The sequence below is a fragment of the Myripristis murdjan genome, chromosome 8, assembly GCF_902150065.1.
Source record: "Myripristis murdjan chromosome 8, fMyrMur1.1, whole genome shotgun sequence".
In the NCBI taxonomy this organism is placed as follows: domain Eukaryota; kingdom Metazoa; phylum Chordata; class Actinopteri; order Holocentriformes; family Holocentridae; genus Myripristis; species Myripristis murdjan.
This window is the reverse complement of record NC_043987.1, coordinates 1,004,846-1,149,024: the sequence shown is the minus strand read 5'-3', so window position 1 is coordinate 1,149,024 and position 144,179 is coordinate 1,004,846. Positions and strand designations below refer to the sequence as shown.

At 41.3% G+C, this 144,179-nt stretch overlaps 3 protein-coding genes and 1 long non-coding RNA gene across 9 annotated transcripts in view; 2 read left to right on the top strand and 2 right to left on the bottom strand.

Annotated features, from left to right (window-relative positions):
• The window catches only part of LOC115363445 (myosin-11-like), a 68,849-nt gene extending 66,994 nt beyond the window's left edge, over positions 1-1,855 (bottom strand). For all 4 annotated transcript variants that reach the window (XM_030057662.1, XM_030057664.1, XM_030057663.1 and 1 more), the window contains exon 1: positions 1,774-1,855. The gene's annotated coding sequence lies outside the window, so the exon portion shown is untranslated. The remainder of the gene's footprint in view (positions 1-1,773) is intronic.
• Positions 1,856-2,037: 182 nt separating this feature from the next.
• hoatz (HOATZ cilia and flagella associated protein) lies at positions 2,038-3,783 on the top strand. Of its 2 annotated transcripts, none has more exons than XM_030058627.1 (2): positions 2,038-2,187; positions 3,131-3,783. In XM_030058627.1, the coding sequence occupies exon 2, from the start codon at positions 3,146-3,148 to the stop codon at positions 3,617-3,619; it is 474 nt and encodes a 157-aa protein (XP_029914487.1). In that variant the 5' UTR covers positions 2,038-2,187; positions 3,131-3,145; the 3' UTR covers positions 3,620-3,783. The 2 variants fall into 2 exon arrangements, with proteins under 2 accessions (XP_029914487.1, XP_029914488.1); XM_030058628.1 differs by having other exon boundaries at positions 2,071-2,179.
• A 30,161-nt stretch (positions 3,784-33,944) lies between these two features.
• On the bottom strand, positions 33,945-135,164 carry gsg1l (gsg1-like). Its single transcript, XM_030058977.1, has 5 exons — positions 134,876-135,164; positions 100,900-100,947; positions 69,175-69,327; positions 40,085-40,196; positions 33,945-34,329 (listed from the first exon to the last, which is right to left on the bottom strand). Exons 1-5 carry the CDS (start codon positions 135,162-135,164, stop codon positions 33,945-33,947), a joined length of 987 nt encoding a protein of 328 aa, XP_029914837.1.
• On the top strand, positions 52,875-54,199 carry LOC115364406 (uncharacterized). Of its 2 annotated transcripts, none has more exons than XR_003928666.1 (3): positions 52,875-53,024; positions 53,105-53,172; positions 53,272-54,199. It is a non-coding gene; the product is annotated as an uncharacterized LOC115364406 (long non-coding RNA). The 2 variants fall into 2 exon arrangements; XR_003928665.1 differs by having other exon boundaries at positions 53,269-54,199.
• Positions 135,165-144,179: the final 9,015 nt, after the last annotated feature.

Genomic DNA, 144,179 nt, shown 5'->3' with positions numbered 1-144,179 from the left:
AAGTTATTTCTGAGGAGAAAATGTTTTATGATAAGGCATACATTTGAACACCTTCTTACAGTCCTGTCCTAATGTCTCGCCACACAGAAGACATACAACTGCCGAGGAAGAGACACCATCAGTAAAATAGCCTTGCTCATTTTCTCTTTTTTGCCTAAGTGGTGTAAACCAGGGCTTCTCAAACGTTTCTATGTCAAGGACCCCCAAAATATATGCACAAAAGTCCACAGACCCCCATTTAAAAGGACTGTCCTGATGATTCCCTGCTGTGAATTTTTTTATTGTTAGGTCTGGAGAAAACAAAAAGTTGGTACAACCAAGCTATGATCAAACTAAGATCACAAAAAATTTAAAAACAAATCAAAACACATATCCCTTTTATACATTTCCTTGTCATTGTAAAAAAAAGCATAGAAGTTACAATCCTCCTTTTGCTGAGGATGCCCTGTAACTCTCTCAAGGACTCCAGGGTGTCCCCAGACCCAGTTCAAAAAGCACATGTTTAAACTGCTGCTGTTGGCACCGCTCTGGTGGATCACCATGTAAAGTGGGCACCACGTTCTACTGAGGCTAACCTGGACGCAGCAACCCAGGTTCAGTTCTGGCCCGGGCCCCTTGTTGCATGTCATTCCCTCTCTCTGCCCTGACTGTCCCGTCTCTCTCCACTATGCCTGTCTAATAATGCTGAAATGCCCAAAAATAATCCTCTAAATAATCTTATTTGGAAAAAAAAAAAAAAAAAAAAAACAGTGCTGTTTTGTCCGGATGCTACAGAACATTAGTTTTAGTGCAACAGCACTAGATTACAGCAACTGATTAGAGCAGTGGAGCAGCTGATTAAAGCATTACAGCATCATTACATTTTCCTAGCTTTGCATTGAGTTACTTACTCACTTATCCATGGCTCTGCCTCGCCCTGCAGGTCACAAACCTGCTTTGACCTCCCGTTGAAAAGGAGACAATAAAACATGAAAAGTAGCGCACAGATAAGCCCTATAATCAAACAGCTGAGGTGCCATGCTGGAATGCCCATGTTTGGCTACCTTGCTCTCAGGAGCTTGGTAGCCCAAAGAGGGATGCTAGGGACTTAGCAGTCATGCTACCTTATAAGGTGCAGCTCATGTGTCCAGCCAAGCTTACCGTTTACACCAAAATGGTGACATGTCACAAGGTGCATCTGTGTGTGTCCACCGGCACACAGGCAAAATACAGCGGATATATTGGCACTAATCAATATCTAGCTTCTTTCATGCAGGTTTAGGTCACATTTCATGGAAATGTGTTTCATGTGAATGTAAAGGGGGATAGTTGGTCTCCCAAAAGACTACATCACAGCTTAAAGTTGAATACTTTGGTCCTTTGCGGTGAAGTAAAACACAGGTTTGCTTTCAATCCCCTCTAACACTTTTCATTTAATTTTGTAAGATACATTACTGACTATTGTTTTTTTAAATAACAGCCTTAAAAGATGTGTTATTTCTATCATGTCATGTTTTAAACACAACATTGACTATTCTATGCTAAAAGCAACACATACTGACTCAACAGGTGTGACATGGATATGTTGTGCTGAAAAATACCAGGAGTTGCATTATGTGTTCTTAAGTCTCTATCTATCAATAGACTGTCATTACTAACAAATTCTGCTTAAGAATCTGTTGCATGTAACTGCTAGGATATATTCCAAATCTCCAGCATAAACGCTGTTTATTTTAGATGTATTTGCCATTATTCAGATGTTTGAATGAAACAAAAAAAAGGCTTCATACTCACTTGGCTGTGTTTGACGTAATCCTCAGTGCTGCATGTACGCTGCACTCAGAGCAGAAGTCAATGTAAAGTCAGGTAAATGAAGTGCTGACGATGATGATGATGATTCGTCCTTCCTCCTCCACACTATTTAAACTGGCCCGCGACACCTGGGGGAGGAGTGGTGCTCGCGCTCCGCCTCCACTCCTCGGTGACCGAACTTGGCCAGAGCGCACGAGCTGCGTCATGGCAAAGCCCGCCCAAAACTGAATTATTCTGACGAGACAGTTACTGTGTTAGTGTAGCCTGTAGCAGGATGTGCTCAGCTAACATAGTCTGTATTACTTTCACCGTGCCCGTGCAGGTCATTTGACATTAATGGATTTTGTTCGGGATTAATTTAAGGGCTCGCCGGCCAGTAATATATTTGGTGAGGAGGTAGGCTTGACCCAAGTACTAATTAGCTGTGCATTTTCTTCACAAACGTAACATTAACAAGAATTTCATGGAGCCATGCAGTGTCAAGATAGTTGGTCAGCTGAGCAGCCAGGACTGTAGTGGATACAGAGCCAAAGACAAGACACTGACTTTGATCAATGAAATTTGGTAGTTCAAACAACAGTCAAACAGCACCTGCCCAGCTCTCACACCTGTCACACTGTGGGAGGCACTGGCTTGTTTTCTTTTTCTTTCTTTCTTTCTTTTTTAAATAAAGTGACATATACAGGCTGTACACTTCAAGTTTACTTAAATGGGTAAAGACAAAACAAAATTATAATATAAAGTAGGTCTACAAGAGAATGCAATCTAAAAGTGGTGATTTGTGAGGGGTATTATTATGTTAATCTTTTTTCTGTCTGGTTATTATGTTTTTGAATTGGGTTAAATTATATTTTCAGTTCAGCTATTTCAGTTTTTCTCAGTGCAACACTTGTAGCTAATGCATTTACCCAGCGTGCCGAACTGAATGCAAATTCTCTGCTTTAAACTCAGTTTGTAATTTTACATCACACTTTTTGCACAGCTGTAGCCTAAACATTGGCTTTGGGCTGGAGTGAGCTACGTCAAGCTAGCCAGTATATGCAGTATATGAGCGGAAGTAATGTGGATTTGCTTAGAAAAATAAACCAGTCATTATTTATTCACACATTTTTCGAATTATTGTTTATCTTATTTTATTTTATGACTTGATAATGACTTCATGACTGTGTGACCGGAAACTTTTTTGCGTGTGTGTTTCATTTGACAGCGGTCTCGTTGCCTTGGCGACCGCAGAGCACAACAACGCTGATGTGAACTAGATAAATTTTGAACGCCTTTTTCTCTTGGTTTTGTCTTCATTTGTAATTTGGTGTCTTTACTTGTTTCTCCTGTATCAAAGCTAAAAGTAAAACGAATGGCGCAGCAGCAACCTGAGCCGTCGGCAGAGCAGGAGTGGGCTGATAACTTGATGGTGTTTGAGGGCTCGTCTCCGGTGGATGTGTCCCACGCCAAGCAGCTGTGGAACTCTCTGTCGCTGCAGCCGCTGCTCGAGTCCCGGCTGGTGTCGGCGGATATCCGACAGAAACTACCAGTGGCCCGGCCTCGCCGCGACACGGACGCCGGGCCCAGAAGCTCCTCCCCGGGGCCGTCGAGTGTCTTTCCGCTCCTGCAGAGACGAGAGGAAAGACAGAGGTACCTAGCCATGGCCAAGCAGAGAAAGGAAATCCTGGCTCTGCTGAGAAGACAGAGAGAGCAGAGGATCCAGAGAGAGCTGGTGTCTCTGCCCTGTAAACCTAAGATGAGGGACGACAGGGGGAAACAAGTGAAGAGACATGACACACCTTCAGAGCAGGCGCTGGACAAAGAGATGGTGGAGCAGCTTCACTAACCGAGCGTCTGTTTCTTTTCCAACAGATCATTAGTACTATGGAGGACCAAAACAATCAAAACCTTCCATTCAGAAATAAACTGTATTTATTATGTAGCCTATTACTGATTATTACAGTAATAATCAGTGTTGGGGAAGTTACTAAAAATTAAAAACTAATCAAATAAATGTACTCATTACTTTGTACACATTGTAATCACATTATTAATGACTTGCTCTAAAAAGTAATTACATTTGCTTTACTTTTGCATCACATTCTAAAACTCACATCAGCCCTTATCACAAGTTGTATGCAAAACTGGACGGGACAAACCTTCAACAGACTGTGCCTACACATATTAGACCTGTATTCTCCCCACTGAAAATTCATAGCTTTCTAAAAGTCCCATGCTCAAGTGATGGAAGTAATGAAAATTTAATTAGAAAAGTAATTGTAGGCCTAATGTGATGACTCAAAATTAAAATGTAATTCCTGTTATCTTTGCAAAAGTAATGAAATTACATTAATCTCAGAAAAAGTAATCTAATTACTCACAACACTGACAATAATACATATGTGTATGGAAAATGTGAAAGAAAGAAATTTTAAATGATCACAAGTAATCTAAATAAGCTCAAGTTATAGCCATTAATCACACAGTTACAGTCACAAAAGGCTTGACAGGCCCATGGTTTATAGAAAAGAAATGAAATCCCTGACCTAAACCCTCCCACTCCATCTGAGTGGGCCAATAATAGCTCAAATTAAATCCGGTCAAAATGAAAGCAAGTCAAAACAAATCTAATCAAGTTTTTAAAAATGGTCACCATTGTTAACATAGCCTACAGCTAGCTAACACAAGTATCTGACATAGACTGACTGTTATGATGTCTAACTGTTTGGAAGTGAGTATATATTGTATTCAGCACAGAGAGGCTGGGCTATGGGGACTGTCTCCCTACACAGTGGAAGTGTAGGGAGACAGAGGCAAAGAACTGTGAGGGTGATGCTCAGATTTGTTTTTTCCTCTAACACATTTCTCACCCTCAAAATCTGTTCCATTTTATGTAAAACTTTTTACAGCCTCCTGTGCAGTATTCCATCCTAGGGTTTTGTTTGATAGGGCCTATAATAATAGCACCAGTGATGCCAAATTACAATTACATTACATTTACTTGAATAGGTCCTCTATGTATTCCAGAAGACCCCCACTATAAGTAAAAAAAACAGGTAACAGGTGGATTTGGTAACTGATACCTATAGCTGCATGTCAAGTTTTCAAAATGATTTTTGATTAGCTAAATTCTAAAAATTACATAGTAATAAATGTTTTCCCTCTGGAGAATCGATAAAGTGTTTTGAGATACTCATTTAAAAAAACATTGTGGAAATTATCTTGAATTGCATTAATCTAATGAGATCATCTGTAAGTTACACAAGTCATTAAAGGCAGTGGGGTCCAGGGACCCCCAGGGGTCATAAAAAGTTTCCAGGGTGTCCTAAGCAAAATTAAAAATCGTTTGATTTCACTTCAATTTAAAAGGTTGTGAAAGGTAGGCTGTGTTTTGCAAACCTGTCTACAAGTTAATCAGAACTCTGCCAGGTCTTTTGCTGACTCCCGCAAATACACGGCCATCCAAGCCCCACTGGCCTTACAGAAGACTTTGTGGAACAAGCTACAGGCAGAAGAACAGCGGGCCTCCAAATCGAGGAAAGCAGGGCGCTGTGATGGAGAGGATACAATTTGTCTGGTCTGGTGGACCAAGGAACCAAACAATCTTGGAAAGAAGGAAGAAACATAGTTGCTGCTTTTTCTCATATTCATGAGGGAAGAACAATACATCTGCAAATGTGGAAATGTAAGTTGCTATTTTTTAAAGGTTTGTGGTCAAATCAGTTCTATTAAAGGATTTCTTTGTTTTTTTGTTTTTGTGGGGGTGGGGGGGGCATATGCTTGCATTATGGAGGAGACATTAAATAACAAAATCAATCAAACACCATTTTGAAAAATTTGATGTTTCACCAAACCCAGTAGCTGTAATACAGGACAGCAGTGGTGCTCTCTCCATCTGTTACTGCTGGATACTGCCTGAAAATTCTAACCATACTGAGGTGGATTTCCCCCTGGCAAACATTCTTAAAAATAAACATTGAAATAACCAGTATTTTATCAAAACTTTAGTGCTCAGATGACTCCTGAATGCACATGGAATGGAGAATAGTTTTGTTCAAATGACTATTTATAGCTATATTTTGTCCTGATATCAACATTTGGAAAGATCCAGTAACTTCTGCACTTCCTATATCACTTCACACCAAAGGAGCAGTAACCGCGGAGACAGAAAAGTTTTTCTTCATTGAACACATGTATGCATTTGGGGGACACTTACTCCTCTTCTTGGAGTAGATTAAGATGGTTATATTTAAGAATGTTAGCTGGGGGGAAGTCCACCTCAATGGCAGGAGGCTAACAGTTAGCATGTGGAGCATCCAGCCAGTATCCAGCACTCAGTAACACTGAGAGGAAGAGAGCACCTCTACTGTCCTACAGAACTGTGGGGTAAATTATAGTGCGACACCACTTGTTTAAAACTTATTTTATTTGATGTGCAGTTGATGGTCTGCTTTGGTAGTGCTGTTCAGCATTTCTGTGGGTTAAATAATGTGTAGGCAGTTTCCTGTGTTAAATATGACTGTGTTGGTTCAGTCAAAATGCCACATAGATAATTTACCTCCAACAGCACATGATAATTTGAAGTGAAGCCTCTGTGGATATTCAAATTCCAAATGTCCAGTGAAGAAGGCCAAGCCATAAAAGGATAAGAAGAGATCTACTGTTGACTTTGGCTAATTTGGGTAATGTTTTGAAAGGATAAGTGAAGAGAGCAGCTGGCAGTCAATTTCAGCTCTTTAGCGTTTAATAATGAATGTCATGATTAAAGGTACTATGTGTTGCATTTTTAACATCATTACATTCTCGTCAAATTGTGTTAATTGTGAAATTGCAATATTTTCGAATAATAAACAAATGACACACAGAAGACATTATCGGTAGCTTCTATCTCACACCAGTGGTGTTGTTAGTGCTCAAAATGAAGGCCAAATTTCCCATAAACCATATTTGTTCCTGCCTCTCTTCCGATGTCCCATTTTTGGCTTGTTGGAGCACTGGTGGGAGTGATTTTTCCATCATCCATTTACTCCTTCCACCATCTGCTGTTTCTAGAAACTTGGAAAGCTTTTGCTCCTCTTAATTTGGTTTTAGATTTCCAGCAAAGTCAAGGGGATATACTCCCTGTGACACGGTTTGCAGGCTTTGCATGTTCTCTTTCTAATGCTGGTTAACTGACAACATTTTGAGAATCAGATGAAAGTGTGTGGAAATATATAAAATCTATGCAATATTTCTTACTGACAGCATGGCCTACAAAACATGCTACACAGTTTTCTCCCCTGAAAGAGTACTGTAGATCAGCCACAGCTCATATCAGTACAGCTGAGCTCAACTGTATTCCAGTATCAAAGAACATCACGGGTCACAGTTTTACCTTGGTCAGCAAAATGCATCATCACGGTGAACTTGAGCACTGCAGCAACTGAAGCTACAAACAAGAGAGGAATGATTTGTTTTCTCTGGAACTGACTTGCTGTGTCCCAGTTCAGAGGCTGCCTCCTTTGAAGGTCCCATTTCAAGACCATGAAAGTCATAGTCACCTCACAAGGCTGTCCTCATCTAAAGTAAACAGGTATATCTGCAGAACATCAGCCAAAGTAAAAGAGACTTTCCCATTCCAGTCAGCATAGCATAGTTTTAAGAGCAGCCATTTTTCTGTGTATCATTGCCGTTGCAAAGAACTAAGAACTAACAAAGAACTGCCATTGTTCCAGGCTAACTTCTGTATAAACTGACGTGTGGCAGCTTGCTGATTCACTGAGTGGTTTTGCAGCAACAAGCAGTGGAGCAGTGGAGTCTGGAGCATCGAGAGGATCTTGTGGGCCATCTCTGCTGTCTTGCTGCTAGAGGGCAATGGAGGGTTTTTGGACCAGTTGATGCTGTTAATGCTGATTACTGCTTTTAACAAGCAGCCGCAGCACAACATATCTCAGTCTTCAAGCTAGTCTGACACACTTTAGGACCCTACTAATGCATATTGTCATCGCAGCAACTAACTACAAATGCTATTTTATTCTGTACCAGCCAAATGACCACAGCAAACGGTTCCATGACTATTCCAATCCATTCAAGGTCTGCTGTGCTCCTTATCTTGGGATGCATTTTGTGCAGCTCTCATTTTGGAAAGCTACAGTGGCAGCAAGTGAAATGGAAAAAAACAACTCTTTTTTTTTTTTTTTTTTTTTTTGGTCAAAAAACTTTTGAATACATGAGCATTTTTTTTGTTTTTGGTTAGAGTAATGATGAGAATATACCACAAGATGTCAGCAAAAGCTAAGTTATGGAGCTTTCACTTGAGATAGGGTTACATCAATTGCTTTGTGTGTGTGTGTGTGTGTGTGTGTGTGTGTGCGTGTGTGGGTGTGGGTGTGTGTGTGCATGTGTGTGTACAAGCAAATACAAGCGTCTATTAAATGTAATGCAGTAGGGAATAAAAAAGTGAATTAAGTAGGACCTCTACTTGATGTTTATCTTTATGTGATTAACCAGTACAAACACCAAAAAATATATATTTTTGGAAGAGCATTAATTGATGTTGATATCCCCTTGAAAATACATAGCATACAGATAAAAAGATAAAGTCTCATTTTAGAAATAAAGCGTGAGGTGAGCTTAGGTGGGTTTAGACATCACTACCCTACAGCCAAATAATTCACCAGAGAGCAAAAAAGAATCGTGCCGTGTCGGAGTCTGATATCTCTGCCCTGCAGCTCCCTCTCTCTCGGATGGAAACCAATGCCTGTAGTATCTGCATGCAAGCTGTTGTTGCAAAGTTTGCCACAATACATTGCCACTCATGTGTGAGTGAATGGGAGCTCATGTTCACATATTTAAACGTTTCACACAGAGACTCAGGAGATTCTACAGTGTCATACACAACAGATCACTTAAATGTTTAGTTGCAAGCAATAAAGATGCAGAATGGCTAATGCTATAAATTTCAGTAGTAGGGCTTCTTGTATAATTTTATTTGCTTTTTGTGATATGACAAATTAGCTGATATGGTAAACCATGAAGAAGAAAGAAAATATCCAGGATACACACAGAAAATTAAGGGTGCCATTAAGGGTGCCGAAAATAGTTCAGAATGATGCCATTGGAAAACTTTTTTTGAGTTAGAACCTTTCAGACCACTGTTCTTTAATGAACCATTTCTTTAAAAGTGTAAAAGGTGTGGGTGCCCCGGTGGCTCACCGGCCAAGAGCGCATACCATGCACCAGGGCTCAGTCCTGATGGCAGCGACTGGGGTTTAAATCTGACCTCAGGTCCCTTGCTGCATGTCATTGCCTCTCTCTCCCCTGCCTTGACTGTCTCTCTCCACTGTGACTGTCAAATAAAGCAGACATGCCAAAAAAAAAAAAAAAAAAAAATCTTAAAAAAAAAAAAAGTGTAAAAGGTACCTCATAAATCCATAAAAACAGTTCTTTGGGCAATTAGTTTTCTTTAGGTTCTTTAGCTTTAGGTTTTCTTTAGGTTCTTTAAAGAGCAGAGAGTAGAAAAGAAACATGGAAATAGCAATTAATTCACACCGGTTTAAGGAAAAATAAAGGTGCCAACTGGAACCCGTAGTAGTGCTATAGGAGAATCATTTCTTATTCCACAAAGATCCTTTCAGACCACTGTTCTTTAAGGCACCATTTCTTAAATATTTCTTCAATGACTCAAACTATACCTGAGACTCTCTAATTGACTCTCAATTAAAGTTCAAATTAAACTGAGGCTATAGCCTAATCCAGCCTTGTGCTGTTAACAAGTACAGTAATGTCAGCAGTGCAAACAGACTACTAAGCAACAGTCTGGTGGAGGTTCAAGTACACTTCTGAAAAAGAAAATAATAATAAAAAATAAAACATATATTTTTCATGTATTTTCATGTGAAAAAATGAACACTTTAAGCACACTACTTGATTACAATAGCAAATGATTTAAACAGCGTTTGCATAACAATGATTCTGTCTGAAAACTTTTTGATCCATTTAAGTGGTGGATCACTGTCACTGTGATAACTATAACTGATCTCCACTGTAGTTGATGGTTGTTTACGGAACTACACAATCATTACCATAAGAACCATTTGGGAACTGTTATTGTTCTTTGTTTACTATGGAGGACCAAAAGAGACAGAATGAATATTAATACATCTTTAAATAAATACTTAAAAATGTCATTAATTAATTAAAATGGGAATTAAATAAATAAATGTGTCATTAATTAATTAATATATATATATATACAGTACAGGCCAAAAGTTTGGACACACCTTCTCATTCAATGCGTTTTCTTTATTTTCATGACTATTTAAAAGGTGAAATAACTGAAAACATGTTTTATATTCTAGTTTCTTCAAAATAGCCACCCTTTGCTCTGATTACTGCTTTGCATTCTCTCGATGGCTTCAAGAGGTAGTCACCTGAAATTAATTAATTATTTCATGGACCGGTGTTGCAGTGCTTCATGAATTAATTTTATCTGTCAAACTCACCCATCAAAGTCAGTGGGCGGATCCTAACACCTGATTGGTTACCAGGCACAGCAAGTCAAGACAGATCGACTTCAGGTAATTGATTGATGCAGAGCAAGTAAACATATTCTAGAGTGAATGTTTTTAAATGTTTTGCTTAACCCAGTCGCTCAAGTTGCATAACCTACAGCCGAGAGACTTTACTAAACATCAGGTAAAGCATGCTGCAAGAACTGAGGCACTCTGCTTTGATGTGGACGTACTACGCCAGCACGGGATTTTACCTGCGTCTACACCGGCCGTCACCAGGGAGAGGAGGGAGCGCAAGCGGTGCGAACGTAAACAAAGGAGGGGGAAGAGAGCCGGATCCACGCTAGGCTAAATGCTAAAGGCTAAAGGCTAACCCCTCCAGACCAGCAGGACCGTCGCTCTTGCTCTCTAATGTTTGCTCCCTCGACAACAAGCTGGACGAGCTACGCTTGCTAAGAGACACCCGCAGGAGAGAGACTGCTGTGTGCTGGCTTTTACGGAGACATGGCTCCATGGAAACATCCCATTCCTGCAGGAGTAGAGCACGTTTGAACTGACCGCGTGCATCTGCAAACATGTGAGTAAGAAGACAAAATGCTGCCAAACAAAATTGAACTTCATGAAGAATTTCGGGAATCCCGACAGGCCCTGAATCCCCCACAAGGTCTCGAGATGCTGTTGTCACCGGCGCACAGTGCTTTTGGCTAGCAGCCAAAGCAGTGGAGATTTCCCATGAAAAGACTTTCTAACTTGATATTTAAGGGAAAAAACGCCTGACTTCAAGGATTTAATCCGAAGGAAGGGGCAAAAATTGTGAGGACTTTTCAAACGGAATAGATAGATGTACTTCAAACGGAATGGTACAAAAAGAAAGGCCGGGTTGTGTGGATGTAGTCAAGCTAGCAGGTTGCTGTGCTTTCCGGGCCTCCTTTTCTCGGCAGGTCGCGGCAGCTTCTGGCTGAGAGAGGCACAACCTGCCCAGGGCTTTGCCGAAGCACCAAACCTCCACAGCCCACATCCGCTCTCAGATCGCCCTGAACACCTTTGGGAAGAGCCGGACAGACACAGCGCTGGAGGTGCAGCTCAGGCTCCACATCACTGCACACAACGAAAAGGTAAAAGCTAACAGGGAGATTTAAAAGCCTCTTTCTCTCTCTCTGGTTAAAGTCTTCCTATGTTGTGCTCGTATGTGACTGACACTATAGCTTTTCAGACTTGTGCTTGGAGGTTTAATGGTGTGTGATCAGAGCGGGCGGTGTTTATAATGTGTATAATGTGACTGCACTGGAGCTGGAAGTCCTGTGTTGTTGAGATTCAGCTGATTTCTTGTTGTGATCTTGTCTTTGGGAGCTCCTGGGCTGTAACTCCTGCAGAAATGCAGGTAAATGTATGTCTCAGATAATTAATTGGCAGTAATTGTGTGCACACTATAATCCCTTGATGTCAATAACTACATTATTGACAGCGGCAGTTTGATTGACTTTGCAGTGGTTTTAATATTGAGTTCTACTTCATATATATTTTTGTATACATGATGTACTATGCGATTTAAGCTCTGGCTGATCGTGCCTACCCAGCCACAGACCTCACTGCACGTTAATTCATGATATACATTGAAACGGCAAGTCCAAAGCATTAATTTTTTAAGACACCTCAATCTTGGTGATGGATTTGGGGCATGTGTGTCTGGGTTAACGGGAATGAGCCAAACATGTATACATATACAGGGTTTCCCCCAGTGCTTTATAGGCCTGGCGGGCCGCCAGGCTTTTCTTGTCCCCCCGCCAGGCTAAGCGTCGCTCGTTTATTTATTTTAAATAGTTTTTTTATGCACCAGAAACAGTGATACCAAAGACGGTATATAGAGCTTTTAACCGCATCTGGTGATACGGTTGAAAGCGCAATGGCGACATGTTATGGTCAATATGTGAACACTTTCTTTTTCCGAAGTCGGAGGAGCACTGGAGGAGACGATGAGCCCGCTCGTTCACCCCCAGGTCGAGGGGAGTGCATCCCCGGCGAGCCGACCGAGCCGCGGATCGATGATGAGGCAGAGCCAGTGCGAGTTAGCACGGATGTTAGCACGTCATCAGAGCAGAAATTACCAGGATAGCGCCCACCAAGTTGCGTCGCTACGCGGAATATGGCAGGATTTTACATAAGTTGAATGAAATGTTGTTTTTGAGTGGAATATGAACGTATGTCTGGCAAAGGCACAGAAGATTTCCAGCTACCGCAGCGCACTTCCAACAGTTCTTATCTAGAACTGTGTGTGGCATTTATCTGGTCTCTGATCTGAGCTGCTGTTAACTTGCCATTTCTGAGGCTGGTGACTCGGATGAACTTGTCCTCAGAAGCAGAGGTGACTCTTGGTCTTCCTTTCCTGGGTCGGTCCTCATGTGTGCCAGTTTCGTTGTAGTGCTTGATGGTTTTTGCGACTCCACTTGGGGACACATTTAAAGTTTTTGCAATTTTCCGGACTGACTGACCTTCATTTCTTAAAGTAATGATGGCCACTCGTTTTTCTTTAGTTAGCTGATTGGTTCTTGCCATAATATGAATTTTAACAGTTGTCCAATAGGGCTGTTGGCTGTGTAGTAACCTGACTTCTGTACAACACAACTGATGGTCCCAACCCCATTGATAAAGCAAGAAATTCCACTAATTAACCCTGATAAGGCACACCTGTGAAGTGAAAACCATTTCAGGTGACTACCTCTTGAAGCTCATGGAGAGAATGCCAAGAGTGTGCAAAGCAGTAATCAGAGCAAAGGGTGGCTATTTTGAAGAAACTAGAATATAAAACATGTTCTCAGTTATTTCACCTTTTTTTGTTAAGTACATAACTCCACATGTGTTCATTCATAGTTTTGATTCCTTCAGTTAGAATCTACAATGTAAATAGTCATGAAAATAAAGAAAACGCATTGAATGAGAAGGTGTGTCCAAACTTTTGGCCTGTACTGTATATATATATATGTATATACACTATATTACCAAAAGTATTCGCTCACCTGCCTTTACTCATACTATGAACTGAAGTGCCATCCCATTCCTAACCCATAGAGTTCAATATGATGTCGGTCCACCTTTTGCAGCTATTACAGCTTCAACTCTTCTGGGAAGACTGTCCACAAGGTTGAGGAGAGTGTTTATAGGAATTTTTGACCATTCTTCCAAAAGCGCATTGGTGAGGTCACACACTGATGTTGGTCGAGAAGGCCTGGCTCTCAGTCTCCGCTCTAATTCATCCCAAAGGTGTTCTATCGGGTTCAGGTCAGGACTCTGTGCAGGCCAGTCAAGTTCATCCACACCAGACTCTGTCATCCATGTCTTTATGGACCTTGCTTTGTGCACTGGTGCACAGTCATGTTGGAAGAGGAAGGGGCCCGCTCCAAACTGTTCCCACAAGGTTGGGAGCATGGAATTGTCCAAAATGTTTTGGTATCCTGAAGCATTCAAAGTTCCTTTCACTGGAACTAAGGGGCCAAGCCCAGCTCCTGAAAAACAACCCCACACCATAATTCCTCCTCCACCAAATTTCACAGTCGGCACAATGCAGTCTGAAATGTACCGTTCTCCTGGCAACCTCCAAACCCAGACTCATCCATCAGATTGCCAGATGGAAAAGCGTGATTCATCACTCCAGAGAACGCGTCTCCACTGCTCTAGAGGCCAGTGGCGGCGTGCTTTACACCATTGCATCCGACGCTTTGCATTGCACTTGGTGATGTGTGGCTTGGCTGCAGCTGCTCGGCCATGGAAACCCATTCCATGAAGCTCTCTGCGTACTGTACTTGGGCTAATCTGAAGGTCACATGAAGTTTGTAGCTCTGTAGCAATTGACTGTGCAGAAAGTCGGCGACCTCTTTGCACTATGCGCTTCAGCATCCGCTGACCCCTCTCCGTCACTTTACGTGGCCTACCACTTCGTGGCTGAGTTGCTGTTGTTCCCAAACGCTTCCATTTTGTTATAATAGAGCTGACAGTTGACTGTGGAATATTTAGGAGCGAGGAAATTTCACGACTGGATTTGTTGCACAGGTGGCATCCCATGACAGTTCCACGCTGGAATTCACTGAGCTCCTGAGAGCGGCCCATTCTTTCACAAATGTCTTGTTTCACAGTCTGCATGCCTGAGTGCTTGATTTTATACACCTGTGGCCAGGCCAAGTGATTAGGACACCTGATTCTGATCATTTGAATGGGTGAGCGAATACTTTTGGTAATATAGTGTGTATATATATATATATACACACACACATATATATACATATATATATATATATATATATATATATGTGTGTGTGTTTTTACATTAAATGAGCTGGTATTTCAATGAATTAATGACACTTTTAAGTATTTATTTAAAGATGTATTTATTTATTTCATTCTGCCCCTTTTAGTCCTCCATAGTTTACATCTTCCCTGTATCCAATCACCAAGAACTCTACTGTAAGGAACAGCCTACTCTGTTAAGAAATACATTTGTAAGTGCCCACCCTAGTGGTCTCTTTTTTCTGGTAGCAGGGGGCCATGAACATCAGCAAGTCTCTTTGTTTGTAATGATTGTTTAATTTTTACTTACAAGTTGAATGTCAAAATAAGTCTGGTTAAAGAAAATTATTGTCTTCATCCTCTGGTTCCACGACACATGGAAACAATACCTTTAGCATGACCACAAACACTTACTGCTGAACCTTCACCACAACAGTAGAGCTATAATTACAATGGTGGGCCAGTAAAATGTGTGTGTGCCCGTGTGTGTGTGTGTGTGTGTGTGCGAATGCAAGTGTACAAATCTTACCCAGGTTTTCATAGTGGGAAGATAATAATTTTAAGAGAAGCAATGTGTCCAGCACAAAACACAGATACCAATAGTTTGTCTGTTAAGCATAATTAGTAGGGCTTATTGCTATGTATACTTAACAATATACCTTTTATTCGGCATAAGTACAAACTGTTCTTTGAAGAACCATTTCACTGCCACCTCAAAGAACGTTTTGGCTGAGTCTTTTAAGGCACCTTAGCTGATCTGTTGCGGTCTGAAAGGATCTTTGTGGAAATTGTTCTCCTATAGCACCACTATTGGTTCCAGTTGGCACCTTTATTTTTCCTGAAACACATGACAACTGAATGCTATTCTATTTAGAGAGACTCAGTGCAATCAGTTGGGTTTATTTGGTCTCACACTATTCAGAACATCAGGAGTTTGCAACACTCAGTTGTTTCATTGTGCTCTGAAAGGAAATTGGTATTATTCATTTAGGTCAGTGACAGTCTGCAGTTTTTCCTGGATTTTGTATTTTGAGTGAACAGGGGGATTTAGACATGAATGCACATAATAAATACATAGTTTAATCATTTCAATGTGGAAAAGTTTCATTACTGCAACTTTAATTTCAAGTTTTGAATTGCTGCCATTTTTAATAATAGCAGTGAATAACACCTTTTACAGGCATGTTCTTGATATGATGACAGTAATTCCACTGCTCCGGTGGGAAATACCACTTGGAAACTTCAGGATGTAGTCTTGAAACTCTTAATAACAAATACATTAAAGCATATTGCTTTCTCCTTGTTCTTGTCCCTACACAAGCTGAGACTTTTTCCATTCGTTGATCTTTCCTATATCCTGCTTGAATAATAAAGCTCTTTGAACATCAAAGGGCGTCTCTCTGATGCAATGTCAGAGTAATAGTCCACTTAAGTGGCCAATAAGCCTCTAAAAGCTCCTCATGTCCAGACTGTGGGCCAAGACACGTCCTTTTTCTCTTTCATGTAGATTCAACGCTGCAACATCATAGAAGTTAATTTCACATGGCCATATTTGGGGAGAATGGTTGGATGATTCGGGATATTAACTAAGATGATTAGGCACATCCCATTCCTTTGCAATCACATAATATACACTGAAAAAGATTAAGCTGATGTTATTCTTTATTTGGATCTCTTTTAGCTTCCACAAAGTGGTCACAAGTCTTCCTGGGGTCCACAAGTTGATGTAATTATCATTGTTATTATTATTATTATTATTGTTATTATTATTATTATTATTAGTAGTAGTAGTAGTAGTAGTAATAGTAGTGGTAGGAGTAGTTGTAGAAGTGGTAGTAGTACTTTTATTTACAATAAATACATTGAAAATGTTCAACTTTTTTATTTCATTCACATTCATTTTGGATGTAAATCAGGAACAATTTTGCAACACATCATCAAATTTGTTTATTTAACAATTTGAGTGGATAAAGGCAGCTGTTTTCAAGGATTTTAACCTGGGGTGGGGGTTGGGGGGGTCTGTTGGGGTCCACCTCAACCTTAAGGGAGCTAACAGTTAGCATGTGGAGCATCCAGCCAGTATCCAGCACTCAGTAACAATGAGAGGAAGATAGAGCCACTACTGTCCTACAGAACAGCTATTAGGCAAAGTGAAATAATACTTTTTTTTTTTTTTAATGGCTGAACTATCACTTTAAAATTCCTCTTAATACCCTTGGGTGTCCTGCTTGTCACCTTACCTTTGACCTTTGACTTTTAGAAGATGCAATGTCAGAAAATCTATCCAATTGTTACACATTTTGCCATTTAATATGAACAATAACTGCAGCTAAATATACACCAAAGCACTTTCTTTGCTCAAGTGCAGATACCAACAACACAAAGCATATTTATGGATCTGCTTTGAATGTCTGTCGAATTACAATGTACACACAAAGACGGGTAAAACACACTCAGTGCTATTAAACTGTAGGGGTACACAAATCAGGGTGACACATAAAGCTTGCCCTAAGGCATGTCCCTGAGCATCGTTTTAAACAGGAGTGACAAACAACTCCCGCCTCTCCAATAAAGCTACTGTATGCAGCAGGATGGTTTATAGTTGATAAGCAACACATAGCCAGTCTTGTTAAAAGTCCCACTTCTGATAAAAAAAAAAAAAAAAAAAACCTTTGTGGTTGCATTTTGACTTTGACATCTCCTTGGGGAATCACTATACAACTGTCTAAAAGACTCTTCTGTGCCAGGGATGTTTGATCTTGTATCCTCAATGTAACTGTGCCAACTGAGCCAATCAACCACTAAAACATTTTCTTACTAACAAAGCTACATCATTGTTATTGTGTCTCGGATTGTTTCTTGGCTCTGACAATTAGAATTGGCTTTGGTAAGGCTTTTCGTGTGTGTGTGTGTGTGTGTGTGTGTGTGTGTGTGTGTGTTTAAACCCTTCTGTCTGGCCCATCTGTTTCTCCCAAGAGCTATTCCTTGGAGTGTGCCTCATGTTTCTCAGTAAAATTACCTGCTTAGTTATAGCTGCAGGCGGGTTAGCTGGAGCTGCAGGTTGCTTGAGGTAAATGTTCTAAAACATAACATACTCAAGTAGAAATGCTGTTACAAGTATAAAATAAATGTACGCGAGCCAAAGTAAAGCTCATTTAGAAATGTACACTTTAAAAAGTAATTCAGAGGACCTTTAGCCAGTGCTTAAATGCTTGGATTGTTGTGAGAAAACAAATTAAGTTCTATGATATTGTCAGACATTTAGGGCTCCATCTTGCGCCAGAGTCCCTAAACTCGTTATTTAGGGATTTAGCATTACGCAAGAGGCGTTCCTCCACAAAAGTTGCTATCTTGCGCACCTGCCATTATCCGTAAAACACCTGCGCTACCCGCTATATTATGCATAGGTGTGTTTTGGGCGTTACGCCAGTTAAACCAATCAGTGTGCCAGGTGCCATTGCCTTTAAGGGCAGGCTGCGCTATCCTAAATCCTAAATCCTAAACCCGCGATGGAGAGAGGGAGGTAGATTTTCTCAGGGCTTCTACTGAGGCTAAAGCAAGTTGGCTTTATATATATATTATATATTATATTATAGGCGAGTTAATTCGGGAGGTGGAGCCACATGTGTCCAAGTGGACGTGTCACAAGGTTGTACTGATTGAGTAAAATCCCCGGGTCACACCACACACACACAAGAGGCAGAGGTGGAACTATGTGTAAACTAATTTATTGACAAGGTAGACTGGGCAAATACAATATTAAAAATAAAATAATAGCACAGCTGCTGGCTTATGATAAAACAATAAAACGTGCTGGCGTAAGTGTCCAATTAAAACAGTCTTTCCTCTAAACAGTCTATATGAGTAATATACTCAGTCCATTCCGGCGGCGTCCCGGTATCAGTCCGACTGTGTGCGTGGCGAGGCTCCGTCGGGGCCAGGGGTGGACTGGGACAAAACATCGGCCCGGGCATTTTGGACCAGACCGGCCCACCACATTCGATCACGCACACCTTTCCGGTCTTTTTGCTCTCTTAAATGTGTTTACCAACTGTGCAACTCTTTAAAACCATAATGCCGTGCATGTAAGTGCTGCATAAAATTTGAGTTCATTATGCATATTATAAGTTAAATAATTGGTAAATAATTAATAAATAGTAATAAATAAATAAATAAATTCATTAAAATGTAAAATTGGTGTGTTAAAAAACAGATAAAAATGTTATTAGTTCATTGTAAATACTGTGCATTTCATGGACAGAACTAATGTTTCCCAGCTGTGTTGTCACTACGGTGAAATTTGATGGCACTGTGTTGAGGCAGGCTGCACATGTTGCAGTGAAGCTCTGTTGTTTTTCATTCATTTATGTCATGTCAACGTCTGAAGCTAAAAACAGACAACAAAGGGACTCTAAAGAGACTTTCTAAGGACTTTTATGGACTTCAACCTCTTTTCACATCAAGCGGCCAACAAGGTATTGTTGTTTTAACTTTAACTATCTTTATTTTACCGGCGCTGTGCGTCTCATTTGTATTTTATTTTACATGCTAACGTGCCGCTTATGAGTGTTTGTGATATGTTTGTTCATATAAATACAGTTCTCACGGCGTGAGCAAGACGTGCAGGGACAAGATGCAAGATATGTCCAAGCAATAAACGCCCGTTTTAGAAGAATGACCTGTGTCTGTCATGTTGTGAAGAGAGCTACAGTGCAATTAGTTAGCTGTCATCAGCAGTGTTGGGCACGTTACTTTGAAAAAGTAATTAATTATAGTTACTAGTTACTTCTACTAAAAAGTAATAAATTACCAGGAAAAGTAACTATTGCGTTCATTTTTAAAAAAATGTTCAAATATGTCAAATTACTTGGCTGCCCCAGTCATACTGGCCTATAGTTCTATAGTGGAACAATAAAACACAATAGATGAATTGGAACTTTTTTATTCTATTGAACAGGCCACAACTGGCCAACACCTTTTGGGCATCTATTTCAGATCAGTAAGTGCAGGTGCCTGTCAACATGAATGGAGAATGAGCCCAAACTGCACATAGGAAGGTCATGGCGACAAACAAAGTATACCACACAAATCCTTGTTTAAATCTGAATCTGATTCGATTGGTATATATATCTCCCCATAAAGTTAGAACAAGGCATTAAAAAAAAGGCAAACAAAACAAAACAAGGCAAAATAATAATAACAACAATAATAATGATAATAATAATTTAGCACCTGGGTTACAATACAAATTCACAAAAAGAGTACAGAAATGAAAATTACAGAAACCCTCAATGCCACTGTGTGTGTCATCTAGCCAATGACAGGCAGAATAATAAGAATCACTTCATTGTCATGGTTAACAACAAAGTGAGGTAATAAAGTAAAAACTCACTCTTGTCCGGGTGGGGAATTGAACCCCCGGTCTCCTGCATGGCAGACAGAGGTAGGCTACTCTCCGCTCTGCCATCGGGGATTGTGTTCTTTTTCTATTGTTTGGGCTCATTCTTCATTCATGTTGATAAATTATGAAAAATTCCAAAAGCTTTTTTTTTCTCGCAGTTTCTCTGCGCCACCTTTGCGTTTTCTCTCCATCTCAGTAGATCCTATGAGATAACGTTCGACCTGCGTTGCACTGCACACCGGTGTTGTGCCAAGGTACGTATCCCCGATAAGAATTGTGTCCCCTGTCCGCGGGAGCCGACAGGAGCGCGCATACATTCAAGGAGCGCGGAACTTCAATGTTTTAGTGGTCAAGTTTTATCCATGAGCTTTTGCAGAGGGTTAAGGTTAGGGTTAGGATTAAGTTTAGGGGTAGTGTTAGCAAATTTAAGCAGTTGCTTTGATTGAAAACCCATGTTTTAATCGGCAAAACCGGACAGGGGACACAAGTTTTTTCGGGGATATGTACCTTGGCATAACACCGGCCCGGTGGTTAGTAAACAAACTCTTGCAATGACTTTATTTGCTGAAATCATTATGCAGGCGGGACCAAACTACGCAAAAGGGCTTGTTTAGCAATGTGATTGGGCCAGTCCAGTGTCAGTCAGGCCACTGATCTACTGGTTGTGGGCCGGTCAGCTATTTAAATGATAATAATAATGATAATGATAATAATAATAATAATAAAAAGTGTTGGGGGACTGTCGGCCCACTTAGCACATCAGCCCACCGGGTAAATACCCAGCGTGCCCGATGGCCAGTCCACCCATGACTACACTGGCTGCACTCTGCCTGCGCTGACAGTAAACCTGGTTTCAGATGGTGAGCTTTGGGCGCACCTCGGCGAAGCCTTTTGGCATGAAACTGTCACTGTGCCAAGCTGAATGTGTCGACACCTCCCCCTGCTGCAACGCCACTCCCATCTCAGCGCACCTCAGTCTGCCAAACTACCAAACTGTGCGCCCCTCGGGTTGCGTTTGTCCAAACTAGCTCTGCACGGGGTTCGCCTCACTGCGCCACCCTGCACTGCGCCGGGGAACTAGAGCCCTAATTGTCTAATATTTGCTTTGTTTGACTTCGTTCAGAAAGGTAGGCTTTACTAAGAAAAGAAAAGAAAGATGAGTCGGGATGAGAAAAGATTTTTATTGGGACAATACAATGCTATAAGTTGGTTGACATAAAAAATTGATTTAATCTAGAGAAATATTAGGCTATGGTTATATTGAAAATGCTTTCAAATACTGAAAAAAATAATAATTTGGACAACTTGATTTTTTAAATAAAGTCAGCTTGAAAACGTGTGTTCATGTGGACTGATATTAAGTTCACGTTACTCAGAAATGCTTATGATTATGGCAGAAAAGCTAATTCATCATACTTAAAGAAATGTGTTTGATCAATGTATTTTTACCAGCAGTTGTCATAACTCAAAAAGCTTGATGCAAAACGTTGTCTTCATTTTTTTGTTGGCCCAATGTTTCTTATTTCTCCTGAAACCAATAGTTTTTTTTTTGTTTTTTTTTTTAGAAGTCTTGCAGTTTTGCTCACAACAACTAAGCCATCCAAAACCAGAAATTTTATATTACAATCATTTAACTAAGAGGCAGTCTGCAAATTTATACTTGGTATCGGATATGATTTATAGAAAACTGTTGATACAACAGGCTATTTCAGTTACAACATACGTTTGCACAAAAAAGTTAGTGAATCACAGTAACAAGATTAAATGTAATATGTGACTTCTACTATTGTGACTGCGACAGCAGTCATTCAGTCTGAGATGTCACCACCGTGAACCAAGGACATAAAATGTCACTGGTTACTGGTCAATGGAAATGGATTGACATTAATCAGGCTTGCAAGCTGTAGTGCATGTCTGAAAGCAGGACAAGAGGCGAGGGCAGGGTGATAGACGGGAGGCTCTCTTCATAAGAATAAAGGATATTGATTGCCGGGCTGTCCCTCTGGAAATGAAATGTATTATTATAAATGCCTCCTTGTCCTTGATGGAAACAAATGACCCATTTCCCCTTTTTCTAATAGAGTAAAAGTGGTGTCTCCAATTTGTTTATGTTAGTAATAACAGACACTCCGCAAAGCATGCTTAGTGATGTTAGACCATGTTAAAATCTATCTGACTTCCTGTGGGCTTTATACAGGGTCTTGTCTCATTTAATTCTGTGGTGTCCTTTAAACAGGGACGGTCATACAACAGAGACGGGCAGGGCATAGAGAGGACGCCTCATCTTAAGATGAGGAGAGGGGGTCCAAAAATCAGCTCCTTTAGGAACCATAAATGGTTCTTTTAAGAACTTGAGCAAAAACAAAGTTCTTAGCTGTTAGGGTTAGGGTTAGAATCTAAAGAATCTTTTTTTTTTTTTTTTTTTTTTTTTTTTGTATTTTTTCAGAATAAATGTTTCTTTGAGCATTTTCAAGTCAAGTCAAGTCATGTGACCTGACTTGACTTGACTTTGAGCATTTTAAACCAAATGATTATGGGCAGATTGAAAACCAACATGAACATGTTGTTGGCCATTTTTCAATGTTCTTTTTTCCCTCATTCAGTTCCAGACGAGGTATCAAAAACGTCAGCTGTGACGCTGTGGCATCTCTCACTGTTTTCTGATGTTTATAGACCAAGACATTCCTCCAGTCATTGAGAAATCTGCAGACTAATCCACAATGAAAAGAATTGCTAGCTGCAGTCCTAATTTCATGCTGCTGTCACCAAATAGCCACATTGTGCAGTGCAGTGAATTGTGAATTGAAGTTTATTTAAAGCCCAATATGACTGTTTAGAGTCTCAAAGGGCTTTGCATGCCCACAGGTTTACAAGAAACAAAACAGAACGACACCCCCTGACGTAATCCTCATAGTGCACAAGAAAAAACCCCAAACAACCCAGGTGTAACGGCAAATTGGAAGAAATCTTGAGAAGGAGCACACAGAGAGGAGATCCTATTCTGACCCAGTGGGTACTTACACACAATACAGTCAGAAGAGAAAAGACACCAGCAGACAAAATGATACCTGCTAGTTGTTGCCTTTTTATCTACGTCCAGGTTAACCCTTCAGCTATGAAATGAGAAATTTGTTTCCAAGAACTTACACTAAGGCCTGCAATCTGCAAGCCTCAATGTGACACCAGGCTTTGTAACAGGTATGCATTTATATTTGTGCGAAAATGTGTGACATTTAAAGAGAAAGTGTCATCATCTTTTGACATCAGGGATATTGTGATTGACCCTGTGCCTCTTATCGTTGGCAGCACCTGGTCTGCTGTCAGCCTATCTGTGGGCGGATTGCACAGATTACTCAGGGCCAGCATGCATCAAACATTTTAAAGTCATATTCATATGTCAGTGCTACAGTTAGGATGAGCAGACGTCCTTTGGGATAGGGATGGATGGATGGTCTTTCCTGGGAAAGATCCTCTGCCGGCTGTACAGGAAGTGATTCATTTTCAGTTTGTTTGGAAGAAACAGGGCTTGTTGTTTAGCCTGGTTCCAGACCTGTGAATATCACGTTCACCTTTTTTTTTTTTGCATTTCTGCTTCATGTGATAGTGACAGTAGAGAAATACAGGAAAGACAAGGGAGAGAGAGTGGATAACATGCAGCAGAGGGCCTTGGATTCTAACCCAGGTCGCTGTAGTCAGGACTCAGCAAGGACTCAGCAAGTCCTGACTACTTGACTAGAGGAATGCGTTCAACCAGGGGAGTTACCAGGGTGCCCCCACATGTTCACTTTTCAAAAAATTTGAGCGATTCATCCAGGCCTAACATTGCCCAATTCAAGTCCAATTTCCCAGTTGAAAAACAAATTGGGCAAATCAGCTCTAATGTAGGACAGGGCAAATGTTGTTGATGTAATAAAGCTGAGAGATTACAGCATATCAGCTAACTGTGGCTAAGTTTGGGCTCACACTACAGGAGTTTTGGGCTGATTTAACCCCGATTCACTCCTCCTGGCAATCACAGGAGAATTCTGGTCTGGGATCTCAGTTGGTACCGATGATCCATCCAGATTATCTGGCAATATGAGGCATTTATGGATCCTATCTTACACTTCCTGATGGCTTGCAGATTCATCAGTGCTGCCTCGATAATTTTCAAACATTTGTACTGTATTGTACAGTGAATTCTTAATTCTTAATTATATCCTGTAGTGTGTGATGCACCGTAATTTGTTTATATTATGTGTTTGAGATTAGAGAGAATAACAGCTGTGAAGATTCTCCTTATATGTGTGATGCAACCCGATTTCAAAATCAATTAGGTTTTTAAAAATCCTGTTGTCTGATCCAGGCTTATCATGATGAAATGGGTTATAAAGTTGTGGACTATGATGGTGTATTAGGGTCACTGTATTAGAGAAAAAATATGGAGCCAGGGGAGGAAGGTAATGAATTTGTGAGCTTTTTTCTTGGAATTTTTTTTTCTTTGCACATAACCCCCACCTTCCCCTGCTGCAAAATTTGAATTTCTCCCTATAATAGCACTAATACGCCAATGTAATGGATGGTGCTATCAATGTTGTTTAAAATAAACTAAAATGATTACCACTCAATGAAGAATTTCTCAGAGAATATGCAAGTTTTTTTTCTTGTAAATTTATGACTTTAACCTGGGAAATTCTGTGTTTTTTCTTAGCAATACTGAGGTTGCTAAGTTAGGTTGATTGCGCTGAAAATTGTGGCTGACAAGACGGGTGATGGTCCTCTTCCATGCTTTTACTTCTTCAATATCTATGTAGAATTACTCAGAATGAGCTCAAAATCTGCAGTAGACTGGTTCATTATCACTTAGTCAGAGTACAATTAAATGGTCCATGGAGCAACTGATTTAAAATCTTTATTACACCAGCTTTTATACCTTTCATCAATCCCACCTGTTGTGGGGCCAAGATGAAGACCCTGTACTAAAAATGCTAATGTATATTTAACAAAATGAACAAATCATCTGGTGACATATCACAAGTACTGTCTGAATAACTTCATACTTTAATAAAACAATTTTCAACAAAAAGCACTGTAAAATGGCTTCAACAGCCACTGTGTCAGCTGAAAGCCACATCACAGCAGGTGACCTTTGCCTGTGTGCATTCTACGTCAGTGTTTTTCTCTCTAAAGCCGTACCTGCACCATATCTAAGTCATCTGCTTTCTGTGTGTGGCTGTGTACTCTAATGGAGGGAGGGGAAGCCTTCTCTCTGTTACCCCTTTGCAATAAATCCTCCATCTCCATTTACGATGTCCGATGATGCGGTGAAACAGCAGCTTTAACTGCTCAGCTAATCTTCACACTCTGCATCTCTGCTGGCTATTATGGCTCAAAGAGTCCGTTCATCACATCTGTCTCTGCCGCTGTTACAGATCAAGGGGAGTCTATTCGACATTTCTGGAAGACATGGGAAGGGAATTGGAAGGGAAACGAATCCGTAAGGCAGGTTGGCATGGATCTCCTTCAGGAACACACGCGTTCATCTTTGTAGTCCTCACAGAATCTAAAAGGGCATCATTTCTTAAGGTTGGCATGGCTGGTACTTTAGGTGCAGTAGCCTCTACTGATGCAGCCACTGAGTGATAGAGTCACTGTGGTTTTTAGGCCTCTTTACATTCACTGCAAGGGCAGGGTCTAGCTTTGGATAAAAGTTAGACCCTGCTGCATAAGCTTGTAAAAACTCATTACAAATGGAGAAAATCTGTCAGCACAGCTCTGGCAGGTTTGTTTCACTGTTGGGAGGATGTATAGGCCATTCAATGAGCTTTCTCCTTAGCTAGGTAGAACGTGAAACATTGTCATTGGAGTTTGAGATGATCTCCAGTCAATACACTTTGGTTCACTCAACGGTCAAGCTGGGACACGGGAAAGAGAAGGTGATGTCTGAAGAAAAATGACTCGGCACAAACCAATCTCCCTCCTCCTGTCCTGCAGTAGTTACTGAAAATAGATGACTCACTGAATAAAGGTAATGGAAAAACAGAGCTTCACATTACATCTTATGCATTTTTGCAATATAGTTAACTTGCAGAAAAGACAGAGTTGGCATTGTTGTATAGTACTTTCACTGTGAAATTACATATCTGTATTATTTTCAGTGTGCAGAAGTGCAATGCATTCACTGCCTCATTGTTCTGAATGAATGAGATACCTTGAAGAGTGCACTCAGAGTGCACAACTCTGCCAGGCATGTCTCCCCTTTCCCAAACCACAGACCCTATGTGCTGAATGAAACTGAGGGGAGAAAGGGCAGTTAACTGTATTGTCAAACACTTTCCACATTCCAAATAAAATAACTGTATTGGCAAATATAACACAGAACAGTATAGAAAATATATAACAAAACTCTCAAACCCTCTTTGACTTTGACTTTTCTCTCTGTATCAGTCTCACTTTACACACATTTCACCAGCTGCCTGCAAACTGTGGCTCACCAGCCATTTCTGCCTGTTTGCCAGAGGTCGTATGCTTTCAACAGAAACTGTATCTCAAAAAGATTAAAATACATTAAAATAGCAATATTCTAAATTACTAATAAGTTTCTCTCTCTCTCTGTCTCTCTCTCTCTCACACACACACACACACACCACACATACAACAAAGGTTAGACAAATAGTGTGCTGACTTATGAAAATGTGACCAATGTTACACTATGTAACCTATTTAAAGGTTCCCCATGACACCTTTCACAGTGTTGTTTTGCTGTGTCAGGAATAGCCAAAACAAACATTTTGCATGGGTTTTAAATCATTGCAACCACGACAGTTGCCTCATCATGCAGGTGCAACTGTGCATAAAAAAAATTTAGGCTGATACATCCAATAGTTTGCGAGATTAACCATGGGCAGACGCACACTCACACACACACACACACACACACACACACACACACACACACACACAAACCCTGACACAAGACCACCCTGACACAAGACCAAACACATGATCTCCTACAGGCTGTTGCCTGAGATAACTATCTCAGATCTGTTTTTTTTTTTTTTTGTTTTTTTTTATCTCATTAATTCAGAAAAACAGAGCAGATTTTTTTTGTCCACTGAAAACTTTTCTCAGAATTGAAATAATTATCTTGTTGTCTCAAAAAAACATGAGATTTTTTTTTCATGAAAACAGATATAGATAGACAGATAGATGATATAGAGAGATAGAGAGAGAGAGAGAGAGAGAGAGAGAGAGAGAGAGAGAGAGAGAGAGAGAGAGAGGGGAAAAAACAAGGCAGAATAGTAAGTTTATGATTTGCACTTGTATCTGTAAGACTGTTAATGTGCTATATAACTCATCAAATTGGTTGATTTTATTCCAAAAAGAAAGACAAGATGCAGGGTACGTCATATATAGGTAAATATATGTAAGTAAATACATTCAAACAGAATATATTTTCCAGTTTGTCACGAGGCATGTTTACATCTGAGAATTCTTGACTGGGAGTTAGGACCTGCCACAAACCATCACTTAACAACCAAGGCTTGAACTGGAACAGTGGGAGGCACCATTACCACTGGAGCTCCCAGCCAATTACAATCCACCATGCCTAACAAAACACTGAGAAAACAGGCAAATACTACACTGTAATACACTGGTAAAAACTATTCCAGTAGCTGGGTTTCCATCTCAGTATTATTATGCAAATTTTCACCAGGCAGCAAATGGCAAATTTCAATAAACATTTTAGTATGATGCAAAAATGATTTTTGAGCTTCTCTGAGGGGGGAAAGATTTTGGTTGGTCATGAAATAATGCAATAACAAGTCCTTCAAAATGCATTTGTTGAGTAACACTGTGGTGACATCTGTAAAATATTGGCACACCATGAGCTCACAGAAATGTCATGCCTATTCTTTCTCCTGTATGAAAATCTTCATTTCGTTGTAGTTGTTGGGCCACTAGTTGGCAAAATTAGAATCTATGTGTATTGTTGTGTTTTGTCTTTGGACGAAAGCATAAATTATGGATAACATTAGCTGACACAAAAGAACAAACAACTTGAGCGATACTAATCAGTTCTTGAAAGACTCTGTCCATTTCTTCATGGATATTTTTTTTTCTGACAGAAGCCGATATATTCATTTCCGTCCACTGATGAAAACGCCATTCCTCTGTAACATTCCTGTGAGGCACACATATACATTTATGCCTATCATCAGAGGAGTTGGAGCATCAGGTAAAACATCTGTGGTTAGAGGTCTGCACGTGTGTTATCTGAAGACTGCCCATCCACTCCTGCAGGATTTCATGCTTGCAACCTGCATATTTTTTGTGGCACCTGCTCTTGCCCATAGCCTTGTTGCACTCTTGCCCCCAGTGTAACAAGGCTGCCATCAGACACACTACCTTCCATATTCCCCTCCATTGCTATATCTTACATAGTATATAGCCTCAACTGGAAAGATCTGTAAAAGATTATCCCAAAAATAGCCAATCATAGACATCAGAATGAGATCTCATCATTAAAAATATTTGTTCTTTTAAGCCAGTGGTTCTCAAACTTGTTTTGGTAATATACCCCCTTTTGAAATCTTTTTTTTTTTCTGCCAAGTTCCCATTTGACCAGGGAAAAAAAGGAATTTAGCAAAGAAAAAAAAAAGAAGCCTATATTAAGAGGTCCAACCGAGCTCCATCAGTGTCTGACACAACAACTTGATACCAAGGATATTTTGTTGTTTCTGTTTTTGCCTCTTTTTTCACTTCTTTCTCTTTGTTGTCAGCTTTATCTCTTCAACCACAAATCAATTTTCTTTTCTTTTCTTTTCTTTTCTTTTCTTTTCTTTTCTTTTCTTTTTTTTTGTCTTGTCTTGTCTTGTCTTGCTGGTCGCAGTGTCAGATTTAAACAGATTTAAACCAGAAACACATACACTACCAGTCAAAAGTTTGGACACACCTTCTCATTCAATGTTTTTTCTTTACTTTTTCATTTAAGGTATATGGAATTATGTAGCAAAGAAAAAATTGTTAACTAAGTCTAAATATGTTTTATATTTTAGATTCCTCGAAGTAGCCACCCTTTGCTTTGTTGACAGTGCTGCAAACCGTTGGCCTTCTCTCAATGAGCTTCATGATGTAGTCACCTGAAATGGTTTTCACTTCACAGGTGTGACTTGTCAGGCTTCATTTGTGGAATTTCTTGCCTTCTTAATGGGGTTGGGACCATCAGTTGTGTTGTGCAGAAGTCAGGTTGGTGCACAGCTGACAGCCCTATTGGACAACTGTTAAAATTCATATTATGGCAAGAACTAATCAGCTAAGTAAAGAAAAACGACAGTCCATCATTACTTTAAGAACTGAAGGTCAGTCAGTCCAGAAAATTGCAAAAACTTTAAATGTGTCCCCAAGTGGAGTCGCAAAAACCATCAAGCGCTACAACGAAACTGGCACACATGAGGACCGACCCAGGAAAGGAAGACCAAGAGTCACCTCTGCTTCTGAGGACAAGTTCATCCGAGTCACCAGCCTCAGAAATCGCAAGTTAACAGCAGCTCAGATCAGAGACCAGATAAATGCCACACAGAGTTCTAGCAGCAGACCCATCTCTAGAACAACTGTTAAGAGGAGACTGCACCAATCAGGCCTTCATGGTCAAATAGCTGCTAGGAAACCACTGCTAAGGAGAGGCAACAAGCAGAAGAGATTTGTTTGGGCCAAGAAACACAAGGAATGGACATTAGACCAGTGGAAATCTGTGCTTTGGTCTGATGAGTCCAAATTTGAGATCTTTGGTTCCAACCGCCGTGTCCTTGTGAGATGCAGAAAAGGTGAACGGATGGATTCCACATGCCTGGTTCCCACTGTGAAGCATGGAGGAGGAGGTGTGATGGTGTGGGGGTGTTTTGCTGGTGACACTGTTGGGGATTTATTCAAAATTGAAGGCACACTGAACCAGCATGGCTACCACAGCATCCTGCAGCGACATGCCATCCCATCCGGTTTGCGTTTAGTTGGACCATCATTTATTTTTCAACAGGACAATGAGCCCAAACACACCTCCAGGCTGTGTAAGGGCTATTTGACCAAGAAGGAGAGTGATGGAGTGCTGCGGCAGATGACCTGGCCTCCACAGTCACCGGACCTGAACCCAATCCAGATGGTTTGGGGTGAGCTGGACCGCAGAGTGAAGGCAAAGGGGCCAACAAGTGCTAAACACCTCTGGGAACTCCTTCAAGACTGTTGGAAAACCATTTCAGGTGACTACCTCTTGAAGCTCATGGAGAGAATGCCAAGAGTGTGCAAAGCAGTAATCAGAGCAAAGGGTGGCTATTTTGAAGAAACTAGAATATAAAACATGTTTTCAGTTATTTCACACTTTATTGTTTACTACATAATTCCATGTGTTCATTCATAGTTTTGATTCCTTCAATGAGAATCTACAATGTAAATAGTCATGAAAATAAAGAAAAATCATTAAATGAGAAGGTGTGTCCAAACTTTTGACTGGTAGTGTACCTTTGACACGTTCAGGAAACCAGGAGGGAAAACAAACTTACATTTAAATTTTTATTTCATTGATTACATCATAGGCTAATTATTTTAGGAATTGACTGATATTTTTTTAAATTAACTTTTTTTTTTCTTTTTCTTTTTCTTTTTTTTTAAATCACACGTACCCCCTGCAATACGTAAACATTTGAGAACCACTGTTTTAACATGTCTAAAAAATGACCCAGGCCAGGCATGCAACATCCAGACTTCTGTAATAGACTGGAAAGTATCCTAATCCTTTCTCTACTTGTTTCTGACAGTTTTGTATTTCGTTTGAGTCCTTTGTCCGTTTTGTTGCCCTGGTGTTACAACTACACACAGGAGCCTATGAGCTGCCCGTGAAAAGGTCCAGCGTAATGTTTGCACATCCACAAATGCTAGCTCTTTAGCTAATTGTTAGTTGTTAGCTAATTATCAGCTAAATGTTAGCTTGTAGGCTTCTTAGCTCGTTACCTAATGTTAGCTCAAAGAGTTGGTTATGGTGAGGTTAAGGTTAGGGTTAGGTTATGATTAAGGTTTCGGTTAACATTAACTAGCAGTGTTAGCTAAGTAGTAACCTTTTAATTCAAGGTTACTATATATATATAGTAACCTTTTAATTCACTGTTTAAATGTCTCTTCTGGCATTTATTCCTTATATTCCTTATTAGCGCATATCAAATCAGATAATGCGTGATATGCATGTGTAAACAGAATAATTCAAAGAACTTGTAATAGACTTTTTCTTGTCTTTGTGTGTGTAATCATCTTGTGAATTTTTATAGTGATATCTCAAAGTAAAATTTTGATCCCTTTCCCTTGTTTGTTAAAAACAGTGTTTTTTGGTAATATGTGGTCACAAATAGGTGATTTTCAAAACTTTCCACCAATGGGATTCCTTGGGACTTTTTTTCCCTCACTCAGGACAAACTGAGGATACAAAATCAGTTGAGTTTGCTTCTCTTGCAATTTGTCCTAGGTTGACCCCAATTTTGGCCTAAAATTACTGGACTACTAAGGACCCACTAAAGACTGAAATGCCAGTGCCCATATCCTCTGTTAACCCACCTCATGCAGACATTGCTGTTTTCATTGTCATCTTTTTACAAGTTAGAGATAACACAATAGATTGCACATACAACCCAAGTTGGGCACAGTTGCAGGACACAGTCACAAGTCCATGAAAAAAAGAAGGCAAACATGATGAAGACCCTACAGGTCGAAACGTTGTACCAATGAATACTGAGGGAGCTTTGATTTCTCAGTTTGCAGACATTGCCTTCTTTTTTTGTCTTTTTACAAGTGTCATTTCTATACAAGGTAAATTTATACAAACTTCCAAAGTTTATGCTCGAATGCTAGTGGCTGTACCTGCTAACACAGACCAGAAAAGCAAAAAGGACGGTGACACTTTCATTGAAATGTATCTTTCACATTTCTAACAGCTAAGCAACTGCTTGAAACCAGCTATGCAGCACAATTACTCATAGTGATTCAATACTCGCGCCAAGTTTGTCAATGTATATTTGCTACTCCACATGTGACCTAACATTCTGTGTAATTTCAACTAAAGTGTCACTGAAAAATGGAATGTGGCCTCAGAGATGTGATGTGGCTGCCTGGTCATGTATTAAGTAGTTCCATAAAGAATGAAAGTACTGGACAGAAACAGGAAGCTACACTTCTGGATTCCTGGGACTGCGAAGGAGGAAAACTGACTTTACATGTAGCCATGAGACACAATGGACACGCAGGTTCACAACACTGGCTACAGCAAAATTTGTAACTGTCAAACTATGATTGCACAGTGCAGCATCATTTTTAAGGGTTCATGAAATGAAACCATATGTATCTATTCATATCTTATCAAGGCATATTCAATGACAATTCAGGCAGCTCGATCATGTGCTTCCTATACAGCCAGTGAAGCATTTCATCTTCTGTGCTACATTTTTGTTTTTAGATACACAGATGCTGAATAATATTTCGAATCAGTTGTAATTTAATTTAATACTTGTGTGTGGGACTGGCAGTGTTTAAAGCATCAAACTGAGATTGGCTGAACCATGTCATTGCTACCTTATAAACAGGAATAAAACAGGAATCACTAGCATTACAGTCATGTTGTGATTTTAAAGGATGAAACCACTGATTTTCATGTTTCAAATGTCTGGCCCATTTCCTACCATTAACCCACAATTTACACTGCAACAAACCCTTTTCTCCAATCATGCAGGGTTACTAAAGATTTCACTGACTATAACTTCAATTCCTCAATGTTCACATGTGAATTTTCGGCTGAAACGCCCACCTTCGCTTCTGTACCTAAAACACAGCTGATAATTGGCTGTGTAAAGCAAACGTTTCCGTGGGGACTATCTTCCAGTGAAGAGACTGGAGAGACTTTCACTCTATCCCATTTCAAGTCATCAAAACATAACCATGCTGCTGCTGCTTTTAGGAAAACCCAATGTGGGCCCTACAGAGGTTGCAGCGATTTGTCCTACACCAATTAGTGTACCCTGGTTGTACTGATTTTAGTTTCAGGTTGGACTGAGAGCTACTGGTGAAAAGCATTCTATTGCAATTGCACTCTGTTATTGGCTGATCTTTGCTTGTGATGGAGGTTACCTGTTTGTCATAAAATCAGCCAATAACAGTCAAGATCAGACAGTGGAAGACTGCAGTTACAACAGCATACATTTGACTATGGCATGTCATTCCAATCTGAAAAATATTTGTGTGTGTTTGGTTTCCCCTTAAAATCAAAACTGGTAAAGCTGGGGTATGACTACAATGCCAGTTATGTTGGACATGATCAGCACATTTAGAACTGCAGACACTTTTGTTCACATTCAGTGTAATAAATAAAGGACATGGCCTAAACATGACCTCTTTTCAGGGCAGGTCTCTGTATGGTTATTTAAGGTGCTACATGTAGTATTTTGTGTTTCTCACAATTAAGACTACATTTCCCATAAACCCTGTTGCTTCCCACCCCACTCCTCTCAATAATAGTCTTGTGTATAGTAATTATACAGATATACAAATTTAATGTGGTGATGATTATTATTAAAACCTACATGTAGCACCTTTAAATATGTCAGGGAACACTTTTCAAGTCCATATAGAATCTTAAGTCACAGTTTTGAAGGTCAAATATCTCAATGACTCATTCAGCTATTATGTACAGTTTTTCATTCCTTGATATATGTTTTCCTTCAGTTCTTCACAGATAGAGAACATATGAATCTACCCTCATAAAATTTCCAAAGGCTTGATTTTTTTTTTTTTTTTTTAAACCAAGTCTGTCATCAAGTCTGTTGATATACTTCCTCATGGTTGTTCCAGCAGAATAAAGACTGTGCTTTTGTGTTACTTGGGTGACAGAGCCTGGAGCTGTCTTCAGACACCAGGGAGTAGTCAGCCTCTCGCCACACCCCACATGTCCACATGCACCTCTGATTCCCATGCAGGACTCCTTCCTCCCCTCAGCACTGTTCCTCCCCCAGGGAGTCTGTATTCTCCCCCAGGTCTATGGAGGCCGATGGAGCTCTCATCTTCCCCCGACCTGGACCTGGACCCGGACCCGGACCTGGACCTGGCCCCCCAACTATGAGCCCAGGTCCAGGTCCACCCACCCCTGGCATGCTCCCGCCTCCTTGGCCAGGGTAGACTTCCACAGTGCTAGAGATGGACTGTAGGGAGCGGTCACGGAAGTAGTGGAAAGCCTCCTGGTCCAGGTAATTCTGCTCCTCGCGCAGGCCCTGCTCAAACAGCTTGCGTTTGTGGCGAAACTCTATCACTGTCTTGGTGTAGGAGTTGAGGGTGGTGACAGAGGCAGCCATGCAGCAGGTGAAAGAACCCCATGCCATACTGGTTGGAAAGAGAGACACAGACAGAGAGAAATTATGATGATAAGAGGCTGGGTTATGGAGGATGAAAGGAGAAGGAGGAAGAGGAGGATTTCAAAGAATTCTGGGGAAAAGTAGCCAAGCTCCAGACCTGTGAATCACATGTTCACGTAAAAAATGCAAGGATTCAGGTCTGGTGTTGCCCAGTCCAAGTGTGATGTCTCGGCTGAAAAACTGACCAGAGGGCTGTGCTTTGAAGCAAGTTCAGCAGAGCCAGACTTTCCTTGTGTAAGCTGGCTCGACAAAACCTAAAGCCCCAAGCAGAGATTCTGCTGTATCACGACAGTGGTTATCAACTGGCTTTATGAAGCCTGGCTTTCCTCTGAGCTCTGTGCATATTCACATTAAAGGGGCGTTTGGTGTGTCATTTGACTCTTCTTCTCCACAAAATGGACCGATTGCCTGCCACCTACTTAACTCAAGAGGAACAAATTGTCATTATGGAGAGCTCCGAGGCCAGAGAAGAATGCTGGCAGAGAATTGTGGATTGTGTAAATTCGTAGATTATCTTCCAGTTTATTTGTATTAATTAAACATTACACTCAAATTGTATTTAGGACTCACCCTACTCTATAAGGAAGGATACTTGTAAATCACTGTAGCTTTTGTCAGTATCAAGTGAAATAACTGTAACTGATATAATAATAGGCCTGTGTGTGATAGGCTCTAATTTTTAGCCGGTATGTTATTAGATGTGGTACCTGTGTCAAACGAACTTGTATCATTCAGAAAGGGATGTAGCTGCTATGGCTTATAATTCTTTTTTTTTTTTTTTTTTTTTTGGGGGGGGGGGGCTGATATTCAGTGTAACAATTTAATTGATCAACATAAGTCTAGCTTTGTTCCAGGGAGATAGTTTCTGTTGCTAGCGAGTTGTTAGCCTCGTGCCAGAATAACAACAGCACAGAAACACTGACTGACATTTTTGTAGGTGCCTCATGATGCAAAGTTAGACTGATTTGCAAAAGCGCTGTAAACTGACAAATCTTAGATGAAGACTGATACTGGTACTTATATACTAGTATTTTAAGAATTAAGTTGCCAGTAGCAGGTACTCAATAGCTCCAGGTACTTCTCTAGAAAAGGCTCAACAGACCCCTCATCATTGCAGCCATTTTGACATGAAATAGCAGGGTAAACACAGGTCTTAGTAATGACATGAATTAAGGTTCAGATCCTTTTAAGTTTCCAGAGCATTTCTAGTGAGTCAGCATGAACAACACCAGGGCCCTGGCTCTGTTAAACACAACAGAACCTTAATTCATGTCATCAGTAACACCTGTGTTTACTCTGCTATTACCTGTCAAAATAGCTGCTGTGAAAAAGGCCTGTTGCATTGCATTGGTGAGGGTATGCACTCTCACCTTTTTGTTTAAACACTGCATCTTAGGCCCTCTCTGAGAGCCTAAGAAAACTAAGATCTAAAGTATCTTAGTTCACTTGAATGAATGGAGATGAATGGATGAATATCTTAGGCCCCCACAGAGGGCCTAAGATATTCATTCAGCATGATCACCATTTATCCAAATGAACTCTCCAGGGGAAACAAAATTAAACTTTTAGCCTCTGAAATATTTTTTGTGACCTCTCGGATGTGTAAGAACACAGAGCGTTAGTTAACATTAGATCCTGACCCATCTTGTCGGCGGATCTGGAGATTTTAATCAGTGAAGTCACCGCCGTGCCTCGTGCGTAATCACGCGCCCACACAGTGCGTCCCCATGAAACCCACCTGCTGCTGGGGAATCACTGCAAGTAGGATTAAAATATGTTCACATTTTCAAAAGTAATTAACAATTTCCTCACTGATGATATATTGTTGCACCAACTGCAACCCATCCAGTATTAATCATAATGTTACATTTTATGACGCGGCACGGCCGGTTTGTGGATCTGTAGTGCCCATGGATATAACTGCAGTCCGCTCATTACTTGTGTGCACGCTGTTTCTTTAACAAAAAGCTCAGTGAAGAGTCCAAGAACCAGTGGGAATCCTGTGGGTTATTGGTCTTTCAGTATCATAGCCAAACTCCACATTAGGTAAAATAGTTTTACCAGCAAAGTGTACAGTAGTTGTAACTAAAATATTCCAAATAAACCGATTATTGTCACATAGCCATTGCAATTCCATACACGTGTTGTGAAACAAATGGTGGCAGACCATATATCCTTCAATACCAGGTGAGAGTGACATTCTGTCAGCAATGGGCACACTTGATACATGCCACAGCTGTTATACGAAAATATATGTTATCAAGTTTTAAATCCTACAGCTTGTATCTCTGGATGAAAACAAACAAGGGAGGCTTTTTCATCAAATGTGTATAATTCATCAAATCATTTCCTATAGAAGGATCTGGAAAAGCTTATGGATTTGGAAAATCTCACAATCAAAGGGGGGGAAATAATTGGCCAGATGGCGAAGAACAAATGAGACAATTTCCCGCGGGACTAATAGCTCTCAGAGAAGCATTTGAGGTGATTCAGATGATATTCAGGGCTCTTTAGCCCACATGCTCAGCCTCACTTGCTCCCAGACAGGTCGACTTAATGTTACTGGGCATATAACTGATGTACTGCTAATTGAGAGAGTGGCAGGGCTATGGGGAAATGGCTTTATTATTAGGTTCTCCATGGGAAGGTTAACAGTCACTCTGTACAGAGACATACTGTATACCAAAAAATAACAAGCAAGGATCTTTTCAAATATTAACCAGATTTTGAAATAGTATTTGAAATATCATCAAGAGGGACAGGAAAAAAAGCTATCGCAACTATGTATCACTCAGTAAACTTAAACCGATAGTTTTGACAAAAATTATAAAATTTCACTCCCCCCCAGCTGTTCTGTAGGACAGTGGTGGTGCTATCTTCCACTCACTGTTACTGAGTGCTGGATACTGGCTGGATGCTCCAAATTCCACTTAAACTGTTAGCCTCCTGCCATTGAGGTGAACTCCCTCCCTGGCTAGCATTATTAAAATGAACCGCCTTAATCCACTCAAATTGTTAAATACACAAAGTTTGAGTTTGATGATGTGTTGCAGAATGGTTTAACCCCTTACTGCCTGAATTCATTTATAATTATCTACAAAAATAAATTGTTTGTGTTTTTGCCTTCAAGCAGATGCTAAATTATTGGTGGTAGAGTGTTTCCAATACAATTCTTGGTATTTGTGAAATATGCATCAACAGCATCAGTGGGATACATACACCACCTCGGCTGCATTAAGACTGGAAGTGTTTTGAGGAGACTTTGCGACAATAGTCTACAAGGGGTTAAAGCCTGAAAAAAGAAGGAAAAAATATGAACAAACAAACAAACAAACAACAACAACAAAAAAACAGCAATAATAATAATTCTATAATAGAACTATTTTCTTGTGCAGTCTCTGTGCTGGTGCTCAGTACAACGGAGACAGTAGCTACAAGCTACTATTTTTATCTGTATATTTTCTTCCACATTTCTCAAGCAGAAATAAAGCTAAACTTTTCCATTTCAAGAGTGCATTAAAAGTGCGTGGGGGAACACCCCTCTCATCGTCCTCAGAATGTAGCACATTCTTACTTATTTTTCCTGAGGGGGTTTTTTGGCCTTCCACTCCAGTGGAGGTTAATCACTCCTGCAGACTTTACCCTGCTTTAACGATTCAGCATGACTCCCACGTGGTGTTAAATGAGAGACCTTCATTTGAATGACTGGCAGAGGAAATCTATTAGCAGGCATGAAGAGGCATCAATAAGAGGATTTCTGAAAACCAAAGATATGTGTCAGGCAGGAGGGTGTGGATTAGACGTGCGTGTGGACATTTGCAGCATTTGTTTGTGCTAATTATTAATCAAATTCATGCATGCACTAACACATATGTGACCATGTGGATGCCGGTCTTTTCCCCGGTTCCCTTCTCTCCCATCACTCACTTTGCTCTCCTTTCGTCCTTGCCATTACCTACTGCCCATGCACAACTGAGCTGAGCTAAGTGAGACAACAGCTGCCACCTGGTTTTACCTCTGAGGAGAGAGAAGTGAAGGTCACAGCGAGTCTTTGTTGGGCTAATTATCCAAGAAACAACAGCCTCTGTTGCTCCCTCTGTGCCTGAACACTGCCTGTTGTTACACTCCTGCTGCAACAGACAGCCATCGATAGCCATCCTAAAGGGGATTGTTTTTGTAGTTTGGTTGACAGGTGGCCTAGGCACTGGTCTCAGCCAATCTGCTCATTCAGTTGAGAAATTGCAAGAATTTACATTTTGCACTGTTGGATCTGAAGAAGGTTCTAAGTAGAGCTTCAAAATGCAGAAAGAAGAAATGGGAGTGAGACAAAAAAAAAAGTTGAGTAAGCAATTCATTGCAAACAACCATTAAACTGAAATAGGCTGTTCATCAGCTGATCAAACGTTTAAGAACACGGCCTTTAAAAGCCCAAATCTTGGCAAAAATGTGGATTCAGTGTCATTTTCTGTCAGGTATCCACACTGTCATGACCTCCTGATGGCAAAGGCAAAAAAGCTTTCTCAATTGGCTGTCCGTCAAGACATGGGATGATTCAACCATCAGACGGCATCTGCAAGAGAAGGGTTTTAAGAACCAAAAACGTCTTCAAAGGCCTCGTCTCCTTCAACATCACAAAATTGCATGAGAGCACCAAACATGGGACATTGAAAGGTGGAAGAAAGTTTTAGTCTCTGATGAGAAAAATTTTAACCTTGACTGTCCTGATGGCTTCCAACGTTACTGGCATGACAAGGAGATCCACCTGAGATGTTTTCTACACGGCACAGTGGAGGGGGTGCCATCATGATCTGGGGGGCTTTTTCCTTCAATGGAACAATGGAGCTTCAGGTTGTGCAGAGGCGTCAAACGGCAGCTGGCTATGTGGAGATGTTGCAGGGGGCATCCCTCATGACTGAAGGCTGTTCCCCTGATCTAAATCCAACTGAGAACATTTGGGGTTGGATGGCAAGGGAAGTTTACAGAAATGGACACCAGTTCCAGACAGTGGATGCCCTCCGTGAAGCCATCTTCACCACTTGGAGCAACATTCCCACTAGCCTCCTGGAAACACTAGCATCAAGCATGCTGAAACGAATTTTTGAGGTGATTAACAAGAAAGCTTTTTTGCCTTTGCCATCAGGAGGTCATGACAGTGTGGATACCTGACAGAAAATGACACTGAATCCACAAAAAACCTTTGGTAAATCATAATTATGACATAAAAAGTCAAAATTATGAGATCAAAATGTCGAAATTATGAGATAAAAAGGTGAAATTATGAGATACTTTGACGCAGCTGTCAAAGTGCAGCAGCTTTTTGGCATGAGTTGTACTGGTGTGAGTTATGTTAAATTTGACATGGACTGTGAGGACACTGAGGACTATTTTAGACATGGCTTTACAGCAGATGCAATTCTTTATTTGCTTGCTGATTCACACGGGATTTTACTAAGAAAATGCTCCCCTGAAAGAATTTTAAGCACGAAACAGCTCTGGCATAGAAAGAACCAAACCAATGTGGCTGAGGTGGCAGCCGTCACTGAACAGCAGCTGGAAACATCTGGTCAGTCTCACGGTTACAGATGGATGCACCATGCACAGTTGTTATCTCATAATTTTGACTTTTTGTCTCATAATTAAGGCTTTTTAATTTCATAATTACGATTTATACACTGTGTGAGTGAGAGAGAGAGAGAAAGAGAGAGAGAGAAAGCGAGACTGACCAGAAGGACCAGCCATAGTCCCAGCTATGAGGCCTCCAGTCTTCAGGACCCAGGCTGACGGTGATCTGGAACACCTGAGTGTACATCATATGGGCTACCATTCCCAGAAGACCTGTACACACACACACACACACACACACACAAACACGTTCCACGAAAGGTCTTAAAGATAGCTCGATGAGTTTGTCCATCCATCCCTTCAACACTATAATCCAAGGCAACATATTTCAAAATCTATCAGACAGATTGCCATGAAATTGTGAGCACATTCATCATCTCCATAAAATGCCTTTTCATTACAGTTGTTTACTTTCAGGCACTCTCAAATCTGGGTGGATGATGAAGATTTTCAAGAACAATACTAAATAATAAAATTCCCATTTTAAACTGGGTTTGCCACCCCTTTAAGCTTTGATTAATCACTTGTGCTGAGATTTTCGCATCAGTGTCAATATCTATGACCAGAATTTAATTTGGACAAATAGGGTGAATTTACATCAGGGGATTTCAACTGCCTGAGACCCTGGGTTGGGGTTGTCAACACCAGAGCTGACCTCAGGTTGCTTATCTTTAATGCTTTTCATTTTCACTTAAGCTTAAGCTTAAAGGACTTTTTCATCAGAGTCAGTTAACAAATAGTTATTATTTTTGTCACGTGTGAATGTATAGGCAGGCCAGTAACGCATGATGCATTTCAACATTTGCAAAACACAGGCTATCAAGGAGTGGATGGGCACTACTGTGAAGGCAAGAGAAGTCCCCTAAACCTTTTCCAAATTCAATATATTTTAATGAACGTGAGAATTCACAAACAAGAAGTAATACATGGGAAGAACAATCACTTCCAGCATTCAAACCACATCGTTGAATGCATGGTCAGGGACCACCTGCTAGACTTGCACAGACCACCAGGGGGCCGTGGCCACTGGTTGAAAAGCCCTGATCTGCAGCATCTTAATGAGCAGTGAAGAGACACTCTTCTCTGTTTGAGTCCCATGTTGTGATTTAGGCAAGGACAGATACATTTGTACATAAATACAAGCACAAGCTAATATGCCATGGCAATTAGCATAAACATAAATATAGTAAATCACCCTCTTCCAGCTAAAGATATCGCCAGTAATAAATCAGAACACATAATTATCATAATTAGTCATTATACATTACTAATTGATTTAGAGGTGCAGTTATTAGAGGTACAATCAATTAGAGATAGGGACATAATCACTCAAACATACAGTAAATCAAATGGCCACAATGCAAATAAGCCAGAGTGAGGGAATGGCATTAATGTCAATAAGATTATACATCATATCCACACATTCACAAAACGACATAGTTTGTCTTTTCTGAGTGTGTGTGTGTGTGTGTGTGTGCGTGTGTGTGGTGTGTGTGTAACATCATGACATAGTAAATGAAATACAGCTGCTCCAGATTTACAGTTCACTATAAAAGGACAATCATTTTTCTCCAGTCTCCACACCATGACGACAGAAATTTCTAGGGAATGTGTGTGTGTGTGTGTGTGTGTGTGTGTGTGTGTGTGTGTGTGCGCGCGCATCTGTGCGTGCGTGTTTATGTGCTCCAGAGTCAGAAAAAAAACATGGCAGTGAATCCCCCTGCAGAGAGGGTTAATGAGGTACTGATTGGGAAGGTTTCCCAGTAATGACAAAACTGACTGACAAAGTGTAACAAATGAGTGTAACAAATTAAAAATTGCATTGTCAGTGCCAAAAAAAAAAAAAAAATGCTATACCTTGCTTTTGCTATTACCCCGTAAAAATGGCAGAATGAAGTTGGATTTTCCCAAAAATGTTTCTCAGCACCGTCCCCTGCTTTGTGTCATCGTAGTTGATTATTGTCGTCTCCTGCTGGACGTGTTTATTACAAGTGAATGTTCACTAGGTGGTAAGTTTTCCTACAATTTTTATTTTATCCAGTAAAAATACAAGACAAGAACACTGGACACTAAGGGCTCTACTTTAACAGTCTGAGCTCCTGGTGCAGATGCTTTCTGGGCGTGTCCAAGTCCACTTTTGCTATTGTAACGGTGGCAAAGAGGCTGGTCGCGCGAGGCGCATGGTTCAAAAGGGTTGTAGCCTACTTAGTCTCTGCAGTAAACCAATCAGAGTGCCGTCTCCCATTCCCTTTAAAAGCCAGGTGTGTCACACCTTGGTGGATTGCTATTATAATGGTGGATTTTCCGGGTAAGAAGGAAGGCTTCTCTGCAGAGGAAACAGATCTGCTCATGCATGAAGTGAAAGTGCACAAGAAGATCATGTACGCCGTAGATGATATGCTCGTTGATGGAGTCCTGCTGTCGCCGTAGATTTGCCGTAGATTCTACGGCGACAGCAGGACTCCATCAATGCTCCCTGAGGTGAAGCAGCGTCCCTGTGTGTGGAACAAGCAAAACTGACACATGTTGGCACCCCCTATGTGGGCGACCTCATTTTAACACCAATACACCCATGGGTGCTATTTACACGTTGGCACTGGATGCCAGGTGTAAGCTAGGGCCCTAACGCTGGCTTCTCTGTTCATTCACAAGAAAGAAAAAATATTTTTTCAGTAACAGAGGATGCAATCACTCATTTCAGAGGCTCTCATCTCTGAAATTTATTGCCAATGAATATAAAATTAAGTAAGGACATGAAGGACTAGAATACACATGTTGAATGCTGGCTGAATAAAAAGCTGAATGTTTCCTTTGTCTTTAATAGTAACGTGGATGTAATAGTAATAGGAATCTACTTTTCTAGGCTATATATTATTTAAAAGTTAATAATAATAATAATAACAATAATAATAATAATAATAGCACAGTTTATTTATAGGCACCTTTCTAAACACTCAAGGTCACCTTACAAAGCCGATAAAAGAAATAAACCAGTGTAACAATAAATCAATAAATTTAGCAAGACAAATTTACACTGTGTAAAATCATTATGTACAGAGGATTAATGTGATGAATATGTGTGTTGGATTACAATCAAACTGAATGTGCCAGTTTAAAGAGATGTGTTATGAGATGAGATATAAAAATAGAGAATAAATGTTTCAGATGTCTGATGGGAGGGCATTCCAAAGGTGTGGGGGGGGGGAAGCGGCTGAAGGCTCTAAAGCTCATGGTAATCAAGCAGGCAGGTGGTACGGTGAGGTCAATGGAAGAAGATGGGTGTGTTGATGTGGAGAAGTTCAGAGTGGCTCAAAGGATCGAAGTTATGGATGGCCTTAAAGGTGAGAAGCAGAATCTTGAAATCAATGTGATAATTTGACCAGGAGCCAAAGAAGTTGTTGAAGGACAGGAGTGATGCAGTTAATGGAGGTGGTTCTTGCAGCAGAGTTCTGGACCAGTTGGAGTTTATGGATGGACTTGAGAGGGAGACCAAAGAGAGGGGAGTTACAGTAGTCGATGTGGGATATGACTGGAGTGTGAACAAGAATGGAGGTAGACCCAGTGACATCATTGGTGTGCGCTTGGGATGATAATGTGCTGTTGAGGATAACACCCAGACTCAACCTGAGGCGAGGGACAAACTGAGGAGTTGTCAATGGCAATAGAAAAACAGTCAAGTTTTGTCAAGGTGGATTTGGTGCCTATGAAAAGAATCTCGATTTTATCACTGCTTATGCATTTCTCTGTGATAATGATCTATTTATGCTTTGGCTTTTACTGGAATGTTTGGTTCATTAACTCCTTTCCTGTTACAAGAATGAGAACTTCACTGGAACTGTGCTGCTCCAAAAAGAATGAATTAGGTATAGATCCATAACAACAGCATTTTGAGTGGCAACACAAAGTTTAAATAATGTTTCGAAGGATGCACAAAAACACACGTTTGCGTTGGTTTCACTCTCAGTGCTTTTTTCAGCCCCCTGGTTTCCAAAATGGCAGAGCTGTTTTATGCCATAAAATGTTTCCTCTGGATCAAAACCCAGAAGACCCTGAAAGCAGATCCAGTGAACCGGCTCCACCAGTTATATTATTATGAACTGGTTACATTATAAAAATTCAGGATAGGAATAATGAAGGAAGAGGTGAAAAACAAAATCTGCGTTCTACAGTGGAGCTACCATTGAACCTAAGTGTCAGTGTATAGACTTTTCACATCTTTTCACATTTTGTTTTTTACCTTTTCATTCATGTGTGTTGCATTCACAAAAACACTCTTAAAAAAAACCCTTTTCCAACTAAAACATCAACAGGTTACAAACATAACTCAAACATGAACAGGTTACAAACATAACTCATAACAAATGAAGTGATCAGCACTTAGAATAAATTTACAGCGAACTGTAAGTTTATATCAGTTTTTAATACGCAGCAAAATGAAACAGACACAGCATTTCTGAGACAAAAGTGGGAGTAATTTAGCAGAAGCCAGGGACCAGCCACCAGTGATTAACAATCAGCTACTACAAATCACATCAAAACACAACCAGCAACAAGAAAACAGTAATAAGAAAAAAGACAAAAATAAACAGTAAGTGTAACCCCCTGGGTTAATTCTCAGAGTGAAAATACTGTGAATAAACTGGTGTGTACCAAGAAAAGTATGTACATCAAGAAAAATCCCTACAGTGTTGTTGTGAGGGGGTATGTCACCTTAAAACTGTGAGTTTTGCATAGATTGGCCCAATCCCAATGTCCACCCTCACACACTCACTGACTTTGAGGCGCGCTCCTGTTAAGTCCGTGAGGGCTTAGGGTCCCATTGACAAATCATGAAGTGCGTGAGGGATCTCTCGCAGACTTTTTGAGCCCTTAATGCACCCTTTCCGTAAGTGGGCATCTCCGCAGACTTAGCGTAAGGGAATTACCCATAGTTCATTGCATTGTGACGGATGACATGAATCCCCTGGGGAAACCAGCTGGCGGCCGCGATAAAAGCGAAGTGAAACAAGCGAATTTGTAAACAATCCAATCCAATCCAATCCACTTTATTTATAAAGCACAATTTTAACAAACACAAGGTTTTCCGAAGTGCTGCACAAGATAACACACCACAGGATAACACAATAGAAGCAGAATAAAAAGGTAAAATACACAATAGGATAACACGATAAAATAAGATAAGATCAAATAAAATAAGATAAAATAAGAAGAAGAAGAAGAAGAAAAGATAATATAAAATACTACAATAAAATAAAATAATAATACAATTATAATTTAAATAGAATAAAATATGTAAAACGCACTGCCCGCACAGCCTAAAAAGAAAAAAAAACATGGAGGGTGCAATCAGCAGTGACGCTGCAAAAAAAGTAAAAGTTCTCATGTGAGTATAATATTTTATATAAGATGGCCTTCAGAAACAAAGGAAATAAGCAGATAGGCAATGCATAGGCTATTTGTTTTTTATCTCTTGGCAAACTCATCAATGCCTTTTGTGAGAGTAGATCATTTTTTAATGCTGTTTTCACAACTCCTCAAAAATACCAAGCAAAAAACGTAAAATAAAAAGTCCCAAAGCTGCGATTGTGAGAAACATGGTGCATCGCTGTTGACAACCAAACAAAGGGCTGTCCCATTCCCTTTTTACTACTTCAGCCCCTCGCAGCCTCACGCACTCAGTCACTTTCCAGGTGCAGCTCCTTAAGTCAGTGAGGGCTCAGGGCTCAGGGAGGAGATTGAGATTCAGCCAGCGACTGAATTGTACATTCCTTAACATGAGGTGTGACATATTATCTTGATTACCTGTGTAATTTTCTTTTCTTGCTTTATGGTTGGTCAGTATAGAGACACATCATGTTTCTTAAATTCTGATTGGTCAAGGGGCGGGATAAGCGAGCTGCGCTGCTCAGTAGAGCATAGAGCAAGTGGGTGTGTGCGTCTGGAACACCGCAGCAGCAGAGTGTGTTTTTGTGTCTAGTGGCTATTAGCCATAAAAGTAAGCTAATTGTAATATTTAGCCACTCTAAAAAGAAGTGTGTTGTACTTCTAAGAGTATTTTGTCAAGTTTGTATTGCATTATGCTTATGCTTAACTGTGTGGACTGCCTGCTTACAGCGTGGCTAGCGCTTTGCTAGCGAGTGAGTACTTCACGGCTTTGTATGGACTGTGAAGCCCGCTGAGGACTCCGGATAGCACGCTGGGGAGCGGAGGGGCACGGCAGCGCCTAGGACACCGAAGGAAACCAGCTGTTTCCATCGTCATCGCCGCCGAGACGGGATATTTTGACTTTCTCTCATCTTGAGACTGAGGCGGGATTGTTTCTGTGCCATCAGAGTAAGGACTTGGACTTTTCTCTGGGTTGGTGAGTAACCAACTGTCACACGCACCGCGAGAGTGAAGAGCTCACGCACACACAACGCACGCTAGCTGCTGTCAGGCCTGCAACGGGGGTTATTTTATTTTAATTTATTTGTTTTATTGCCGGCTTTTGTCTTTGTTTTGGTGTGGATCCACAAGAGTAAAAAGAGAATATTTCTGCCGTTTTGATGAGGTGTGGTGGTTAAGTTCCGGTTAAAGGTGTGAATTTACTGTCGGGCTGGTCAGTAATTGAGGCTAAATCCTCCCGTGTTGATTTTAAAGGGTTTCATACGTACTGTTTGCCTGGTTATTGTGAGAGTGTTGGTCAGGTTTAAAGGTTACCTATACCTGTATTTTATTTTCTCTTCCTTGAATATCTCCAGAGGTGGGATAGAACATTTGTTTGTTGAGGAAACTACATGACAATTATAAAAGAGGACAACTCATGTGAATATAATTTTTATTTTATTTTATCTGTGAGTAAATATAATTTCATAGAATTTACCTTTGTGTCAGTGTAATAAATAGAATAAGTTAACAGTTGAGTTTAAAAGGCTATCATATATTAGTCATACATTCCTATTCTGATTTCATCTGTGATTGTTTAAAAGAATTGAAATTGGTTAAAATCATTATATGATACCCCGTTAAAAAAGGGTTTAAACCACTTACACTATTTAAATAAGTGGCGAAAACAAGTAACTTCCTTAGAAGTCAGTAAAGCAAAAGAACCCAGGGCGCTGTATCTTAAGGCATTAGATACAAAGAAAGCGCTACATAAGAAAAAGCAATGAGAAAAAACACATCATGTGCTGTTGCAAAAACCAGATAACTGGCCAATAGATGCACATGATGCAGAAGGATCATCCAAAGAGCCATAGGTAAACCTGCATTCAAAATCTATAGTCATATTTCTTTTCCCAGAAACAGACATTAAGATTCTATTAAGATTTTAGAGTGTGCCTGTCTGGAATTTTCACCTGTTCATCCAGAAGAGCATTTGTGAGGTCAGACACTGATATTGGACCAGAGGACTTGGCTCCCAATCTCCGTTCTAGTTGATCCCAAAGGTGTTGGATGGGGTTGAGGTCAGGGCTCTTTGCGGGACAGTCAAGTTCTTCCACACCAAACTCAGCCAGCCATGCCTTTATGGAGCTGCTTTGTACACAGGGGCTCAGTCATGCTGGGACAGAGAAGGGCCTTCCCCAAACTGGTCCCACAAAGCTGGAAGCAGAGAATTGTCCAAAACGTCTTGGTGAGCTGAAGCATTAAGATTTCCCTTCACTGGAACTGAGGGGTCAAGGCCGCCCCCAGATATAACAGATCGTAGCGTTATCCCTCCTTCAGCAAACTTTACAGTTGGCACAATGCAGTAAGGCAGGGAACGTTCTCCTGGTTTCACCAAACCCAGACTCGTCCATCAGAATGCCACTCCACAGAACTTGTTTCCACTGCCCCAGAGTCCAGTGGTGGCGTGCTTTACACCACTCCATCTGACGCTCTGCGTTGTGCTTGGACTTGCATGTGGCTGCTTGGCCATGGAAACCCATGCCATGAAGCTCCCAGAGCACAGTTTTTGTGCGGATGTTAATGCCAGAGGAGGTTTGGAGCTCTGCAGTTATTGAGTCAGCAGAGCACTGGTGACTTGCGCACTATGCGCCTCAGCACTTGGCGATTTTACGTGGTCTGTGGCAATGTGACTGAATGAAACACCTGAATTCAGTGACTAACAGGTGTGTCCCAATACTTCGGTCGGCACCCATCACACTTTAAAGAGTTTTGCCAGTTCTTGTTGGTACTCAAAAAGTCAAAAAGTATCAAATAAGATTAGATTAGATTAGATTCAACTTTAGAGGGATGGGGGGGTTGGTTTGTGGGAGCGAGAGGGAGCGGGGGCCTGGTGGGGCAGAGTTCAGCAGGGAGACAGCTGTGGGGAAGAAGCTGTTCCTGAACCTGGTGGTTCTTGTCCAGAGACTCCTGTAGTGCCTCCCAGAGGGCAGGAGGGCAAACAGACTGTGTGCTGGGTGGTAGGAGTCCTTTATAATGTTAGTTGCTCTCCTGAGACAACGCTTCCTGTAGATGTTGTCAGTGGTAGGAAGTGAAGCTCCGGCAATGCGCTGGGCGGTTTTCACCACCCTCTGCAATGCCTTCCCGTCAGAGACGGAGCAGTTCCCATGCCAGACTGTAATACAGCTGGTAAGGATGCTCTCGATGGTACAGTGGTAGAAGTTCACCAGGGTGTCTGAAGAGAGGAGTTTTTCTTCAGAGTCCTCAAGAAGACGAGGCACTGGTGAGCCTTCTTGACCAGGCTGGAGCAGTTAGTCGTCCAGGAGAGGTCCTGTGAGATGTGGATCCCCAGGAATTTGAAGCTGGTCACGTGCTCCACTGTCACACCGTTGATGTGGATGGGTGGATGATGAGCATTCTTCTTGAAGTCCACGATGAGCTCCTTGGTTTTTGAGGTGTTAAATGTCAGGTTATTGTCCTCGCACCATGCAGCCAGGCGATCCACCTGAATGGCCTTGATGAGGCCAATCACGGTGGTGTCGTCCGCAAACTTGATGATGCCGTTGGAGCCATGTTCAGGTTTGCAGTCATGGGTGAAGAGGGAGTAGAGGAACGGACTCAACACGCAGCCTTGTGGTACACCAGTGTTCATGGTGAGAGTGGAGGAGCAGTGGTGGTCTAACCGGACGTGTTGCGGCCTGCTGCAGATGGGAGCTGTGATGCACAGATCTGCAAGTTTGGTTACCAACTTTGACGGGATGACAGTGTTACATAAATGTACAAACCTCCGCCTCAGGTTTTACTGGAACCGTCTGCAGTCCTGTCTGCCCGGTGAGTGTAGCGACCTGCTAGCTCTATGGCACTGTCCGGGCAATTGCTGTTTAACCAGGTCTCTGTGAAGATCATGACGTTTGAGTCCATAATCCGTTTGTTGTTGGTGAGGCAGAGTCGCAGTTCGTCAGTTTTGTTAACGAGAGATTGGACATTAGCGAGGAGAATGCTGGGTAAAGGGAGCCGTTGCAGCATTAGCTTTAGCCTAGCTCGTAGCCCTCCGCGCTTACCCCGCCTTTGTTTACGATCTCAACGCCGTCTGCGAGCACTTCCAGCCGGCCGGGAAGAGTGAGCAGCCTCCGGTGTCTTGGAGATCTCCGGGGTAAGTCGGAGATTGGCGATAAAACTGTTGGAGTCGTGTAATCCAATGTCCAAGAGCTCCTGTCTGCTGTAAGATGTTAAAGCAGTGCTGTTCTGTGTAAACAGGCCAGTTAGGAGCAGGTAAAACACTGCATATTTGCAAAAACTGGAGAAACGCTGAGCCTCACGTTGCTCACGCGCCGCCATCTTGGTCATAAGGTCAAATAAGGAAGCCATGGTCTAATAACCATGACCACTGAATTTTCAAAATAGATTTGAATGAGAAAGTAGGTTCAGTTCACTGGATTTTAGAGCTGCAGCTATCGAATATTTTAGTAATCGAGTATTTGACCAAAAATTCTGTCGAGTAATCGAGTAATCGGATAAAATACGTTTTTGCCAAGATAAAGCGTAATTATGAATATATATATGGTACTATAACATTACAAATGTATTACATTAAAGGACATAATACAGTAGCTTCGTGGCTGTGCATTTATAAACTAAATGCAAGTGTGTCCATTGTGTGTGTGCGCACGTGTGTGTGTGTGTGTGTGTCACGGACACGTCTTGGTATGGCTGTTTGGAGGCGCAGCGCGAGTCGCAAACTCACTCGCTATACATACAACTATAACTAAACCAATAACTTTAAAATGAAGAGCACAACATCGCATTGGAAATTAATATAACAGCAGTGGCCGTAATCGGATGTCTATGGCAATGCAACAACTCTATCTCCACGTGTTGCATGCCACATGGTTTTTGGAATGAAATAGTTCGTTTTAATATTCTAACACATTTCTGTTTGTGTTAATTTCGTCAGCTATTTTTCAATTTAGTTTTAGTCTTAGTCTTGTGTCAAATGCCCGCATTAGTTTTAGTCATATTTAGTCAACTTGTATTCTTTTTTGTTTAGTCACATTTTACTCGACGAAAAGTCTTGGCATTTTAGTCTAGTTTTAGTCAAAGAAAATCCAAAGTATTTTAGTCTAGTTTTAGTCGACTAAATTACAAAGTATTTTAGTCTAGTTTTAGTCAATAGTCTTTTTTTAGTCTTTGACCTGCATCATGTTGGCTTTTTTAAAATTTAACAATATGTTAAATTATTATTATTTTAAAATTTTAAATTACTTATCAAACAGACCTAAGAATTCAGCTACCAATGAATGAGCAGTAGTATGCATGTGATAACATAGATTGAAAAATAATCCGAAGTGATACCTCTTCTCTGAATAGACAAGCTAAGCCAGTGTGCTGCTGTTAGCCAATGAAAATATAGCGGAGTGGTGACTCTTCACTTTGTTACACAAGCTATGTCAGTGCGCTGCTGTTTTAACTTTGTTCTCACCGCGCTACGCTTCAGACAGCGCCGGTGGGTGTGTGCTCCTCAGTCACACACACACACACACACCTTGGCATGAGCACACAGCAGCGCAGGAGGAGAAAAACTAACGTGCGGTTGTGCCACATTAAAAATAGTCCGTGCGAAACACCGCGGATTTATATTTTTATTTATTTATTTATTAAGCGATTCTTCGAGGCAGGAAAAAAGAATCGAGGTACTCGATTACTTCGAGTAATCGTTTCAGCTCTACTGGATTTACTTCAGGTGTCTTTCAGGTCTTGATCCAGAAGACCATATATATTAAATAGACTGTTAAGCTCATGAATATATACAGCCAAATAATTTATGAAACTTCCATATGCTTTTCAAGGTGCTTTGTGTAGAATTTTCATCATTATTAATGATCATTTATCTGTATAACATTGCAATATTAATTGTGATTTACCACTCACAATATCACAGTGGTCCAGGCAATTTGTAGCCTCAGTCTCACCCAAGTCCTGTTGCAAGTGCTTTTACAAAATTAAGACTGCATCTTCCATACACCCCTGTTGCTTCTTTCTAATTATACTAATGTCTCAAAATGTGTTGACAATTATTTATTCACATTAAAGTGCTACAAGAAGCATCTTTATGTCTTGTGTTTATCAGACAGTTTGGGTATAAGGCAAGAAATACTCTTTCATGATCTCCAGGTAGATTTTTTTTTCCGGTTCCAAACTGCATACCCTTTTAAAATTCAAACCTCCTGTTTCACTAATAAAGGCTCCAGTCCCTATCCTGCTGTAATATTGATTTGCAGCACATAAATTAACATTTCGCTGGTGAAGCCTTCAGCCAGTTTGTATGATGAGTATGTACAGCAATTTAAGTCTGTATGCTGGAACATCACAGTTGCTGTAGTGGGAAATTTAATCACTACATTTTAAATGTTCATATTGAATAACATATATGTGTAAGATTTATATTTAATATGAGCAAAACACTGTAGAAGAAGGCACTCATAGTGTGTATACATAAATGTTCCTGCCTGATAGTTTACTTGCTTGTGAGCACCTTCCATTGAGTATAGCCATAGAGCCCTGCGGTTCTGAAACTGTTTTCAGTCATATTATCTACATTTAATCCCCCATATGCCCAATATTAATAACCTTTTACAATGCATTCAATAAATATTCTTGCTGGGCAATAAAAACTGAAGAAGTCATCTATTCCAACATGTGTGTTAAAGGATCATACCAGTAATTTTGCACATTTTACATTGCAACAAATTTGACAAATTTGACAACAAAATTTTGTAAATAATACAAGGGTATTAAAGATTTCACTATATATAATCAAAATTCCTTGATTTCCAAATTTACATTTTGGTTGAAGCACAGAATCATTGATTTGGTCCTTTAACCTACAGTTATTTGTGCGTACACTGACAGCCACTGGTCACTGTAAAAAATAGCATGTGAAATGACAAGTGAAATAATTGACATGATTTTGGAACACATGTGATCTACAACCACATGTGATTTAATAATTTCACATGTGAAAAAACTGTCCAACATGTTTTTTTTCACATGGGATTTCATGTTTTTCCACGTGGAAATTGTACTTAAGAATCTAATCACCTGTGAAAATGTTAACTCCATGTGACTTTGTGTGACCCATTTTCTTTTCATATATGGAAGATTTCACTCGTGAAAACAGCAAATTACAGCAAACAAATATCTTGTTTACATATGAAATTGTTGTCTTTTTACACGTGAAAACTGTAAATCACGTGAAAAGCAAATCACGTGTGAAAAGTTCACGTGACATTTTCTTTTCAAATGAAAATGTCAGTTCATGTGGGAATATTACCAACAGCATGTGAAAATGATAAATTCACATGTGAAATGTAAATTTTCAGTGTTTGTGTTGCTATGAATTAATAAAAACATTTTTATGTTTTTGTAGCAGGATAGTCTCTTCCTCCTCCCCTTCCCCCTCCTTTTCGCTTGCTCCACACCAGGTGTGGGTCATCTCGCGGCACTAATTGCGGGGTGGAGCCGCTAGCCTTTTAACTGCTCCGGTGTGGGTGTTTGCTCAGTGTGCTACCTTGTCTCCCGCGGGGCTGGCGTCCGTGTGTGTGTCGGCGTTCCATGTGCTTTGAACCGTGTGGCGGTTGGCGTTGCTGATTTCGCCAGGTCTTCTCCTCTCCGAAAATTGTAAGTCCCTTTTCGCCTTGTGGTATTTGGGTGTCTCTGCGGTCTCTGGGCATTACACCTGCTTGATGTTGTGCTTGCAGTGAGGCTGTCGGCTGGCTGCGGCTGTGTGGGACTGGAGGTCGTCTACGCTGTTGTTCGCTCTCTCCAGGTATGTCGGCTCAGTTAACCTAACGGCAGCTGTAATCCAGCTTGCTAGTGGCTGCTATCCGGCTAGCCGCTAAACTTTCTTTTTGTGGTCTCTTAGCAGCGTTAACTGCGGCCTGCTGCTCTCCCTCTCCTCCCCGGCGGAGACGCTGTGCCTGTGCTCTGTGCTCTGTGGTAGGTGGCCTGTAGCCAGGTTACGCCTGGTCATTCACATGGTAACCCACATAATTGTAAATGCTATTTTGTGTGCGCACTTCGTAGGCACGTTTTGGCCTGGCTGTGCGCTGCGGTGCTCCACTCTCCGGCGGTCAACGCTCTGGTGCACCGGGACTCTACTGCTGTCTTGTTTGGGCTTGTCTTGTATTGCTGTGTATGTTGCCTTGTCAATTAGTTCTTCTATTGTCTTGCATGCCGCATGTTTTGCACAGCCGCATTTATATTGTTGGCTCCCACTGTGGCCGCAATTACGCCACTGTTTGTTTTACCCTGTTTGTTATCGCCAGTGACTACTATAAGTGTCGTGCTGTGATTGGCTGATCTCCCGCACCATTGTACGCGGGGACGAACTGCAATTGGCCCACTTTTGGGTCAGTCCCAGTAAACCCTGATTTATTTTATTTATTTACTTGGTGTTGTATATTATGAATATTGTGTTTTGAGTTTATTATAATTTGCTCTGCTTTATTTTTGTTTTCTTTCTTAATGTTTTTTGTGTGCTTATGTTTGGTTTGTGTGAGGTTTAAGTGTGTTTAATTCATTGTTTATTCCTTTGGTTGTTTTGAGTTTTTTCTTTATTGTAATTGTTTTGATTTCCTACGCATACTGGTACTGGTGACCCTAAGTGAGATTGTTGTAGTGGCCGTGTTACAGTATTTGAAAAGACCTGTCACTGTTTGTATTCTACCTTGTTAATATTGTGAAAATAAATCTATTTTTATATTGAGTTCACGTCTGGTCTGGGTGCATTACGAACCTGAATTAAGTTCCTGGGGGTGAAATTCCCCCAGGTGGCGTTGTCGAGCACCTTTAAATTCAAGCCTTATTACATCATTATCTTCCAACCACCCGTTTTGCCACAACTTGGCGTTGTCGGCAGGATGCACCCTTAGACACAGACGTGATTTTATTTTTAGGAATTTTTTTATTTTTAAACTTTTTTTTTAAACTGAGAATTGTATTTGTGGGAGACTGTCAAACATTGTTTAGTATAGCAAGAGACAAGACAGCAGTAGCGGTCTAGATCTTTAACTTACCTGTGATTCTAGGATTCCATTTGGTGTGAAGCTTTGGTACAGCTTTTTCCCTGCAGTTATGGAGGAGGAGACACAGCAGCTCAGAGACCTGGTGGCCCAGTTAAGGGCAGAAAATGAGCGGCTTCTGGAGGGTGTTGCCCCCCAGGCGGGTCCCAGTGTGGCTGCTTCTGTCCCTCCTGCCGTGGCGGGCGGTGCCCCGTCTGCCGGCCCAGCGGTTGCTGAGCGGTTGGTGGTCGTGCCCAGGGACCGCAGATGCCCCATGTTCAATGGTAAGACTGGCATTGGCATAACTGAGTGGGTGGAGGAGGTTCAGGCATGCATGCGTGCACGCCATCTGTCCATGGTTGACCAAGCTTTCTTCATTTTTGATCATTTGGAAGGTGAGGCCAGGGAAGAAATAAAGTATCGCACCAGTGCTGAGAGGAGCGACCCAGCTAAGGTCCTAGCAATCTTGAAGGAGCTGTATGGTTGTGCTAAGTCATATGTCACCTTGCAGCAGGCTTTCTTTTCTAGGAAGCAGCAGGAGGGGGAAACATTGTTGGAGTTCTCCTTGGCTCTGATGGCTCTTATGGAGCAGGTGAAACAACGCGCACCTGATGGTTTGCTTAACGCAGCAGTCCTGCTTCGTGATCAGTTTGTGGAACATGTCTTGGACAGTGCTCTTCGCCGGGAGCTGAAACAGTTTGTTCGCCGCCAACCCACTGCTACATTGTTGGAGGTGCGTGGGGAAGGTATGCGGTGGGAAAGGGAGGGGTTCCCAGGGGGTGCAAGGGAACGTAGCCACTCCCTTCCATCTATGTATGGCCTGCAGTATGGGGTGCAGGGTAGTTCTCGGCCAGCTTCTCCTGTCTCTTCACATGGTTCCGAGCTTGGTGAATTGAAAGAGCTGTTGAAGCGCCAGCAGGAACAGCTCAATCAACTCACTCGCACTATTGCCTCCATGCAGACTTCTCTTCCGCCAGCTCGATCCTCTCGGAATGGCCCGGTGATTTGCCGTCGTTGCCGCCAGCCTGGTCACTTTGCCAGGGACTGTGAGGGTGAACGGGCCCGTGCTGGCCCTGCTGCTGGTCTGTCTTCTACTGTGGCCAGACCCACCAACTCCTCTCGCCATCCGGAAAACTAGAGCCCACTGAACTGCCGAGCCACAGTTCAGATGGGGAGTTAGCGGGCTCACAGGTAGCAGCGGCAGTGGGGTTAATGGCGTCCTGTCCACATATTGATGTGATGATGAGTGGAGTCACGGTTTCCTGCTTGGTGGACACTGGGTCAATGGTGTCTACGGTCACCGAGAGCTTCTTTCTTGAGCACTTTGCGCCTTGGGGGAATGATCGCCTCCGGTCATGCCATTGTTTGCAGCTTCGGGCTGCTAATGGTCTTGCTATTCCCTATCTTGGCTACTTGGAACTGGATGTCATCCTCTGTGGTAAGAAGATCCCTCGCTGTGGTATTCTAGTGGTGAAGGACCCTGCCAGCGCTGAATCTTCTGTCCCTGGGATTCTCGGGATGAATGTTATTCGCCGCTGCTACAGAGAACTCTTTGGGGTATATGGCCTTTCACTCTTTGACCTGCCTGCAGTCACACAGTCTCCTGGCCCTGTCATTGAGGCCTTGCAGCAATGCCATCAGGTCACTACTCAGCGTCATGTTCTGTCCACCGGTGCTGCCAGGGTTCGTGGCCCTCGAGTGGTGCGAGTGCCTGGTGGTGTCATGAAGATGGTGGCTAGTACTTGCCCTGAACAGCTCTCTGATCAGTCTGTGCTTTTTGAGCCCCCAGAGTCCGGCTTGCCAGCTGGGCTGCTAGCTTCCCCCTGTCTCGTCCAGGTTGTGCGAGGTACTGCTTACATCCCAGTGGTCAACGTTGGAACCACTGAAATTGTCCTTTACCCACGAACCCGCCTTGGCGCTCTGAGTCCAGCTGAAGTGGTCAGTCTTCCCCCAGGAGTCACAGAGGTTAGATCCTCTGCCACTGTATCCTCTCAGGTGGCCGCTGCTTCAGAGCAGGGTGGGGTTGAGGCAGTTGATCTGTCTGCATTGACAGAGCCAGAACAGGTGCAGGTCCGGTCCTTGTTGCAGGGGTACAGTTCAGTCTTCTCTGCCCATGAAGGTGACCTTGGTTGTACAAATCTGGTTTCTCATGACATTCCTCTGCTGGATGACACCCCGGTTCGGCAGAGATACAGACGCATTCCACCCTCTGAGTATGAGGCAGTCAAGACCCACATCAACCAACTCCTTGAAGCCCAGGTGATAAGGGAAAGCAGCAGTCCTTACGCCTCCCCGATTGTTTTGGTGCGGAAGAAGGACGGCAGCCTACGGATGTGTGTCGACTACCGCCTGCTTAACGCCAAGACGAGGAAGGACGCTTTTCCTTTACCTCGCATTGAGGAGAGTTTGGATGCACTGTCTGGGGCCCAGTGGTTTTCCACTCTCGATCTGGCAAGCGGTTACAATCAGGTGCCAGTCTCAGAGCCGGATAAGCAGAAAACTGCTTTTTGCACACCATTCGGTCTCTTTGAGTGGAATCGCATGCCTTTTGGGCTGTGTAATGCGCCGAGCACATTTCAGCGCCTCATGCAGAGGATGTTCGGAGACCAGCAGTGTCAGTCTCTTCTTTTGTACTTGGATGACATCATTGTGTTCTCGTCTTCAGTCTCCCAGCATGTTCAGCGGCTGGAGGTGGTTCTGGATCGGCTCCAGAGGGAAGGTCTTAAGGTCAAGCTCGCCAAGTGTTCCTTCTTCCGGCGAGAGGTCAGCTACTTGGGTCACATCATCTCTGACAAGGGTGTTGCCACCGATCCCGCAAAGATCGAGGCCGTAGCCAAGTGGCCACGTCCCAGCCAGGTGTCAGAGCTGCGTTCCTTCTTGGGCTTTGCCAGTTATTACCGGCGTTTCGTTGAGGGCTTTGCCAAGCTAGCCGGTCCTTTGCACAAGTTGGTGGCGAAGCTGGCTGGCACGAAGTCCAAGAAGCAGTCCGGACAGGTGTTCCAGACTGCGTGGACCCCAGGGTGTGAAGAGAGCTTTGAGGCTCTCAAGTCCAAGCTGACCTCTGCCCCCGTGCTTGCCTACGCTGACTTCTCCCGCCCTTTCATTTTGGAGACGGATGCCAGCCACAGTGGACTTGGTGCGGTCCTCTCCCAGGAGGTTGAGGGTGGGATTAGGCCGATAGCCTATGCTAGCCGGGGCCTTCAACCAACGGAGCAGAATATGGCCAATTATAGTTCAATGAAGTTGGAATTCCTTGCTTTGAAGTGGGCCATGACGGAGAAATTCAGGGAGTACCTTTTGGGTCACAGGTGCATGGTTTTTACAGATAACAATCCCCTGAGCTACCTCCAGTCAGCCAAGCTAGGTGCTGCTGAACATCGTTGGGCTGCCCAACTGGCGGCGTTTGACTTTGAGATCAAGTATCGGTCTGGCCGCAGCAACAAAAATGCTGATGCTCTCTCTCGGCAGCCCACATCCAGCGCTAGCATGGCAGAGCAGGTTCTGCCCAGCACCTCTGTCCCTGTTACACTCCAGTCAGCTCCTTGTTCAGGCCTTGTATCGGCATCCCAGGCAGTGGTGTCTGTCTTTCCCCAGCATTCCTCTTCTGACATCCGTGCTTTGCAGGAGGCTGATCCCCTCCTGAAAGACATCTTGGCGCACTGGAGAAGGCAGCTTCAGCCAACACCGGTGGAGAAAAGACAGCTCCCCAGCCTGGCTCGGGCTTTGTTAAAACAGTGTGATCGTCTTGTGGAAAAGGAGGGCGTGTTGTACCGGCGGGTCTATCGTCCAGATGGGGGGGAGGAAATCCTCCAGCTTGTTTTGCCATCTGCCCTTAAGCAAGACACCTTGACGCAGCTGCACCAGGAGCACGGGCACCAGGGGGTGGAGCGTACCACCGAGCTTGTGCGTCAGCGCTGCTATTGGCCAGGGATGACGTCCGACATCAAGCAGTGGGTCCAGAGCTGTGAGCGTTGCCAGGTTGCAAAGGACACCAGACTAGCGTCTGGTAGCTTCATGGGACACTTGTTGGCATCGCGGCCAAATGAGATTGTGGCTGTGGATTTTACATTGTTGGAACCCTCCCAGGGTGGTTTTGAAAATGTTTTGGTGATGACTGATGTATTTAGCAAGTACACTGTTGCTGTTCCAACTCGGGATCAGAGGGCATCCACTGTTGCCCAGGTTTTGTTGAATGAGTGGTTCTTCAGGTTTGTAGTCCCAGGTCGCATTCATTCCGATCAGGGCAGGTGTTTTGAGAGCACGTTGATCCAACAGCTCTGTCATTTGTATGGGGTCAGCAAGTCACGCACTACTCCGTACCATCCCGCTGGCAATGGGCAGTGTGAGCGTTTTAATAGAACGCTCCACAACCTCTTGCGCACTTTACCAGTATCACGGAAGCGTGACTGGGTTTCTTGTCTTCCCCATGTGCTCTTTTGTTACAATACCACTCCTCATCAGGGTACTGGAGAGTCACCATTTCTTTTGATGTTCGGCCGTGAACCCCGGCTTCCCATTGACTTCCTTCTGGGTCGTGCCCAGGACCCAGTGCAGGGAGAAGTTCAGGACTGGCTGGTCGAGCACCAGGCCAGACTTGAGGTGGCCTTTGCCAATGCTCGGGAGCGGTTGTTGGTGGCCGCTGAGCGTCGCAAAGAGCGTCATGACCAGGGGGTTCGTGATGCCCCATTGCAGGTTGGCCAGTTGGTTTATCTTCGCGACCACAGCGCTAGGGGTCGCCATAAGATTCAGGATATCTGGAGCTCTGTTGTTTATCAGGTCTTGAGAGCTCCTTCTGGTGGTGGACCTGTTTACACCATCGCCCCAGTGGATGATTTGCAGAAGACCAAGAACGTGCACCGTGACCAGCTGAAGGCTCATGTCGGCCCCGAACCTGTTCCTCCTTTCCATCAGTCTCCCCCTCCAAGGACCTCCGAAGCTTCTGATGATTCTCTTGGTGGTGACGTATGGGTTCTGGTTCCCGACACCCCAGCACCATCTGTTTCTGTGGCCTCTAGGTTTTCCGGGTCCACAAGGCCCAATCGGGTGACCTTGGTGGACAGTCGGCCTGTTCCTGAGACCCCTGCAGCAGCCCCGTCTACTCAGAGGCAGCCAGCAACTGCTGGTCAGTCAGTTCCACGTCGTACTCTTCGGTCAACAGCTGGGCAACATTCAAATATCCATCATCTTCCCCGGCCTGTGAGTCATGAGGACAACGAAGTTGTGGGACCGTTAAGGCCAGTGTCAAATGCACAGTCTGTAGTCTTCCGGCCTTGGTGCTAGGGTGTTGAGTGCTTTACCCATCGTCGGGGCGACGATGCAAGACTGGGGGGTAGAATGTAGCAGGATAGTCTCTTCCTCCTCCCCTTCCCCCTCCTTTTCGCTTGCTCCACACCAGGTGTGGGTCATCTCGCGGCACTAATTGCGGGGTGGAGCCGCTAGCCTTTTAACTGCTCCGGTGTGGGTGTTTGCTCAGTGTGCTACCTTGTCTCCCGCGGGGCTGGCGTCCGTGTGTGTGTCGGCGTTCCATGTGCTTTGAACCGTGTGGCGGTTGGCGTTGCTGATTTCGCCAGGTCTTCTCCTCTCCAAAAATTGTAAGTCCCTTTTCGCCTTGTGGTATTTGGGTGTCTCTGCGGTCTCTGGGCATTACACCTGCTTGATGTTGTGCTTGCAGTGAGGCTGTCGGCTGGCTGCGGCTGTGTGGGACTGGAGGTCGTCTACGCTGTTGTTCGCTCTCTCCAGGTATGTCGGCTCAGTTAACCTAACGGCAGCTGTAATCCAGCTTGCTAGTGGCTGCTATCCGGCTAGCCGCTAAACTTTCTTTTTGTGGTCTCTTAGCAGCGTTAACTGCAGCCTGCTGCTCTCCCTCTCCTCCCCGGCGGAGACGCTGTGCCTGTGCTCTGTGCTCTGTGGTAGGTGGCCTGTAGCCAGGTTACGCCTGGTCATTCACATGGTAACCCACATAATTGTAAATGCTATTTTGTGTGCGCACTTCGTAGGCACGTTTTGGCCTGGCTGTGCGCTGCGGTGCTCCACTCTCCGGCGGTCAACGCTCTGGTGCACCGGGACTCTACTGCTGTCTTGTTTGGGCTTGTCTTGTATTGCTGTGTATGTTGCCTTGTCAATTAGTTCTTCTATTGTCTTGCATGCCGCATGTTTTGCACAGCCGCATTTATATTGTTGGCTCCCACTGTGGCCGCAATTACGCCACTGTTTGTTTTACCCTGTTTGTTATCGCCAGTGACTACTATAAGTGTCGTGCTGTGATTGGCTGATCTCCCGCACCATTGTACGCGGGGACGAACTGCAATTGGCCCACTTTTGGGTCAGTCCCAGTAAACCCTGATTTATTTTATTTATTTACTTGGTGTTGTATATTATGAATATTGTGTTTTGAGTTTATTATAATTTGCTCTGCTTTATTTTTGTTTTCTTTCTTAATGTTTTTTGTGTGCTTATGTTTGGTTTGTGTGAGGTTTAAGTGTGTTTAATTCATTGTTTATTCCTTTGGTTGTTTTGAGTTTTTTCTTTATTGTAATTGTTTTGATTTCCTACGCATACTGGTACTGGTGACCCTAAGTGAGATTGTTGTAGTGGCCGTGTTACAGTATTTGAAAAGACCTGTCACTGTTTGTATTCTACCTTGTTAATATTGTGAAAATAAATCTATTTTTATCTTGAGTTCACGTCTGGTCTGGGTGCATTACGAACCTGAATTAAGTTCCTGGGGGTGAAATTCCCCCAGGTGGCGTTGTCGAGCACCTTTAAATTCAAGCCTTATTACATCATTATCTTCCAACCACCCGTTTTGCCACATTTTCATTAACCTTCAGCTCACATCTACTCCCCTGTTCAATCAAGTTGCTTTGAGTGAAAGAACCGTCCATCCACCTTTGCAGCACTGAAGAGAAGCCTGAATTGGCTTTAACATGATAGTTCAGGTTTTCACCCAGATAGTGGTGTTTGCCCACGCTCCATACAAATGTATTACATCCATCAAGGTTGGTCCATTAAATCCTTGACTGTCATGAGAATGAGAGCCTCACTGGGAGTGAACTGCTTCAAAATGAATGAAGTAGATATAGACTAGGGGAAAACCCAATTTTGAGTGGCAACCACAGAAACTGAGTTGGGTAGAATCAGCATTGATATAGGGAGTTCTAGCATTGCCCAGTGAACCTACTGGAAGCAATCTTTGAGGAACAGATTAAATAATTATATTGACACTTGACACAAAATAATTATGTAATGCAATATATCAATATAAATAAAATCAACAAATCAAATAAATAACAGCAATGATAAACAAGCTAAAAACTGTAAGGCTAGAGAGAATAATTAATATGAATAAATTGCATTGCTGTGGGGAAAAACTGTTTAGCAGTGGAGTAGTCCTTGTTTTGATACTCCTGTATCTTTTCCCAGACTGTATTAGTGTGAACAGGCAGGAGGAGGGAGTGAAGTCCTTTATGACAGACAGGCAGAGATGCATTAAGTGAGAATGCTCTCAATAGTTCCTCTATAAAAGATGGTCGTGGCTGGAGTTGGGAGGTCCGTCTTCCTCAGTCTGTGGAGGAAGTGAAGGCGCTTTTGGGCCTTCTTAATGACAGCTGTGGTGTTGTTGCTCTCCTTTTCTCTAAACTGTAAACACACAACCCAATTTTCAAGCTACATTCACAAAACCTCAGACTCCTCTTGCAAAACCAAACTTTCACCTCAAAACAGTTCAATCTGTGCTCAAAACTGAACTGTGTTGTCAAATTATGCCCCGAGTCAATCAAAATTAAAAACACTACTGAGCAGTCACTAAACACTACATAGAAAAATAGAAAGCACAATGCTCAGGACATGAAGCTGTACAAATAAATGTTTATTGTTCACTGTAGGCTAAATGCATGTTGCGAAACCTGTGCATTTAGCATTTGTACATAGTAAAAAAAAAAAAAAAAAAAAAAAAAGTACAAAAAACAGAAATCTTGTGCATTTACACGTAGCACTTGCACAGTACACAAACAAACAGAAATCTTGTGCATTTAGCACTTGTATACAGTAAGCCTATGTAAAAATAAAGTACAAAAATATGGAATACTAGGCCTACAAACAGTTAGCCTAACTCTCCATTACAATACTACAGTACATTGGCACAGTGATGTACTGAAACATATATTTACTTACAGTACACTGTGGTACAGTATATAGTATAGTCCTACAGTAATTGCTGTCAACATTTACATACTACAATGTCAAAAAAGGTAATTACCTGTTCTCTTCTCTAAATCTTCGGATTATCGTGGACACAGTGAATCTACTGATGTTTGGTTGTACCCTTTGTCCGGCCTCCCTCATGCTCATACCATGGACAAGAACATGGTCAATCACAGTAGCTCTGATTTCATCAGATATTACTGTTCTTTGTCTTCACTGACCACCTTGACCTCCTCGACCACCTCGGCCACCTCTCACACGAACTCCTCCACTCAGATTTCTATCCATTGTAGTGCCTCACAAAGCAGTGCTCTCTGAACTGGCTTATACACTACTCACAAAAAGTTAGGGATATTTGGCTTTTGGGTGAAATTTATGGAAAATGTAAAAAGTTCACGCTACAGTGATATTATATGATGAAAGTAGGGCATTTAAGTAGAAGCATACACTGGTGATTTCCTCATCTCAAACAATTTCTTGAAACAAAAGCCAACAACAGTGGTGGATATACCACAACAAAAAATGTCAGTGTCAATAACTTGTCATGCGCCCTTGAGCATCAATTACAGCTTGACAACGACGTCTCTGCTGTTCACAAGTCGACTTATTGTCTGCTGAGGCATGGCATCCCACTCTTCTTGAAGGGCGGCCCTCAGGACATTGAGGTTCTGGGGTACAGAGCTCCGAGCCTCTACACAGCGACTCAGCTGATCCCATAGGTTTTCTATGGGATTCAGGTCTGAGAAAGTGCAGGCCACTCCATTTGAGGTACCCCAGTCTCCAGCAGCCATTCCCTAATGATACGACCTCGATGAGCTGGAGCATTGTCGTCCATGAAGATGAAATTAGGCCTGTGTTGTTCATGCAGGGGCACAATGACTGGATTAATGATGTTATTCAGGTAGTATGGGCTTGTCACTGTACCACTCACAAAGTGTAGGGCAGTTCTGTATTGACGTGTCGTCTTGGTCTCATGATGTCAAGATGTGAACAGCATGATGAGGAGGACTGTTTAAATGCCAATTCTAATTGAACCAGGAAATTTATTGGTCGATTCATGGATCAAACATCTGATGTGAATTTTGCCGTTAAGCTCCTTGTTAGAGAACTGCAACTTGTGCAAAAAGTACTGAAACACTGAACAGTTGGACATGTGCATTCAAAAGTTTACAGAAGGTCACATTAAGTTCACCTGTAAAGGTTAGAATGCATTTTAGGTTCATCCTGAAATTTCACCCGAAAGCCGAATATCCCTAACTTTTTGTGAGTAGTGTATATTGTTGCACCAACCGACTGAAGACTGGGGGGGTCAAGACTGCCTGTACTGTTCTCATCAGATGTCTGTCTCTTGCTTGGTTAACATGCCACTGCTTTCTCTGAAGTAAAAGCAAACAAGAATAATGATAACAATTAGACAAAGATTTAAATATATTCACTTTTTTTCTCCAACTAATGTCTTTATGAAGCTCATTTCTATAGGAATGTCACTGGTGTTACCAGGAAGAAGAGTAACACCAGTGATGGTAACACCAGTGACAATTTGGGAATAAAACTACAATTTGAACAAAATGGTTGCCATTTGTCAGTCCACATGCCTTCAGTCAATATCTAAATCATTTAACTCTTCAATGTAGTACATTTTTATGATAAAATGTTGACCCCTGGGGCCATGAAATGGGTAACACCAATGACAGACTTAAAAGCTTTACGTAAAATTCTAAGATAAAATGACATTTAAAACAAAGAAAGTAAGATGTATCTGACTTACCTTATGCCTGTGTCCACTGCACTGCACAAAATGGCCTTTTGATCCAGCAAGTACCTCAAGGTCAGCTTCATGTCCTGAGCATTGTGTTTTCTATTTTTCTATGTAGTGTTTAGTGACTGCTCAGTAGTGTTTTTAATTTTGATTGACTCAGGGCACAACCTGACAACATAGTTCAGTTTTGAGCACAGATTGAACTGTTTTGAGGTGAAAGTTTGGTTTTGCAAGAGGAGTCTGAGGTTTTGTGAATGTAGCTTGAAAACTGGGTTTTGTGTTCACAAGTTAGAGAAAAGGAGAGCAACTTTCAAGAAATGTGGCAATCGAGAGAAACTGTAAAGTGTTTTGGCATCTGCGAAACTACGTGACAGCACTTCCACCGTTTTTGGAGAATGACCCATATGTTCCCTCACATCATGAGCCACAAGTGTGATCAATTTTGAGTTGTTGTGTTCAACCAGTGACACCAGTGCTTTACTTGTGTTTGACTTTTGCCACCAGTGCTCACCATTATGCAGCACAGGTGCATCACAATGAAAATGTGTTGGTAAGTTGTGTCTAAACAGGTGAAACATGCTTATGGTTTTGTCAAAAGAGTGACTGATTCAATCAGTGGGTTCAGGCAATGGAGCATTTGGTTCAGACAATAGGGTTTAGTGTTTCAGCAATTGAGAAAAACTCTAAGTTTTGATGACAGTGTTTCAGTTTGCCATGAATGTGAACGGTTAATTTCCAGGTGTTGTGTCTTATTTGCTTGTGTTTAGAGTTTTGGCACATTGAGCAAAGCATTTGCAAAATGAGTTCAAGCAATCGAAAAAAACTGTAAATGCATTTACAATAAATATTTTCTGTTAACTATATGCCCTGGATGCTGTGTCCTAAATTATTTTATGTAGTGTCTGATGAATGCTCTGTGGTGACCATATTTTCACTTGCTGTGTGTATGATCTGAACACGTTTGGTTTTGAACACAGGATAACTGGTTTTGAGGTGATAGTTTGATTTGATAGAAAAGTCTGGGGTTTTGTGAACAACATTTAGTAGTTTGAGTTTTTGGCTTTGTGTTTAAGGTTTTGAGAAAATGGGTGGAGGTTTCAAGAAGTGTGTTTTAGCAATTGGGAAAAACTGTAACATGCCCACCCCTGTAGTGAGGATAGTTAGGGCCTAATACAGCGTAATTAGTGGTATGTAACTATAAATTCATTCGTCGGGGAGATGCCAGAGAGAGATGAGGCATACTTGAGGCAGTTACTTATGATAACAGTTTTTTTTTTCATAGTTTTCATGTCTTAGCACATTGCCTGGTTGCACATGTACATAAAAGTCCACCGATGGGATTTTCAACAGAGCCTCTTGAGTCTGCCTCCTATTTCACTATAGACCTTCTGGCTACAACTATCTTACATTGTTGTTGTTGTTGTTTTAACCAAATCCAAATAATCATGTTCAGGCAGAAAGAAATATTTGTTTCCATCACATTATTCATGTTCTCCCAAACAACATATTGGGATTGCATCCCTAGCACAGCTGTTACCTTGGCAAAGTGAACCACCCAGAAATCCTCTGGTTTACCATGAACCAAAGGCCCAGGCGAGTTCTATTCAGTTTAACTGCTATGATGACGACCCAAAGCTGGACAAAATGATTAAGAGGATGCACAACAACGCACTTTTGTTTTGCTTTCACTTTCAGTGCTTTGTCCAGCACCCTGGCCTCCAAAATGACATAACTATTTTCTGCCACAGCACTGCTACTGTATCACCACTTGTTTATAGTGTCTTTATCATATTTTAAGGTGCTGGTATCACCTATTACACCATTGTCATAAAAGTTTAAGACCATACCTCAAAAAAAAAAAAAAAAACCCTAAAATAGAAATAAAATTTTCAAAAAAGGACCCAGTAATGAGTAGTTGTGCCATTCTTGTTAATCACCTCAAAAATTCGTTTCGGCAAGCTTGATGCTAGTGTTTCCAGGAGGCTAGTGGGAATTTTTCAAAATCTTCTCCTGGTGGAGGATGCCCCCAGACCCCCTACAAGAGTCTGGGCTGAGCCCCTAATAACAGGTCCAGCCAACAGCCCTGGTTGCTACACCTGTGGGTACAAGAACCAGCAGCAGATACAGAGCAGAATCATGCTGGCTGCCTGGCTTATCACTCACACACACACAGACACACACACACACACACACACACACAGTGTGTGTGCTCCCCTTCTCCCAGAAGTCATGTCTATGTTTTGTAAATGGCAGACAGCACTGGCAGCTATTATTCACTGCCGTCTTTGAGGGACCTACAGCAGTCAACAGCTCCAGGCAAAAGACAGAAACAACAGAAAGATGGAGGGATGGATGGAGGGGCAAGACAGTAGAGGTAGAGAAAGCTGGGCCAAAGATTCTGTAAGAAAGAAAGGAACATATTAATCAAGGAGGGAAGGAAAGAAGGAAGGAGGGAGTGTAGGGAGGGAAGGAATGGCTGAAAAGATTGAGAGAATTAAGGAAGGGAAGGAATGAAGGAGCAATGAATTATGTAAGGGTGAAAGAAGTGATGAACAAACAAAGGAAGAAGGAATGACAGGAGTAATGCTGTATTCCATTTACTACAGTTGACTACATTTTACACTGCAACAAATCATGCGGGTGTATTACTATTATTAATAAAGAGGAATATGGAGCCGGGGGCGGGGGGTAATATTCTGAGAAAAAAACTCAGCATTTCTGAGATTAAAGTCATACATTTATGAGAAAATCTCACAAATTTATGAAACAAAACTTGAAAATTCTGAGATCATAAAGTTTATGAGAAAAAAATTGTAAAATTACTTTTTTTAAACTGCAGTAAATTGTCATAAATGGGCCAGACATTCAGAATCACTGGTATGGTTCTTTGATCTGACAATGATGCAACCCAATCTGAGAGGGAGCAATTTGAATAATCAGCTCTTTGGATTTATGAACTGAACACAATTGAACCTTATGGATTTAATGAAACACAGGATATGAGTTCTTTTCTGTGATATGAAAAGATGAATTTAGACCTCCCACTACAGGCTTAGGGAGGGGTGAGCCACTAGTCCCATGACACTCACCCTCCTATTTAGTGAGGTAGAGGACTCACCGCTCCTGAAGTTTAGCCCATCCAGTTGCAGCTGGTCAGGTTCCATATGTAAGGGTTAGTTAGTTTTCTAGTTAAGTCTAATAATTGTAACTCTGTCTTACATTAAATAATGATTTTTTTGAAAAATGTAAATTTGAATAATGTCTTGGGTTTTGTAATATGATTCACCTTTTCATAAAATTGCTGAAATGCTTTGAAAAAAATGAAAACTGTGATGGCCAGTCATGTGACAAACCTGAGCAAACCTTAGGAAGCAACGGGGGAAATGTGCTGTTTCAGTGAAGTTATTTCAATGTGCGGTGGTTACTTTTTGTCTTTAATTATACATTTATGTTAAAAAAAACAAACAAACAAACAAAAAAAAAAACACTAGAAAGACTGCCCATGTTGCAATGGGTGAATATTTTGATATTTTAAATTTGATTTTTTTGTGACCTTTGAAAAAATTACTTAAATAAATAAATGAATAGCCTACATAAAGAAGCAAACCAACCAACAAACAAACAAACAAACAGCACTTGGCTGTTGGCTGCAAAGCCAGCCAGAGAGGCATTAGGATGCCAGCAGTTTGCAGTCTGGTGGAGGCAGAGCCATCTTCTTGTGTAAGAGGTTTACAGCTGTTTGGAGAAATCCCTGGAAGCCAGGGCTCTGCTGGCTTCCAGGGGATAACCTCTGACCTTGGACAGCCTCCAACAAGTCTGCAGCTGCCTCTCACTCAGGATTCTTCCACTGTTTGTAAGTGTGAAAGTGCATCAGAGGCTGTGTTCATTTTGTCTACTAAAATCATGAAAAAATAATTTTGTTTACAATTGATTTTACTATGAGGATAGCATGACTGTGGCAAAATGTGTCAATCCTTAAAAATAAAGATGACAGTGTGAAAAGTTTCATCCCTCCCTGACATTTTAATGTAAACAAGACAAAAGTAAAATGACTAAAAAATTCTGATTATTAAGACATATGGCCATTTCTATCCATACTTTATCTTTGGCTGTCTCAGATTTTTTATTTTTATTTTTTTTTTTTTTATTTATTTTTTATTTTTTTCTTTCAATTTATGGGAAAATATTAAACTTCTATTGATATATTGGTTGTATGTTGGTTGGTATATTATTAATATTTACAAGCACATAAACACTTAAATTGTTGACAGTTGTTGATGTTTTGCATGACTTAAGTTGCAATTAATTTTATTTTAAATAAAATGTACTGCTGTTTTGGAATAAAGGATGTGTAATCATTCTAATGACACTGATACAGAAACTTTATTAAAAAAGGTAAAAAAAAAAAAAAAAGAATTTATTTGCTGACTTAGGGCTAAAACTAAATCTCTTTAGTTGCTGTTGACTAAATTCTAACTATAACTGTTTGAGTAGTAAATGACTAAAACCTGACTCGAATAAAATGAAAAATCAGAGAATAACTAAAACTAACATGAAAATCCCTGCCAAAATTGACATTGATGGGAGGAAAGGGTTTCATTTTCTGCATTTGCTCCTTCTGGTAAGACAATGTTCTTACTCTGCATGCATACAAACATGCAGTTTGTGTGTGTCTGTGTGTGTGTGTGTGTGTGTGTGTGTGTGTGTGTGTGTGTGTGCGCATGTGTGCGCATGTGTGCGTGCGTGTTGTGCATGTACAGTGTAAGAGCATTTGACTGTGCCTGAATTATGTCACACATCCACCCACCGGACAGCACAGTGAAGACAGCAGCGAAGGCGTTGAGTTTGAGTCCGTCGATGACGTTGCTGGAGTGGAAGAGCTCCAGACACATCAGACTGAAGCCAACCACCAGCAGCAGGATGTACAACACCTCCGACACCACCGACAGCCACAACACGCCTGCAGAACAAAACATGCACATACACGCATCAATGCAAGAAATACAGTGGCGAAATGACTGTGTGGTGTGGGAGGGTTTGACTCTGTAGCCTGTAACAAGCTGCAGGGAAACAGGCTTCACTCTGACTACAGGAGCTGCTCAGTGAAAGACTTTCAGTAGTCTAGCTTTCAGTGGAGAGTTCAGTCCAAGTGCTCTTTCACAAGCTTAAAAATTACAAATTAAATCTAGATGAAATGCATCTGACAGCATATTAGTACCATTGACGGCAGAAAAAAAAAATGAAGTCGGGAGGGTGGAAATATTCTGAGAAAAAAAATAATCAGAAATTCTGAGATAAAAGTCATAAATTTATGAGGAAAAAAATACATTTATGAGAAAAAACTCAAAAATTAGATTATAAAGTTGCAAATTTACAAGGAAAAATTTGGATAACTAATTTTGTTTCCACTATGGGATTTAGTAAGAAGGGAATTGGAGCCCAGAATCACAATATTATCATCAGCATCTGGACTTTGAAGAGACATTACCGTGACTTGCGCCGATTCAAAGGAAAACAATCTTGTGATTCTGGGCTAAAATCAGCAGGATTTCCTTGTTACTAAGCCAAGTAGAATTTGATGAGGTGATCAGCTGCAGGCATGAGACACGGCGAGCAGCAGTGTCTGAAGTGTGTGGCTGAGCCAACCTCGCAACGTCAAGCCATGTGCTTCCTTGACCAAAAAATACAAAAGTATTTTTCAGTCTTGTTTTTTCCTCGTAAATTTGTGATTTATAATCTCAGAATCTTGGAGGGGTTTTTTTTCACAAATTTGTGAGCTTTTATCATAAATTTACCACTTTAATCTCAGAAATTCAGAGTATTCAGAGTATTTTTCTCCAAATATTATCCCATCCTCATTCCATAGTTTTTTTCCACCTACAATGGCTCTAATACACTGCCGTCAATGTGAGTTTCCTGTTTTGTTTTGTTTTTAATATGATCATTTAAAAATAAATAACATCATAGAAAATATGACTTATGAGAGGCTTGACTCTTTAAAAAAATCCTGATTCTTTATTCTGTATTGTTTATTCAGTGACTGCTGGTCTTTGTGGGGTCCACAAACATAAAATTCCTATGTATTCACATGTATAAAATAATTAACAAATACAGCTAAGAACATGACAACAGTTCGGTAAGAAAATTGATTTTAATCTGAACAACATGAACAATATAAATTATACAAACAAAACAAAACGTATATAGATAGATAGATAGATAGATAGATAGATAGATAGATAGATAGATAGATTTATGAATGGACAGTAATGTATCAAACACATAGTAACCCTAATACACTAAATGTCTTTTTATGCTAACTTTTTAAAGCAGCATATACTTGTGGTCTGTGTGACATTGGAGGAAAGCAGATACAGGCAGCAGAGACTCCACACACAACCATTTTCTTCACAGTCTGTTTCCTGACATGGCAAGACCAGATGACCCATGCTCACTTGACAAGTGTCAGAGTCCTACACCAGCATCCACAATGTTACAGGTTTTGTGAAAATGTATATGGTTTGTTGTTCCAAATGACCTTATGCATAAATATCAAGATCCTAGAATTTAATGGTAATGAAACAAAAGCCCCACTTTTTGGTAATACCTTTTCCCATCATACACAACATCAGCATGATCAGACCAAGGCAACAAATGATCAAGCCTGACATTTGGCCCTTGTAACCTGACCCATATAGACATCATGATAACACTTCTGACTGCTTTGAAAGTACAATATGGTGATTTGTGTATGGTCTACTCTTCTCTAATAATCAATACTGCTCAGAAGGATCATTAGCTCAGTATGTGGACTTCAAGCATCAATGGCTTGCAGAAAGCACAGTTATAAAACCAGCTCGTGTTAAGTAGAAATATTTAGATGTACCACTATGAAGAAATCAACTATGGCAAAACAGTGCAAGATCCTTCTGAGACAAACAGAAATGAGAGATGAAAATACACTGACAAATATAACAGTTTGAAATCCACTGTTAGAAGGGAAACCTTTGAAACACTGGATTGTATTAAAACTAAATGTTTTAAATTTTAAATCTGTCTTTCCATGTCGTTCTATGTAATGTGAAATGGTTATTGACAGGAAAGTCAATTTATTTAGTCAAAGTTAATCAAATTGTAGTACTTGGGACATAGAAATTATAGCAACAAAACCTTTAGAGAAATTAATACAGCTTAATTTATTCACCAGAGGTTCTATCCTGAACTCAGTTTAATGGAGTTCATTGGCATGTGTGATTAGATTGTAGCAGACAGCTTAAAAACAGCAGGCTGTTAGGCTGCTCCTTTTTGGAGCAGAGGAGTGGGTGTGGCAGTGAAGGTGGTTCCAGCTGAGGAGAAACTGCTGGATGACTCACTGCTTCCACCTGGGAGGTGTGAGAAGAGGACAGAGCCAGTATGGAGGAGAGTAGCATGACAAGAGAAGTTTATTTATTTATTTAGCAAATGCTAAATAGTCCTTGAGCCAAGTAGCTGCCTCTTGATCTGCTGCATGGAGGGTGACCAATCCTCCTTTGAGTCTTTGTAGAGGGCGAGCTTCAATGATGTGTTGCATTTATTGCTGCTCTCCACAAGCACTCAGTGGGGTTGTGCTGCTGCCCCACTTGTGAAGGCTGGCCAAGCAGGGGCCGTGTCCAGTCCTCAATCTGCTGAGAGTTGACCACTGTCTCCTTGGGAGGTTGGTGCCAGGGACTGGTAGGGTGGGGTCTGACATCAGGGGCCCTATCTTGTGCCACCCGCTACCCGTTGCCACTACCTGCTACGTGTGAATTGCGCATTTAGGAGCTTCCACTATCCCTAAACGGTATCTTGCGCCCACGCTACCCGCTATCCGTTATGCCGACTCCGTCATTTGCACCTGGAGGTGCGTCCGTGGGCGTGTTTCATGCGCTATCCCTAAAGTTGCTATCTTGCGCACACACGTTAGGGAAAGCGGATAGCGGGTGGTCCTGACCTCCCGCTATCCGCTTTTGGGCTTTTACAAGAGCCGGCGGCTTCAATGCACACGCCCCGACGGAGCCTCGCCACGCACACGGTCGGACTGATACCGGGACGCCGCCGGAATGGACTGAGTATATTACTCATATAGACTGTTTAGAGGAAAGACTGTTTTAATTGGACACTTACACCAGCACGTTTTATTGTTTTATCATAAGCCAGCAGCTGTGCTATATTTTTATTTTTAATATTTTATTTGCCCAATCTACCTTGTCAATAAATTAGTTTAAATTAGTTCCACCTCTGCCTCTTGTGTGTGTGTGGTGTGACCCGGGGATTTTACTCAATCAGTACAACCTTGTGACACGTCCACTTGGACACATGTGGTTCCACCTCCCAAATTAACCTGCCTCTAATATAATATATAATATATATATAAAAAGCCACCTTGTGTCCACATGGTATGTGTGTGGTGACCTGGACCAAACAGGGTCAGGTCCAGGTCAGAGAAGTGCTTGAACCAAACAAAGTATTTTCCAAATGTCCAGCTGATTGGGTTAATTATCATGAGCTGCTTTAGGTGAGTTTCAAATAAAAGTAGCCCATAATTTTGGTTATTTTAGTGGTGTGGGGAATCTGGGAGGTGAACAGCTTCGGACTCTGCATAACAAGGCTGGAGGATATCAAGAGTGAGTTTGATCAGTGTCGTCTCTTGCGCAATGCCAAATCCCTAAATAACGGGTTTATGGACTCTGGCGCAAGATAGGGCCCATTATATTTTTGTTTCATGATATATTTTGGATGAGGAACAGATCAAATGAGATCATTTTAATGTTAATTATGTTAATTTTGGTTGACATGTGGTTTTGATGTTCTGGAAATGATGGAAATGCAAGAACTTGATTGAAACCTTCTCTGACCTAATTGTTTGTATGTCTTTGCGTAAAGCATGTGAGGCCTAAATTGCAACCCTGACATTGCAGCCCTGACTCAACTCTAAGCCTAATGCAACCACTTACCTCTTTTTATTAGTCAGAGAAAGGTATTTCTTTTTACAGGGGGACAATACCAAAAGGCGATATATAACAAATAAATCACAAGGATGACTATAGGGACATTAAAAAAAAAAAACAACTGTATGGATCAGGTGGTGTCATTCAGACAGCAGATAAAGCAGCACTGGGATTGGGACTGGAAGAGAGAATACATCAAACTGAATACTGCAATGACTTGTGGGATACGGCATGCCTTAATTTCTCTCTTTCTTCTTTTAGCGAAATGACTCACTCACACATGAAGAAATTCCCAGAACACACAGAGACAAAGTGTTGTTGAAAGAGCTGCTGGACTCTGGAGGTGGCAGTTTGGAGGCTTGTCAAACACCTGAAGGTTTTCCACACAGCGCTCAGGGAAAATGCCATCAGGAATCGTTGCAATACCAAGACGAGAGGTTTATGATATGCTATGTGAGGATCGACTGAAACTGGAGTTGTAGGCTAGTACTAGACAGTAAGTGGTGCTGACATCAATACCTTTAAATGTGACCATTTTCTTGTGCAAGAATTATAAATAATTACATATAATCACTGTTACCTGATGAATTTAGGAAACAGCATTTAAAACATGATGGGAGACTAAACTCTCCTCTGAAAGTCAGACTACTGAAATTCTTCTAACAATGTTAGTAATTCTTTAAAGGGATAGTCAACTCATTTTGAAAAATGTGATTATTTCACCACCCCCCAGCTGTTCTGTAGGACAGTAGTGGTGCTCTCTTCCTCTCATTGTTACTGAGTGCTGGATACTGGCTGGACGCTCCAAATGCTAACTGTTAAGGTGTGTTCACACCAAACGTGGCGCAGTTACATACAAAGTCAATGCAAGTGTAACCCATGATTGGGAAACAGCAATAAATATATAATAAATATATAAATATAACATGAATAACCATAAAAATATAAATATATATTATATGTTTATATCATATCCAATTTCATATTAAATGTTTCCCCCTTCATTTAATGTGCTACTGTCTCTTTAAGAAGTAAGATACATAGTAAACACTATGCGCGAGCTGGCTGAGCTCAACCAGAGAATGTCTAATATGGGGAGAAGTGCCACTCTCGTCTAACTTCCGGGTCTCGGAAACACGTCTCTGTCCATGTGAGGGCGCTCGCGGGCGAGTGCAGAATGAATGGTAGTCTATGGGGCTACACCCCTAAAAATCCACTTTTCTCTGGAAATAATTTTTTTTCCAGTAATTTGAATACTGTTTTCAAAAGTTGGGGCTAAAAAAAAATACACTCAGCTGAATATTGGATTTTTTAAGTTCACCTATCTGTTCTAAAAAGCCGTTCAAAAAGTGTGATGACGTCACGCATTGAGAGGTGCTGCTTTACGGCGATTTCCAGAGCCCGTCTCCGGAGAGCAGACAGAGACACTCGAGAGAGCCCGTCTGTGCTATATTAGACATTCTCTGTATACACAAATATCAACTTTGATGGAAAAGTCCTCCTTAAGAGTGGTGTTTCCCGTTTCTCTTGGTCTTCGGGTGCCATCAGGTGGGATCCCTCGTCGTAAACAGCCGCAGTCCGTCACTGACCAATCAGCATTCATTAGCAAATGCTAGCGTGTTATGGCCAACAACAGCCCAAACTGTAGGAAACTGAAAGGATATAAGTTCTCGCTAATTTCACTTTTAACCTATAATCCATACTGGACTTTCAGAAACTACAACAGTATTTGCGATTTTTCAACCATAAACAGGAGTAAGAGACAGATTTAGCCGTTTAGCTCCATAGAGCCCCATTCATTCTGCACTCGCCCGCGATCACCCCCAGTGGAATTACGGTGGAACTGCAACCAAGTTTGATACAACGGGGGTTAATGGAGAGTGGCAAGGCTCGTCGTAGACGGGCTCTGGCTCAACTGACAGACACCAAAGAAAAAGACAGAAACCCCATTGAAAAAGTTAAGACATGATCCAACAGAAATATAAATACCTATAAGGAAAATTAGTCTTTTCAAAACGGACAATATACCCTGCTACATCCCAGTGTAGTGAACTGAATGAACTGAATTATACAGTATATAAGATATTTGTATTATAGGAATTTCATTGATGAACCAGAACTGATTATTAAGTGAACATTCTGAAACGGAACATTTTGAACATTCTGAGTATTTTCAACGTATGTATGTTGTTTTCTTTTGAATGTGAATGTGAATGCATGTTTTAATGGAAGGTGAAGAAAACTGTTTAATGGAAAAATAACAAAGGAAGAAAGAAAGGGAGTTAATTCAAAAGAAAGAAACAGATAAAAATTAGAACTAAATAATTAGAAATTAAATTAAAGAGTTAAAAGACCGGTCTTATATCTAAATCCTAATATATACATATATATATATATATATATATATATACTAATGTTATTTCTAGTTTATGCCACCACTCCCTTCGAGCCTAGATACTGGTCCAGTAGCCAAATAATCGTTTTATTGAATAAATAGTGACAAAAGTGCTACACAAGGATGCAAATAGATGCCAATTCACAGCATGCAATACAAATGATGTGAATTTCTGCATCGTGAAGCGTGTGAACTTTGCTTCGGTCTGAACACACTATTTACCTCCTGCCAATGGAGGACTGGACTCCATCGGCTCACATTCTTAAAAATAACGGACATATTCCACTAAAAGAGGGATTAACATCACTTTACAAGTGTCATTTTCCAAAACTAAAATGAACATATGACTACCAAGTGTACTGGGACAAAAGCTTCGCTCATGTTCCTGTTTAAAACTGAAGAGCTCATTTGCAAAAACAGATATCTCCATTTGAATTTATTAAACCTTTTTAAACTTTTTGAATTTTATTAAAATTTACTTTATATTTATTTCTATTTTTTATATGTTTATTTAGCCTGGCATGATTTTTATTATCCTAAATCATGCTTTGCGTGTGTGTGTGTGTGTGTGTGTATATATGTGTGTGTGTACTCCAAGCAGTATCAGTGAAAAAGGTGTATTCATTTTAGGAATGGCTTTTATCTGTTTTTGCAAATGAACTCTTCGCGTCTGCACTTCCTGTATCACTCTGCACCAGAGCAGCCGTAACTACCACAGAGACACAAGTAGATTGTTTGAGTTTGCTCAACTGTTTTCTTCACTGAACACATGCACATGTTGGAGGCTAGAAATAACAACCTGAATTGTCCAGAGTAGGAAAAGATAGCTGGCAAATCATGTTGTAGCTAGCTTCCTCTTTTCCTCTGCTCCCCTCTATCACATGTTTCACACATTTCAGACACCTGCCAGCCACCGTAGTAACTGGGAACCAGCACAAACACCTGAGACCGTGCATGAAAATAGATTTGCTTTTGATTGTTATATTTATTTGTAAACAGTCAACATTTCTTAACACCATTCAGGCTGCAGAAAATCACATTCATAAAATACACATATTCAAAGTCAAACATTGTTTATGTAACAGTTTGAGTGCATTATGGCTGTTATTTTTAAGAATGTTGGCCATTCATTCATGTGCACATGTATTCATTTGTTTATTTGCCTGTTGACACATGATATCATATACTGCTGATGACATATTTCTTCCTGTTTGGTCCTAAGGGGTGCTGCATCATTTGAGGAAGATGGCATGTTTACTGGTAGCTTGTTTGGGATGTTATGTCATGTAGTTGTTTTATGCACATCAGTCACTTGCTAAAATGTGCGCGTGCATGCATGCAAACACACACATTGCCTTGTATTGTGATATGAGTCCTTTGATCAAACCGAAGTGTCTGTGGACCACTGAGCAGAAAGAGACGCAGAGAGGAAACTTTCACCTGGTCAGGGGGGACCAGTGAAGGACATTATGCAGGGATGATGAACAAGTTTTACAATCCTACTCTAATTCCTGGGTAGTGGAAATGTGAATCTTTTTTAAAGGAGAGGAGCTATCATTCTGTAACTTTAGGCGCCTTGGGGATCCACTGTCACTACCAGCATTCAATTTTTTTTCCCCACAGCTTTCAGTGCTCATCATTTCTAAAAGGCAAAACTTGCTCCTGGAGTAGTGGGGCTCAGGAGACGGAATTACAAAGTATTACCTGGGTCTGCATGGCTCTGCATGTACTTGAGTTACAGGTATGTTCAGACTAGGTTTTCTAAGGCCCTGCTGAAACTGCAGCCAAATCAGATTTGTTTCTCAAATCAAGTGATCAGATTGGATTTGTGTGTCCAGACATGGCCAGCCTCTCCGCACACGTTGCTATAATTACGATGCAGGCGTCAGTAACCATGAACGCTGGTGACTAAACAACTGTGTTTATGCGAGTGCATGGGATTCACATCCTCCAAACCCGAGGTCACAGAACTTTATGAGGCAATCTAGGAGGAGATGCAAGCAGAGAGTAACCAACTGACTGACGGCAGCGTCCTGCATGTCCAGGCAAATTCATGAGCGTGCAGGAGCTTGTTCAGGCAAGTGCATCTTTTTAGTGGTTAGGCAAATCCTCTTTCTCTCTCTCTCCCTGTGTGCTGTGTCTCTCTCACGCTGGTTTCAGACAGGACATGGAAACGCCACGCAACGTCAATTCTTGAGTGAGGAGGAGCCTGTCTGTTCACAACAGAAGTGTATTTCTCAGCACCGACTACATGCAAATCCCCACTCTCTCTGTCCCTTTGTGCTGCGTCTCTCCAACTGTCACACTCTAAAAACACTAATTCTAACTATAAATAAGTTAAAAGTGGTTCTTTAATATAGACTACATTTTGGGTAGGGGATTAAAAAAATAATAATAATAAATTACCAATTTTGGTTATATTGACTACAATCCTGGGTCATGTTACACGAAAAATTGGGTTATTTATTTAACCCAGATTATGGGTCAAAATGCATAACTCAATTTCTTGAGTCAAAATAACACAGCAAGTAGTTGGACCCTTTTTGACCCGGGGTTGGGTTAAAGTTGGGTTATTTTTTAACCCAGCAGTTTTTAGTGTGTACTCTTTAGTATTCCTTCTGTCTCTCTGTCTGCTCTCTCTCATAGCGTTCATAATGAGTACATCATTTAATGGCTGAGTCTACATGGTTCTCATGGCTGGGCATCATAAGTGAGTACATAATTTAATGGCTGAGTCTACATGGTTCTCATGGTTGGGCATCATAAGTGAGTACATAATTTAATGGCTGAGTCTACATGGTTCTCATGGTTGGGCATCGTGAGGATGATTTCAGATATTGTAGCTGCAGACACAAAGTGGTTTTGCCTCTGTCAGAAAACATCTGTGGAGATGGACATGGTTGGAAGAGAGACCTGCCAATAAGTAAACCATGTACACTGTTTTAATGTATTCTGTTGACTTCTCAAAAACAGCAGTAATACTGTGTCTAACAAACTGTGGATGGACAGAGTCTGAAATTTCATCAAAATGTGGGAGAAAATCAGGGAAACTGAAACTCCAGAAGAACAGCAGGAGAGGGACAGGACAATCACAAGAGTCGGCATGCATGGGATGCATATTTGACCATCTACAATGGGTGTTCAGCGTGTTTCCTTGTGAAATTCACACACACACACACACACACACACAGAGAAAATATAATAGATGCTGAAACTGGAGCTTCGGATCATGAGCAGCTCTGGTCTGAGCTGTACCAAAAAACAAAAGTCTGACTCTATCATTTTATCAGAGAGAAAGGTCTTTCTTAAAGCACCACACCAGTGATTCTGATGATGATGTTTGGTCCATTCAAGGATACAAGGAATACAAGGAATACAAGGAATACAAGGATCATTATACAACAGGTTGTATAATGAAATTAAAATGTAGTTCCCTCTTGATTGATTGATTGATTGTATAAAAAAATAGATGGTGCATTTAGTAGTCTGAGGGAAGAAGCTGCTCTGTAGTCTGGTGGTACGGCAGCGAATACTTCTGTATCTTTTGCCTGATGGCAGCAGGGTGAACAGGCTGTGGCTGGGGTGGGTGTTGTTTTTTCGCTACAAGTTACCCACATTTTATATTGTAACAGCATTTTACAAATCACGTGGGGGTGCAAAAGAATTCACAACATAGATTTAAAATCCCTCAATTTTTAAATGTTAAATTTTTGGTTGAAACAGCCACAGTATAATGTTCTGCTTCTTTAGCTGACAAAGTCGCCACCATTCATTAACCACAGAGCTGATAATTTGCTTTGGAAAGCAAACATTTCTACAATTGTGGGAGAAGTTTGCCTCCAGGGCTTTCTGTCAGAAAGGTGTTCTATCCCTAACCCTAAGTAACTCTAAATGGCCGCAATATTGCATGAATTCGTGGTGACATTACTGATGAAATGTATCTTGCTTTAAACCTCTATAAAATAGGAGGAATAAATTTAATTATAAATAATATTACCCACTCTAATATCTATTTCATAATGCTGTGGAAACATAAACGAAATTCTCCTTCAAAAACCACTTTATTTTTTCAAGAGTGCATTGAACATATTATGACAACATAATAATACAAATTTTTACTGAATGGAGCTTGAATGCAACCATAATGTAACTCATTGCAGTTTCTAAAGGGTAAAGCAGCTCAGGGAGCCCTGGCTGTCTGTTCCAACTCAGAGCCACTTGTGATCCTGGAAGTACATTCAGAGTTGACTTTTCAGTGAAGATCAAATGCAACTGAATTCAGTTTCATCATACTCAGTTTCAAGATGACTGGAATTCAGTTCAAAACAAATGAATTCAATTTTAAGTTACTGAATTCTAATTTTCGATAGTTACTGAAGTTAAATAATACTTTAGTTAAATACATTTTTAATACAATTATTCAAGTTCAGCAATTTACTCTCATATTTAAACGATGAAAATTTGTTTTCCAGTGACAGAAGCAGCGATGAATATGAAATAGGCAGACAGAATATAATTCACCAAATCAAGTCCAAAAGAAAGATGAAATCAGATTTTTTTAAAAAAGAAACTACTTTTTTGAAAGTATGGGACATGAATCAAAGTTGGAGAAAGCAAATGTATGAAGAGATGGATCTGGAAGAAAAAGACAAAAAAGAAGAGGAAAAATACGAAGAGAACAGAGGAGCGAGAGGAAGCGGGTGAGAAACCTCTGGAGGCATCAGTGATGAAAGCAGCACTAACCACATCACGACGTCAAGGTGCAATATTAATGTAAAGGCTGCTCACAGAAGGCAGGCTGGAAGCCTTCTGAGAGCAGCAGCAGCTGAAGCCTTCACACCAAGAACCACAAGTCAACTCCAAGTGTTCAAGTGAGCAATGATTTCTCATTATCTCCATTTCTTATTATGAAATGGAAGCTGCAGTGCTGTGTAAACACATCTCACAAGGCACGGGCGGCTCTGCAGTCCTGGGTGATGTTAAACATTCACACTCCAGTGATCTGGGCAACGCAACTACACTGGAGTTCATTTCAAAAAGAGACATTTTAAAAATGTTGAAAACAATGAAACTTTTTCCATTAAAATACCAATAAATGGGGAAAATCACTTACATTATCAACTAGTTTCAGTGAAGTTCAGTATGTCTGGGGTGTGTACCATGAGCTGTTTGCTGTAGTGATCTGATTGTATCAAGGTAAGACCACCAGCCATATAGTAAGAAAAGAACACTGAAGTGAGCCCTTTCATGAATGATGTGCACTACCTGCCCAGTCTCACAGCAGGTTGTGATGTAGTCATGAAAAATTAATCTATAAATGTCCAAGGACATGAATAGTTCATTTTTTTGCGACATCAGCATGACTTTAAAAGTAATGAATTTCAACTGGAGCTAGATTTTATTGTGTATACCACTTATTATGAGGGAGGAGCAAGTACATAAATACTCCTTGGAGAGGGAGACGGGGCAGATCATGCTGCCCAATATACTGTATATCAACATGCCACAACATAAGGGACAGTGAATGACCTAGACACACACACACACACACACACACACACACACACACACACACGATATACTGTATATATATCTAATTAATAATTAACAAATATTAATCTTAATTTTTCTTGAAAGTTTTAATGCATTGTTTAATGTTAAATGTTTGGTTATTATGTCCAAAATAACAAATTGTACTCTGTTGCTTTGGCAAAATTGTTCTTGTAACTTTAATGCCAATAAAGCTTTTGAATTTAAAAATTTGAATTTGTATAAAGACCCACAATCTCCAGCATTAGGAGGCAGGTGGGGTGGGGGATTTGTCAACACAGCTGTCATGTAGGCAACATGGGTTTGAGTCCGAGCTCAGATGAGTGCTCATTTTCATGACGTGACAGAGACCGTGTCCAGTGTGCAGTTTCATACCTTGACCTACTCTTTCCCTAACCTTAGCCAAGTGGTTTTTACACCTAAACCTAACCTTTCCCTAACCCTAGCCACCTTAACCAAGTATTTTTGTTGCGTAACCCCAACCTTTCCCTAACATTAACAAAGTGATTTTTTTATGTCTAAACTTAACCTTTCCCAAACCTTAACCAAGTGGTTTTTATGTCTAAAAATAATCTTTTCCTAACCTCAACCATCTTTTTATGCCTTAAAGGCCCAATGGCATGAAAAATGCAATTTTGTTTTTTCCTGATAGGGAAGGTCTCAGGGCCACATAAATACTGTCCCATGCATTAAACCTGTGATAAATGGAGAAATGCACACAGCCCATTCTTTGAAACTCTCCCTTTAAGACGAGCGGACAGCACTTCCTCCTTTCTGTGATGTCACACATAAGCAGGGCCTCTTCTGTAACTACTTCAGCGAGTGTCTGCATCAGTGTGTCACTTGACGTCTTCTGTAGCTACGTCAGTGAGCGTGTGAATCAGTGTATCGTTGGAATATTCTTTTTATCTGACTAGCTGGTGCGTGGCAGGGCCTTCTGAACTCTACCTGGGACTCACTGGATTCCTCTTCCTGTTCCACTGTTATAAAAATAGCGGTGCAACTTGGTGGGCGTTATCCTGGTAATTTCTCTGCGTAAGAAATACATGGTGCGACGTGTGAGTGTGTGAACGGGGTGACATGCGTGTGTCTCACGCCCAATGCGTGACACTTGAGAGCTACTCCGCCCACTTAAACTAGTCAGCTCTCCTCCGCTCCCCAGGTAACAAGCTAACAAATTAGTGACATGTCAAAGAAACGTTGCATCACAGACGGATGCAATGAGACTAATGTTTCATTATAAGATGATACGATGATAATTCCCGTTTACCGGTGAGTGTCATTGAGCAGCGTAGGTCTCAGTTACTTGCCTGTGATTGGCCCGACCATATGTCACTGAGAAAACAGTCAGCCAATCAGTGGAGAGGTGCTGATTCTCTCTTCTGATTGGCTAAACAAACCGTGCTGCCAGAGCTCCGGAGAGAGGAGTTGTGAAACTATATTTAGCAGACCACAGGTTCAAAACCACAAATACATCATGCTAGAGATATCAACACTTAAAATAAAACCCTGGAAAAGTGGACAGCATGAGGCCTTTAACCAAACCTTTCCCTATAACCTTAACCAAGTGTTTTTATGCCCAAACCTAACCTTTCTCTAACCTTAACCAAGTGGTTTTTATAACCAAAACCTAACCCTCTCCCACCTGGATATATGTTTTTTGTTGGCTTAAGCTACTGAAGTTTGTGTACATATACATGGAAAATGGACAGCTCATGTTCACGAACAGATTATAGATTGTCAGTTATAACAATATAAATAAAAAGAGAGAAGATATGATTGCTTTTTGTATCTGTTTTGTATTGGGGTTTTTTGACATGTGAAATCATGAATTCAAAGAATATCTGTTAAATCTTTTTATCCAACAACTAAACTAAACGAAACTAAAATGTCGGCTAAATGGGACGTCAGGGATATGTAGTTTTTTGCTTGCTTATTTGCTTGTTTGTTTGTTTTGTTTTGTTTTTTTATATGGCTGAAAATTCATTCATAGTGTACATCTACCCACTACCCGCATTCCTAAATAGGTATACCTACACAGCAAGCCGGCTTAACACATCTCAGCCTACTTGGGTTATTGATTGTTCCACTGTGCTAACTGTAATTCCAGTAAAGGTAGCATGAGGTAATACTGGATTCACTAGAAATGTAAATGTAATACATTTTATGTGCTCATACTGAATGTAAAATAATGTTTGACAATTAAATATAGTGCAAATGTAGAATTCACCATGATGAATGCACTGAAAGCTTATGGCAACTTTATTTCACATCAAAAAATATTTGGTGGGTCATGACACAAATAGTACCTTTATATTTATGTCCTAGCTTGGGAACCTCTGGGCTGGAGGATGAAACCTTGTAATTTTGGTCATTTTGGTCATTTTGGCCCTTTGCTGATGCCAGCAACATCGCACAGTCGCTTTTGTCAAGGCAGGGGAGCAGCCACAGGCAGGACACAAGAGGCAGGGATCCTGGCAACTGCTCAGGACTGGCAGCTCTCTGTAGATCTGGAGAAGCAGCTGAGATTCCCCCAGCATATTGTCAGCACCACCCTGAGGCCAGACATCCTTTTGGTCTCTGAGAGCACCAAGAACATCATCCTCAAGGAGCTGACTGTGCTGTGGGAGGACCAGCTGGGGGAGGCTCATGAGAGGAAGAGGACCAGATATGAACATCTGGTCATCAACTGTCGAGCGCAGGGCTGGAAGTCAGGATGTATGCCCATCGAGGTCGGCTTCAGGGGATTTCTGGGGCACTCACTCCACAAAGCCCTAAGTGCATTGGGCATTAGAGGAACAGCAAGGAGGAGAGCCATCAAGAATACCACCAAAGCAGCCGAGCAAGCCTTGAGATGGCTCTGGATCTGGAGAGGAGAACCATGGGGACAAGCGAATGCCACCTGAACATAAGCCATGGTCTGATGGCTGATGGTGTCTGATGTTGAGAGACCCGAAACACCTGATGACCCCAGGTCACATCACTGATGATGTGTTCAGGTGCATCAGAAGATGTATGCAAGAACTACTGGTCAGGGTTTTTTTTTTCCCAGGAAAGAGCTGAAAAGCTGAATGAACTGGTTATTGATTATAGAATGTTGATGCTGATGTTGAATTATCTCTTTAAAGAAACCGACAAACCATGAGATGATGTGAAAGTAAAACACTTTGTGGAGTATCATCAAAGTTACTAAAATCACATGACACATCATATGACACATCTCCAATTTTCAAACTACTGGGTGACCAAATTCCATTTTAGGATGAAGCAGCAAAGGGAGTTTGCACATTACACAATAGCAGAGTGCATACTTTATATGTCAGGCTTTCAATTGAAGCTAATCTCTTTTGTTTAATAAATTAAAACATTAAACATTTATGTGTGTGTGTGGTAGATTTGGGGAGTATTTAAGTTACCTATGCAACCTTTCCACAAAATCCTTTGCTGTTCTGTGAATCAATTCAGAAGTTATGCACCTTGCTGTGTTCGACCAGGCCCACTGCCATGCCCTGTGTTGGCCAGTCAGCGTAATCAGCTCTTCCTTTCTCCATGACCAAACTTTCCACAGAACTTTGCTACGTTACATTCATACATTCAGAAGTGATTTGCCTTTTTCTGATCAGTGACGCCCACCACCCCTTTGACCAATCAGCATGAAAAGTGAATCAGTTCTTTCTTGGCCCATGGCTAACCTCTCCACACACAAATTTATTCATAACTTTTTGAGATATCCTGATAACAAATGAACAGACAAACAAACAAACAGAAGGGAAGAAAACATAATCCTTGGTGGAGGTAAAAATGACAGGAAGTCCATATGAGAGATCTGGTGTGTCCGTGGCATAAGATGCATCCTTCCCAGCTCAACATTGACTTTTCCGGTGTTGTATATTTGGTGTTGGTCAACTGAGACAAGCCTTTGTAGTGCAACGTGAGAGAAGCCACCCCTCCTCAGCTGCAGCCGTGACTTTGAGAAGCAGCTATTCTGTGCACCAGTTATGTATTTGATCTTCTCCATTTGTTTTGGTCTGTCTTATTCCCACTGCAGGAAATGTTGTGATGTCCAGGCAAGATCTCAACAGTGTAAATATGTGGAGATTTCTTGTATGTATTTAGGTGTGAGACAAAGACATACATCTGTGTATTTGCTCTCTGTAGCTACCGTTGTATAACACAGATTAGACCAACCAGCGTCAACAAGGATGGGAAAAGACAATAGGACCACATTAGTTATTTTTTTTTCCTATTTATCCTAATAAATAGATTTAAAATGTTTTAAAAGTCATCAAGGGAGCAAAGAGTCAGTGTGAAGGAGGAGAGGACATCTGTCACTGGAGGGGCTTAAACTTATCACGCCCTGCATGTGGCTCAGCCAAAACTGTCAAAACACCCAAGGACTCCTGTGCTGCTGCTGATCGCTGTTTCCCAGCCGGTTGTCAGCTGCATCAACCCTTCATATGTTGTGCTACGGTCTGTGAAGGCACCATGAACCTGCCGCTGCTCTACACCACATAGCACTCTGGGAGTGGACTCAGCTGTTTCTATTCAGTTGGAAAACCATAGGGAGCCAGACATTACGTACAAAGCCATGGGGCCTAGCTTCCTTAATATACAGCCCCTGCAACCAATCAAATTCTCTTGATTTCTTTCAAAGACACGGGCAAAAAGACAATGTGCAAATTAGCAAAAAATGGCCTAAGCATTTGCAAAGAAAAAAAAAGTAAAAAAGATTACCTGAAAATAATCAAGAAATAATTTTTTCTGACTTTTCATGACAAAAAAAACAAACAAACAAACAAACAAAAAACAGTCACGTTAGGGGCAGAGCTCTGTGTTCATAGAATGCAGAAGTCCTGTCCCATGATAGTCATGAACAGTGTGCCTTATTTCTCTTAGTAACACTAATTAATTAACTAATTAACACTAATTATTCATGTAATGCTGCCATTTCAAGGTGGTCATGTTGTTGTTGTTGTTGTTGTTGTTTTTTTTTTTTTTTTGAAAAACAAAACATGGCCAGCTGTCCAGCACCAGACTGCAGGTATCATTAGCATGAGCAGTGTTATGTTAATGATACACAAAGCACTGCCACATCACTTGATTGGCTGTGGGATTTGTGACATACCAAATCTAGCTCTCCTGGTACGTCTGAGTCTCAGATTTTAGGCACGTGCACACACACCTCTATCTTCACGTGCACACACACCTCTATCTTCACGTGCACACACACCTCTATCTTCACGTGCACACACACCTCTATCTTCAGTAGAGGACTGTGAAAACACCTTTCTAGTGGCAAAGAGTCAAGGTCATTTTAGGGGTCATCATCATAAGAAAAGCACATTTTTGAATGGAGGAAGTCTCTGAGTACACTTAATACCAGATAGTTCAGGATTTTTACTTAAGTCATGTTGGGTAACTTTCACTTTAATTTAGTAGTTTCTGAACAAGGTATCTCACTTATGTAGATTTTTGAATACATTTTACACCACTGGTGGCGAGTTTACATCATTTAAGTCACATCCACACAGTGAAGTTGATGCATACATTCAAAAAATACTATCCCGAAATGCTTTCCCTGAAATGTATCATGACTGCAATTGTTGGCAGTAATGCAATGCTATGCAGGGTTTCATTGAAAATGGAGTAAAATAATCCTGAATGGATCAGCCTTCGATAAAGTAGCACCCGAGAAATGCTGTCTACCTTGGCTGCAGCCTAGGCATAAGAAGCAATTAGAGTCTGTGGTCCTTCAGTTTTACAATTAGCGATTTCTCACAGGGAAACATGAAATGGCGAGAGGGAACAAGAGAGGGAGGGAGCAAAATTGTGGAAAAGTTAGGAAGAGAGGTAGAGTTGAACTGAATTATTAAATTTTTGCTATATTACTGCTAATAACACAGACAGACAATAGTACTTGAATTTTTACTATACTGCTTTGGAAATAGTTTCTTTTCTGGACTATTTCATTTCCATCATTTAATAAGAATCTGAATCAATATTTTAACCAAGTTAATGTGCCTGACATTCTGGAAACCTGCCTGTGAGGTTTTGGTGACGTGTGCTCACTGTGCACCGATTAGCCAAACTTCCACTGCACGTGCTGCACTCTGCCTGTGCTGAAAGTAGACCTGGTTTCAGGTGGCGAGCTTTGAGCGCACCTCGGTAAAGCCTTTTGGCATGAAACTGTCACTGCGCCAAGCTGAATCTGTCAACACCTCCCCCTGCTGCAACACCTCTCCCATCTCAGCGCACCTCTGTCTGACACATTCGGTGTATTTGCACAAAGTATCGGTATCGGATCGGTATCGCCGATACGGGCCTGAATTTTACTCAGTATCGGATCGGAAAGGAAATCAGTGGTATCGAACATCACTACTGTCCATCATATAAGTGATGGCCAACACTGAGTGGAGAAGATCTGGATCCACTTTTTAAGAGAACACCATAATCATTCTGACAAATTAGTCTAAGCCAGTGGTTTTCGACCTGTGTGGCCTCAGGGTCCACATTAACCCCTATTCATTACGCCATAGTGCAGCAAACCCCAAATTATTTCATGTCCTATTAATCCTCTGAGCACTGAATTAAATTCTTCATTTTTCTAGAAATATTAAAAAAAAAAAAAAAAAACATGGACCATGAAGAGGGAAACACTCTGGACAGGTCGCAGGTCCATCACAGGGCAGACAAACACTTTCATGCACACATTCACAGGGCAATTTTAGCACCTCCCATTCACCTGTCTTACCTGTCTTTGGACTGCGGGAGGAAGCCAGAGCTCCCAGCGGAAACCCATGCAGACACGGGGAGAACATGCAAGCTCCACACAGAAAGGACCCCAGCTGGGAATCAAACCCAGGACCTTCTTGCTTTGACACTGCACGCATAAAAAAGCGACCCTTACGAATAAGCAGTTTGGAAAATGAATGAATGAATAAACAAACATAAAAAACAAAGGTCTAGCACAATGGGCAGTGGCCCTACATGCCATGGCTCACTCAAAATTGACCTGCAGTCCATTTGTGGACATGAAGCCACCAACTGAGAACCTCTGGTCTAAGCTGCTCTCTCTGTGCCTGCTGCTTGTCTTGTTTCCTGTTAGCTGCCTGTTTAATTTCCAAAAGGTCGATGGAAACAATCTCCAAGGGTATAAAATGCCTGTAAGGGAAACTCAAAATGCAAAATATTGACAAAAATAATTTTTCCCCCTGTTATTTTCTGTCTTATTGAATATGTATCAGTGGATTGTATGAACCACACTTTCATTAATTTGAAGACAGTGAATAAAACATGATTTGAGTGGCTTGGCCAGGAGCCAGGAGAACAGTGATAACAGGAAGGCAAGAGCTCATCAGACGAAGCAATGACTTGTCTAGAGTGCCTCATTTCAGATGGATATAATTACAACTTTAATTACCGTGTGTGCATTTTCATTTGTGAGTGCGTGTGTGTATACTTAAGTGTGTCAGATGAAGTTTAATGTAGGCTATTTGTGTATGTAATGCATTTTTGCAGTTTTCTGGACGGGATGTAATTTAAATTGGAATTTCCCCTTGTGGGATTAATAAAGTGTACTTACTTACTTACTTAATTTTGACATTAAGTCAAGAACCTTCACTTGATCATATTTACCCATGGGGACCTTCACACAGAAGATTATTGTTGTTATTGTTTTAGCATTTAATTGTAGAACTGTCTACATTGCACATGGAGAAATAGAGAAATAGAGAGAGTGTAAAACCAAAGATTACAATAGTGAGTTTATACATTCTCTTATTTTGAGGATTTCTAGTGAATTAAATAACAGGGAAATTAATTCATTCCTCATTTCCCTGGTGACCCTTGGAACCTTCTCAAGGCCTCCTGGGGTGGTCCCTTAACCCCTGTTTGAGAATCACTGACATTTTGGCAAATCAATCACTGTTGAATGATGGGAGCATTTATCACAGTTTCAACTCTAAATGCTCTAGTATGAGGGATTTTCAAATTTGTCATGCACACATATTCACAGTGCCACCTGTAATATTTCTGTAATATTCCTACAGTAACCCAGTTGTGTCTATAGGGAAAAATAAATTAGGCATATGTAGTTCTAAGCAGTTTGCTTATTTACACAATGAAAATTATGTCAATGAATTTTTATTGCACAGAGCCTATAAATTAAAATGTTAATAATAATCCAATAAAGTATAGCCGTATCTCCCTCCAGTATATCCTCTGCTTGTGCAGCTAACTATCTCGCACTGTAACATGAAATGTGAATCTGGAACAGGAGCTGATGCTTTGCTTAATGCAAGAGGTTATGCCATCATGTTTCATCTGTCGCCTTCATTCCCTCAAGCTCTCTTGGAAAAAATTCCGTGATTGCAAAGTTTAAAACAGTCTTCTTTATGACTTGAAAAACTGACTGGGTGTCAGTTTGGGAACTTAAACATGTCTTGTCATTTAAGAAAGAAATTTATGACGTTGCCTTGGTGCAAAAGAGGTTGTGTGATGAATCGATCAGTGAATCAATCAGACTATATAGCACCTTTCATACAAATACGTGCCACACATAGTGCTTCACACAGTAAAAAATATAAATAAATAAAAACAAATGAAATAAAGAAAAAAGAATAAATACAGCAGCTCAGGAAACGCTATCATTAATTTGCAATGAGGAAACACCAGAGGCAGGATTAAGATATTAAGAATAAAAGGTAAACAAAGAGACAAATAAATATTTAATGAGTAAATAAAAACTCCAAACAGTAGATAAAAAGTAACTGAACGGTTAAGAGTGCAAGATAGAATAATAAAATACTAAAAGAGGGGACATGTACAGAAGTGAGTAAAACCAGAAAATTAAAGGTTAAGGCCGGATTATGGTTCTGCGGACACTCGACACAACGCACACGCAGTTGCCACGCAGATGGTGTGTGCCCAATATACCTCTGCGTTAAACACGAAGCAACTCTCCGCCAAAACGCTATGGGGCGCGTTTTTTTTCTGCAGACCTACTTAGACTCTATGGCGTATGGTCGGTGCTCTTCTTGTTGTGCTGGCAGCGCCATTTTTAAAAGGAACAGCAGTAGATCCAGATCCAGCATGATCCAAACTCTCCAAACAATTTGAAATCAATTTGCTAAGGGCTGTTCAGTCCCTGTACAACCGGAGCAGGAGCTTGGTTCACATTGCCAGCAATAAGTCGGACCTGTTCCCCGTGCATGTTGGACTCCAGCAGGGCTGCCCTTCATCACCGGTTCTGTTCATAGTCTTTATGGACAGAATTTCTAGACGCAGCCGGGGGCCAGAGGGAGTCCTGTTTGGGAGTCACAGGATTTCATCACTGCTTTTTGCGGATGATGTTGTCCTGTTGGCTCCTTCGAAGTAGGACCTTCAGCAGGCACTGGGGCGGTTCGCAGCCGAGTGTGAAGCGGCAGGGATGAGAATCAGCACCTCAAAGTCCGAGGCCATGGTTCTCGACCGGAAAAAGGTGGCATGGCCTCTCCGGGTTGGTGGAGAAGTCCTGCCTCAAGTGGAGGAGTTTAAGTATCTCAGGGTCTTGTTCACGAGTGAGGGAAGGATGGAGCGTGGGATCGACAGGCGGATCGGTGCAGCCTCCGCAGTGATGCAGTCGGTGTACTGATCCGTCATGGTGAAGAAGGAGCTGAGCCGAAAGGCGAAGCTCTCGATTTACCAGTCGATCTACGTTCCTACCCTCACCTATGGTCATGAGCTTTGGGTAATGACCAAAAGGACAAGATTGCGGATACATGTGGCCGAAATGAGTTTCCTTCGCAGGGTGGCCGGGCGCTCCCTTAGAGATAGGGTGAGGAGCTCGGTCACTCGGGAGGAGCTCGGAGTAGAGCCGCTGCTCCTCCGCATCGAGGAGGAGCAGCACAAAATCACAAAAGGGGGTAAAATATTTGCAGGAGTGTTACATAAGCCTGACTGGTTATTAGTCTATCTGAGCTTAGCCAGGTTAGCACAAACCCACAACTGCTCTTCTTTTATGGTGGCTCTTTTGAAGGTGCTTTGCTCTGATTACAGTATAGCAACACAATGGGTTATACCGGTATTGCAGTCAAATCAGAAATCTCTACTGTAGCCTGGAATGTGTTTTATTGTGCCAGGACATAAAAATTAAGAAAGGCAGCCACCTACAAGTTTTACATGAAAGAAAAATGCTCCATATTGTCAAATCATATTTAAGAGGCTGCCTAAAATTCTTTTGAGGGGATCTCATGTTTTATTTAGATGAGCTGAGCTCCCCACCGTTTGCCCTGCAGTTTGCACTCTGTTTTGCCCTAAGGGGCCTAATACAATATGGTATGCACAGGAACATTCAAATGGTGAGATTAAAACATTGTTACAATTTCTTGTAAATTAAATTATATTTAAATTATTATATTCCTATTATATATTCCTTATTTGCTGAGGAACCCCCTGGAAGCCCTTGAGGGACCCTTGAGGGTCCCCAAACCCCACTTTGAAAACCACTGCTACAGTAGTTATTTAATCCTCTGTGATGCATTGTAAGCCAGCATTGCTCTGTCTGTTTCATGGATAGTGTGAACTGACTCATCATCATGTCCAACACATTGCTCTGTATTAAACCCTGAGCACGTAGCAAACAAGCGGTGTATTCTGGTGTATGAAAACACTGTAGGCTTGACGAGCACATATGCCTCAAAGGAGAGGAGATTAACATATTGTATCCTTGTGTCTTGACCAAGGTCACCACACTAGTTTACACAATACATCATGTTGTCCAGTGCTGCCCTCCATGATATGGGGGACTAAACCTGACTCACTGACTCATTTGGAAATAAATACATAAATGAATAAATAAATGAAATGCTTGGAAACTTAGGGAAATACATTTAAAAATGTGTAAATTATTTTATTCAACATTATTTGATCGTTTTCTATCAATTCATGATTTATTTTTTCTCAGCAGGTTTTTCTATTTCCTACAACTGAATTTATTTTCCAGCAGAATTTACAGTATTGTGAGGTGTGGCCTTATTTATTTTTCCTTTAATATGCAAATTACAGGGATGTCAATCAAACCCTTATGGGTTGCTCCACACAAAGGCCAACCTCAACTCAACTCAGCTCAACTTTATTTATAGAGCACTTTAAAAACAACCACAGCTGAAAACAAAGTGCTGTACATAAATAACCATAAAGACATAAAAAAAACACTAAAAACCATGAAACAAATAAAAATAAAAACAGTAAAAACGAATAAAACAAGAGCAAAGGCTCATGCTGGGTTGAAAGCCAAGGAATAAAAATGGCTTTTAAGACTAGTTTTAAAAATGGACAGTGAAGAGGCTTGTCTAATGTGCCAAGGCAGGTCGTTCCCTAATTTGGGGACAGCAACTGAAAAGGCTCTGTCCCCTCTGAGCTTCTGCTTCGACCTCGATGCCTCCAGGAGCAGCTGGTCAGCTGACCTGAGGCACCGCGTGGGAGTGTAGGGTTGAAGCAGCTCAGAGAGGTAAGGTGGGGCGAGACCGTTTAAAGGTTTAAAAACAAATAAAAGAATCTTAAAATGAACTTTAAAATGCAGGAGCAGCCAGTGGAGGGAGGCCAGAATGGGCATTATGTACTCCCTCTTACGAGCTCCGGTTAAAAGACGAGCAGCCCCATTCTGAACTAGCTGGAGACATGCAAGGGAGGACTGGCTGAAAGCTGATAAATAAACTATTTATTTCAACATATTTTCCAAGTAAAAGACTATATGGCAAACAATTTGTTGCACATATTGGTTCATCAGGCTTGCTCTAAGGGGGCTGTAATTGGCAGATGCATAAGCCTAAATTCACAGTCTTATAAATGGTTGCCCTAGACATGACTGAATTACTATTAGAATATTACAGGTGACAGCAGTGTGCCCACCACAACCACCTTTGTCTCTTTTTGTGGAAATAATGCCTGTAAAAACAAATATAAAAACCTAAATGTGTGTGTGTGTGTGTGTGTGTGTGTGTGTGTGTGTGTGTGTGTGTGTGTGTGTGTGTGTCTGTGTGTGTGTGCATGCAGTCTGAATGTCTACCCAGAGATTTTGAAGAACATCTGGATCCACAGATGAAGATTAATAAAGTTAATTAAAAATGTTCAAAAGCATTTAAACTACTTCTCATAAATAAACATTTTATAATGGTTAGTGGAAAATAGCAGCATAAAGAGATACAATTTCATTTCCATATAAATCAATAATAGCATATCAGAGCAAATATTATGATTATGTGCTGAAGCAGGTAAACACCATGTTGTGTTCCATGTCAAAACCTGGATAAGCTTTTAATCCCCGGTATGGGAAACCTGGATAAAATTCCTGGGATATTACAATGTTACTCAGGATTCTGATACATCTAAACATGCTCTCCTGTCTGTCTTTCATATTATTATGGGTATTATGGGATCATACTCAGGCCCCTATCTTGCACCAGAGTCCCTAAACCCGTTATTTGGGGATTTAGCATTGTGTAAGAGGTGTTCCCCTGCAAAAGTTGCTATCTTGCGCACCTGACGTTATCCGTAAAACACCTGCGCTACCCACTATATTATGCATATGTGTGGTTTGGGCGTTACGGCAATTAAACCAATCAGTGTGCCAGGTGCCGGGGCAGGATGCGCTATCCTAAATCCGCAAACCGAAAGCCGTGATGGAGAGAGGGAGGTAGATCTTCTCAGGGGTTCTACTGAGGCTAAAGCAAGGTGGCTTTTTATATATACATTATATATTATATTATAGACGAATTAATTCAGGAGGTGGAGCTGCATGTGCACGTCAACGTGTCCAAGTAAACTAATTTATTGACAAGGTAGATTGGGCAAATAAAATATTAAGAATAAAAATATAGCACAGCTGCTGGCTTATGATAAAACAATAAAACACACTGCCGTATTGCGTAAGTGTCCAAGTTAAAACAGTCTTTCCTCTAATCAGTCTGTATGAATAATATACTCAGTCCATTCCGACAGCGTCCCGGTATCAATCCGACCGCGTGCGTGGCGTGGCTCTGTTGGGGCGTGCATTGAAGCCGCCTGGGCGCTCTCTTGTAAAAGCCCAAATGGGACAGCGGGTGGTCCTGAGCACCCACTATCCGCTTTCCCTAAAGTGTGTGCTCAAGATAGCAATTGTAGGGAAAGCGCATAAACACGCCCACGGACACACCTCCAGGCGCAAATAACAGAGTCGGCATAATGTATAGCGGGTAGTGTGGGCGCAAGATACCATTTAGGGATAGTGGAAGCTGCTAAATGCGCAATTCACGGGTAGCAGGTAGTGGCAACGGGTAGCAAGTGGCACAAGATAGGGCCCATAGTCTCATGGAGGTTATCAAAACATGATGATGAGCTGTGGTAATTCCAGTTCCTGTCACATTTGGAGAAAAGATGGAGCTTAACTGTATCTGACGTCACTGTGGCAGTGATGATTGATTTGATGGCAGAAGGTATTGCAGGGTCATAGTGTCATAGTTTTATCCTCAAGAAATATTGTATCTCGTTACGTGAAATGTTGGTTTCAAAAGGCTTCAAGTGAAGGTGTTCGGCCTTACCACATAACCACAAAAATAAGGATCTTAAATCAAATTGTCTCGCAATTTGACATCGTTGTTGTCAGTAGTCTTCAGTCCAAGTGCTATTATCAACTTTAGCAGGATGTTATCCATGAGAAAAATTACTTTTTTGCCTCATCATTTTAGACTGGTAATTAAAATCGTACATTTTAATCAGGATTAACATAATTATTCTGTTAACAATTTTCCATGTGTCCCTGAAATCATCAGCCTACTGGCTTGTAGTAGTTCTGCCTAAACAAGCCTACTCCTGCAACATCACATACAGGAAGTCAATTCAAGGCCTGCAGAAAACATCTGCTGCACTGCCATCTAGGTGTTGTGATACAGCTGCTGGTACTTAGTGCTACATCACTGATTGGGTGTAGCCAGAAGTTAGTCTGGTTGGAGATCTCTCAGGGAGTCCTCAGCAAAATGAGCGATAGTTTAAATGGATTTCACAAGCCTTTAAAGACATGAACATATCCAGCATCACTGATCTGACCTTTAAATAATATAATCATTTTAATCAATATAGTTTGTTTTTCCAGTAATTTTTTGGGGGCAAATTTTCTGTTAATTCCCCTGTAATTTTCCCCTAATTTTTGAGTAATTTTTTTCTAACTTTTTTTTAATCTTCCAGAAATTTTCTTGGGCTTCAAAGAGTTAATAATTTAAGTAACTAGAAATTGTTACGATACAAAAAAGGATGAATGATTATTTTAACATGGTGTCCATGTTCAAGATTGGCAGTAAAACAATTTAATACTATAATACAACTCCATGATGACAGATATTTCTGACTCCACCATCCATCCAATTATCATATCCAACCATGCATCAATCAGTTTCATAATGCACAAAAAAACAGAAGCAAAAATCAAATCTACCCTAACCCAAATCTGGTAAATACTCAGCAAATCAACTCAAACGTAATAAGGAAAAAAACACTCATCACAACAATTAAAGACTCAACAGGGAACATCACCAACGACTCGCAAACCATAAACAACATCTTCAGACAATACTACTGTGAATTACACAATGACAACAACAACAAAAATTTAGCAGCAACAGAAAAATTCCTGGACGGCATCACATTACCCTCACTAACAAAAGATCAAGCAGACATACAAGACACCCCATTAACATCAATAGAATATGAAAAAGCACTAAAAACAATGTCAAATAACAAAGCCCCTGGACTGGATGGACTCCCTACGGAATTTTACAAACACTTCTGGCAAACATTATCACCACTATTCACCAAAATGGCAGATGAAATCAAGAAAAATAAATCTATCCCCTACCATATGAATACTGCACTTATCTCATTATTACTCAAAACAAACAAAGATCCAACCCACAGCTCAAGTTACAGGCCCATTTCTTTAATAAACACAGATATTAAATAATCAGCACTAAAAAGCTAACCCAGATCAAACAGGATTAATTAAAGGCAGACACTCATCAAATAACACACGCCGTCTCTTCAACCTGATAAATATATCCCAACAAAATAATTCAAAAACAATTCTCTCACTAGACGCCAAAAAAGCATTTGACAAGATAAACTGGACATTTCTCATAAAAACTCTGGAAAAATTTGGTTTTAGACATACCGTGGATTAAAACATTCTACATCAAACCAAAAGCAGCAATCATGACTAACAACCACATCTCAACAAACTTCACACTGCACAGAGGCACAAGACAAGGATGCCCACTCTCACCTTCACTATTTGCACTTTTCATTGAACCATCAGCAGCAGCAATACATCAAAACAACAACATCACAGGCATCCGCACTAATAACATAACACATAAAATCACCCTGTATGCAGATGATATACTTTTATTTATACAGAACTCAAACAAATCAATAAAAGAACTTATCAAAACCATCGACACATACTCCAAGATCTCAGATTACACAATTAACTGGAACAAATCCACCACCCTAGCACTAAATTGAGACAGCTCTCATGCAACATCACAAATCCCTCACTTACCACCCTCTACTGGCAATCTCACATATTTAGGCATAAAATTTTCCACCAAGCTGTCAGAGTTGTTCCACCTGAACTTCACTCCGCTTCTAAAAACAATACAAGACAACTTAAACCGATGGATGACACTACCACTCTCAATTATAGGACGCATAGCCACAATCAAGATGATGATATTACCAAAAATCAACTACTTATTTACAATGATCCCTATCAAACCTACAGCAAAATGGTTTAACACACTGGACTCACTAATAACAACATTTTATTGGAACAATAAAAAACCCAGAATAAAACTTACCTCACTGCAACAATCCAAACATCAAGGAGGTTTAGAAGCACCAAATTTCCATCACTACTACTTAGCAAATCAGTTACAACACCTCATTAAATGGATCCACGCAACCCATCAACACCACCCATGGATCGACATAGAACAAACAGAATGCCAAGACATATCAATTACAGACCTACCATTTGTCAATGACATAATCAAACACCACAACTGCTTCAAAAACATTGCAATCGCCACAACTCTGACAGCTTGGTGGAAAATCAATAAAATAAAAAACACCACATTTTTACCCACCACCCAAACACCCATATGGAACAACCCAGACCTCACTGCAAACAAATCACCTCTAATAAACACCAAATGGAAAGAAAAAGGAATCACACACCTACACCACATCTTTGACCGTAATACCCTATTATCATTCCAACAACTCATTGACATATATAGCATTGAAAAACAACAATTTTTACAATATATCCAATTAAAAAATACAATTAAGACACATCTAGAACAACTGCCACTATTGGACAGCATCAACAAAATCTCAAAATCAAACAAACCACTCTCAAAACTGTTTAGATTTATATCCTGATACACATCATATTCCAATGAACAAATGGGAAAAAGATCTCAACATCAACACCGATAACCAATTCTGGAATAACATCTGCAATAACATCTTCAGTATGTCCAGGAACACCAACATTACACTAATACAATACACGGTTATCCACAGAACACACATTACACAGCACAAAATGCATTTAATGGGATTACCTGGTTCAGACATATGCACTCATTGCACACTCAATACAACAGATGACTATCTCCATGCACTCTGGCTCTGTCCACCAATTCAACATTTCTGGAAAGAAGTAACCACCACACTGTCCCAATTCATTGGCTGCAACATCCCACTATCTCCCTCCATATGCATACTCGGCAATCTAGATTCACTTAACACAGTCAAAACAAATCATAACACCCCTGCTTGTAGCCCTAACTATCGCCAAGAAAACAATACTACTAAACTGGAAAAGCAGAAAAAAGGTCAAATGGCTCGATCTATTAACACAACACATATCAATTGAAAAACAGTCAGCCTTACAAAAACACCAAACCGAACTATTCAATAACATACAGTACAGGCCAAAAGTTTGGACACACCTTCTCATTCAATACGTTTTCTTTATTTTCATGACTATTTACATTGTAGATTCTCACTGAAGGAATCAAAACTATGAATGAACACATGTGGAGTTATGTACTTAACAAAAAAAGGTGAAATAACTGAAAACATGTTTTATATTCTAGTTTCTTCAAAATAGCCACCCTTTGCTCTGATTACTGCTTTGCACACTGTTGGCATTCTCTCGATGAGCTTCAAGAGGTAGTCACCTGAAATGGTTTTCACTTCACAGGTGTGCCTTATCAGGGTTAATTAGTGCAATTTCTTGCTTTATCAATGGGGTTGGGACCATCAGTTGTGTTGTGCAGAAGTCAGGTTACTACACAGCCGACAGCCCTATTGGACAACTGTTAAAATTCATATTATGGCAAGAACCAATCAGCTAACTAAAGAAAAACGAGTGGCCATCATTACTTTAAGAAATGAAGGTCAGTCAGTCCGGAAAATTGCAAAAACTTTAAATGTGTCCCCAAGTGGAGTCGCAAAAACCATCAAGCGCTACAACGAAACTGGCACACATGAGGACCGACCCAGGAAAGGAAGACCAAGAGTCACCTCTGCTTCTGAGGACAAGTTCATCCGAGTCACCAGCCTCAGAAATCGCAAGTTAACAGCAGCTCAGATCAGAGACCAGATAAATGCCACACAGAGTTCTAGCAGCAGACCCATCTCTAGAACAACTGTTAAGAGGCCTTCATGGTCAAATAGCTGCTAGGAAACCACTGCTAAGGAGAGGCAACAAGCAGAAGAGATTTGTTTGGGCCAAGAAACACAAGGAATGGACATTAGACCAGTGGAAATCTGTGCTTTGGTCTGATGAGTCCAAATTTGAGATCTTTGGTTCCAACCGCCGTGTCTTTGTGAGACGCAGAAAAGGTGAACGGATGGATTCCACATGCCTGGTTCCCACTGTGAAGCATGGAGGAGGAGGTGTGATGGTGTGGGGGTGTTTTGCTGGTGACACTGTTGGCGATTTATTCAAAATTGAAGGCACACTGAACCAGCATGGCTACCACAGCATCCTGCAGCGACATGCCATCCCATCCGGTTTGCGTTTAGTTGGACGATAATTTACTTTTCAACATCTCCAGGCTGTTTAAGGGCTATTTGACCAAGAAGGAGAGTGATGGAGTGCTGTGGCAGATGACCTGGCCTCCACAGTCACTGGACCTGAACCCGATCGAGATGGTTTGGGGTGAGCTGGACCGCAGAGTGAAGGCAAAGGGGCCAACAAGTGCTAAACACCTCTGGGAACTCCTTCAAGAGTGTTGGAAAACCATTTCAGGTGACTACCTCTTGAAGCTCATCGAGAGAATGCCAAGAGTGTGCAAAGCAGTAATCAGAGCAAAGGGTGGCTATTTTGAAGAAACTAGAATATAAAACATGTTTTCAGTTATTTCACCTTTTTTTTTGTTTGAAAATAATGAAAACGCATTGAATGAGAATGTGTGTCCAAACTTTTGGCCTGTACTGTATACTCAACAAGTCTCAGCTCAGTTCTGTTACCGGTGAGCTGATGCCACACAGGCATGTAGCCGAGGACCGAGGAGGAGGGCAGGAGGAGGAGGGAGGGGGAAAAAAAGGGATTTTAAATGTATGTGCTTGTGGGCATACTGACAGGAGGAACCAGTAACACCAAACAAAACCCATCTTGTAACCCTCCTGAAATTTAAACCCAAACGAATCATGCTACTTGTTTTTTTTTGTTTGTTTGTTTATTTTGTTTTTGTTGTGTTTTGTTTTACCTGTTCTCTGCTCACCTGTTTGTTTCGTGTTTTTGTTCTTTGTTGTTATTGCTACTGTATGTAGGTTTGTTGTTGTTGTTGTCGTTATTAGTTGTATGTATGCACTAAATGGTGAAAAAAAAAATACTAAAATACAAATACAAAGATGTCCTTTCTTCTCTGTGTTTACATCTATTGCACGTCTGTCCGTCCTGGGGAGGGATCCCTCCTCTGTTGCTCCCCTGAGGTTTCTTCCTGTTTTTCTCCCTGTTAAAGGGGTTTTTTAGGGAGTTGTTCCTCATCCGATGTGAGGGTCTAAGGACAGAGGATGTTGTATTTTTCTGTAAAGCCCTTTGAGACAAATTTGTATTTGTGATTCTGGGCTATACAAATAAATAAAATTGAATTGAATTGAATAATCAGGAGTTCCCAAGGCAAAATGGTTTCAAATGGGGCTCCGCTGCTCAATGAATGAAAACCCCTAAATTAAGCCACACTATACTTGCCTCATGGCAATCTGTTGCCTTCATTTTGTTTTCTATAGCAGGTTTTCATACCACATGTGCCTGCATTAATCAAGTCCTACACACCTAAACAAGACTGAGCTTGTTCAAGCCATTAATACCCAGCCACTTTCCTTCTACTGACTCTTCCTCCCCGTAGGCACTGTGAGGCCTGAGAACTGGACCAAGAGAATCCAAAAAAAGAGACTTGAAATGGATAGAGATCCGTAGTAGATTATTTGCAGGGAGGTTCTTTTTTTTCTGCATGGTTTTCTCTTGGCAGGGCGAGCAGGTGGAGGAGCGGCAGGGAGTGGCGAATGATGCCTAATGACAGTCATTACTCACCTCTCTCTGATGCAGGGGCCAGATCGATGAAGCTCCGGCACTTCTCACCTGAGAGAGAGAAGGTGAGGGCAGGAGGGGAGGGGTGGATGGGGTGTTGGGTGGGGTGGGGTGGAGGGAGGGGGGTTGCAGAGGTAAAGAAAAAGCCAGAGAAAAAAGAGGAGAGGAGGTAGGAGAGGAAAGCATGACAGGTGAAATGAAGTGGGAATGAAGCAGAGAGGGATGGATGGGAATGAGGGAGGGAGAAAGAGAGGAAGAAAAAAGAAGGTAGCAGGAATGGAAGGGTGGAGAGGTGCAGTAGATGAGGTGATTAATGAGAAGGAGAAAGAGATGCAACGGGGAAAATGGAAGGTTGGAAATGGGGGAGGAGCACAAAATGGCCATTAGTTTCAGTGTATGAACCCGATGAAATAATACAGGACAAAATGATCTAAATCAGAAAATCCCATTGTGGCTTAGTTCACCTCAGATCTGACCCCTTATTAAAAAGCTGTACAATTATAAACCAATATGTCAGTCTGGCAAACAGGGATCCAGTCAGTCATGAATTTAAGGACCCCCTCCAGATGTATTTTAAAAATCCTTGGAAAAATTCTGTGGTTATTAAATAATTGCTTTACATGTTGATTCTGCAAAACTTAAAATGGCTCGCAACCACGTCTACTCCCTGGTCTTCACTAAGAATATGCAAATTTTCAAGCCCCCCCCAGAGATACTCCAACTCCCCTGATTCATTTTTGAGTGGAGAGAATCTCTTATTACTGATTATATCATATGATATTCTTATGGATACAGGACGGATGGTTCGATTTTTAGAAGTGACTTCTTGCACAGTCACCCAAACTCTGAAATGAGAGGGGAGTAATGGGGCATTGATGTTCAACCATGATATCACAAGGACAACTACAGCGCTGCTCTCCACCCTTTTTGAACTCTCAGTGCCGCTGCACCACAGGTTCATTCAAGCATCAAGTCTCTGCAGGATGCTTCTGGGAAGTGTCTGGTTATGTTTCACCATATACTGAGCCTGACACAATACCCTCCTTGGTCTCATGTGTCACAGAGAGTATGAAAATTAGCAAAAAATGAGAGGAAATAGGGAAGGAAACTAAAATATTGTCATTTGATGTTCCTGTTGATGAAGATGAACAAAAATACATACACAAGCAACCTGTGGAAAAACAGCTGCTGCTTTTGATTGCTCTGTTGTCACAAAGAGAATACCAGACAAGCTCTGCAGAGAGCATGACACAGATGCAGGCCCAACAGCTGTGCTTTCCAATTTTAGACACACTATGGGGTGAGTGTCAATCCAGGTTTTCCACCCAGTCGATGGAGATGACGCTGAAGAAACTAAGTTCAGCACTATAATACATCATTTGAACATGCAACTGTTACAATTGGCCTTATAGTTCGATGCCTCTGGTATTATCCAATGTATCTCAGAGTTCAATGTTTCTTGTATTATCCAATGTATTATATAGTTCAGGACAGCTTGACCGCTAGCAGAAGACAAATAAAGCAGGAGCCAGATGTACTTTCTCTGTCTTGTTAGTTAGGTCTGTTGCATTAGATACATGCCCAGTCAACATTCACACACACAGCATCACACATTCTAGAAACAAGGCATGGACAGTGGTTGGCCTGTCCATGTCTGGGTAACTGGCCAATTATTCTTGGTTGCATGTAAGTCCAACCTCTGTACGGGGCAGGCCCAGCCCAAGAGGATAAATGTGCATCATTTCCTAATATCGGGGGCATTTTTTCTGACAGAGATCCTGCGAGAGCTCTGTCACACTGTGCCTTACTTTATATGTGACCATAATAAATATTTCATCAGAAAATTGAAGATTGACTCCGGTCAGTTCTTGGGCTTTCAACAAAAGAATCGGGTGCTAACACAACGTCAGAGCCAACATGAACACACAGGTGGGAACTGCATCTGAGAGGTCATTCTCAGAGATGCACCATGTAAGGAACTGGATGATGTCAACAATGGGCCAAGAGACACTGTCCTCCCTTAGGTGGTGATTCCACTTGTTTTCTATGGCTTTGAAGGCTGATCATACAAGCATGCTGCAGCAGAGTTGAAAACATCACATTGGTTCTGTGATGCTTTCAGTTGAACTTGGTTCAACGTGAAATTGAAATGCTCCACTCATCAAAATCACTTCAGTGTAAAATTAAAATTGTCAGAATCTAATACGGATGAGGTAGAACATAATCAGCAATGTCTAGAGTGGCAGATCAAGTTACAGTTGATAAGCCACTGTTTTTTTTTTTCTTTGTTTGTTTGTTTGTTTGTTTTTTGTGCAGCCCTATACTGAATGATGAATTTGAGGGGCAATTTTCAAATGAAGCCCTTCACACACAAAGTATTGAACTGTTCCATTAGTTCCACTATAAAATGTGTCCAATGAAGTCAAAAGGGTTTGCAAGCCTTGTAAACTGATAAATTTCACTTTTACTCATCAACACTTAATATCAGTGTTTTTGAATCTCTTCAAAAGCACATGTAGAACCATATGAAGAGTTCATTTCCAAAGAGTTATATGGACATAAATTTAAAAGAAAAAGGGCCCCAACATCCATCAGTTAATATCCTTAAAATATCCACTGTGATATGCAGTTTTATCATTTTATATGCCAAAGTACAGCTTTAACTCTGTGCTGTGAATTATTTTGGAAGCAGGGGTGTCACATGTTTTTTTTATGATGTAAAAGATCAGTTCAAGAGTATGAAAAGAAATTTTTGAGCACCACACCTACGGTATGTCATCTTAACATTTTGGATTTCTAATGAATTCTATCATTAAGATGGTGGTGCCCAAGCTGTGTTTAGCTAATGAGCTCGTCTTTGATGTCTAGACTCAGCGGCTGCTGTGATTTAGGCTATGAACTTGTAACTGCTGATCAAATGTGCTTTTCTCCATAGGGAAGGGAAAGGGCGGGAAAGGGTTAATACAAGGAGAGGATGAAAACCTCGCACCTTGCAACCTGTCATAAAATGAAATCTTATTTTCAGTCTTACAACCATGCTTTTTAAATATGTCCTGCCTCAAGACTGGACCCCCTGCAGTTAGAGAGTTGAATATGAAGGCTAAATCAAAGTGTACACAACCCATCACAGAGTGAACAGAAACCTATCTGATACCAGGAATTATTTTGTGAAATTGAATACAACCATACTAGCGCCAAAGTAAAAGGCACTGTAATGCGTAAGGCTTACACTTAAATCAGAAGTGGGACCAAGTCATTACTTTGCAAGTTACAAGTCCTGGCACTCAAGTCTCAAGTCAAGACAGGTCAGTCCCACCTCAAGTCATAAGTCAAGACCAATAAATCCAAGTCAAGAGTCCCAAAAGTCCCAAATTTTGAAATTCAAGTCCTTAACGAGTTAAATAAAGTTAACTTTATTTAATCTTTTATTTTACCTCTGCCTGCCTATTGCTTATATGCAAATTACTGCACAAGGTCCATTAGTACACCCCATTTCAGCTTACTGGTCTATCTTGACTGTTAATTAATTCAGGCATAAAAAGGTCCTGAAAGGCCAAGGCACCTGTGCATTTAGTCTTTGGTCTTATGATCTAAGCAACAAATGCTTATGGGTCCTTCCATGTCATTTCAACAAATGGACCCCGCACTTGGGTCTCAAAAAATTCTGAAAAATTCACCAGTTGTTCCTTATTTATCCAAGAAGGAGGGGGTACTTTACTATGGAAAAAGCCATTTGGAAGTGAAAACCTGAACTGTATGAATGTGCAGCTGAAGAGATTTGGTGAAAAGCTCATGAAAATGTTGATGTTTTGACATTGCATTTCTGATCCAATGGCCATTATATTTTAGGTTAATAATGAACAAATAAACAATAAATAAGTATAAGACACAAAAGCAAGCTACAGTGGTCTAATTTTGAGGAATTTCAATATTCGCGAGAGGTGAAATAGCCCCATATTTGGGATCAAAAATAAAAATGAAGAACTTGCATAAAGAAAAATTTAAAGCTTTGAACTTTAAATTAAAACAGAGATCAGATTTTTACATTCCCACGTGCAGTTATGGGTCAATGAAAATCTGACACAAAAACCTTTTTTTGGATTTGGAGAAGCTGCCATCCAGATACCAATGCATATATCTGACTAACCATTACTGCTTTGAACAGTCATTGTATGTATCTCAAAGCTCTGAAAAAATCAAGAAGCTGGAACAAATACAAAGTTGTTTTCTGAAGGCCCAAACATGGTCGACCACAAAACCTGTGTAATTTTTTTTTTCATTTTTGAGGGGCTGGCATGCCTACCAGTTATGATGTATGACAGATGTTTTTGTATATTCTGAGAGAGTAGGTCGAGGTGTATTGTACCAAATTTCAGTTTCCTATGTGATGTAGTTCCTGAGATATTGACACCTGAAAATGGAGGAAAAATAAGGATGTGCAAAAATCGCACCAAAATCGACACATACTCCCCTCACTAAATTGGCAGTATCTCAAAAAGTATCCATCCGAGCAAACTAAAATTTTACAGTGTGCCTACTGGATACATAAGGAACAACTGGTGGATTTTTCAAAATTTTTTGAGACCCGAGTGCGTGGGATGTCATGAAAATTTGGTGAAATGACATGGAATGACCCTTATGCAAAAATACAGAAGGACAATGGAAGGGATGTTCCTCCCACTCTTGTGTAGCAAATTGTGCAATCAAAATTTGCAACACGAAACATCTATTACAATGCCACATGTTTTAAGTAGAGGTATTAAAATAAATATTGCTGTTAAAGAGTGACTACCAACAACAACAACAACAACAACAATAATAATAATAAGAAGAAGAAGAAGAAGAAGAAGAATAACTTAGATTTATATAGCACCTTTCAAAACACCCAAGGACGCTTTACAAAACAAAGAACAGATCAGACGAAAACAACAGACAGAAAGAACAAACATCACAAGAAGAGCCATAAGAGAAACTAGCCTAGCTAACAGGGACCAAAGGCCAGAGTGAACAGATGTTTTTTGAGAGATGATTTGAAAGAGTTGAGGGCAGGGGCGTGACGTATCTCGGAGGGGAGGGAGTTCCAGAGGGTGGGGGCAGCAACACTGAAGGCTCTGTCCCCAGAGGTGCATCGGCTGGTGCAAGGGACCACGAGCAGACCCATGCTAGTGGACCAAAGGCTCCGGGATGGAGTGTGATGATGAAGGAGGTCAGATAGGTACCGGGAGGCCAGGGAGTGGAGGGACTTTGTAGGTGATGTGGAATTTCACCGGGAGCCAGTGGAGGTGGATGAGAGTGGGGGTGATGTGCTGCCAGGACTTAGTGTGGGTGAGAACCCTGGCAGCTGAGTTCTGGACGTACTGGAGCCTGTCCAGGGTCTTACTGGTTGCCCCGAACAGGACTCCGTTGCAGTAGTCCAGACGGGTGGTGGTGAAGGCGTGGATGAGGGTCTCAGCAACAGTATCAGTGAGTGATGACCGTAGGCTGGAGATGTTCTTGAGGTGGAAAAAGGCAGATTTGGTGACGGATTTGACATGTGAGTGGAAGGAAAGGGTGGAGTCCAGAATGACACCAAGGCTGGAATGATTAATGGTGACAAACTGTGTCCTGTTGGTGAGATATGATTGAAGCCAGGAGAGGGCAGTACCAGTAAGGCCAATGAGGTCGGAGAGGCGGTTGAGGAGGATGGAATGAGAGACAGGAGGAGAGGTCGAGAAGGATGAGCAGGCTGATATGGCCAGAGTCAGCAGCAATGAGGAGGTCATTGGTGATTTTTATGAGGGCGGTTTCAGTGCTGTGATGGGTTCTGTAGGCGGATTGGAGGGTTTCAAAAAGCTCATGGTTGGACATGTGCTTGTGGAGTGAGGCAGCAACTGCTCTTTCCAGGATTTTGCTGAGGAAAGGAAGGTTGGAGATTGGCCGATAGCTGTTCAAATTGTCAGAGTCCAGACCAGGCTTTTTGAGGATGGGAGTGACAGAGGAGGTTTTGAGAGAGGTGGGTACAGATCCGGAAGTGAAGGAAAGATTGATGATGTCTTCCATGAAGGGGCATATTGTGGGCAGGCAGGCAGGCAAGGGATCCAGGGAGCAGGTAGAGGCCTCAGACTTGGTGACCAGTTTGGTGATGAGGGGAGCATCAACAGGGGTGAAGGAGGAGAGGCAGCACTGGGCACGTTTTGGGGGGAGGAGCAGCCTGAGGCTGGGGTGGGTGAGGGGCAGGCCCAAGTAGCTGGTGGTGGATGGACTCCACTTTGGCCTGAAAGAAGTCCAGGAACCTGGAGCAGAGGTCGGCAGCATCTGGGGGTTGGGGGTCAGCAGGGGGGCGAAGTAGGGGGTTTATGATGGTGAACAGTGTTTTGGGGTGCCTTTCCTGAACACCCTTTCCTTTCCATACATACCTCCACTGTAGCTATTTTCAAATCTCACGTTTCTCACATGAGGAAAAAGGTATGTATAAGTTCAGAGTGGACCTACTGGGGTCAGTCTACAAGTGTGCACAGTAAGCAATGTAAGCAAACAGCCAGTGCAGGCCAAACATTTATGTTTGCATATGCATGCCTTGCATATAACGAGTTACACACGATTGCATGCACACGAGTGCCTCTGTCCCTGTTGCCTTCCCTATCAGGTCCCATCAAGTTTGATTTCCTGTTTTATTTTGTTAAGATTCCCTCACTTCCTGTTTGTGTTTTTCCCAGTGTCTTGACTGCCTGTGTGTGATTGTTCATTGTCTTCACTTGTGTCTCGTTATCCCCTCTCCCTTTGTGTATTTATACCTCCCTCTCCCAATGTGTCTGTCAGATCGTCTGCGTTGTTTGTCACCAGCTTTCTGGCGTTATATCCTCGTGTTTTGTTCCCTCATGCTTGACTTAGTATTTTGATTCCTGGTTTCCCTTTTGCCTGGTGATTTTGTACTTTTGCCTGGTTTGACTGACCTTCTGTGTACCAACCCTTTTTTGGAATAAACCATCATTCGCCACCTGCCTGTCTCAGCTCTGCTCTGTGGGTCCTAGGCCATTCACCTCATCAGTAACAGATACCTAACCTAACCTTAGACACAGCTGATTGGTTTTGGGGATAGGCTATCAAGGTACTGTGTGTGAGAGAGTGTGTGTGTGTGTGGGACACAGAAATGTGAAGTATGTTGTGGGCACCCCCCACCCCGCCACCCCATCACCATTCTCATGTAGTATTTTTCATTATTTGAGTTCATTATTTTGTCTGTTATTTTGATTGTTTGCAATCTCAACTGTAATATTTTAGTGGGTTAATGTACAGTTACCATGAGTAAAACTCACACAGGCACTCTGGGCAGCCAGGTGTCCTCAGCGGTCCTCTAAGCAAGGTGTGTGCGGCTGTGTCATTCAGTAGACAGACAGCCTGCAGCTAGCAGTGAAGTTGCTGATGTGCGTGTGTTTCTGTATTTTCAGGTGAGCAAAAGTGGTAAAAAGATGTATCAAAATAGTGACACGGATGTATAATGAATGTGTACGAGTTATGGATTGGTTGTAATGCAAATACGAGATTTATATCAGAGTTTGCAAGTTAATTAACCACTGTGATGTCGGAGGTAGTGCTTGAACGAATGTTAATAATCCGCAGAAGAAAATAATGTAACCGTCTGTGGCTTACGAAAATAGAAGTTGTGTGAAAGTGCAGAATATTGTGAATGTGAGTTTGTTTTGAGGAATATAAAGGAAATGGATATTTTGTGTTTCTTGCAAGGTTAATAGCGAATGGAAATGCATGTCATTCAGTAGACAGACAGCCTGCAGCTAGCAGCGAAGTTGCTGATGTGCATGTGTTTCTGTATTTTCAGCGCAAAGAAAGAGTAAAGAAACGATAAAAACTGATGCACGCCTGGAAGTCTCTTTATTGTGTCCAAGTGTGCAACATGTGTGTACAGTATGTCCATGTGTTTGAATTAGTAGATGGCTGTAAAGAACTGATCAAAACTTGGTGCGACACAGCAAGTCACAGATCAGTTAGCACACCATAAGCCATAGCTCAGCCTCTGCAGTGTCACATCCAGCAGGCAGGCCCATCCATAATCAAGCTGATCCCCAACGCCCTCCACCCTGCCAACATCCACACCACACACACCTCACTAAGCCCCAAACACCAGATGAAGAGATACACTCTATCTTTGAAAACAGGGGACACTGAATAAAAACTCCTGGTTCCATCATCATGGCTTCAAAAGTTTTGATGAGGAAACAACATATAAGGGGTGATATGGGAGATAAAAAAAAAAAAAAAAGATTAGATTTGATTATTTTAGATTAGATTAACATATAATGATTGCTGAGGTGAAGTTGGTAAACTGATTATTATTTATCTTATCCACCTTTTTAACCGGAGAATATAGTTTACTACTATTTCTGGCTGCGAGCTTATGATGACTGATGGCGATTCTTCAATGATATTGTTGTATTTTTAATTTTGTGAGATAAATTAATCTTAATCTTGTGATAATTTCTTAGAATTATAATAAAAACATGTAAATAGACTAATTTGAAATATTATTTGGGGTTTTTTTTGTTTTTGTTTAAATTTTATTTATTGCTAGTATTTCATCATTTTCTTTCTAATTTTTTTGTGACTTTTTTTTTTTTTTTTTTTTTTTTACCAATTTCTTGCAAATTTTCAGGTCATGCTTGTGAGATGCTGCATTCAGATGAATGTTAATTTTATCAATGAATGAACAATTGTTTAAATTCATTTTTTCTGTCATTAATCTACACTCAGTACCCCATAATGACAAAGTGAAAACAGAATTTTAGAAATTTTTGCAAATTTATTAAAAAGGAAAAACTGAATTATCACATTGATAAAAATATTCAGACCCTTTGCAACAACACTTGAAATTCAGCTCAGGTGCCTCCCATTTCTCTTGGTGGTTACTGAGGTGTTTCTACACCTTGATTAGAGTCCAGCTATGGTAAATTAAATTGATTGGACATGATTTGGAAAGGCACACAGGTCTCTACAGAAGGCCTCACAGCTGACAATGCATATCAGAATAAAAACCAAGCCATGAGGTCAAAGGAACTGCCTGCAGAGCTCAGAGACAGGAGGGTCTGTCTCAATCGAAGGGCTAGATGACTACTAGGTCGCAGCCTACGGTGCCCACGTAGGAGGCGTCTGACGTAGGTGCCGATATCAAGTTTACTGGAACTAAAAGTTTAGTGAATTGGGACGGTGTAGGCTGCGGAGGGTTCCTACGTCATTATTATCGAGGCTTCCCGAAGCGCATTCAAGTGATGCAGCGTAAAATGCCGAAGTAGGTTTCGGAGGTGTGTCAGTGAACACCTGTGCATGAAACAAAACGATGAGCAGCTTCAACGCTCTCAAGATGGACAACTTTGATTCTGTAGTTTTATGTATTTTATTTTATTTTGTCTTAGTGAAGATGCAGGAAATTAAGATAATTGTTACACCTCACCTCAATTGCAACAGACTATCCCAATTAAAGTAATTGTACACATGGCTACATTGTAACGTACCTGATGCGCTGATGGTTGCTATGGAAACATCATGCAAAATGCCTATCTAACTCATCTAACTAAATTTGCATTTATAGGCGTTGTTCAGATACAGTTAACAGCTAAACCGAATCTATGGTGGTAATTATAGGCATGAAAACTTATCAAAACGTCATGATATAAACATTAAGATGGGTTAAACATGCTTAATAATTCCAGCAATGGTGGCTGATCCAGAAATTCAACTAGACCGAAGGGTACTCTGGGAAGTAAACTGTAATGTGGCCGCTAAGCATCGTGGACAAATGCAGCCGACAGATCCAGCCTATTTTTGACTAATTTGCAGGATACACCAGGGACAACTCTATGAATGTCCTAGAGTGGCCCAGCCAGAGCCCTGACTTGAACCCTGTCCAACATCTCTGGAGAAACCTGAAAATGACTGTCTACCGATGATCCCCATCCAACCTGACCGAGCTTGAGAAGATTTACAAAGAAAAATGGCTGAAAATCCTCCAATCCAGGTGTGCAAAGCTTGTTGTGTCATACCCAAAAAGATATGAAGCTGTAATTGCTGCCAAAGGTGCTTCAACTAAGTACTGAGTAAAGGGTCTGAATACTTATGTCAATATGATATTTCAGTTTTTGTCTTTTAAATAAATTTACAAAAAATTCTACAATTCTGTTTTCACTTTGTCATTATAGGGTACTCAGTGTAGATCAATGAGAGAAAAAACATTTAAAAGCAGCATCAGGCTGCAACATAATCAAAGTGAAAAAAGTGAAGGGGGTCTGAATGCACTGTAGTTGTACAATGGTATTACTGTACAGCCTTCCTTCCTTCCTTCCTTCCTTCCTTCCTTCCTTGCTTCCTTCCTCCCTCCCTTCTTTTGTTCATCTCTGTTCCTGTTTGTAGCACTACTGGAAATGTGACAGCGTGTTAGAGGAAAATGGTTGGCATCAAATCACAAAGCCACGCTGATAATGATCAATAGTTGCCATACAGTGTAGAGTGACATTAACCCTACTAAACTATGGTTTGCTTAGTTGTTTTTTCACTAATAGCAAATATTAGTCTTGGTAACACAGGTGAACATTTATATAGTGCACAGTGGGGAGGGAACTGTGTAATTAAAACTGAATGCATGTTTATGTTATGAATTGATGCTATACAAATGAAATTGAATTGAAATTCAATTGAAGTGTATGTCGCTAGTGAACATTTTGGTCCACAGTTATGGTCAGGCCATAGCTTTCATATAATGCATGCAACATGCTCTCTGCCAAACAGTGCAGAAAAATTCAACTCTGGTAGTGTAACTCTCTTCAAAGGTTATGTCTGCAGAGTAGTGAAGTAAGAGAGAGAGGTAGAACTAGATGGATGTGTCCATGCTTCAGTGAGCTGCAGTGAAAATATGCCAAGCCAAAAGGTGAATACAGCAGCTGATTGGACATGAATCTAAAATGTAATTAAACAGTGGCCCAAGTTGTCTGTGACCTGATGATAGGACTAACAGCACAATCAGTATTCTTATACTTTCCTCCCCAACACCTGCAGACAGAAGACATCGTCCCACTAATATGTCAACCTATAAAAAAATCACAGCATCAGTCTAAAGTGGTCTGGTTTTAATGGAAACTGTGATCTAACATCTGATTTTTTTATTTTTTAGTCTGATTAGATTAATCTGATTTTCAGTGGGTTCTTAATGATCTTTTCTGATGCGATAAATGCTCTCAGAGAGAAAGCCGTGTGTGTAATACAATAACGTGACCTCTGAGTACTAAAAACCTAACTTTGGTGTTCCTCAGGGGTTGTTCCGTTGCCCCCTCTTATTTGCCCTCACTCACTATCTGCATGCTGCCTCTGGGTGATATCATCCATAGTTATAATACCGTATTTCACCAATTAATCGCCGGGCTGCAAATAGCCGCCTGGTTCTTTTAAACGCCTGGGGTCTGCACTCATTTTGCGTATTAAATGCCCACCCGAATAAGCACCGCGGCGATTATTTGCATTATGTTGAGGTAAACCCAAAATAAGGCTATTCACCTTGTATTTGCAGAAGTAAACTGTTAGCCGCACAATAACTGTGCGGCACTTCCGTTTTCTGTCAAAATAAGAGAGCTAGTTATCGTTAGAAAAAAGGGTGTACCGTATTGTACCATATTGTTAGTGCTTTTGTACTAAAAAATATGTTGGACAGTAACTGTCATCACAATAATGGCCTGGTGCAGGTCTGTGTAAAAATAAATAAAGGCCTGCAGCGAATAGCCGCCTGGTTCTTTTAAATGCCAAGTTGATTTTACGTATTAAATGCCTGGGCTATTAATTGGTGAAATATGGTATTAACTTACACTGTTATGCTGATGATACTCAGATCTATATACCCATTAAGCACAATCACCATTCCGAGTTAGCTAACCTTGAAAAGTGTCTGTGTGCTATAAAAGATTGGATGTCCTCAATTTTCTTGATGCTTAATTCTGATATTACAGAAATGTATCACTCTTCTGTAGTTAAAAATCTTTTTGTGACTTTTGACTTTAGGCAAACACAGAGACTATCGTCCATGCATTTGCAATGTCTCACCTCGATTACTGCAATATTCTGTACAGCGGTCTGCCTCTACTACCAAAAGTCTTCAGCTGGTCCAGAATGCTGCTGCCAGGCTCCTGACCACAATAAGGAAGCTTGACCACATTGCACCTGTCCTGATTTCACCCAATGGGTTATTCTTATGTCTATTCAGTATTTCTGTCATTTAAAAAGCAATGGTTAAGTAATATATTAACAATAACAGCAAACAATTCTCTTTTAATAAAACATATTTTTTGAGAGTTTGCTTTGTTATTATTGTTGTTAATATATAGTTAATATATAGACTGTTTGATGCGTCAGCGTCTGCAGCTGTCAGTCAGTGCTCTCCCTAAAACCGCGACTTTCAACCATTTTATTTTACATTTTAGCATCTTTTTTCTATTATCTGTTGGACTTCGGCTATTTTTACACCAACTCCTTGGCCGGATTTTATCTTTCTATTCATTGGATTTATGTTATTAGTGTTTTAACAGTATAACACTACCCCGGCCTACGTTGACAGCGTGGGAAAATTCATCAGAGCAACCGCATAGCTGCTACCAACCGAGGATTTTACTAGGTCTCAAGCTGCTCCCATTACACCCGAAGCCTGATCTCCACACCGGGCCCATTTCTGGGCCCATGCCGGTAAGTCCCACTTCTTGACGTGCTGCTCTACTACCCTTTCTGTGGATCACCGTATCTAACACTACTTTAACGTTGTGGGATCCGTTGTGGGGAGCCCCTCCATGTAAGTGCCCGTGCCCTCCCTGTTAGCGACTGCCACGATCAAATATTTAAGTGATCATAAAACTGTGCACCCTAGCCTGTGTACTGGCCTCCTCTCCTTCCTTCTCCGCCAGGTACCACACACACATACATCATGGCTCCCCTTACCTCCCCCTCTGGCTGTACCAGCTGCTCCTGCCTCGCCGAGAAGATCACAGAGCTGGAAGGACGTATATCCACTCTGTACCAAATCTGTGACGCCGAGGCGCTAATGGATACCATCACCCTCAACCCCCCAAAAACTTACTCCCTCTGTACTCCTGGGTCTGTTGCTGCTCCTGGCGCAGCTGCCTCCGGTCCTGTTGCTGATCTCAAGGCCGCTGAAGCTACTACTCTTCCTCCGGTGACTGTTGCCGCCGCTGCTAACCCACCACCTGACGCCGTTTCTGATGGCACCTGGATTCGTCAGGGGGCCAGGCCAAGGGCCCTGGCAAGCTCCACTCCATCGGGGCCTGAGCCCTGGAGCCTGGTCCCTGCTTCCGGCAGCGAGGGCTCCTCCTCCCACACTGCTCACCGCAGCATCCAGCTGGCGAATAAGTTTGCACCCCTCGCTTTCCTTCCTGTTGATGGGGACCCCCAGGGCTCTCCTCCTTCTTCTCCACCACCATCCCAGGGGTACCAGGGCCCACTGTCATCTTCGAGGCATCCTGCAGCCATACCTGAGCGCTCCTCTCTCCACAAGATTTTCTGCTCCATACCACTGTTTACACCTGCACCACAGCACGCTGTCCGTTCCTCTCCAGTGACATCGTCTCCTCCACCGACCGCTCCCCCGACCTCATCCCGCCCAGAGAGCCCACAGTCAGCATCCCCTTGCCCATTTTTTCCTCCAACTACCTTAATCATCGGGGACTCAACAACCAGACACATCCGCTTTGTTATGCCGTAACACATTGTTTCCCTGGAGCCACAGTCCCAGTTATCCTGAAAAAACTCCCAGATCTGCTCAACACACTGCCCTCCTCCATCCACAGAACTATTCTTCATGTCGGGATAAATGACACATCCCTTCATCAATCTGAGGTGACCAAATCAGAATTCAGAAAACTTTTACAGCTTCTAACCAGCTCCGGGAAATCCATCTTCCCGCCCTCGCCTTATGGTCATGGGCAGGGGAAGTTCAGCAGAGTCCTTCAGCTCCACACCTGGCTCCAGACTACCTGCAGGGCACTCAGTTTAGGCTTCATAGATAATTTCAACCTCTTCTGGAATCGTCAATCCTTTCTCAAGCCCGACGGTATCCATCCAAACAAACTTGGCAACCACATGTTAAAATCCAACCTGCAGCAGATTGACTGTTTACTCCTCACTCGCACTCACACACACTGGTCTCTCCCCCTTCTTCTACTGCACCCTCTCAGTGTACCACTGCCGTCAACCCCCCCTACAGGCCCCTGCTGTCATTACCCCCCCCCTGCCGCTGGTCTCCCTATCCAGACCATCATAACTGTAAGATCCCTCCGCCCTCATGTCACTTTCAAAGCAGTAAATAAAAACAACCTATCTTTCATAAAAGTGAGTGCCCCTGCTTCCTCATCTCACAAGCTGATAACACCAGTGTCATATTCGGTCTGCTCAACATCCGCTCCCTCACAAGCAAAGGACATTACATACAGGATCTTCTCACCGACCATAAGCTTGATTTTCTTTGTTTAACTGAAACTTGGCAACAGACTAACAATTACACCTCACTTAATGAATCCACTTCTCCCAGTTTTATTTACAGCTGTCAACCACGTGTCTCTGGCAGGGGAGGAGGTCTTGTGATGCTCTATCGTGAGAAATGAAAAGTCCTGTCGGTGTCTACCCCTGCTTACTACACATTTGAATCCATCACCTCACAGTTATCTGGGCCCATACCCACCATCGTTGCCACCATGTACCGTCCTCCAACATTGAACAAAGAGTTTTTAAATGATTTTGCTTCATTCCTGACACATCTCTGCATACTCTCTCCAAACATCCTACTCCTGGGAGATTTCAATATCCACATGGACACTATCAACAACACCCTGACCAGGAATTTTACATCTTGCATTAACAGTTTTGGACTTCAGCAATATATCAACTTTCCCACACATTCAAAAGGACATACTCTGGACTTAATATGCTGTTCCGGTCTATCTCCTGTCAACTGTAACGCAACCTCTGTCCCCTTTTCTGATCACATGCTGGTATCTTTCAATGTCAACCTTACACTTTCCAAATTCAATCTCCCACGTACTATTTCTTTTCGTAATATTAAGGACATTAATTTGGACGCTCTTTCAACTAGCATTAACTCCCTCCCTAACGCAGACAGTTTTTCCACCCCCGATGAACTGGTACTCCACTACAACAACAGTCTTCATAATCTCCTGGACAATCTTGCCCCACTTAAAACCAGATCCGTCACTTTTACCCTCTCCGCACCATGGTTCACTCCTGCTCTCAGACAACTCAAATCCAAAGGACGTCAACTGGAACGCCTCTACAATAAGACTGGTCTCACTGTGCACAAGGAAATTTATCACAACCACATTCTCCACTACAAGAACTGTATTTCACAAGCTAAATCCACCTACTATTCTGGTTTAATCACTTCAAATGAAGAAAATTCAAAGACTCTGTTCTCTCTTCTCAACAATATCACTCAATGTCCTGACTCTCTCCCTCCACAGATGTATTCCACTGCCTTTTGTAAGACCCTCTTATCCTCCTTCACTACCAAAATTCACAATATCCACCAGCAACTTGCTCCTCGCTCATTTCACAATACACCTTCCATACTTCCCCCTCTTTCCCCTTCTCAGTCACTCTCAACATTTATTCTGCCATCAGTTTTAGATACCACTAATCTGATTAAAAAATCCAAACCATCCACCTGCCAGTTAGACCCTCTCCCAACTGCTCTTGTCAAAGCCACCATTCCCTCTCTAGCTCCTCATCACGCACATAATTCATTCTTCCCTCACCACTGGAATTTTTCCCTCACCCCTCAAAACAGCAGCTGTCACCCCAATACTTAAGAAACCTGGCGCTGATCCGAATAACCTCAGTAACCTCCGCCCCATATCCAATCTTCCATTTCTCTCCAAGTTCCTTGAAAAAACCGTCACTTCTCAGCTCCATTCCCACCTATCTCACAATAATCTCTTTGAACAATTCTAGTCTGGTTTCCGCCCTCTCCACAGTACTGAAATGGCACTCCTCAAAATCACCAATGATCTTCTCCTGGCAGCTGACTCCGATCTCCTATCCATCCTCATCCTGCTTGACCTGAGTTCAGCCTTTGACACCATCTCACACACCATCCTTCTGGACAGACTCCTCTCTATTGGCATCATTCACACAAATGAGGTTTAAATCCTACCTCAGTTCATTCAACTTAATTCTTTCACATCATAGCCATTCCCAGTCACCACAGGTGTGCCCCACGGCTCTGTCCTGGGGCCACTGCTATTCATCATCTACTTACTCCCTCTTGGTCACATCTTCACGAAACATCACATTCTCTTTCACTGCTACGCAGATGACACCCAGCTCCATATCTCCACCAAATCTGACTCCTCCCTCCCACCTTCCTCCCTCACCGACCATCTCCCCGAAATAAAATCGTGGTTTTCATCCAACTTCCTCAAATTAAACAGTGACAAAACACAAATCATACTCATTGGTACCAAATCCACTCTATCCAAAACCCCTAGTTTCACTTTATCCATTGACAACTGTTCCATTTTTCCTTCCCCTGAAGTCAAGAGTCTGGGTGTCATCCTCAATAGCACACTTTCCTACACATCCCATATCAACAACATAACCCAGTCAGTTAAGGCTCATATGCCTGAGGGCCAGGTGTGGCCCATCATTCACTTCCGAACGTGGGCCAGGTAAGAGGTTTGGTGTAAATTAGTTTAGCTTCTGGGTAAAATCTGGATTTTGGTCTGTCAGCCACATGTGGGCCACATAAGAGCCATTAGGCTTTACCAGAACTCAGCCATACAGGCGTGCCGTATGAGGCCCAGCCATGAGCCATATGATCTTCTTTGCAGTTGGTACAGCTGCGGTAGAGGTCTGGCTATGTTATGGTTCAAACAGCTTGCATATACTTGGGCCAGATATGGGCCACATCTTTGCTGTTTATTTGGGCCACATCCAAACCAATGGAAATTTGCTACTGGGGGATTCACTGGAATTCCTGAAGGCATCTAAACCCCAAAAACAGTTGAGTACTGAATCTTACTGAGAGAACAGTGCAAGTTCGGCAAAGCTTTTCAGTTTTATACTGCATTTCAATTCAGATCTGGATTTTTAGAAATTTTACATTTTAATCTAAATAAGAAGTCAGAAATGCAGGTATTTATACCTTATCTTCTTTAATCTAATTTAATGTTACAGTAGAATAGATTTCATATTTCTATTTTATCAGACATTTATTTACTTATACATTTATTTGAAGTAGTTATCTGCTGTGCATATGTTTATTGTCTGTTTTCAAACTATTTCAGGTTCTGTATTCCAAAGTAAGCCACATGATTTTGTGTCTGACTGCAACCTGGAACTGATGTTCATTGTGAATTACAAATTCATGCCCACAGATTTGATCCGAAATCCAAGGACACAGTTATTACTATTATAGATAGAGTCATAAATCCATGGGCATTGATTTGTAATTCAAGGGCACAAATTATGAATCTGAGAGCATGGTTGGTAAACAGTGCACATATACCATACCATACCATACCACTTTATTTATATAGCACATTTAACAACAACAAAGTTGAACCAAAGTGCTGTACAAGTTAAAAGACAAAAAACAAACAAATAACACAAAACAAACAAATACCACATAAGAACATAAAAACATACATGGTGTCACATACAAACAAATGACACATAAAAACATAAAACATACATGGTGTCGCATGAGCAGTCACGCAGGCTATGTTTTAAAAGCCAAAAAATAAAAATGTGTCTTTAGGCGTGATTTAAACACCTGCAGAGTGGGGGCTTGCCTAACATTCAGCGGCAGCTCGTTCCACAGCTTTGGGGCTGCCACTTTGAAAGCCCAGTCTCCCCTGAGCTTCAACCTGGATTTAGGGACGGCCAGGAGAAGCTGATCAGAGGACCTGAGGGGACCTTGACGGAACAAACAGTAAAATTTTAAACTCAATCCTAAAAGACACAGGAAGCCAGTGGAGGGAGGCCAGTACAGGGGTGATGTGCTCTTGCTTACGTGTACCAGTTAGCAGACGAGCAGCAGCGTTCTGGACAAACTGTAAGCGGGAGATGGAGGCCTGACTAACGCCGACATACAAGGCATTACAATAGTCAAGACGGGATGTCATAAAAGCATGCATAACCGTTTCAAAAACAGAATGCAATAAAAAAGGTTTGACCTTGGACAGCCTCCTAAGATGAAAAAAGCTCTTTCCCACCACAGCATTTATCTGTTTGTCCATTTTTAGGTCAGAGTCAATTTTCACCCCTAGATTGGTAGCAGTTGGCTTCACAAAAGATTCAAGGGGGGCCAGATCACCAGGAGGAAACACAAGTACATTGCTGGGACCAAACACCATGACTTCAATTTTGTTGTTGTTGAAATTTAAAAAGTTTAAAGCCAGCCATGCTTTGACATCTTCCAGGCATGCATATGTCTGAGAGTACACATTGCACATGGCTCTTTTTGTTCTGAATTCTACTATGCTCTTTTTTTAAACTTTTACTTTGATGACCATAACCAAACAAGAGTGGTTGGGTGGGTTACAGATTTATGCAAACCTGACACCTTCACATGTCTTCTATTTCTAAGACTGAATTGCATGTCCATGAAAAAACTCAAAAAGATGATGGAGAAAAACATAAATGCAGTATTGATTTTCTCCTTTCAAATGGTAAACAAAGCTGCACAAAGCTCACTAAATGAGTTTTTAAAAGCTTTTCAAATCTTTCTCCCCAGGGAAGCATCTTGCCCCCAGACTACCATAGCATCTCAAGGGAAGTGCCCCGTTAAAAATCAGCATTATACCATTTCTTCCTTATTAGAGTTTCCAGCAGTTGTGCTTTCAGATAAGGCTGGTCCTGTCCCTTTCAGGATCTGTGCACACCATTGATACATTTGAAAACAAAATCAGAAAAACTGAACAGTGTGGGACCTTTTAAGAACTGCTTAGAAATGAAACTGGCTGGTGAAATGCTGAGTCTGCCACTCACTATGACTACGTTACAAAAAGGTCAGTGTGATGCCCTGCGATGTTGCCAGCTTTCTGTGACCTAAAGCTTCTTCTTGGAGTTTTAAACCCTGTTCTCATTACTGCTCTTCAATTCGCTCTTCACAGTGCTAAGCTCAGCTGCTTACATGTTCACAACATGTCTGCCCAGACTGCAGTGATGTAATAAAATTAGTAAGCCTGACTGAAACGTACAAATCTAAACCCCATAGTATTACTGTATTTCACCAATTAATCACCCAGCCGCAAATAGCCGCCGGGTTCTTTTAAACGCCTGGGGTCTGCACCCATTTTGCGTATTAAACGCCCACCCGAATAACCGCCAGGGTGATTATTTGCATTATATTGAGGTAACCCAAAATAAGGCTCTTCACCTTATTTTTGCAGCAGTAAACAGTTATCCGCACAATAACCGTGCGGCACTTCCGTTTTCTGTCAAAATAAGAGCGCTAGCTAACGTTAGAAAAAAAGGGTGTACCGTAATCTTAAATGACCGACTGTAAATATGTTGGACAGTAACTGTCATCACAATAATGGCCTGGTGCAGGTCTGTGCAAAAATAAATAAAGGCCTGCAGTGAATAGCCGCCTGGTTCTTTTAAACGCCTGGGGTCCAAGTTGATTTTGCGTATTAAACGCCCGGGCGATTAATTGGGGAAATACGGTATCTTTTTTTAAAAATTTTATTTAACTCTTATTGAATGAAATGGCCTTGTGTCTCTCCCATTGCAGGCCTGATTGCACAGAGAAAAATAACATTTATAAAATGCTTCTTTACAAGACTATGTGGCTGATTCCTTGTTTGAAAAAAACATTTGAAAGAGGTTCTACACTGAAACAACTGGCTCCACAAAAAATATCTTGAAAAAGCTGCTTGGTTGTTAAAGTTCTTGGAAGAACCATTTCCGGTTCCTCTGGTTCTTTTAAATGGTTCTTTTAAAGAAACAGCTCCTTAAAGAACTGTGGTCTGAAAGGTTCTATGTGGAGTCTGAAATGGTTCTCCTATTGCAACACTATGCAGAACTTGTCATGTCCTTGAAATTATTATGTTTTGTTGGGTTTTGTTTCATGTCTTAGGAATTATGTTTTGTTTTGTTCTTGTGTCTTGTCTCGTGACTTCCTGTTTTATTTTGATATCCCACTCTCCTCTTGTGTCAGGTCACTTGCCCTTCCCCTTGTGTGTTTCCCTCTAGTCTGATTGTCTGTGCGAGTTCGTCCTGCTTTGTCTTGTTTTGTCCTGCATTGTCTTGCCACGTTCATGTTCCACGTCAAGTCTCAAGTCAAGTCAGGTTTTGTATTTCCTTTGTTACTTTGTTTTGTCATAGTTTTGTTCTCAAGTTTCTTTGATACTTTGGTCTTGCCTTTGTTCTAGTTATTCCTCGTCAAGAGTGATTTTGGTTGCTACTTTGTCATAGCGAATCTCAGTTGTTACTTTGTATTGAGTTTTGAGTTGATACTTTTCCTTGTTACTTTTGTCAGTGAATTTAAGTTGTTACTTTTGTTATTAAATTATTTTAGTTGAACTCTTGTGAGTCGTGCGATTGGGTTCAATCCTTGTGGTCATAGTTCTGACAGAACTTTTTTTTGTTCAAGGTGACACCTTCTTTTTTCCTTTAAGAAATGAGAATAACCTGCTTTTTCCATGTCTCTTTTCTCTCCTCTTTGACAAAACTTTTGCTGGTTCCTCAAAGAACTGTTTTATGGCTCTCTGAAACACCTTTGAACCATTTGCAGAAATGGTTCTTAACATCCCCTGAAAGGTTTGTTGTGGAACCAGAAAAGGGGATTCTATAGCATCAGTCTGAAGAACCGTTTTCAGTACCAGCTGGCACCTTGATTTTTCTGTGTTATAACTTTTAGTCTTTTGTCATTTGTTTTGCTTTTGTGCTGACATCTCTCCTCTCCTCTTCAGAGTGCCTACATTCTGTGTGTGTGGGTGTGTTGAGCCACAGGTGACACCTCTGATTGGATAGAAGATGTTTGCGGATTGGTCACTTGTAGGATTTAAACACCAGCTGATGCTGCCCTCTCTTTCTTGCTCTCCCACTTTCAACATGGAAGCCACTCTGTGTTTACTTTGAATGGAATGTTGTATTTGTTGGTCAATTTGTGATTTATAATAGAGTGAGTAACTTAAGTAAAGAGTGCTATTTCTTCTGTAGTTGTGAGAGTTGATACATTTGTAAACAGAAGTGAGTGGATTACCTGTAAATGGTTAGATTTTGTTTATTTTTAAGCAGTAGTTATAAGTAGGAGAGAGAAGTCCTTTTTCTTTGACATAAATTTTGTCCTGTATTTCAGTTAAACAATAGGTTAGAGCCTTGTCTTTTTTGTCAGGGAAGTATAAGTTTGAGATTGACTGGTTCTGTTTGTTGTCTTGGGCTGTGCTCATCTCTGAAGCCAAGAAAAAAACTTCTCTACTTGTGAAAATTGATTTGTTGTAAAGGCTATCCAGTCTTGGAAGTAAGAAGAGTGACGGCTCAACACATGCTGTATCGTGGTTTCCCCTAGACCTGGGACATAACAAAAGCAATACAATATTCAAAATATGTACAGATACAGTATCACAATATAGTGTCTGTTATACAACAGTTAGACTGTATTAAGTGAATTTGATTGGGTAAGGCATTCCATGAGTTCACATGAACTTCACACCTCAACAGCAAAAAGACAGACATGCGTCCAAAAACAACAATGGATTTATATTATGAATGGTCATCAGAAGAAGACGAGGGGAAGCAAAGAAGCCTGGATCCTGTGTTCTTTGCCCCCACTGCTGATTGTAAGGCAGCGCTGCCTCCCAGGCTGTCAGTGTGGTTGGGGCTATAGTTAAGATGAGGCTCAGGAAGCAATACCTCAGACAGCTTCCTGGACAACAAAATCCCATGAGTGGATACTACGATGGAAAACTCGAGGCAAGCTAGCCTGTGGTTGGAAAATGTTTCTATTCAATTCAGTTGAAGCTTGAATTCTGGCATAATAAATAATCCATAATCTGTTGTCGCTTATTATGCTAACTGATGCTTGTAAAACTGTTGTATAAAATTAAAATTTTTGGCACTCAGCCTGTGGCCTTGTGCCTATGACTGAGTCACAGATATTCACTTTAACAGCTGTACCTCTTGTGTGATATTGCTTAATTTTTAGCTGAGAATTGACCAGAATCACTGAATGATTGTCCAGACGCCATAAACAGTTGCCATAAACAGTGAAATCAGGACTGAGACAGAACTGTCCATACTGAGTCTGACTGGAGTTCAATAAGACTCACTGTAAATTCTCTGAGGAAGATTCTTAATTTTCAAACTTGCATGAAGAACAGAGTAAATTGCACGGAGAGCAAGCACAGTGAGACCAGCAAATAAAAGAAGGAAATTAATGCAATTTTAACCTGAGCAGGTTTCAATATCACATGGGCACATCCCACACTGTGAACTACATGGAAATTAGGTGCAGTGACTGAATGAAATATGCTCTTGGTTCTTGATAGGCACTGAAAGCAACTAATCAGAGACATGGCGGAGGGAAACCCCACTTAACCCACCTTTTTTAGGCTATTGTTTCATAATATTAGCAGCAACAAAATCATTGAGCATTTTGCATAACATTGTCCAGACAAATAGTACCTTATTTCAAATATACAATTATTAGATTCTATTGAAAGAAGAGCTGTTTGGTGGATTGGATGAATGTTACATTAATTTGTCTCATTATTATATTATTATTCATAAACAGCCTTAAGTCACTCTCAGGTTTGTATTTGATGTGCAAGGCCACACCAAATTGCCACATTATGAATGTAATTTGGCTTAACATTTACTCAGTACAAGAGAGAATGAGAAATTGGCACTACACTGAGTTGAAAGTGACCATATAGAGATAGTATTGAATGGTGAACAGTATGGAAATTGAAAACATATACTCTCAGGTTTTTTGTGCACGCTGAAGTAACTAGATTGTTAATTTGTGCTGCTACACACAAAACTTGCTAATCAAAAAGTCAAAAATCTCAGTTGTACCTTGTACCTATATTTTATGGATTGTTGGGAGATTTGAGGTTGATTGCAAGAACAGAACAGACATGGATGTGACTGAATATAAACCATAACTAATGTAAGATAAACCAATGATAACATACTACCTTCCTCCCTCTGACTGAGCAGTAACGAGCTTCTAGTTTGACAGAACTATTAAAGAGCTATTAAATTAGCGAGATGTTTCAACAATATTCTGTTTAACATGGGAATCAGCCAGGCGTCTTCACTCAGTTTCTCATAATGTGAATATGAGATCACATGGTTTTACCCAGTGTTTTAAATTATTTTGCCTTCCTTCTAAATCTATTGAGCCACTCACTTCTTTGTCACTGTGTTTCTTTTAAAGGACATGCCAGTCATTTTAATCTTTGGCCCTTTACTACAATTTCCCACATTTTACATTGCAACAAATCATTTTGTAGATTAACAGGTTACTAAAGATTTCACAACATATATTCAAAATCTCTCTATTTTCAAATATGAATTTTAGGATGAAAAACCCACCTTATATTGTTCTACAAAGTCTTCAGCATTCATAAGCCACAGAACTGATAACTGGCTGTGTAAAGCAAATAGAAATAGAAATACAAAGAACTTATTGTCGTACAACAAAATTAGGAGCGCTAATCCTGATCAGTGCAATTAATAAGACAATTAAAACAAGTACACATCGAATAAATATGAAACTAACTGAGGGTGTATTCAGACCTGTGGCTCGTTTGCTTTGTTCCGATTCAGGGGCTAAATCGATACAATTGTTGCATTTTTCTTTTGGGTCGTTTGTGTTCACAAGGCAACAGTCTTGCTTGTTTCATCCTGCATCCGAGTGCGATTGCTGTGTTCACATGTGTCCAAACGAACTGATCTTTGGGGGGGAAACGCTCCCTGTTTCGGAACAACTGCTCTAAACGAGACAGGCCTGAATACACCCTTAGATGCTATAAAAAGAATGGATATTGCACTTAAAAACATTGTGTATTGCAGTTAAAAATGTTGTATGTTGCACTTCAAAAGCTGTGAATTAAAAGTTAAAAGTGGCTCAGCAGATGACAGCATTGTCTATAGTGTATGTGTATCTCCACAGTGTATGTAAGTTTCCCCAGGGACCACTTTCTGGTGGAGGGGCCGTTTCATTCCCAACAATTTCAAGTCACAACAGGGGGCCGCTACCCCCACCTAGGCCGTTATTGTAAATAAGAGTCTGCTCTTAATTAACTTGCCTAGCTAAATAAAGGTTGATGATGATGATGATGATGATGATGCTTTTAGGAAAACTAATGTGGACGACTTTATTACAATGAATACAGAATCTGTATTCCATCATTGTAGGTGGGTTGCATGTACCAGATTAGAGACAGTCTGTGAGGGTCATGTCAGAGGGCTGGAACAAATGACATATGTGGCTGTTTGAAGTCTCTGAAAGTTCATTTTCATATTGAAGTGAAGACAATGGAAACCCATGGCAGGATGAAAGGGAGGAAAAATTATATTAGTTCTAAAATACACTTGCTTTGGGAAAAGATGAGCAGAAGAGTTATGCATACATATTTTGTAGATATTAAGCTAAACATGCAAAATCAAGGCTATATCTTCCTATAAAGCAGTTTGTAAACTTTGCATTTTGATGGGAACTACACTAATAAATTTGTTGCTTTTATTATATTATTATTCATCTGAGTGATGAGATTTGCATGCACTGATCAAAAATCTGCTTATGTAGACTAAATCGGTTCTAAAGATGGCCTGATATCCAGTCCAAATCCCTAAAAAGTTTACTGTATAAGCAGAGCAGCCAGGAGTGGGGTTGGAAGTTAATGAATGTTCATTAGGCTTTGGTGTCTGTACGATCTCTGATGCTGCCTCTTTTTTCTTCATACTTACTTCTCCATCCTAACGGGCAACATGAGAGATGGTTCAAAGGATTTTATGCTCCACAAAGGCAAACACGAACAGAGAGGGGGAGTAAGTAAGTCAGAGAAGGATGAGTATGTGAGTGCAAGGAAGATAGGGATGGAGTCGCACTGTACCACGTTAATTAGCATAACTCTGTGTTTAGAGGTACATGTGATGTTGAAGCGCTCTTTTATCCTCCCATACCAGAATTAGCATTAGAAAGACTTTTTTTACGCACATTGAGGAATTCACGATTACTTCTAATGCTCTAGGGCTTAGACTGGTGACATCCTCAATGCAATCTCAGGGACAGTGTATTAAAAGAATACTTCACCCGTAATGCATAATTTTTTATATCACGTACTCATTGTGTGCTGCCTTCAATTTCCGATAACGAAAGTTTTACTTGCCATCCTTTATGATAAACTATTCCAAAAATGTAAGCCATATCTGATCCAATGGAAGTAATTGAGTCTGTAATTTTAGAATTTTTCAACAGCAAAAACAACAAAAGTTAAATTTAAAAAGCTCACACATGCTGTATAATCCATATCTTTGGTTTCCTGTTGTATGCTCAGTGCTTCCCAAATACACATATTTTCCCTCAAATCATGCTGCAGACTTCCACATGAAGCTTGCATGTACAGATGTGTGCATTTGACTGGTTGAACCACTGGGATTTTTTTTTTGTCTCACTCCCATTTCTTCTTTTTGCATTTTGAAGCTCTACTTACAACCTTCTTAAGATCCAACAGTGCAAAATGTAAATTCTTGCAATTTCTCAACTGGTCTTAAAATTTTAATCAGGAGTGTATATATATATATATATATATATATATACAGTACAGGCCAAAAGTTTGGACACACCTTCTCATTCAGTGCGTTTTCTTTATTTTCATGACTATTTACATTGTAGATTCTCACTGAAGGAATCAAAACTATGAATGAACACATGTGGAGTTATGTACTTAACAAAAAAAGGTGAAATAACTGAAAACATGTTTTATATTCTAGTTTCTTCAAAATAGCCACCCTTTGCTCTGATTACTGCTTTGCACACTCTTGGCATTCTCTCCATGAGCTTCAAGAGGTAGTCACCTGAAATGGTTTTCACTTCACAGGTGTGCCTTATCAGGGTTAATTAGTGGAATTTCTTGCTTTATCAATGGGGTTGGGACCATCAGTTGTGTTGTGCAGAAGTCAGGTTACAACACAGCCAACAGCCCTATTGGACAACTGTTAAAATTCATATTATGGCAAGAACCAATCAGCTAACTAAAGAAAAACGAGTGGCCATCATTACTTTAAGAAATGAAGGTCAGTCAGTCTGGAAAATTACAAAAATGTTTTAAATGCTTTAAATGTGTCCCCAAGTGGAGTCGCAAAAACCATCAAGCGCTACAACGAAACTGGCTCACATGAGGACCGACCCAGGAAAGGAAGACCAAGAGTCACCTCTGCTTCTGAGGACAAGTTCATCCGAGTCACCAGCCTCAGAAATGGCAAGTTAACAGCAGCTCAGATCAGAGACCAGATAAATGCCACACAGAGTTCTAGCAGCAGACCCATCTCTAGAACAACTGTTAAGAGGAGACTGCGCCAATCAGGCCTTCATGGTCAAATAGCTGCTAGGAAACCACTGCTAAGGAGAGGCAACAAGCAGAAGAGATTTGTTTGGGCCAAGAAACACAAGGAATGGACATTAGACCAGTGGAAATCTGTGCTTTGGTCTGATGAGTCCAAATTTGAGATCTTTGGTTCCACCCGCCGTGTCTTTGTGAGACGCAGAAAAGGTGAATGGATGGATTCCACATGCCTGGTTCCCACTGTGAAGCATGGAGGAGGAGGTGTGATGGTGTGGGGGTGTTTTGCTGGTGACACTGTTGGGGATTTATTCAAAATTGAAGGCACACTGAACCAGCATGGCTACCACAGCATCCTGCAGCGACATGCCATCCCATCTGGTTTGCGTTTAGTTGGACCATCATTTATTTTTCAACAGGACAATGAGCCCAAACACACCTCCAGGCTGTGTAAGGGCTATTTGACCAAGAAGGAGAGTGATGGAGTGCTGCGGCAGATGACCTGGCCTCCACAGTCACCGTACCTGAACCCAATCCAGATGGTTTGGGGTGAGCTGGACCGCAGAGTGAAGGCAAAGGGGCCAACAAGTGCTAAACACCTCTGGGAACTCCTTCAAGACTGTTGGAAAACCATTTCAGGTGACTACCTCTTGAAGCTCATTGAGAGAATGCCAATATATATATATATATACACTATATTGCCAAAAGTATTCGCTCATCTATCCAAATCATTGAATTCAGGTGTTCCAATCACTTCCATGACCACAGGTGTATAAAATCAAGCACCTAGGCATGCAGACTACTTCTACAAACATTTGTGAAAGAATGGGTCGCTCTCAGGAGCTCAGTGAATTCCAGCATGGTGCTGTAATAGTAATGTAATAGGATGCCACCTGTGCAGTAAGTCCAGTTGTGAAACTTCCTCGCTACTAAATATTCCACAATCAACTGTTAGTGGTACTACAACAAAGTAGAAGCGATTGGGAACGACAGCAACTCAGCCACGGAGTGGTAGGCCACATAAAATCACAGAGCGGGGTCAGCGGATGCTGAGACGCATAGTGCGCAGAGGACGCCAACTTTCTGCAGAGTCAATAGCTTGAGACCTTTAAACTTCATGTGATCTTCAGATTAGCTCAAGAGCAGTGCGTAGAGAGCTTCATGGAATGGGTTTCAATGGCCGAGCAGCTGCATCCAAGCCTTACATCACCAAGCACAATGCAAAGCATCGGATGCAGCGGTGTAAAGCACACCGCCACTGGACTCTAGAGCAGTGGAGACGCGTTCTCTGCAGTGACGAGTCACGCTTCTCCGTCTGGCAATCTGATGGACGAGTCTGGGTTTGGTGGTTGCCAAGAGAACGGTACTTGTCTGACTGCATTGTGCCAAGTGTAAAGTTTGGTGGAGGGGGGATTATGGTGTGGGGTTGTTTTTCGGACGTTGGGCTCGGCCCCTTAGTTCCAGTGAAAGGAACTCTTAATGCTTCAGCATACAAAGACATTTTGGACAATTTCATGCTCCCAACTTTGTGGGAACAGTTTGGAGATGGCCCTTCCTGTTCCAACATGACTGTGCACCAGTGCACAAAGCAAGGTCCATAAAGACATGGATAAGCGAGTTTGGTGTGGAAGAACTTGACTGGCCTGCACAGAGTCCTGACCTCAACCCGAGAGAACACCTTTGGGATGAATTAGAGCGGAGACTGCGAGCCAGGCCTTCTCGACCAACATCAGTGTGTGACCTCACCAATGCGCTTTTGGAAGAATGGTCAAAAATTCCCATAAACACTCTCCTCAACCTTGTGGAAAGCCTTCCTAGAAGAGTTGAAGCTGTTCTAGCTCAAAGGATGGGCCCACATCATATTAAATCCTATGGTTTAAGAATGGGATGTCACTCATGTTCATATGTGTGTGAAGGCAGCCGAGCGAATACTTTTGGCAATATAGTGTATATATATATATATATATATATAAATATGTGTGTGTGTGTGTGTGTGTGTGTGTGTGTGTTTATGTATGTATGTGTGTGTGTGAAAGCTGCTTGCTTTCTCCTGCTCTTTATCTTGCTTTGTCTCTATAAGCCATTTATTTACTCAGGCACATACTCACGCACCTAAACACACACACACACTCACTCAAACACAGACATCCACACACACACACACACACACACACACACACACACACACACACACACACACACACACACACACAGCTTCTATTTCTCTGTTTTTGTTACCTCATTCATTCACTGTCACTCTGACACACATATGCACATTACACACAGTGCTTCCCAATCCATCCGTCTCTAAGCAGTGTTGCTGGCTAGAGGATGTCACAGACCATAGCCTCCCTGCCACCGGCCCGCCACCAGCTGTCTAACAGCTGGGGTTTGGGGTCTGTCTGCCATCAGGAAGAGCTTCTAAACTGACACTGCTTTGTCTTTTCTTGCCGGGTGGTCTTCTGTTTTTATTACTTGTTTTGCTCTAGGTTTTGGTGATTTTATTTGGAGCAACCTTTTTGTGGTTTTCATGTTGTAAGCACAGTTTTATCACTATATTAATAACCACGGCACTGCCATCGTTTTACTGGCTGTGCAAAGATGCCCCTGAGACAGTAGAGCACATCACAGCAGGGTGCAAGATGCTGGCAGGTACAGTATACAGGGAGCACCATAACCAAATGTACAGGAACATCTGCGCCGAACTGGGGCTGGAAGTCCCAGGGTCAAAATGGAAGACACCTCCAAAGGTGTCTGAGAACAACAGAGCCAAGATCCTGTGGACTTTCCAGATCCAGACGCATAAGCTGGTGGTGGCTGATCAACCAGACATTGTGTTGGTCGACAAACAGCAGAAGAAGGCAGTAGCGATAGACACAGCAATCCCAAGCAACAGCAACACCAGGAAGAAGAAACACCAGAAGCTCGAGAAATACCAAGGGCTGAGAGAGGAACTGGAGAAGATGTGGGGAGTGAAGGCAACAGTGATGCCGGTGGTAGTCCGAGCTCTCTGGGCAGTGACCCCTAAACTTGGAGAGTGGCTCCAGCACATTCCAGGAACAACATCTGAGATCTTTGTCCAGAAAAGCGCAGTCCTCAGAACAGCTAAGATACTGCACAGAACCCTCAGGCTCCAGGCCTCTGACAGAGGACCGGAGCTTGAAGGAGACACAAGACCTCCCATTGGGGATTTTTTTTTATGTGTGTGGTGTTGAAAACACCATATAACAAATAATTACATTTAATCAACTACTGTATCACTATGTTGACTGATCTACAACTACCTGAACATCAAGCATTGGAGTCATACAACATTTTAATGATCATATTGCATTTTCTGTGGGCAGTGCAGCCATGCTGTTATGTCAGGTTGTTAACTGGACATTGAAGGAGACTTGCCCAACCTTGCAACTTGGACTTTTGGTACTTTCCATTGAACTCAGAGCTAGGATAAACTTCCTGCACGGAAAAGTGCAAAGGAATGGCAGGTGGACAGAATTACAGAAAAATCTGAAACCTTGGAGTCTGCCAAAATACCTGTATATGATGTAAGTGCATAGTTGCAAACAACACAGACAGCAATAAACAAGATTTTCATCAGAGTTGAGACATTCAATAATTGGAAAGCTCCATTAGAGGGCCACTTATTTTATTATTTTTTTTTTTATTCAACTTTTATTTAACCAAGTGTAAACCCACTGTGATTAAAATCTCTTTTGCAGGGGAGACCTGCAGGATAAAAAGAGGAATACATGTAAGTTACTGACACTGACAACAAGTCAGAAGTCAGAAACAATGGTTTAAATGAATGCAGCATCATTAAAAAAAAATTCACACATGAAGCCTTGTCTTGCTCAGCATTGGGTATGCCACTTTTTTTTTTTTTTTTTTAGCATGGATCCTATTGCCACTCAGCATAGTGCACAGAGCCCCGTTTGGATCAGTAAATAGTGCTCTGGCACATTACTGCTGGTGTTTGTTTTCTCTTGGAGTCCTATAACAAGGATATCCCAGCTGTGTCAGGAAATCACTTGTCTTTGTTGCTGATTCTTCATCTGATTGAAATCTGTCATCTTGCAGGCAGAGGGTCTGTTGGAGGTTATTCATGATTTGTAAAAGATGTCTGGCCTCAGTGATGCCAGAGTCTGCCTAAACTCTCAGCAGTCAGTTTAGTTGGTATGTCAAATATATTTTTGTATCACATATTCTGAATTTTTTTCTTTTCTTTTCTTTTCTTTCTTTCTTTCTTTTTTTTTTGTCAGGTTACTCTCAAGTGACACATATCACATGGAGACACTTTAATTGTACGGACATTGTGCATACACCCCAATGTGGCTTCAAGCTGGCCTGCTGGATCATTCCCGCTTTACAAAGGCCCAACAGCAACCCCACTAATGGTGCTTTCTGACATTTGACCATTGTTGTATTTCATAACTAAACAGTACTAAACACCAGTTTACAATAGGTTGTGGGTCAGGCCACATATATTTGTCCCAACCCGACCCAAGACAGGAGCGTACTAACCAAGCCCAACCTGAGCACGACAGGCCTTCTTTTTTTGTGTCCAAACCTGGAGTTTCATTTACCAACTGAAATAGCCAACTGAAAATGTGTTGCCTTCAGTGTCATCATGTAAACTCCAACACTATACAGGAAGTTGCCTAGAACAAACAGTATGTCCATCATTTTTATTTTTTTACACTAGAGTTTCACTAAAATAATGGCAACATGACCAAACCTAATGTCAAATAATTTCTACATACATACATACAATTTCATTATACAACAGGTTGTATAATGAAATTAAAATGTAATGAAATTACATTTATTATTATAATGAAATTTCTTATTTATTTATTTATTTTTTATTATTATTATTATTATTATTATGAAATTAAAACATGACATAGTTTGTAAAATTGTTGTATAAAAGCAATATCACACTCGAGGTTGTATACTGAAAAAAGTAACAATAATAATAATGATACATTTTCTTTATAGATCATTATTCATGGTACTTATGATTTAAAATAATAAAAAGTTACATACTAAAAACAGATAACACACAGGATTAAATATAATATCAGCTCTGCAGCCTCGTGACTACAACCGAATCCCAGTCGTGCTGATATAAAGGATTTCAGCACTCTCTCTCTTGTGATATTACTTATTTATGAAATCAATCTCAGAACTCATTTTTAGTTTTCATGTGGTTTTAAATTTTTCCTCTACATTTTAACTCTAGATTTTAGGAAAAATGTTGCAGGAGGACAGTGTTTTACCTCCTGGCCTGCCCCCTGCAACCACTATTAAATTGGCTGGCAAGTTGGCCGAACACGTAGAGCTGCTGTTCTTTCACTGCTGAGGCCATTATTGAGGTGTTTGAACAACACAGTGCATCCTCTTCCTGCTCAATCACTGAGAACTGTTACAAATTCTTAAAATATGAACAAACGAAAAATTAAGTGGGTGGCAGATTGACTGGCTATTTTACCAGATGTCAGTGTAATGTGTGCAGATGGACATTATGACACAGACTGACATTATATTATGTTTCATGAGGCTTATATATGTGAACAAATTGCATCATTATTTGCATCGTTTTATCTTTCTTGTTTGCTTTTCTTTCTTGATGTTATTGTTATGCTTGTTGTTATGTATTTTTTTTTTTTAAACTTTGCAACAAAAGATTTCCCTTTGAAGATTGATTGATTGATTGACTGATTGATCGATTAAACTTAAAGGAATGATATTAAAAAAATGGCTATTTAATCTTTGAACTGGACACTTAAACGGTCTGGAACAGGCTATAGCAGCAGTCTTCAAACATTTTCATGTTCAAGACCACCAAATTGACTTTCATGAAGAGCACAGACCCCCATTTGAGGATATTTCAGGGACCCTGATATGAAAAAAGTAATTTTACTTATTGTGTTAAATTGTCTAGTCCTTTCAAACCTGGGCACATTCACAATGGGGACAACCAGGACATTAAAAAAAATTATAGGAATATTAGCAAAAAAAAATTGAGAACAAAATTACCAGAAAATTAGCAAAAATGAGTAAATAAGTAAAGAAAAAATATCCTTTTTATTACAAGAAAGCTATGTTTCTAATATCATACAATTATTCTTGTTTTAAATGCTTGAGAATGGCAACTGAACGCACTTTAACTATTCCCCATTTTGCTGAGGAGCCCTGGAAGACCCTCAAGGACGCCTTGGGGTCCCTGGACCCCATTCTGAAAACAACAGGGCTATAGGATAAGTATTCACAATATTTCAGTGGCCAATATTATCCTCCAATCAATTAAATGGAATAATGGCATTTCAGCTCCGATAATGAAGAGCATTTTCTTACAGAAGTTGTGGTTCTTCTAGAGGTGTTACATTTGAGTAATTTCCAAGAAAAAAAAATACTGAAGACAGTCATTCTTATATCAAAAATTGTAATTGACAGGACAGTCCATCATCACAGGTGATGAAATTGTGGTGCAGGCATTCATTTGTAGAATTCTTCGGTGTGGTAAAAATGGTGTGGTGACAGTTCTGAGGCTGAGTGAAAGAAGACCAAAAAGGCTCACACTGAAGCATTTATCTACTAAATCTGCAACCTCCTGTTGTCTTCCAGATTTTGTTTTGGCCCACCACTGCTGACAGCGAATGAATTATGATGTGCTGACAGCGATGTATGCAAAACAAACAAACAAACAAACAAACAAACAAAAAAAAAACATGAATTCTAATCTGACTCACACTAGACACCAGATAAGTGTCTGATCTAAGACCACATAATGGTCGAAATCTAATATAAAAACAGATTTTTTTGTGTGTTAAAACTACGCAGAAACAATCTCATCTGTGTCACATGTAAGTAAAAAAAAAAAAAAAATCTGATTTGGCCCACTACAACCTTTAATATGAACGTATAGCCTATGTGCCGTGCGCCTTAACGCACAGCGGCTAAAAGCCACACAGATATCAAGAATAAGATATGATAATATTCTGTGAAGCATAGATGGGCTACGCAGAAGCAAAACAACCAACAACACACCTCAGTGTAATTATGAAACTCAAACTAATGATGTGTCACTTTTACACAGCGAGGTTATTATTTAACCAACACTGGAGGCAACTTTGCTTTCATTTTTACCTGTTTCATTTGTTCAGTAAACCAGCAGCGGCAAAATCGTTGCATCTAATATTATTTATCAACAAAACGCTCAAATCAACTTTAAATGGCTACAATTGTAGAACCAAAATGAAACAATGACAAGATTATTCTATTTGTGATCAATTATTTGGTCGCTTTCGGTAATAAATACATAAAGTGCAACAGCCATCCAGGACCCGCTGGCTTTCAGGTATGACAAGTGCGCACACCCAGCCTCACATACCCCGTTTACCCACCTGCCCCATGGATGTTCTCCTCGCACGAGTACCAGATCCCGGTGTGGAAACGGCGGAAGAGGAAGCGGTCGTCCCCGGTCTCCCAGCTGTAGTGCACCTTGTTCCGGTCCGTTTCGTTCACCCCGTAGTCGATGCAGTTGTGGCGCCGCTGCTTGCTGCAGTTGGGCTTGGGGATGCGCTGGGTTCCCTCGCACCAGTACGTGGTGATGAAGGCGGTCGTGGAAAAGAGCAAAGCCACCAGGTTCAGCACCACCGAGAGCAGCGCGCGACATTTCCGCGTCGTCTTCATGATCTTTCGAGCCGGTCGCGTCCCCGCAGGCCGGAGGAAAAGTTCATCCGAGGCGGGAGGCAGGAGGCAGCAGCTCCCGGTCAGAGGAGGAGAGGCATAGCGCGGCTGGATGGAAAGCACCGGGACGGACGCACAGAGGAGTTACGCGCGTCTGCCTCTTCTCCGCCTCTCTGTCCTCAGGGCAGAGTGAAGTGACAGCTTGGCCGCGCTCTCTGTCCGCGAGGGGAATGGCACCGGTAAATTATAATTATCGTCCTCCATCTACTTAAGCATCACATCTGACACCTTCCACCCACACAAGAGTTGACCGTTCATTCTCACTGAGACATCCTGCCGCTCTCTGCAGCCTGCGATGCCGCCCCCCCCCCCCCCCCCCCCCTTTATTTATTTCTTTTTTTTTATCAGCTACAGCCTTGTCCAATGTCAGCCTTGACTCTCATCAGATGAGCTTACAAATAACGATCCCATAGACTATTTTGCCAAAAAAAAAAAAAAAAAAAAAAAGTCATGGGATATTTCAAATAAGCTCATTGCCTTGTAGTGTAGATCACCTGGTAGTCCACTATGCACAAAACATTTTCTCTTACCTCTAAGAGTTTTCTCAAGCAGGACTAAAAGTTCATAGCTGAGAGTTCCCTCTCTCTCTCTCAGAACCTGTTACAGAGTTAGGACAACTTTTATTGAGGAATTGGGAGAACTCTTAAACTAAGAGGAGGGGTGGGGCCATGTTTCATGAACAAGCTTACTTATTATGCACACTGTGATTGGCTGATAGGGCACAGCTCTCTGTCAGAGCAGATATGAGGTTGACATGTTAAAAAGAAGAAGGCTCTTGTGAATTGTAAGTTAATGCTGTCCACACAGTGACAGCGTTTCCATGTTTCCAGTTTTGACAGTTTTACACATCTCCACGACTTGGAAGTTACCACAGTTACTAACAACTGCAGCAAAGTGAAGAATTTTAAATTTCACTGTTGTTTTCAATCCAAGTAGGCGTTAGTGTCAGCCAGAACATAATGTCATGTGTACTATGAGTGGCTGGTAGATCAATTTTATGATCTATACATGCATCACAAATTGGGACAGGTGTCTGTAGCAGCAGAGCAGGAAGGCCAACTCAAAACTATAGCAGCAGAAATGAAAGTGTTGCAGACCATTGTAGTTAGATATACCAATGTGAAACATTGCCGCATCCCTACCTGCCTCTGCTAGCCTTGTAATACATTTGGCATCGGTGACACCTTTTTCAAAACTCATTATCATTGAAAGTTTGAAGATGTTGGCCCGACTACAAGGCGGATTGCCTGCAGAGGCTGCTTGTGATTTGGCTTTAGTGACTTAGGAATGCTCTTCACCTCCTAAATGTTTTCACATTTAGGAGCTGTTTTTTTTTTTTTTTTTTTTTTCAGCTAAAACACTTTCCAAAAAGGAGTTTTTAGGGGTAGATCCTAAAACGGCAAATTAGGAGCTACTTTTAAAATGATTTGTTAATAGTGAATAGTTGTGAATAGTTGTTACAACCAAACTAATAACTTTCAGTAGTTTTACTTTTAATTTTAGTTTAGGATTTAGAATATGTATTGATCAAAAAACAAAACAAAACAAAACAAAAAAAACACACACACACACACACACACACACAAAAAAAAAAACATTTCCTTTAAGTTTTGCAACAGTTTAAACAACATTTGTGGATGCTGCTGAATATAAGTTGTTGGCCAAATAATAAATCCCCACTGATGTCTCTGCTAAGTGTTTGAAACTTCATCAAACTAAGGTATGGGTTTCCTATTCTTTACAAAAACTGTGCTGTAAGCTTTAAAGTATGTCTCCAATGAATACTCGTACACATGGGTCTGGCATGTCTGACCTTTCCTTCTTTGTAGTTTCAATTGATTCTGTCAGGGTGGAAACAGCTTTAAGAAACAGCATTAACACTAACAAGCCAGTAACTGTTTTGTTCATAAAAGGCCAATATTAATTTTTTAATGCTGATGATGCAATATTTATTGATTAACTAGGGGAAAAACTGATCTGCCACGTTTATCAGTCAAATTATACAAATCTCTCAGAGTGACAATGAAAGCCTCATGTTTAAAGGAAGAGATGCTGATTAGCTCTGGTAGAATACTCCCGCAACCCCACACACCCTCCGCTACACATGTCCCACATACCCCTTACAGGCATCATCAACGCCTCATGCTGTTATTTGTTTTTCCAAGCACAATGTCCTCGATGGACACGCAGAAACTGGTCAGTCTTCTTATTGATCAGCCAGCAGAGCGTTCATATTGCCAAGCACGGAAATCACCTCTGACAAGGCTGCACCGCCCACCGTAAAAATCCATCACCTCCCATTTTATGGCTCCCACCCTCAAATCAATACAGCGTGTGCCGGCTGTGCAGGATGCAGGCATGTGTGTTTGTGTGTGTGAGAGCAAAAGAGAGAGAGAGACAGTGATATGTGATATAACTCTGATGTATGGTCATCCCGTCTGATTCAGTGTGACAAAGCACCTTAGGAAAGTCAATAAACTGAGAGGAAAATGGTGAGTTGATAAATCTGTGGTGAAGCTGTTGAATTTATCTTCAATCAACACAGAGATTGGTTCAATCCACTTCAATTCATGTTGAAAATAAAATGTAAATACATCGAGTCATCAAATGAACTTTGGGTTTATTCATGCACACTAAAACAGCCATATGATCTGCAGTCAAACCGCTCTGCACTTGCTGTGCCATTGTTTGTGTCAAATGCTTGTGAAAGACTGTATTGTAATGCCTTTCAAGAGCATTAGAATGCATTAGAATACCTTTGAAACCTGAGCACATTGAAACCTGAACAAATTAGAAGATAAGAAATTAGCCAAACATTAGCAAGAAATTAGAAAAAAAAAAAAAAAGAAAATGAAGTGGAAAAGAGCAAAATCTTAGTATGAAAATGTAGAAAATGTGCAAAACATTACAAGAAAATTAGTACTAATAATAAATTAATAATGATTAAAAAAAACTTTGTTTTTTTAACAATTTGAAAGGGTTAACTTTAGTGGTTCTTTTAAAGAATGTTAGCCGAGGGGATGTCCAACTCAGCAGCAGCAGGCTAACAGGACTCGGAGCATCCAAAAGCTAAACTCTCTGGGAGAACTGTCCCGTTAAGGTGGACATTTTTGCAACTACAGCCACATTAACATTTAAATCTAACAGTCCCCTTCACAGTAACTTAAATACTGCATTCCTTGTAATGCAAACAATGATAATAACGTATTTTAGTTGTTTCTCCTCTGATGTCACCAAAGTTGGGTGGATTTTAAGCTCCTTAAATAGAGCTATGAATCACTTGTCTGTCAGACTATTGGATCACATTTCTGCATTGAAAATACACACACGCACGCAGACACACACACACACACACACACACACACACACACACACACACACATATACTCTGCTGTACTGTTGGATAGATGCCCCTGACAAGATTTCCCATTGGATATATGGTGCCATCTGTGGGTCCGCCCCAGCTTTGTTTGCCGTCTGAATTAAATCCCAGCACCAGCCAGTAGATCACGATGTCCAAGTGAACACAGCTCTTTGCCCACACAGCTCCCTGCAGCAGCCTGTAACACGATATACATCTAGCAGAAACACACACATACACACACACAAAACTTTCTTTCAAGTGCATACTGAGGTTCTCAAACTTACGATACATCAAATTTAGAACGTTATGCTTTTCAAGCACATTTTTTATGCTTTGAGTTCTGTCCTGCCACATTCTGTGGGAACTTTCCCCCTTGATGGCAAGGTTTAGTAGAGGATTGCCCAGACAATTGTCTTCTTTCCCTTCTATTGCTTCCTATTGAGGCAGTGAGGCTGCAATGGATAGTCAAAAATGGCTATGAAAAGAATAAGTACATCCAGAAAAATGAGGATTCCTCAGTGGTCAGGGGCATCATTTCCAAAGTGACTGGGACTGAATGTTATTTTACATGAAGGGAAATCAGTGTTTTGGGGTAACTTCTGAATGCTCATTTCCTTGTAACATTTTGCTAATTTCTTTCAAATTTTCGGATCATTTCTTAATTTGTTCATCACTTCTTCCCATGGTTTTCAAAGAACTGAAGTGTATTTGCTCAGGTTTGAAAGAGTTAAATGGCTGTGAAAGGCAACTGAATGCAGTCTGAGGCTGCCTCAAAAGGTGGAATAAAGTGTGGGAGACAGAAGGGACAGGCTCCAGGATTAAGGGATCCCCCTTGCCCGCTGCCCTGTCAGTGGTGCTTTGGTCCAGGGAAGCAGTTCTCTATAGAGCCATGATGACTAAAAGAACCCTCAGATTTTGAATATTAAAGGAACAGAAATCAGAATAAAAAGCTGCTGTTTGGGGTATTTCCTGCATTCCTAAAGGTTCTTTACAGCACTACACGAACCATCTGAGAGCCATCTGAGCATGAATCTTTCTAAAATGGCCCATTGTGCTAAAAAGCTCTACTGTTACAAGCCTAAAGAAACATTTGCCATGTAGAATTCTTTTTCTTGAATATGCTCTAAAGAAAATAGGAAAGAAGGAAGAAAAAAAGGAAAGAACGGACGTCATCCAGTAGGTATTGTGCCAAAGCTTCAAGTTGGAATTTATCCAAGATGCTATAAGCTGTTCAGGTGTGTGTGTGTGTGTGTGTGTGTGTGTGTGTGTGTGTTGAGCATAAAAGTCTAACCAGCTGTTCCTTGGTGTGTACTGTGGGCTGGTTATCGCCCTCTTCTGATCCCATTTGGGCTCAGTTTATACTCATACTCTCATTAGAGGAGAAAATGACTCCGCTCAGCTTAAAGCACACAGACACACACATATACACACGCGCACACATACACACATGTGTGTACATACATGTACACACACACCAATATACAGGTGCAAACATTGGTGTCTGAGCCATTTATTGTCATTTATTGTCTCTTATTTATTAAGCACAAATTGCATGCCAGCCAATGATCATGAAAGAAACTCAAACTGGTGGAAATACCAGTACAGTGACAGTGACATCTGAAATATTGTGCAACACATGGACAAATGAATGGACAAAAACAAATGTCAACTGTAAACTTTCTGTAGCACTTTTCAAACAAGGACACAGTGTTATTGATGCCAAGTATCATTCTTTATTTGCACCCATGTTCTGCTGAGCTATATGTATAAAATGTAGCATTGGATTTATTTATTTATTCATGTATTTATTTATTTGCAGGGGGAGGTGGCTTCTGGAAATGAACTGTTATGGAAGTAGCCCAATGGTCTAGATGGAAGAAGTTTCGGGGTGTATTCAGACCTGTCTCGTTTCGAGCAGTTGTTCCAAAACAGGGAGCGTTCCCCCCCAAAGATCGGTTCGTTTGGACACATGTGAACACAGCAATCGCGCTCAGATGCAGGACGAAACAAGTAAGATCGCCTAGAAGGGCTGGTCTCGGCTCACTTTCTTGCGGTTCATTTGCAGTCAAAGAACTGTTTCGGGAAGTTGCCTTTAATGTTTATGGTATTATTTTATAGATATTATAGTGCATTTTGCAATTATAGCAATGCCGTTTGACTTTAAAAGCAACATATATGGATTTTTATGGGCATATTTTGAGTTCTGGTGTTGGGCTGATTTTTGGGCACTTTTTATACCAGGTTGGGCGGGTTTTGGTACGGTGGCCGAGAACCGCCAAACGCGCTGCAACGGCCAAATGCGTCTCAGTTACAGAAACCAGCTTCAAGTACAGAAACGATCCAAATTCACAAACTCAAACACAAGTCTAAACGAGGTGCAAAAAGAGGAACGTGGTGCAAATGAAAAAAAGTCGCTGCAAAAAACAAAGACAACTTCGTCATCATCAAACGCGCTGCAAATACAGAAACGATCAAAGCACAAAACGATTCAAACCAAGAAACCATCTTCAAAAGAAAAACGCTTCATAACTCCAAACCTGCAGGGGGCGCTCTCAGCGTAACAGCCCAATGGAGAGACACACAGGATGGAGAGACCCTGCCACACACGTTTGAGAATTAGAACCGTCACAACTGACTCATAACTGTGGTCCACCCTCCAACAGAGGGGGGCAGTAATGCACCTGGTTGCCAACCGTCAACCAAAAAAAAAAAAAAAAAAAACAGCAGAAGAAGAAGCAACAGAAGAAAAAGGGGGTTTTCCTTGCAGGATTTCTGACCAATGAGAGAACAGTTGGTCTGTGCATGGCATTTGTTTACAACTTTGGACCGATACAGACTGTTGCCTTGTGAACACAAACGACCCAAAAGAAAAATGCAACAATTGTATGGATTTAGCCCCTGAATCAGAACATAGCAAACGAGCCACAGGTCTGAACACACCCTCAGTGCCCTTCTGTATACAAATTGAATATTCTTGTGTGCATTTAAATTAGTGAAATTTTCAGGTAGATTGTTATGGAAAAGCACCGCCCACTAGCTACAATACACATTTTACATTTGATCATGGCAAGTGAATGCACCTCCAGGGACCACCTATTTGTGATGCTAGCATCTGTGGGACACGTAGGGGGAGGTAGACTGTCAAGCACCAAGTTCTGGAAGTTCCAGTACATTTTTTGCATACAGCAAAGCCGAAAAACAAAATAAATTGCAGCCTCTGTTCACCTATGGAAAATTATCATCAAAGAATCTGTGCTGGCCTCACTGAAGTACCTTTTTCTGCTATCCAGCAAATCACACAATTTCATAAATGATTCCCAGGACTACGACATGATCATTATAGGTGTTTACTTATGAAGTGTGCGTTTTTGGCCTTGAACTGTCCCAAGTTGGCAAAGCAGTCAGGAGAAAAGTGCTTACCACAAACATACAGGGTGGCAGGAAGAGTGGCAGGAGTGTTGTTAAAAGTAAAATTCATTCACTGGCTCTTCAAAGTTGTATCAGCTGATGCTGGGATGCTAAATAGATTTTCGTGTTGATTTCAGCAGTCAACAACAGAACAGTTAACGTGTTGGTGTCTCAGTTTGAATGAAACATTTTGAATGAAAAGTTGTTGTTCTAATAGTATGCTCCTAGTGGTCATAACAATGAGGCCAAAAAGAAAAATGAAACCACTTTCAAATTCAACAATTTCAGGCAAGTTCCATCTGAGAGCTGAACAAGGAAAGAACAAGGAAAAATACATTTTTCCAGGCGATAACTCCCTTAACAAGTTCATTTACAGGGAATGCCCTCTCAAGAGCTACGAAAGGAAGCTGTAAAGTGATAGTTGACAGGGTGCCTCTCACAAAGACATGGCCTCTCTGTCCCATATGGACTGACTTCATGTCACACAGCATGTTCAAAACAAAGAAGAAGTATCAAAATAAAAGTACCCTTATTATAGCCGCCAATGCCAACACAGAATTGAGAAATTCTCTTTTCCAAAAACAAAACTGAAAAACATAGGCATTTTCATTAGGATGGGGCACAGTTACTTCAGCACTTTGCACACCCAGTGAGTGCAAGTTTTCAACATCATCAGCAGCTGAAAAATGTTTTGTCCCCCAAAATCCACCAGAACAATCTAAAATCGTATAACACTAGTAAACACAAGGATCACATTATTGTAACATAACATTACAAGGGGCTGTATGTTAGACCCAGCACAAAGCGGCACCAAGCGTGACACAAGGGTCTTTGCTAGTTTCCAGCTAGAGCGAGATAGAATAAACTAGATGAAACACCCCTGTGGCTTTGACCACCAGTGGAAAGAAGGCAAAAGGCAGACTTGTTGTTAAAAAATCTCAGATTTATTTAATACTACTATTAATAAAATAGGGAAGCCCAAGCTGAGGGAGTGGACAGTCTTAGCTAAGTAAGTAAGTAAGTAAGTAAGTACACTTTATTAATGCCACAAGGGGAAATTCCTAGACAAAAAGGTCAGTGGTGAGCAGCTTGGTTTCATGCCTGGGCCCTGGCAAAGCCGAGTTGTCATCCCAGAGCGCCCAGGTTGCTGACTCTGCTTTGCTTGGCTGGTTGCTGTCACCTCTTGTCTGGAGTTTCGGGGGGTTCACCAAGGGCTACTCCAATCTCCCATCTCCAGAGCACACACGGCCCTTCAGGAACCTGCAGTGCCAGCAGCTGCCCAGTGGCTCCAACCTGCACATAATAGAAAACCCAGCCAGCGTCTGGCTCAACTCTTGTGTCTCTAATAAATACACTGCAGAGCATGAGGTCCCACACCTGGCACACCTGGGACTGATCAGAGAATAGCAGAACAACGGGACAATTTGGTACTGACAGTTTTTGTCAGGACTCACCAAGCTTGAAACTGAGGGTGCTTTCAGACCTGTCCCGTTTGGAGCAGTTGTTCCGAAACAGGGAGCGTTTCCCCCTAAAGATCGGTTGGTTTGGACATATGTGAACACAGCAATCACGCTCGGATGCAGGACAAAACAAGCGGGCTGAGATCGCCTAGAAGAGGTGGTCTCAGCTCGCTTCCATTCGAGTCCTGGAGCGGTTCATTTGCAGTGAGAACATAATCGACACAGCAACCGACACTCATAATTGTGGTTCAGCATCAGAGTCCATCTTCGTCGGCGATTCCTTGTCGCGGCCCGTCTTCTTCTCAGTAGATGCAGTATGATATTTTCCCTGCGCAGTCTTGATTCCCGGTAGAACGGAATGTTTTCCTCTGTTACAGTACACCGATACATTCAGTAGCGGTTTTAGGCATGGGCGAAGCGGGCATTTTTTCATGTCATGTGGGGGGCGGCACAAGAGCAAAAAAAAGAAAAAAAAATCATCAGCGCCGCTCACCTGTCAGATCCGGCAGACCTGACCAGGTGGGCGCGGTACCGGCTGGTAATTTCTGACCAGTGAGAGAACAGTTGGTTCGCACATGGCATTTGTTTACAGCTTTGAACCGCTACAGACGGTTGCCCTGTGAACACAAACGCCCCAAACGAAAAACGAAACAACTGTATCGATTTAGCCCCTGAATCAGAACAAAGCAAACGGGCCACAGGTCTGAAAGCACCCTGAGACATTCT

Bases quoted from the DNA above. Each gene is read 5' to 3' on its own strand.
- hoatz (XM_030058627.1), top strand. From the start codon at position 3,146: ATGGCGCAGCAGCAACCTGAGCCGTCGGCAGAGCAGGAGTGGGCTGAT.
- gsg1l (XM_030058977.1), bottom strand. From the start codon at position 135,164: ATGAAGACGACGCGGAAATGTCGCGCGCTGCTCTCGGTGGTGCTGAAC. The intron at 40,197-69,174 runs GTGGGTGGATGT...GTGTGTGTACAG, and splicing joins TGTCTTCACTGTGCTGTCCG to GTCTTCTGGGAATGGTAGCC. The intron at 34,330-40,084 runs GTCAGTCTCGCT...CTTTCCAACCAG, and splicing joins GACTATGGCTGGTCCTTCTG to TATGGCATGGGGTTCTTTCA.